General features: G+C 48.3%; 2 protein-coding genes across 2 annotated transcripts; both read right to left on the bottom strand.

Moving 5' to 3' along the window:
* Positions 1-12,289: 12,289 nt before the first annotated feature.
* Positions 12,290-59,925, bottom strand: LOC144093720 (uncharacterized). The gene is made up of 3 exons (XM_077627359.1): positions 59,277-59,925; positions 17,879-18,160; positions 12,290-14,035 (listed from the first exon to the last, which is right to left on the bottom strand). Exons 1-3 carry the CDS (start codon positions 59,289-59,291, stop codon positions 13,871-13,873), a joined length of 462 nt encoding a protein of 153 aa, XP_077483485.1. The 5' UTR covers positions 59,292-59,925; the 3' UTR covers positions 12,290-13,870.
* A 6,717-nt stretch (positions 59,926-66,642) lies between these two features.
* Positions 66,643-92,273, bottom strand: LOC144114247 (clotting factor C-like). Its single transcript, XM_077647850.1, has 17 exons — positions 91,813-92,273; positions 88,039-88,165; positions 86,103-86,263; positions 83,186-83,281; positions 82,361-82,525; positions 79,963-80,169; positions 78,971-79,043; positions 77,752-77,949; positions 75,972-76,042; positions 75,486-75,656; positions 75,199-75,390; positions 73,625-73,813; positions 71,762-71,858; positions 70,685-70,929; positions 69,768-70,066; positions 68,290-68,457; positions 66,643-67,952 (listed from the first exon to the last, which is right to left on the bottom strand). The coding sequence occupies exons 1-17, from the start codon at positions 91,829-91,831 to the stop codon at positions 67,599-67,601; spliced, it is 2,832 nt and encodes a 943-aa protein (XP_077503976.1). The 5' UTR covers positions 91,832-92,273; the 3' UTR covers positions 66,643-67,598.
* Positions 92,274-111,548: the final 19,275 nt, after the last annotated feature.

Below are 111,548 nucleotides of genomic sequence, written 5' to 3'. Positions count from 1 at the left end.
GAATTAAAAAGTGCGTTTGTCTTTGTACTACAACTCCGTGTGCGTCTGTCTTCTCCCGATGGCTACGAGCCATGTGCGATCCAGGCTGCAGAGCTTAACCGCCATCACGCTGATTCAAAACTTGTACCATCGGCAAGAAGAAAAGAGGCGCATGCACTCACGGGTGTCTAAAACTTGTTTATTCATGCGTATAAATGCCCAGAGCGTCAGCCGTATTGCTATCGCAAGGAGTGTCTGCACCCGACCTCGTTGCCCTCGAGCTGTTTTCGCCGCTGCCCCCGTCCTCCCAGCTCTTTTCAATGAACCCCCGCCTTAAAATTTATATATATGCATGAGTACCAATACTTTTCCTAGCTTTCGCACCGAGCAAACTTTCCCTAAAAACAACTACCCAATTAGGCCACCGAAAACCGTGTATACAGTATTCAGCGACTATATGTGTCTGTCTAGCTTGGCCATGAATTATGCCTTTCCGTTGTTAAAAAAAGACCTAAACTGAGCAGACATGCGTTTGTCCGCAGTCATAAGTGGGAAACATCTGACGTCGCCAAAGAGGAAGGATCACGAAAACAATGGCAAAACTGCTTGGCAGCGCTATCCGACGGTGCGTACCGGTTTCGAGCTATGCACAGTTGCGAAGTGAAAGATATGAAAATAAGGGGTAGTTTCCTTTCAGAGCTGTGACTGCGGCAAAAATTTCGCCCTGTGCAGTAAATACGTCCCGCTGTTGATCTTTGTTTGCAAGATGAAACGCAGCGCGCATATTTTTCGCCACAGAGGCCGCCCACAGATTGCTCCCTCATAAAGCGTTGCACAGCAAGCGTACAAAGTTGTGCCATGCTAACCATTTGCAACATTTATGTATACTAGTAAAGTGAGTCGTCCGTGCTAACGCGCTCGGCCAGAAAACCAGCCACCGCACAACTGAAAAGCGCTGTATGCGGCCAAATTCTGGAGAACGCCGCGCCAAAAAGAAATGCGCGTATCTCGGCGACGTATCTCAGTAACACTGCGCATGTCACGCAAACAGGCGCGATCCCTCAGCGCTTCTGCAAAAGCCTCCATGGCCTCTCCGTATTTCCTCAGGCCTATAGCTGCTGCTCACCTATAGCGTGTAAACTGCTTTCAACCGACAGGGGCTGCGAAATGCTGTCCACACTCGTCCGGAATTACTGCCGTACCATAGAAGGAAATAGCAGCCTTCACTCTACTGTATGTTTTTATTTATCTCTGTCAGTCATGAGGGCCATGCAACTAACGCACTCTTATTTGCCTTTTTCGTGAGTGCCCGTAGACCTCCGTCATCCTTGCTAGACGTTCCAGATGAAACATGGTGAAACCGTACATGTATGGCGTCTCAGATCCTTGAATCTACGAATGCTCATCCCAGAGTGCACCCTGAAAAGAGGGTGGCGGCTGATTCATTCCCCACTCTCGTACGTGTGGGATTGGCCATGCATCGGGAACCACTTGCGCAGTGGCATGAAAGCTGGCCTGGGGTCCTTCCTCTTGGTGCGTGAAGAAGTGCGTCTCGAAATCCGAAACCCGTAAGACGACCCAAAGGATCGCGCACCAGTTCCAAGGCACTGACGAGGAAATGCTACAGTACATCAAGCAGCGTTACATCGGCAATGCAACATACGCCGACAGCAGCTTGGCATACACGGGCGAAACGAATCCCGCTCTGGACGAACCCCTTACCATAGAAGAAGTCAGACACGCTGTGATGTCCGCCACAAAGAACACAACACCAGGGAGGGATGGCATCACCAATGCCATGATAAGGAATCTGGATGACAATTCAATCAAAAGATTCACGGAGTTCATCAATAAACACTGGGAACAGGGGACCCTCCCGGACGACTGGAGACATGCGGAAATAGTAATGATTCCGAAGTCCGGAAAGACTCCAAACCTGGACAATCTTAGACCCATTTCCTTAACATCATGCTTGGGAAAAGTGTACGAGAGAGTTGTGCATCACAGGTTGCAGACCCACCTTGAGGACAACGAACTCATGCCGCACACTATGTTTGGATTTCGAAAATACCTATCGACACAGGATGTTCTCCTGCAGATCAAGGAGGAGGTGCTTACTTCCGTTCCAAAATATGGAGAAAACATCCTGCTCGCTCTCGATCTTCAAGCGGCCTTCGACAACGTCAGTCACAGGGCTGTGCTGGAGGGGCTCAGCAAACTGGGTTGTGGGCAGAGAATATTCAACTATGTGAAAGCCTTTCTGACTAACCGAACCGCTACCATTGGAATAGGAGGCATCAGGACTGACACCTTCAACACCCCAGAAAAAGGAACACCACAAGGCTCTGTGCTATCACCTATGCTTTTTAATATTGCAATGATTGGTTTAGCAAGGGCGCTCGAAGAAATTGAAGGAATCAGGCATGCCATCTACGCAGATGATATCACAATCTGGGTGACAAGGGGATCCTTAGGCGAAAAACAAGAGCTTCTTCAGCGAGCGGCAGACACGGTCAACGCATACGCCCGACACTGTGGACTTGCATGCTCCCCTGAAAAATCCGAGGTGCTCAGAGTCTACAGAAAAGGGTATGACCTGCAAAACTCCATAGATATCTACATAGGGGCAACGAAGGTTCCAGAAGTATCGAAAGTTAGGATCCTCGGCATGTGGGTCCAAAGCAACCGTCGTATTGATCACACGATCAGACAGCTAGCAAATACCACAGCACAGATCACCAGGATGATTGCAAGAATTTCCAACAGAAGAAGAGGTATGAAGGAGGAAGACACATGTAGGCTAGTACAGGCCCTCGTGGTCAGTAGGATCTTATACGGCGACCCCTACCAAACACCGCTCGAGCAAGAAAAGGAGCAGTTGGAGGCAATTCTTAGAAAAGCATACAAATGTGCTCTCGGACTGCCGGTCAGCACTTCGACGGAGAAATTCCTTAAACTGGGCATAAACAACACAGTACAAGAACATATCGAGGCCCACCTTATCGCGCAGAAAACAAGATTGATGCTGTCCGCAACAGGCAGAAACACGCTGCGGTTGCTGGGCATGAGGGACGCTTTGAAAGAAATCAATAGCACAGCGAGCGTTCCAAATGAAATCAGGAGTATCATTGAGATCAGTCCGATTCCAAAAAACATGCATCCAGATATACATAAGGCGAGAAGAAAGGCAAGATCTGAATTCCATGAAAGAAGCTTCGCCGGGTCAAAAGACGTATTATATGTTGACGCAACAACATACAGACACCGATATGGCTCGGTAGCCAGCGTGGTGGATCACCAGCTCAGGGAAATCAACTGCGCTTCGATAAAAACCAACAACATACTCGAGGCTGAGGAAGCAGCAATTGCACTCGCCATCACCCAGCAGAGTGACGAGCCCCATGCACACATCATTACAGACTCGCAAGAGGCGTGCAGAAGATACAGCAGTGGACGCATATCCACTGCAGCCATTCACATACTCAAGGCGAGGACAATCACTTTTACGAGATGCTTCATCACGTGGACACCAGGCCATGAGGCTGTCAAAGGGAACCAATGTGCGGACGCCAATGCCCGAGCATACGCCAACCGGGAGGCGCGCACCGAAGGGGAACTGGACGCAGTCACTAGACGGTATGGAGCCATCTTAGAACACCAACGAGCCCTCCGGAGGACCTACCCGCCTCCCCACAAAGACCTTAGTAAACAGCAGTCGGTTGCCTGGAGACAACTACAGACTAATACATACCCCAATCTGAGTTTACTCAGCAAAATCTATCCATCCACTTATGAAAACAAATGCCCGCTATGCGGTGAACACGCAACGCTTTACCACGTTACATGGGCCTGTCAGAAAATGCAGGCAGCGCCGATAAACAACACACCTACACCGGAGCAGTGGGAGGCTGCGCTGTCCAGCTCGAAGCCTGAAGAGCAGCTCAAGCTGATCGACAGGGCTCGCAAGACTGCAAAGGCCGCTGGGGCCCTGGACTGAGGGCTCCACCTACGCTGCGAAAAATAACCCTAATACAATAAAGTTTTTCATTCATTCATTCGAGGTCCTTTACGTGCGAAAACATCAGTGGGCAGACGAGACACTTAAGTGGCGGACAGGTGGCGCCAGGAGTTCGCCGTTGTTTGCGATGACGCGTCAAGCTGGAAGGGTGGGTGTAAGACCGTCCGCAGTCGAGGCACTTGTGCGGTTTCTCCCCCGTGTGGAGAAGCTGGTGTTGGGTGAGGCCCTGCAACCATCCGAAGCTCTTTAGGCACACTTTGCACACGAACGGGCGCTTGCCCGTGTGGATCCGCTCGTGTCTTGTGATATGGTATCTGCATGAGAATAGAGCAAGACAGGAGGGAGGGTGACAGGCTAAGCATCACAGCCTTAATGCCGGCTCAGAGGTTTAAGAGTGAAATAACCATTCAGTCAAAAAAAAAAACACAGGCGGGCATTCACCAACCTAACGCATATACTGTGATGAGCCAGCATTTAGAAGCATTTTCTTTCTTTGCATCAGATCTGAGACAAGAAGGACAAAATTAGGCAGACACATTGTGCTCTTCATACATGTGTTTCTTGTTGGATACCACCAAACCAGGCCGCAAAGATACGTTCTTTGTCAGACAGAGGGCTCCGTACCGATAGGAAACGGAAACACTTGTGGTCATTCGCAGAATTCGCCGATTCGCTTCTCAGCTCAACACTAGTGGTCCCCATCAGTGTCGCAGCTGGAGCTTATGGCGCTGTTTTACCTGGTCCGCCTCCGGGCGCAGCGATTTTACGTTCATCGCAGGCTTTGGCTGTCCATGCAACTCGACAAGTCTCCGTGACCAACTGTTTACCACTTACATCACGCCGACGCGACCAAAACCCGCCTCGGTGCTCCTGCGTCTCTCCAATATAAACGCCGCGGCAAACAATCCTTCCTTCTGAAGGAATGCGGCAGCCATAACATGGATCTTGTTCTAACTGCAGAGTTGCCTGTTGATGACCAGAATACCAAGTTATTGCACTCTCCCGATCTTGAGAGAAAGGAAATAACTGAAAACGCGTCGTTTTGGTAGTGTATTTATATGTCCCTCCTTCAGCACACTTAACAGGAAAGCTCGATTGCGCGCCCTGCCCTGATATTGCAACCCCTGAGAGCTGGGCACTGAGTCCGAGACTATGCTGCACGCTGTGTTAGCGGCGGTTGGAGACAGATCGTGCCATGCTTGCGCTGAGCCGACGCAGCGACCGACGCCCATGGCGGCGGTAAAGTCAGTGGAAGACACGCGCTCGAGCGTTCGTGTTCAGTGTGCTGCCGGCGGTTTGTTTGATAAACAGGTGCCAAACATTGCTTGATCTTCGCTTCACTCTAACGCCACCACTGCTGTCGGCTGATACTAAACAAAATTGCAAAGCGTAGAGCGCGGTCAAACCTCGGCCTTACCTGTAATTGCTAGAGTACTCGCAGTAGCGGCACTCGTACCATAGCCTCTGGGTATGTTCTCTCCGCCGGTGCACTTCCAAAAGATAACGCGTATGACAACGGTAGCCGCATTTGTCGCAGGAGAAGACCATGGGTAAAGCGGGCGATCGGTTTCCATCTGCAGCATTCAGCACGGAATCAACTTCTTCCGGACTAAGAATAGGTAAGGGCTGCTCCATCGTAGCCTGCACTCTAGCGTCGATCATCAAAGTCACAGGATGGGCGCAAAAAGACAGGCAATTGCGTCCGCCTCGTTCCTGTGTAATACTTTCAGGTCTTGCTTGCATCAGGTACTGCCACAACCGGACACGTGTCCCAGGGAAAAGGACACTAGATATTCAGGTTGCTTTGCTATATCTGTTGTCTTGCGTATGTCACTGCCTTATTTTTCAATTTGAGTTCAAAAATCCGCCCCCCCCCCCCCCCATGAACTGCTCGAATGTGATATGTTATCAGCCATCGGCTCGGCGCTCCAAAGTACAGTGTAAGGAAAACTAAAATCATAGAAATGCTGCTAGCACATGGCTTCATCTTTTATCTCCACATATCAATTTTATAATGAGTATGTGAAGTGATACTGTAAGAATATCATAGAAATGATGCTAGCACAATGCTTGATCTTTTACCTGCATACATCAATTTTATAATGACTATTATGAAGTCATTTAGGCGAACAAGATGGCTTGTTCTTTATATAAGTGCCAGGTTAGCCACGTACGCCTTAAAATAATGAGGAATAATTTCCCTCAGTTCCAGGCAAGTAAGCAACGTTGTAAGCAATAATGACGGGAGTAATCCCTGCGATATGAAGACTTCGAAGCAAGCAGGCAGAATTACAACCAGATATTGTAGAAGTAAGATTCTGAGATCTAAAGGATATATTATCGGTTATTGCACACGTCCACAATGCGTGCTATAGGCTTTATGCGAACTTTATAAATTCATTACGTATCTATTATCATCTGATCGTCGCTTTAGAACACACACCAAAGAAAAAAATTAACCACTGATCTTATTTTGCAAAGCTTAGGTCTTCAATAGACTGCACTGATCTTTGAGGGTTTTAATAGAATAACCTCGAGCAACATAACTTTAAATTTGTTTAATTGCCCTTCTCTCGGCTTGCTAAGAAGAGCGCCATAATATTTGGCGTCGATATACAAGGAATGTATTTTGTTTTTGTCTCCAAACTGCGCAGAAATCGCCGACAACAAATGAATTTTTTTGGCCGTCAAAGTTGGTTGGAGGCGAAGTTCCAAAGGGCCATGACTGTGCGATAGCAGTGTACATAAAATAACGCCAGGTTGTCGAAATTTCCGGAGCCCTTGACTACGGGGTTCGATCCCAGCCACGCGTCCGTATATTGGTGGAGGCGAAATACCAAAAAGAACCCCAGGTGGTATACACCAATCTGGAGCAGTCCACTACAACACCCCTCAATATCCATGCGTCGCTTCAGCATGTTAAACCCAGCATTTTAGAATTTTTTATTTAGTTTCTTGCATTGGCTTACATTTTACCATCAAATGTGTGTCTCTTGCGGTTCTGATATGGAAGCATTCTTTTTTATCAGTGTACCGGCAGAGAAGTGCCGAGTGCATAAAAAACTCTGGCTTTGAAATTTGTCCTTGCTTGACCTGCAGCGTGCAGCTCGCTGAGGAGAAAGGTGACAGCAGAGGAACTGCGGCACGAGTTGGATTTAGCTTAGATGACCCCTGTGGTGGTTCTACTCTAAGGTTAGCCTTCACACACACGGCAGAATTTTTCCGGAGAATGAAGGTGGGGAGGTGGGTAGTTGGGTGGTGATTATGGAGGGTGGAGATAATGTGGGGAATTATGTCGAGAGTGACGATGGGTGATTCTTTTTGAGGACAACTGGCATTCTTACTGCGGCTTTGAATGCGATTATTTTACTGCGCAAATTTTCCCTTTGCATAAGCAGAGTCATATGTGAACATGTAGGCCTATGCAGCGTATAAATGCTAACAAGGCCCGGTGCTGGGGACCATAGGTCCAGATTCGTGTGTCTGGTGGCCGGTTCGGGTGGGAACCCTGGTTGTCGAGGTTTCACGTGAATTCCGCTCGAAGGGTGAGGTTAGTTAGCAAAAATTGAGAAAAAGAAAAGTAGTCTGCGAGTTCCACGAGGCGCTGGCCGAGGGCGTCAGTGCAGCACCCACCCGGATCTTCTGCGCCGCCTTCTCCTCACGACGAGTTAAATCGCCGGAAAGGCAGGGTTGCAACAGCTTAAGTAGTAATTGGAGCAATTTTTGGAGCAGAGAAATCCAAATCTTGAGCAGGTCATTCGGAAAGAAAACCCCGTTTTGGAGCACCGGAGTACAGATTTGGAAGAGAAGACGAAAAAAGAAATGGAGAGCACAAGTACTGTAACCGGAAAGAAAGCTTACTTTTGGAACAAAAAAATGGAGATGTGAATATTAGAGCAGTTATTGAAAATTAACTCCAGCAATGCGACGAAGCTACACACAATAACAAAAAGGAGGTTAATATTTTTTTCAGGCTCCTTGCATAATACCAACATCGGTGCCGATGTTTTAGCTTCAGTGGGCAAGGTACTGCAAATCTGTGACCAATGAATTCTGCAGAAACCCGCACGGATGGGGTCAATTTGTACAAACCTGCAAAGCAGGTTGATCGAAAGCCTAGAATATTGTAGAACCAACCAAGACAACACAAAACATAAAAGAAAAGGTCGGTATAAATACTGCAAATTTATTTGTAATCGAAGACAAGTAGGACCTGACTAGACTAGAAGTGCATACACAAATAGCACCAGACTGGGTTCACGACTAGAGCAGCTTTTGCACGACTATAACCACACTAGCAGCACACATTTGTCTAGTACAGATGTCATTAACATGACATCAATGCTTTGCCTTCTTGAACACTAGCTTCTCCAGGTCCTTCAGTTCATTAAGTGCATGCTCAAGGTTTGCATTTCCTGTTGCTAAAAGCACATGGCCACTTTCTACCTTACTCAAGTTTTTTCTGCTTGATGCCTGAGTTGATCATTCGCTCGGCACTAGTGATCAATGCCTTGTGCTCACCACTTGGTCCTCCATTTTTCATTTTAGGATGTTTAGCAGTGCTCCAGGTGAATCTCCGTAACTGCGGCCAGTCGCGTGCATTATTTGGCAGCCATGATAAGTTCAGCACTTTTTCGGGTAACACTAGTTTAAAGAATAGGTAGAGTAAGACCTCATTAATAGGACTTCAAGGAGCCAAGAGAAACTTCTGAATTATCCAAAGATCAAATTATCAGATTGCCCTAAAAAAAACTGTGAAGAACTGGTTACATGTCAAGGCTAATGTACATGAACGCGAAAAACAAAAAAAGTCCTGGAGAATAAAGATAACATCTTAAAAGCTTTGGATCCAAAGTTGAGGCGATTGTTGGGACCAAACACGAAGTGAAAGTTCGGCTGACTCTGCTGCTGCAGCTGTGACATCAGGCGTGCCGCAAGGCTCTGTCCTTGGGCTGCTACTGTTTCTAATATATATAAATGATTTGCCACTTATCATTTCTTCAAACAATAGTCTCTATTCTGATTACTGCGTTATATAAAGAGGTTAACTGTTCTAATGATCATTATCTCCTCCAAGGCTCTCTGTCATGTACTCCTTCGATGATTTTTTTAGTTACTCCTTCAATGGCAGTGCCGTAGATAAGGTTTTTGAGTACAAGCACTTTTTTGACATTTTTAAGCATAACATATCATGATTTAAGCCCTAGAAAATCGGAAGAGTTTTCACTTATTTAAACCGAGTAGACGGGCGAAAGCGCGTGTTTAGCCATATTGGCTCATGGTTTTGCTTTGCTGGGTCGTCGGCTCGTCTGGCGACGATATTAGGCTCAGGTTAAGCTCTGATCGAGGTTAATCTGCTCTGATCATTTCGCGCCGCAGAGGGCAGTTGATGAAGACGACGATGTGCAATGCACAGCGTGAGAGTGCGTTGCAGTTGAACACGAGGCGTGATCGGCCGCGGCAGTGGCATGGTGCCCTCGTGCAGTGGCCGGCGAAGCTGATCTGTTGGCGCCGCCGTGGGTTCGAAACGCAGTCGCGTCAATATTTGTTTATTTACTTTATTTAGACTCACAGGGTCAATTCAAGGTAAGGCTTCGGCGGTGAAACAGTTTTTGTTGCGAAGTAAAGCTATTGCTCGAAAAAAATTGCTTACCTGCGGCCTACGCTAGCTCATTCACCCAGGGGCACCAAGTTACTAATGCATAAATCTCCAATCCGTCCTATATTAGATTATACATCCGTAGCTTGGAACCTGTATAAGGGTTCGAACCCCGGACGAGGGAGAATTTTTCCTCATCTACGAAGTTTCTAAGCTTTGCAGCTGTATGGCTGCGCTTCGGTGGATGCCATTGAGTAATTACCCCATTATTACTAATTTCGATGGAGGCAAAATTCTAGAGACCCGTGTGCTGTGCAATGTCAGTGCACGTTCAAGAACCCCAGATGGTCGAAATTTTCGGAGCTTTTAACTGCAGCATCCCTTATATCCTGAGTTAATTCGGGACGTTAGACCCTCATAAACCCTGAACCAAACCAATGCTCTTCCATGTTGCACGTAACTGGCACGGTCCAATGAGCACTCCCCAACCATGACAACCAAGAGAAAGGCGCCAGCTATTTCAGAATCGTTCTGGCTTTAGAGAACATTTGTTAGTGTTGCCGGAAGTTGTTACTTTTCTTATGCAAGCTTGTCCATGGTTAGTTGTGTCCTTTCTCAATGGCTTTCATAACTAGTCAACGCTCATTAACACTGCCAGTTACTCATCGTCGTTTGTACAGTTTAGTCGTCTGCAGGACAAACACCTCTCACTATGACCTCTACTGATTCTCGTCGTTTTAATTACTGAGCACTGTTTATAGCGCAGAGAATAAAGCTCGAAACACGACTTCAGTAATTCCGAGCGCGGTACTTCATTAGTTCCTAGCGGTGTGCGAATATTCGAAGTTTTCGAATAGCAAATCGAATATCCTCCTCTTCGATTCCCTGGAAGATTAAAATAGCGCGTGCTCAAAATTATCGGAAACGAATAAAATATATTCTGAAGTTTTCGAATAGTTTTTGAATATTTCGCACAAACTTCAAATAAGGCTCGCCGTATTTTTTTTATCACTGCTACAAAAACAGGGCCCACTCGACACCCCACAGAATGCTGCCGCGATATAGGCCTGCGCGGAACGGAGGATTTAGCGCCGCCGCGCGGTCTACTCGGTCGGGATTGTTCGTAATACTCATACACGGCCTTCAATACAGGGCGATGCGGCCGGCCTTGAATGGTTCAGCAAACCCTGCCGAGATGCCCCGGGCATTGAGGCCATGGCACATACGTACCTGTCGCCCATGTCACATACTGAGATGTGCAGCTGGTTGTCATCAGTAGCAAACAGCTTATTTTCCTGTACGTACAACATGACGGTCATAGTGCAAAATACTGTCTTCGTAGAAGAGTTGCAATCTGGGTCATTTGGTACAAACAAATAAACCAGTCAAACAACGAAGGAAATAAAGAGACCAGGCACACACTGCGACTGGAACTAACAACTGTGTTTTATTGGAACAAATACTCCTGCCAAGAAAACCAGCGGAGCATGAGCAGCACGACAGCGAAATCACACACCACCAACGATGGTTAGCAGATAACCAAGGCGTTAGCGCTGGGGCGAAAGGAAAATTAGTTGTTTCACCATCAAAGATATAGACGTCGTGCTGATGCAATTATCCCCTTGCATGCTGATGTGATAAGTTTCGAGAATTTCGCGCTCCACCTTGCTCTTGGCTCTGCCTAGAATACAAACATTGCAAATCAGTAGGTAGCAGCCGCAATCCCTACAGTGGCAAGAGAGGTTTGCTCGGTCAGTGGGGTTCAAAGAGTTGTGGTGCTCTCACAGCCTATCACTGATACACCGGCCTGTTTGGCCGATGTAGACATTTTCACTTGTCAGGGGAATCTTGTACACCACACGTGTCGCACATGTAATGCAACAGTTTTCATACGGCGTAGTATACACAGGAGGTCTGGTTCTACCACGAGCAACACGTCAAGAAAGGCTTGAAAGTTTTCATGGCGCAGAAAGGATGAAGCTAACGTCTTGCTTTACAGTAACTTCTTTTGATGGTGTGGGAAAACCTGTGCGCATATGGCATTGCCTCAATTTTTTTTTCTGTTCGGCTGCTGTTGAGTCAGCCATTTTCGCATCTCGGCTCTTGTTGCGTACCTCCTAGTGGAGATGTGTGTTGCTCATTTTCACAGCTATAACTCTAGCTCCATAACGTATAGCACTGTACCGCAGCGCTCTCACTAGCGTTTCGCTGTCCCGTAGGATTACTCGTTTTGTAGGAATATTCCCTCTTTGTGCGGATAGTCGTATAACTATTCGACCGTTATTCGAATCGGTCCTATCGCTATTTGATCAGTATTCGATCTGTTTCGAAGAAGTACTGTTCGCACACACCTATTAGTTTCACTTTTAACTATTCGTTTTGATAGTTAGTAATTTAGCATAACGTGCTTTTCTGGCACCGATGGCACTATTTCAGCTAAGAGCCACTTTCAACAGGTCCAGTAGATTAGTCAGAAACAGCGTGTTCAACTTTGTGTCAAAACATTTTTTGTTTCTAAATTTTTGTGGCGATAAAAGAAATTTCGCCAACGAAAGAATAAAGTTTGTATCTTGTATTGATGTTTTTGGACAGTTTCTAATATTTAAAATACCGATTGATATTTTCAAATGCTGCAGGAATTTTTTTCCCACAAATACGCGAACAGAACCACAAAACTTGAAAATTGTGTACAAGTGAGTATTTATTTCAACTGCTACACAGCACGTCACGCACACGCAACAGCAGGCAGCAGTCACTGAAATGCTTGGTGGGGAAAAATTCAGCCCCACGAGCAGGGCTCCTCAATCTCCTATTACTTTCGGACCAACAGCGAATTCCGCTGCGAAATGCGAACAATACGTAATTATAGTGCACTTCTCGCGCTCTTCTGGTAGAGGAAAAGCCGTGTATCCTGAGTTAACAGCTCGCGCAAAACATAGTAAAAACGAAACTACCTAAACAGAAGGCTACACGCAGTGTGGCTGAATTTTCTAGCGATTATTTTCCCGATCGATTCCTTTGGCCCTAAGCACTAGTGATGACCACCCTTTGACGTCAGAGCTGGTCGCTAGCGAGCAATATCTGTCGCCGTTAGGGTATTGAAGGCGCGGTCAACCAATACCCAAGAAGATCAAGGACCTGCGGGAAATCTGGGAGCGAAAGGTTACAAAATGTGGCGCTCGTTGACGTCTGAAGAACATTCCTTCTTAAGATGAAGAACACGCGAAAAAATTGACAGGACGGTTACCACTGGTTAGCGCGAGATTCAGCGACAGCTGTTAAGGCATTCGTAGTTCACGATACGTTGTGGTAGAGAATATGAGAGCAGCCTCACATCTGTGCAGTTCTAGGGCGCCCTTTTCAGTTCTCCGCACATAGTCGTTCTTCGTCTATGTCTCCTCTGCAGTCTGCCGTTCAGTTCTAGAAGCGCAGTGCCACCGATGATCCTCTCCTCGGGCGGCGCGTTTCGCAGCAGCTGTCGCAGATGGACCGTGCTACATTCCTTCGCTCTCGCCATACCCTTCCTCCCCATTCCACGGTAACCACCTTCCGGACAGTTACTGCAGCAACCATCTTCTGGCTACGCCTTCCTACGCTCTCGCCATAATGCCCCCTTCCACGGTAGCCCTCCTCGTACTTCCAGGGTAACTACACCCCGGGTGGTTTCCGTGGCAACCGCCGACCGGATGCGTCTTCTTACGCTCTCACCATACCTTCCTCCTTCCAGTGGCAACCATCCTCCGATTGGGGATTCCTCCGCTCTCCCGATACCCTCCTCCTTCCACGCTAACCACTTTCCGGATGGTTCCTGTGGTAACCACACACCAGTTACGCATATATGCGCTCACGTGATACCTTCCTCATTGCACGGTAACCCCCCTCCGAGTGGTTCCATGGCAACGCACCCGCAGGTTACGCCGACGAAGCGAAACCTAGGAACGGGCGCTTAAGAGCTCTCACTGTAAAACGAAGTTATGAAGTCCCTTTCTTTCCATGCGTGGAATCGAGGAGATGAATATAATGAGCAGTGCTCTTGTACTTAACGAAAGAGGTAGTGAGGCTTTATAGGGTGAGCACCATAGCGAAGGTGTAATAGAAGGGTGGTCGCTCTGCCCGCAGCAGCTTCCATGTGGTCGCATTCCCGAACGAGGGCGCGGATGTTGGCTCCCAGGATTCCTGCGCTGTAGACCTGGTCACTGGACATTGCCGCAGTGATGAGCCTTGCAAAGCCGCCGTCACTAAACGGCCGGCGGCTATCAGGGCTGCCCGTAGCACTACGAAATCTCGGAGAACACTTCTCGGGGAATGGGTATGGGATGTTGGCCTTCGTAGGGCATCAACTTCTGAGACCTGGGGTGCAGGGCGTACGTGCCTTGAACCACGAAAGTGGGCCGGAACGGATCGTGACCAGGCAGAGGGGGACCCGGCCGCCGGCTTTCCTGCGCACAGTGAAGAACGCGCGAGGCAACGAGAGTCGTAAATACAGGGTTTGCAAGGCTGTGAGGCATGAGAGAAGCCAGCAATTGTAGATGTAACTGTCCGCCGCATCAGCTTGTGGGCTTCTTGGTATTACTTTTGCTTCGAACGTAGCTGGTGCTTTTTATAAATGCCCATTTTGTTTTAGCAGGCAGTTAATTAATTAGTAGCTTAGAGTTTGCGCCGGCGTTAAATTGCCTGATTGAGAAATTTACCAGCCTGAGTGACGAATTTGGCGCTCAATATCATGAAGCATTAAGTGCCTCGTAGAATTATGCAAAATAAAATTGACTTATAATGCCACTCTGTTCCAATAAAAAGAAACTAAATTTTAATTATGTTATGGGCAACCTGAAAAGGCCATCCATGTGTTGTGCACATGAGAGCATGACTTATGTATGCTCCCATGTGCCCTCTGCAGGCACAGGTGGTTTTGCCTGAAAGCTTTTAAAAAATATGGACGTTTTAATCTATTGCTATCGACAAGGATTTTCATATTCATTCTTCGAGGCATTGTAACGATCATCTCCGTAACTCTCGCAGCTTGTCATCAAATCTCTCAAAGGTTAACCTCGACGGTCCGTTACACTAACGTAATCTAAGTGATTACTGCGATTCCTTCTTACAAGATAGCGCTAGAGCTTCCATGTAAAGGCGATATCAGCAAATGGCGATAATATACGTGCGGAAATTGCGTCCAGCCGTGCAAAAATATTCACTATATCGTATATCTCGCATTTTCCATCTGTATAGCAAAAGTTCTCAGTCTAATGCCACCATGGCCGTACCGGAAACGTAGCCGTGTGCTGGTGAACAGCTGGGTTGCTTTACTGGCGCAAGATCGGTAGCAGTGCTGCAATTACTTCACATCACATTTAATTGGAAGAGCAGCGAGTGCAGTGACCATTGTATCGTCGTACGGACCAATGCCCGCTGCAGGCACAAGTGGTTTTGCCTGAAAGTTTTAAAAAATATGGACGTATTAATCTAGGGCTTTTAACAAGGATTTTCATATTCATTTTTAGAGGCATTTTAAATGGTACTCCTGAATAAATGTGCACTTGTTATCGGTAAGAACGTTTCGCCATAGTTAACATTTGTGCGGAGACTTATTGACGCAGCATGGATTTTCCAGCGCCAACAGATTAATATGTTCTGCTAAAATATGCTTGCTAATTCAGAGCTCCGACCTATAGGTCGAACGTACAGAAAAGACACAATAAAGAGAGATCATAGTGCAGCAATCAGTCTTTACCTCACTGTGCTCGCTCTTGGGCATCACTTTGTCCACAAGATCGACCCATTGCCCTCTGTGGGCCGCCGTCCATGGACGGCCAGGCCTCTTGGCCTCGTCACCACATATACGAGCGCAGTCGACCTATAGTGTGCTCTAGCAGGCGACAACCCGACTACTGCATTTGGACTATCTAAACCTTTGGTTTCTTGGCTAACACGGCTATCATTGCCCGTTTAGCGCCCCTGTACCATTAGTGGGTCACGCGGTAAGACCAGACACACTGTCCGGTATCACATGAACATAAGTGCGGCTTTAGGCCAGTAGTGGCCGGCAGGCTCTGCATACATCCGCAATAAGCGCCGCGCTCTCGGAGCCGAGGCTTGCATTCTCCACCCAATTGCACAACGGCGGCCAACATCCGGCGCTGCATCGAAGCCATCACCCCATCCTTCACAATTAACACTGCTCTGTAACTCTTACTAGAGGCGACCTGTCGTGACGGTGCACTTTCTCTCCCACTCTGGGCCGATTAGACGTAGCACCTCCCGTTCCCATTGCGTGCACGGAGCAAAACTGGAAACGAGCCCAAACACAAAGAGGAGCTTACGAGCGCTAGCGAAATCCAGCAGCCGGTCCACTTAACGCCTTCGCTCGGCGTTCTTTTCGGCTCCAAGAGTTAAGCGTGTCGAGTTCGTGACGTCTGCCCGTCCGAGGCGGGCGAGGGAAGCGGGCCTGCTGCGTGTGGTCGCCGGTTCGACGCTCGTATAGCGACGCGGATCATGAAAGCGTCCCGTGGTCAGCCACGCGTGTAGCCTCTTCAGAGTTCTCAACGAGCCGATCTCTTCATTTCGCCGCGCGCTCGTCGGGCTCGCTGTAGCGTGTCGACCCGGCATCGGCGTCGTTCCCATGCCGCCGTCTCAGGCGCAGGCACGCCATGCATGGGCGCCGGAACGCAGATCGCATCGCTGCGGGTGCTCCGTCGAACGGCGTTTCCGCACCGCGGTCGAGCGAACCCGTTTCCCGATCGCGTTTGTCTTTATTTGCCGCCACCGCGCACGGAAGGTGTGAGAAAGAGGCTCGAGAAATCCGCTACTTCCGCCGATGAGCCTCGGGCTGCGCGAGCAATGCGCGCCACCCTGTTAATTACGCCAGCCTCTCTTCTACGCGCGAACGAAGGGCCGCTGCGTGGAATGGGCTACGGCGAGGCATTCAGATGGACAGCCGCGTTGGTCAGCTGCGGTGCAATAAGCCGCTGAATGCGCTCTAGCCGCGTGAACAGGCTGTCATTTGTCATTTGCAGATTATAATGCGCAAAATATTTCTACTATGTTAGCTGCCTTCGATTTCCTATAGTGAGGCTATGTAAACAGGGGCACCCCACATCTTTTAGCGCAGCGTACGCAATAGTGAAAATAGGGAATGAAGGAAAAGCACGGGGGTGTCCCCATTTGTTTCTCTGCGCAAACTCGACAGGATTTGAAGGACGAGTAATTGGGGAGTTGTTTACGGTTGCGCCAGCATATTAACTAGTTTCCGAAAAGAATAAACGCTTACCCTTACATGGATTGTTCTTTCTAGAGGTGCTCGTGCATAAAAAGGCGCAGTAGTTGACTTTTACTTTCTTATTTAGATATGATTCGACACCCTAACTTGTGCATCGAGTTTGCACAGAACGAGTAGTGAACAGTAAAAATCGGCATGTGATTCAGCTAGCTTCAGGACGATCTTTATGCGCGCGCAGGGGACGACCACCCGCCTCAAAAGAGATGAGGTGTACACAGACTTGGGATGACTTTTCCGTTCACTAAAACCTTCCGTCAGCGGGCTATAGCATAACTTTCAGATTCTACCTGGCTGCTACGACGCGCCCCGCTACTGCCTGGATTATAGCTGGAAGCAGTGCCAGGACGAATGCTCCGTCTCGCTGTTGAAAGCTGCGGTTCACGCCATCCAATCAGAAGCGGATCTGTTCGCGCCTGAGAGAAGTTCGTGAGTGGCTGAGCCCGTCAATTCGGCAGCAGTGATGGCGCTGCGTACGATGGCAAATGTGGACTAATTTTGTGCTGCACCAATGGAAGTGAACTTTGAGAATTCAGACAAAACACAGATGCGCCAAAAGCAATCGATAACACGCCGTCAAAGGCCCGCAAGGGATCCTGTCAATATAATTAAATGGTGTAGCATAGCGGAGACTTCCTAGTGGGGCATAGCACGTTTTGTGTTCTAGGTTTCTGATAATTTTGACAACAGTCAGTGCAGCTTCGCTATGCTACCAGCGAAGTATAAAAAGCGTATTTGCATAGGCCTCTGCACCACTGTTAATCTAGATGAACCTGCAACAAAAGCATTCCACCACAATGCCTTTGGTACTAGCTGAGATAGCCTTGATAACAAGCGGCGCACCCTTTTCTGTCTCGTGATAGCAATTATTTACCTGTCATGCGTTCTGCGACATGTATGGGAAGTTTCACTAGCGAGGCAGCTCTAGAAAACAAAACAAGAGAGCAAAGCCGCAAAATCTCGGGACCCGCCCCGCGGGCAAAGTCCAGGGGCCGGCGCTCGTCCTCACTTCGGCATCGAAGTCCTCGGGCGGCTCCTCGAAGCGCACTCGCTCGCGACTGCTGTGTCCGGGCAGCCGTCGGTCCTTGGGCTTGCGCCTGCGTATGACGTATACGGGGCCGGACCGCTCGGATCCGCTGGCCATGGCCTCCAGGTCACGCAGCAGGTCCCGGCCCCGGCCACGACGGAACACCACGGGCGCGTCGTCGACGTCGTCGGCGTCCAGGTAGCGGATGCGGTAGCGCCGCCGACCCGAAGCCAGCGCCGCGGCCGCGCACAGCAACACGGCCACCTGCGCGCAGGACGCGGTCAATCACGGCTGCGCCCTCCGTGTGGTAGCAAACTTAAGCTGTGCAATTAAAATATTAATTAATTAGTTTCACTGCACAATGCGACAAAGTTTACACAGCACCATTATTAGCGGCGCACCCCCTATGCAGCTGCACAAGACAATGTTTTGTTCAGTGAAGGCAACTACGTGGTCTTCATTAATAAACACGCCGTTGGTTAAAAGCTTGTATATGCAAATACCTCACCCTAGCACACGCGACACAACAATCACGATGCAGGACAGGCGCGGTGCACTGGGGTTTCTGAACCAGACGCATGGATGTGTGGAGTAAGTTTGCCATCCGCAGCTTCTTGTGCCGGCAGTACACGAACGCCTTCTGCGGTGCGGACTGTGTGAGCCCTGGGAAGCTTGTAGACGCGCATTATTTGAGGAACTCTTTGGTCGTGCCTGCATCTGGTCGCTTGTTGTGTGCATCCATTCAAGCGTATACTGAAGTGGTTAAACTTTCCAGTTGGGATATGGGCTCATATCGCCGTAATACTTTGCTCGCTTTTTTCACAGAAAACAATACAAGCACGTGGCATCTGGCAACATTTCGCGACAAATGACCTATCGTAACAATTCCCGCAGGTCTCGCCAGAGCCAGCATCGTATAATTACTTTCGCCACTGTGGGCATTCTGTTAGACTGATTTTGCGTTGCTTTTACACAGCCGGAGGTTGCAGTAATAACGATGTTGCTGAGACACAGGCGTAGTTAGCCTCACGGTAATTATTCCGGCAATGGCTATGTGTCTGGGCCGCATACGGCAATGAAGTGCCGGGAACATAATGACTATTTCAGGGCCGAGTTTAATTGGGGCATAGATCTTCCCAACGTATACAGCCTCATTGAGAACGTCTTCAAACGTGAGCGCTATTTTGTATAGCCACGCTGATAACGACATCGCTCTTCCAGAGGCTGTTGTGTGAGACTGTCTTGGTCACTGGATTAATGATACCTTCAGGTGGAATACACATGCAGCGATTGTGAAAGATAACTGCTTCCACGCGCTCTTTTCTAAGAGCTACTTGAAGTTTATTACGCTGGCAGCGCACTTATTGAAAAGTACAAAAATGACTGTATTTCTCAATGAAAGGCGACGTAAAAGGCCGTCAAGTGTATTTCTTCCTCTTATGATCACACGTTAGTCCCAAACTTGCTTAGATGAAACGTCTCGGTATTTATGACACAAGGACACCGTATAAGTTGCTCGCACTTTTTGTTATTTTTCATTGAAATAGAAGGCCTCAGCAAAAAAGGAAACCACACGCGTCCTCACCTCCATACCTCTGGTTATGACGCACAGAAACGGTACTTTTTGTCCATACCACCACTCCATTTTGGTATTTTTTCTCGATAACTATCACTGAAGGGAACAGTTTCATTTATTATTTATCGTTATTTCAGTAGCGTTTTAATCAATTTATATTTATGTCATGATTGAAAAACCCAGGAACCTGTACTTAACTCTCTTATTTCATATACTATAGCTCAAATCACTGTATTCGCGCCGCGAAACGAGATTCATTATTTCTTAACACGTAAGCAACGTTTAGCACAGGATTCGGTCATGTTTCATAGACTGCCCGTACTGAGTTCGTTTTTCTCTCTTTGTAAGAAAGCGTCCAGGACAAGCGCATCCCCTGCAACACGCTTACGCCGCCGCCGCTTCCATCATGCCGCATCATTATTTGCACTCGCTCCTCGGGCCCTCGCCTTCCCCGAGGCGTCGGATTAAGAGCAGACTCCCAGAAGGCGCGATTAGCATACGTTTCGAAACGCCGCGCGGCGGTCGGTACGTCGGTCGGCGCTGTGTTGCATGCATGCTGCAGGTGTTAACGAGAGCGTCTCGCGTTGTTGCGTGTCGTGTATCGGGGACACGCAGAGCTTTGCGAGGCCCGCGTATACTGCTTCGAATCACCGCTGGTACCCCCCCCCCCCCCCCCTCTCATCGAACGAGGTGGACCGCACGCGTGAGAGTAAACAATTCGAGGTGGTGCCGGAGGTGCGCGGCGGAGGCGCAGCTTTATTCGTGCGTGCGGCCGGACCCTTCGTGTCAGTGCTTCGGCGGCCTTCTTTTTCGTGTCGAAGGCCTCCCGGCGTGCACAGACACTGTGGAAAGGGTGCGCCACCTCGAGTCGATGAGTTTCGGCGGACACAAAAAGTCGCGCCGCTCGCATGAGCCAACCGGCAGCGCCGTGGTGTCGCACAATGCTCGGCCGGAGTTTTCAGGGCTTGCTTTCGCCTCCATCGAGTGCCCGCAGTTGGTTACTTCACGAAGGTGCGCGCGCGACGCTCGGGTGTTTGCAGCGCGCGTTCGCGTTCGGCGCTTGCGGTTGTAACACGACCTTGGTGGTCACAGTTGGCCAACACCGGCGCCGACTGACTCGACAGATTCCCCGCGCCGCTCGCCTGCGCACGTTTTGCGAAAGCCAAAAGCCATTTGGCCGATGACGAACGACGGGGTGAATCTGTGCCACCCGCGGGCTCCCTATGCACTGCTCGAAACACTGTCTCCGCTACATGAGAGAAGGAAAGCGAAGGGGTAAAGAGGGGGGAAACGAAAAAAAAAATCTACGCGCATGAGCTAACCGCCTTCTTTCGTTATGACCCCCTGTCCTTGCTAGTTTTTGGTCGCGAGGTTTCCAGGAGAAACGTGTACACGATTCAGCGAGGCGTTATGTGTGTTATGGGTGACGAAAACCACAGCGCATAATTTCTTTCGCATCTCGTAATGATGGTGTTAGAAGAGCAAAAGAAATGAACTGCAGCCACAAGTATAATCTAGTCCTGCGACAAAAAGCGACACGGTGGCGCACTTCGGCACAAGGCTTGATGGTTACGCTTAACGTCCCGTCTACCAGTTACAGTGTAGCAAGGTTGAAATGCTCCGGTGAGGCGACTGGCCGGTTAGACAGTCGCAGATGTACACACCACTGCGTCGCATTTGTTACGTTCATCACAGAGACTTGGGAAGGGAAAAGAAAGCCGTAGGTAAGATACATTGGGTGGCTGAAGAGCGGGAGGGAGTAGGGGGGGGGGGGGGGGGGGCGTTGTGCTGAAACTTTAATATTAAAGCTATTTCAGGCCACAGTGAGGAATTTGGGTCCAAGCAGAGGATTCCGCACAGCTTCGAAATGGCGCACGCGCACATTACTTCTCCCCTGTCGTGCAGAAATCGCATGAAATCTCACGTCAATGAGAACTAAAATAAGGCAGAGTACTTGACTACTGCTGTAGCATAGGGTTCTTGAAGTGCGTTTGAGAAATTTTAGAATTTTGTAAGTTCTGCGATGCATGGAGAGCTATGGCATTTCAGAAAAGAACCTAATTAATTATTTATATTTATTTATCACAGAGAGTCGTTTGAAAACGTTTAGCATCATTTATATTTTCTTCTGTACTGCATGCAACGAACCATTTATCATCTCAGAGTAAACTATTCTTCTAGCAGAACAACCCGCCACATTTACCCGTACTATTTACTCGAACGCGATGCGTGCTTTAATCTGTGTGCTTCGTATTTATTATGGCAATGTGAAAAATATATAATTCTCTTCTTGGTTTTTGCACGTGCACATGTTTATTTATATTTCCATTCGATTTTGTTGGGACGGCTGGTAAATTTGTAAACTCTGGCCATCCGAGGGTACTGTGGCATCTGGGGCTTTAAAACGACTCAGTTTCTTTCTTTTTCTTTTTTCCTCACCAACGGTCTATTCTTGTTATTTTCTCTATTACACGTGAAAAGTTAAAGCCGCCACGTCTATACTGCAACAAAGGCTGCTTCGTCTCTTTATTATATTTCTAATGAACAATGATGAGGCGGACAAAGGAAGCAAGAGCCAGTATCGGCGTATCTCGTGCTCGCGGATCGTGCTCGGCATACTCGAAAGAGTTTGGCCGTAAGAGGCCGCAGTTAACCGGTAATGAACTTTAGGCGTGACACCAAGAGCGCTTGCCTCGTTCCGCTTCTCCATCTTCCTCCTCATCCCATTATCATTATTCCATTCCGTGCAGGAGAAACAGGGGCGATATAGCATCTTCATAAAAGAAGTAAGCAGCGGTACCGTTAAACCACGCTTTAATATATATATATATATATATATATATATATATATATATATATATATATATATATATATATATATATATATATATATATATATATATATATATATATATATATATATATCATGCGGCTTGTGAAGCAAACAGAAAATCTTAATTGCCGGCGGGGATTTAATCAAGAACGTTACGCGTAATTGCAGCCATCGCACTGGGGGAGCGCAATTGCACTTAGTTGCGCTAGTTCTCACCATTTACCGTTTTAACCAGTCCAGCGGCGCTAAGAACTCCCGCCGACGCGCTGAACGGGCTGTTTCGGAAGGCGGAAAAAAAGGCGGTTCGCAGACTCAAACTGCATCTGCGCGCGGCAGGCAAGCTCGCATCCTTGCGCTCTGCGTGCTTCTCCGTCAGCATCGCCCGTGTGCCACGTGCGATGCGCGGCGACCCCTCGAGCGGTGCTTCGCGCGCTCGGGCCGTGCATCACGACCGCGCCGAGCTCACGACATGATATCGAAGCATTGACCCGGCTCCCTCGCGAGGGGGCCTTTTCCACGCGCTCCTGCGCGGCGCCTGAGGAAACTGCCTAAATTATTTGTAACGAGAGCAACGGACTGCGGCGGCAGAGGACCGGTGGCGCTGCGCGTGTTGTTGGCCACTCGACGACACGCTTTCTTTCGCTTTGCATCTGATTCCGCGCCCGCCGGCGGCGAGTTTATTTGCCACCCGTGCGGTGCCCGATTTGCATACCCGCATCCGCGAGCAGATCCCCTTCCCCGGCGCATTCGTACACGCCGCGTAAGGTGCCTGCGGAAGAAACAGCCGGTTGAGAAGCCCGCGCCAGAGTACGGTCATAAAACTCCCCGCCTTTGCCGCGCGGGGTTTTCGCCGCGTTGGGAAAGCCGTTTTCGCTCGATGCTGGTGCCGAGAGCGTGCCAGTAGCGAGGCTTCCTGGATTCGGCCGGGTCGCGCGTCTGCGGCACGCGAGGAGTGGCAACAACCAAGAAGAAGGCTATAGCGCCTTCAAATAGCGCCAGGAAAGGACGACCCTCTAGCAGAAGCCGTTCGCGACTCGCAAAGTATGCGGAGCGACATTATGCCCCTGCTGTTGGCCGACGGGTTCTGCGGCGTCGCTGCGTGGAGCACGAGGGCATGCGACTAGAAGGAAAAGGAAGGGCGCGAAGCGGCGCTCCAGTCGGAGAATAGAGCCCGTACCGCGGTGTAACGTGTTACACGGTCCAGCGAAAATGCAAGGGGGAGGGGGGACTGCCTGACCGCGAAAAACAGTGAAAAGTCCGCTGTGCGAGAATTTGTCAATTTTTTTTGGGCACCCTTTTTTGAGCGGCTCCTCTGAGTGTGTGGTCACGCGGGGCCAGACTGCGTGAGGAAGAATAAAGATATAATCATTCCCGGCACCACTTTTTTCCCATTGCTCGCGATACTAACATCCTACGCATATATGCCTCCGTCTTATCTGTGAACTGCGATCTCACCCCTGGTCTCCATGCAAGATCACTTCATTTATTGAGACACCTGCTGTTTGCCGAATGACCCAAATACGAATACTTGTCAACATTAATGGTCAAGTTGATGCGATATTTTATATCATTGTTTCGAATAAGACCTCTCCAGGGGACCTGTACTCAGGACATCTATGTGGAGGCGTCGTGGAGCCAAACGTTGGAGGAGCGCCCCGACGACCCTATTCCTGTTCAGTTGCTGTGTGTGGTCTTTGCCGTGTGGTTCGTGCCATTTGCGCAGTTGTTACCGCCAGATGCGGCACTGATATATTTTTTTTTGCCAAAATGTTGAAAGCCAGTGCGCAAGTAGCACCACCTACATGCATACAGAACTCGCGAAAGCGTTTTTATTCCTTTCTTCATTTTTCAAGGAGATCACTTGCAAATCCGTGTTCCTTTGTAACCATCTCGTCCATATAGAGCCTCACGCCAGTCGAAGCACGATCCCTTCGCGTTCGACCATCGCTACTATCTCGTACCTCATTTTTCTCATTGATTTATGCCCGCTAAGTGTAAGGCGGGAATCACAAAACAAATCTGCAGGACCGGGCCAATTCAGTTCAGTCGTGCGCTGGGAAAGCGAACTTTCGGGACAAGGAAATGAAAACAAACAACGTACGGGACACACGCCATTCCCGGGCCGGTTTTATAGGAAACGACGCGGATGTACGAACCGCGTGCTTCCTTTTTTTACGGTTTGGTCCGGTTATCGCCAAGACACGGGACGAAGTAGAGAAGCGCGGTGCACGATGTCAGATCAAGCCATCATTTCTTCTCCGGCGCCACTCCATTTCCACGAGCCGAGTAGAGCGCACTGCCCCGTACGACGTCGCATTATAAGTGGGATGGGAAGGCTGGGGTGGTATCGACAGTAGACACCACGCTCAGGAGGGCCCGCCGATCGCTGCGTTCAGCGGAGGCATTAAAAGATAGCCGCTCTTCCCGGGCTTAAGCGTGGCAATTAAATGCACGACTGGAGCAACGCGGGGCACGACGGCGTGTGCTTCCGTGCGGCCAGGTTTCGTCCGCGGCCAGCGTGGAGAGCAGCGGGCGGAATTTATGCGCAAGTCGGGAGCCCGCCGCCTGCCGGAGGAGGTGCAGTGCGCGCGCCACGCGCAGCAGCACGGGCGAGTCCGCAGCATCCGGCCGCCTTCTATGCACGCGCTCCATTTAGAATGCACGGAAACAAAAGCCGGCCAGGTTAGCGGAGGGAGGAGGCCCGTGGACCTACGCCGTGCATATATACTATCCAGAGGGGTTTCGAGAGGAAAAAAAAAACGCAAGAAAAGGCGGGCTGACGCTTTCGCGTCTGGGACGGCTTACTTTCGCTGTGTATATATATTTGCCTGCAACGCGCGCGTCCCGCTTCTGGGAGGGACGAGCGGGGATTTCACGCTGCAATGCTGGATGCAAGGTTCTCTGATGGCGGCTTCCCACACACAAACGAGTCAGTAACTTGCGAGTACGCGCTCGGCATTCATCCTCGTGGTTTTATTTTGGGTCAGAATAATTTTGCTTCAATGCAGTTCCAAATAGTTTTGAAGAAAAAATTACCATACTTATCGGCTGCGTGTTTGATTTGACGCTTTTAAATACCAATTGGTGGTGCGCAATCTCCCGTGGGTGAATAGCTCTGCCAACTTTTCTGTAGCTCGTACTTTCTTCAGCTCACCGAGCTACAGCTGTGGCAAATAACATCAAAGATATTGGAGCTCAACGCAATGCAGCTTCGCTTCTTAGGACTCTCCTGCTACGCTAGTGGCTTCAGCGCTGTCCTTTAAGGAAGCCTTTGTGAAAGAAAAAAAAAAGCCTGAAGAAATGAAGCTTCGTGGGTGGCTTCACTAATACAATGCAGAGGTGCAAAGAGAAGAGCATTTAGGTTCACTATAGACCAGTCCGACACACGAAACGTGTTAAGCAGCATTGACGAACAAGCGTCACGGCTGCATCACGCTCCAATGCTGACGCATACTGTGCATGGCTCATCGTGCATGAGAACGCTCCTTGCAACAAGTTCTACTACAAGAGGAATAGTTGGGTGTTTTCACAGTGCATTTGCGCGCATGAATCCTTTAACGCCGGTACTCCGCCGTCCTCTCATCTAAACAGGCTGCAGCTCGGAGAGCGTAGATAACAACGGGTCCGCCCCTTCAGCTCCTACAACACCGTACGGTGGCGGTGCGGTGTAACCAGTTTTTCATCTTTGCTTAACCGCCACTCGTCTTCTGCACGTCGTCAAGAAATGATTCACTCTTCTTCACGACGTGTTCCCTTGCAGACAAAAAAAAAGGAATAACTGCTAGCTATCATCGAAAATATTATACGGCGAAGTGACGCAAATGGATCGAACGCCGAAAGTGTACAGTCCCTCCTGTCCAGCGCTCTCGATTTGCGCCGCTTCTCAGTCGGTTCGTGTCCGGGGTAACGTGATCAAGTGAGCCGGCTCTTCACTACTGCCGCGTCGTACCGACCAGTGTGCCGTGCGCGAAAAACAGGACAGTTCGCACTCCTCTCACTTGCACTTGTGCTCCCAGCGTGCATCGCCACACAGGTCGGAGTGCCGCGCCCAGTACGATTTCCAAGAGCGATACACAAATTTGGGCTCGTCCCGCCCTGCTCGTCGGCATTCATGGGGTGTATTATCGGCACGTGTCGTCTCTTATCGCGAGAGTAGATTTTTTTTTTTTAGAGTATGGCAGCGGCTCATCGTGGATTATGTATTGCGTTGGATAATTAGGTCAGAACTTGGAAACAAGAAGCGGTGCTCGGGATTTGCATAACCCTGTTTACGCGCGGCTCGACGTTCTGAAAAATGACCTCTAATGAAGTGCTGTCATATTACCAAGTTGCGCAGAGTCCTCATTCACTGTCCTGGTTAGTGGGTGAAGTGGCACAGGGACGGGATTTTGTGAGGCGTAAACACGGGGAAATGCCGCTTTGCAATTTCGCATTATGTATGTGACCGGATGAACAAACTGGTGAAAATTTTATAGAATTTCGCATTGGAATGTTATCCGATTGAGTTGTTTTCATAATATGAATGTCACCTATAAACGCTGCATAATCCAGTTATCTTGCTGAAATTACTGTTATCAGATTTAGAGAAAGCGGACAATGCCTCTATAGATACCATAGGTGAGAACAAAGCGGAGAGTCAAGTAGTAAGACTTGAAGCGGAATTGCTGGCAGGCGAACATCCTTGAACAGAAATGTCCTTGAAGTCCTGGACTCTAAACTGGCTCTAGGCTTTTGAAAACGGCCGTCCTTATTGCAGTTTAATTCAGTGAACTCAGCCGAGACTTACACTGAGCGAGAATTCGCGATACGGACTCGTCCTAGAAGATGATGAAAAAAGAGCACGTTATTTGTTTAGCGAAAACGGAAGGGGGGGGGGGGGGCTTTATTTTGGGGGGGGGGGGGGTGTCATTGCTTCGCATGGTTCTCATGCGTCCTGTCCCGGTGGCTCAGTGACAGTGGTGCTCGGCTGCTGAGCAAAGGGCCATGGAGTAGAATCCTGGCCGCGGTGACCGCATTTCGATGGAGGCGAAATGCAAGAATGCCCGTATGCTCCGCGATGTCAGCACGCCGTGATGAAACAAAAAAGGAAAACAGAAAAAAGACACGTATATGACCTTAATCTGGAACCCTCCACAACTGCAGCTTTCTCTGTGGTAATTTTGATTCCCTCCGTCATCCCTCCCCTTATTGCGCGGTTCAGGACTCCATGGAAAGCGAGACTGTTACTGCGGATTTTTTTTCCTCGTAAAACGATGTTTTTTTTGCATTTCTCACGCATTATAGCGGCGTCCCAATCATCCGAAGCGAATGCTTCAAAAGCAATCTACGGTGCAGTATCACCTAGAGTGCTGCATGTACCGACGAGTGCACGTGGACGGCGTGGCTGCATACGGCCAGGCGTGGGAACAGCCCGCGAGCGGTGAGCGCAGGGTGTTTCCTCAGCTCCCTTTGATGGAGTGCGAGGCCCCCTCGGGGCGAACAGCGGCCCTTTAGGCACCGAACGAGATAAGGGCGATTTGGAGGAGCTCACCGGCCGCCGACGGCGTCCGGGTAACTAACTATGCGAAGAGCTCGGATCAGACATGCATCGGGCGCAGTACGCTTGGTGCTTCAGGCAACGACCGGTGGAAGAGAGACATGAGGGTGGGAAATTAGAACCGCGTAGTACCTTCGCATCACGTTCTTTTGATTCGTAAAGGAGTAGGCTCTTTAGATACCGCGAAGAGCTTGATAATACATTGTATACAGAGTGCTTGTTTACAGCATACTTGCTCGTTCACTTGCTTCCGATGTGGAGCGAAAATATAAAGGCAAATGTGACGTGTACAATGTTTAAGCTCCAAGTGAAAAAGAAACAATTTCGCAGCATTCCCTTCAGACACCAAAAAAAATGCGCGAGCTTTCCGTTTCGACATACTACGCTGAGAGAACCGACAACGGACACCATTCACCCCTCACGAAATCCCTCACAATGTTACGCTCAAAAAAAAAAAAAATCAGGCGACGTGTTTGTTACTTTCAAGTTCATTTGTTTCATTATTATTATTGCTGCCACCCATTCCATCGTTCTAGTTCTACCGTCGCCGAAGCGAAGAACCTAAGTTTTCATCTGCTCATTGAAATGCCGTCAAACAAGTGCGGCATGCGATAGCAAGTGCGCCGCCTCCTGTGACTCTAATATACCCGCTGACCCAGCTGAAGCCTACATAATGGTTGAAAATAGGCAGACCCGTAGTGGCCCGCTCAGGCCGCCGTTTAACAATCCTTTCACCAAGGCCCGTTACAGAGCACTGGGTTCTTTGATGACTACAGACGCCTGCATGCATGCACCACAATAATAATAGTAGTGATATTAATAATTATAATATTAATTGTGTCCATTTTTGAGTATAATTGTATATTAATATTTGTGTAGATAATTTGTGTGGGTTGATCTTCTAGCTTCTGTTTCCTTATTAGTTGTGCACTGAAATTTATTCTCATAGGAAGTCCCACCTGCGGTCTTGTTCAATGGGACCTCTCGCTGTATATTCTGGTAACTTGTTTAGGAATCTCAAATAAACTTTCGACTTCAATAATACCAATAATACTATTATTATTAATATTACTTGGTTAGGAGCCAAGTAAGAGTGCATGAACTCTCACTTACGTCAGGGTAGACACCAGAATTGCGCTTTGAGGGAAGGGATGAAGGAGTGGGTGAAAGAAGGGAGAGAGAAAGATTCGCCTTATATGAGGGCTCCGGATCATGTTCGACCATTTGGGGTTCTTCAACGTGCACCGACATAGCACGGCACACATGCGCCTTTTACATTCTGCCGCAATCGAAAAGCGGCCACCGTGGCCGGAATTCGACCTTTCGACCTCGTGGCCAGCAGCTGCGCTTACCGAAATACGGACGCCGTGAGCGAATACAACGCGCGAAGTCGTGCTGTGTTAAAGCCAACTTCATTGATGTTCTTGGCCACAGCTTTATTAAGAGGAATAAAACACGTCAATGGCTAAATCTGCAAGATGTTTGCCCGACGCCAGCGCAATATTCCGAAATTACGCAGGTATGATTCCTGCTGGTATTCGTAACTTTTTTCATTCCTGCCCACTGTACGCATTTTTGTTTTCTTATCGCGAGTTCACGCAAGTCGCGAGACGCGTCTAACAGTTTGTACAATGCTATCGGCCTTCAAGGGAAAAAATTGAATGCGTTACACGCTATGTGCACATGCAATGTAGGCAACAAAGATGCGCATTTGCGGCCCCTTGCTACGTGAGATAGTGTAGTTTGTTTCTTTATTGCGCGTAAATCTGTTGCAAACAATGCATCCTCGCGTTCCATATTCAACAGAGTTTCATCTAAGCTGCTGACTGTACACCGTAAACGCAGACCGACGATAAAGGAGGAATTGCAGGTATAGGTATTCTTACACGATTCTTATTATTCCCTATAGTGTTTCATTTTCGCTGCGTTGTACAGGTGCTCCAAAAATAAAACTGGGCACGCTGGCGGGCAAAAATTTTGACCGCAGCACACTGGACACTCTCAGCACGATTGCGCCTATATAGGTTAAAAAAGGGAGTAAGCTGTCCTGTGTAGAGCACTCTCTTTTATAAAAGGGAGTGCTCTAGAGGACAGCTTACTCCCTTTTTACTCCCTTCTGTTTAGAGTGTACAAATGGATCCGCGTTCATACAGCGTTAGTGCATGTGGCACATCCAGCTGACTAGAGCCATATTTCTGACGTTCGTCTTAGCAGCCCGGACGAAGCAAGAGAAATTTTTTTCACAGACCCATGCACCGTTCTACTTTTGGGACACGTGTTCTGCGTCACGTGGTAATCGTAACTTGGGCAGAGAGAGGGGGATGACCGCAGTGCGTTTCGGCCAGACTTTTGGACAATGCAGCCAAAGCTTGAATAGTGTTTGTCGGAGAGAAAAATAGCCATAGAAAGAAAGAAAGCAGTTGCCATACAACCACCTAAGGCACAATTTCCCCTTGATGAGGCTTTTGTTGCTGCTCTCCTAGTTGCTTCTCTTATTTCGTTGGTCTAAGCGTCTAATCGGGAGTACGCAGCAGGAGTCTGAAAGCTTGGGATTTCGTTTCAAATAAAGACTGGGGCCATTTTTTTTTTAACATCCTAAGACTCCGGATGTGTTTTGTATGCCCCGGAAGACGAAATCTCATTTTGACTGCGTCTTTCAAACTCAAAATTACATGTTCCGCAGCGTTATAGCTTCTGTGTGGCAAGATTTGGTCCCGTAGCAAGAAATTCCGCAGATCACCCTTGTCCCAACTGGCAGTAGTTCTCTGTTCCGGTATTTTTTTTATTTTTTTTTTACTGTAGATGTTCGGCGATATGCGGACTTGTCTCAGCCATTGATTCCAGAGCACACGAGCGAGGAGTCCACCTGGCAACGGGCATTGCCCGATCAACAGAAGCCGCGTTGCGAAGTCGGTGGGCTGGTGATCGAACGCCAACGATGAAAGGCAACGGAGCGCGGGCTATCGCGCAGGGGCTGGCCTATTTCGCACGCCCAGTGCTGCGAGCCGGTGCTCGAGTTTCTGCCTCCTCACTGAAAGGTGCACCACAATGATTAGCATGTATGCATCCGGAGGGCCAGCCCAGTGTTGCTTCTGGGTCAGCGCCCCCGAGATTTCGCCACGATTTGTCCGGGTGTGGCTGGCGGATTCGATGGTGTGACTGGACTCTGGCTGCTTCCTCTCTTGGCTGGGAGCGATCAGACGCGGACGGCGGGCTTTCTCGCCAGCGCTGTGCCCGGAAGCGGGGAAAATGGGATGCGTTTTAAATACCTACGCCAAGCAGATCTCTTTTTATACATTGCAATGGCGTGAATGTGAAGCTCATCTTCCGCATGCGTAGAATGTGCGCTTTAGCCACGCGAGCGCGTTCCCCCTACCCGCCTCACTCGTACAAAAAAAAAACAGAAACAGAGATATCCGGTTGTGCCAATAACTAATTAGGGGACGTACACACGGAAATGTATCGATTAGGCAGTTTTATGCCTGTCCTCATAACCACGGGCGAGAAGCGATGAAGCTGAGTTCGTCCACTCCCATAGCAACATCACAGGCTTCAGTAATAAACCAGATGCAAACGCGCCTCAACTTCATGATTGCGCCAAAAGTTTATTTGCAGTCGCACCCTTAAGATTACTAAAGTTGTTATCGTGTTTTTTACCGCGAGGCAGATGAAGAAACAGTTTTGTTAACTTAATAAAGCGACCCTTGCGCCATTAAAAATCAAATCAGCATCATAATTTAGTAAACAAAAGTAGATGCTTAGATGTGGCGTGTTTCCGTAGAGGCTCCGTAAGGTGTGGCTCTTTTCAAGGAGTGAAAATGGCCTTCCAGTACAGCCTCGACCGGGCTCTCTCACGGAAGCTGCTTCGCCGCCGGCAAGTGCTGTGCAGCCTTAATCGCCTTCTGAAGTTCGTTTCTTTATGTTTTTTATGAATTCGAAAGTATTATATGTCCCATTATATAAAATCCTGCGTCCACCGTCTGTGGCATAAAATTGGGAGGATATCAGTACATCTTTTGATGCTGCACCGAATTTGATTTCGGTGCCACGTCATCGTGGTCAACGCATCTGCGCATGACGAGCATGCATTGCTTGGACATGTGGATCAAGATTTTCGCCCGCCAGCGTCCGGCCGTTGGCAGTGCCTGCGTCATCATTCTATGCCAACATGCGCAGAGTACTGCGCACCGGGACTCCAGGTGGCGACACAGTGCAATCAAGCTGTAAATGGGCCTCTCGCTGGCTTCGCATCCCTGGGCGCAGCAGCATCGGAAGCATGCGGAACGCTAATCTGTTCATCTGCCTTGTGCAGTTCTACATATAATGTTTTCGTATTCTCACACCTAAGCATTCTTAAGTGTCTCTGTTTCTTGGTCATCGTTCTTAGTCATTTCATTTCAGGCAGCATTGCAGGAAATTGCACGGTTCATCAAACCTGAATTAATATAAATCGAACTTGATTCGGTTCGTACGGATCGGCGTTAGGTGTCAGGGAGAAATTTTTCATTACATGAAGTGCTACGAAGGCAATCGAACTGTAAGTATTTATGAGGCCTCATACCTTGCCTTTTTTTATAAGCAGAAAGCCAGTGGTTATTTTATGCTCCTTGTTTAAAAGAAAAGAGAGAGCCTAAACTGCAAATGTAGATTTTATTCTTGCTTACAGTCCAGCATGCTACTTCTCTCTTGGTTTCCGCAGGATAGAAATGAAATGGCACGAATAGCATTGAGCAGCTAAAGGCGTCTAGCTACGCTGGTGCAAGTGGCATAAAATATTCGCTGTAATTGCACAACAACAAAAAAAGATGCACGGCAAGTTAATGCACAGTCACTGGCATGTTACCCGTTGCTCTGCCGACGTTATTCCGCACGCCGTAGCGATTTCGTAATTGCTGGTACCTGGAAGAGAGGAGCGGCTGCGCGGAGCCGCGAACTGCAGCATATCATGCTTGTGAAATAACAGCCCGCCGAATGTGTGTCACGACTGGCGTTGACAGAAGGGCGTTCATGAAGGAATTACGAGCGGGCCCCATTAACCGAGCGCCGAAGTCCGAGGGGTTCGCCGGCGACGCCCCGCGGGCTGCAGCTTCCGCGACCCGGCGGTGCCATCCGGTCTCTTTTTTTTTTCCATTTTCCTCGTCGCGTTCCTCTCCGCTTTGCCCCTTTCGAAGCAAACGCCGTCGGGGATATATGCGCTTGAGTGGTGGATGCGTCCATGATGTGAGATTACGCAAGGTTTACGCGCAAAACATCTTTGTTTCCTCCTTCTTTTGCACTCAAGATCGAGCCTGTAAAAAAAAAAGTAGCGCTTTTTGTTTCAGTGCGGTAGTACTTACAGTGGGCATTCCTCGTATTTAGCCGTTGAGTGTTAGGTCTGTCTGTTTGTCTGAAGCCGGTTTTGCGGCAGGCTGCTCACGGGCCCACCGTGTCAGGCGGCAGCTCAATTAATCGCGAGAGCCTGCTTTTCGAGCCAAAACTTCGGTGCTAATCGCAAATATTTTTCTAAGTCTGCATAAATCGGGTTTTTTAGGGCTATTTAATTCGGAAAAAAAAAATATTATTGCCCTCGTTGTTGTGGCGGACACAAAATGTTCTATCTTTGCTAATAGTTTGCATAAACTACCTAAGAATGACAGGCTACACCAAGAAAATATTTTTCCATATCAGATATTTCTTTTATTTTCCTGTATTATAATGCAGCCGCCACGGTGGCTCAGTGGTTAGGGTGATCGGCTGCTGACCCGAAGGGCGCGGGTTCAGTCCCGGCCGCGGCGGCAGCATTTCGATCGAGGTGAAATGCTAGGGGCACGTGTACTGTGCGATGTCAGTGCACGTTAAATAAGCCCTAGATTGTCGAAACTTCCGGAGCCCTCCTCTACGGCGTCCCTCATAGCCTGAGTCGCTTTGGGACGTTAAACACCATAAAAACACAAAAATTTCCTGTATTACAATAAATCTGTCGCAGACATTAGCCATCTCTTTGTGCAGCACATCGACGATTGCACAGGAGCTGCCTGCCTTTGTGCATTCAGAAAACATTACATCGACCATTCTGAGCAGAGTACAACAACCTTGGACTTTTAACGCACTTTTCGATCATTACCATCAGATTTAAACATGACATGGATAGCTACATTCCAAAAGGTTTAAACTAAACAGTTGTCTGAAAACAGCACTCAAAGGTAAGTACAAGTCGTCCATCATGGTGGCCTGACTGGTCTTGAGGGCAGGAACCGGGCCCAGCGCTGGAACCACCAGTAGAGTAATGCCGCGTGCTTTTTTGCCCATTTCTGCCATGTGTTGCTGTCGAGATAGAGGGATTAATGGCGCCTCTGTCCGGCCACTATACATCGAAGGAATCGACAAGAAAGGGTTGCACGCAGATGCACCAAGCTACTTCTTTCCAGGCTTGTTCACGACATAATGCTTAGAATATAAATATTCAGCGCTGAATCCAACATCTCCTTCTGGTACTGGGATCGCCGCCGTGTTAAAAAGGCATCTGCTAGGCAGGAAAGCTAACTTTTGTATTATTGCAAAGGGTGTTTTCATCCCCAACTTTGCAGACATAAAGCATAGTGCTTTCATCTAAACATTAGCTAAATGCGCCTTTATTGTGCAACCTAGCTGCATGTTTTTCCAACAGCTCCTCGCAACTTAAATCCCAGGGTACACAGGAGGACCAGCACCTGTTCAACTTTTTGGGACATGATTTTGAGACTAGATGACTGTAACCAGCTAACATCTCAGTACAGTTAAGGCTGGTTATAGTTTAGGCTTGAAATTAGAGGGCCGCCAAATCTGCCGTTAGAACATACCTGGACACCATTAGACGTGATCACGTACCTACACGAAAGCGCGCCACTAAAATTGCGCACTGCGCCTCGTTCCACCTTGTGGGATAACAAGCGAACCCGACAGGTCGCCTCGTAGCTGAAGGGAGCAACTGGCTTGACGAAAAGGAGCAAATGCAGGGCGCAACCATTAGCAAGGAAGCGTTCCACATCTGTCGAGAAGACGCAAAGCCCCTTGCACCGAGTTTCAGTTCACCAAGCCATAATCAGCTGATTCGAAGCGATAGCAAAGATTCTGTTAATATTCAGGCCTGTTCGCTTCAGCGATGAGGTCGCTGATTGCCCACGCGCATAGCTGCGCTGTGGTAATGCGCAGAAATTCTGGGTGCGTAGAAGCAGGCGTGCCACTGCTGGTCAGGTAACAGCGAGCAGTCAGATGACTGCTGAGCTACATAGTTGCTGTGCACTGGGAGATTGCTACTCGTGGGCTCCGCCAGGAAACAAACTACGAACCACGCTCGGCCTCCAAAAGCAGCAGCTGCATCTCACTGCTCAGAGTGGCACGCCTGTCTCTACTCGGCCGCGCAACCTTAGTCTTGTTGCCTCATCGCGGCGGTCCTCATTAATGGCGCCCTCGTTAGTGAACGCTCTTTTCTGAGCCCATTAGCATACGCTGGGGTCATTAGGAAAACCACAACCGCAAAACAAAGCCATGCCTCCAGCGAGCTCATTTTCCTGCGGACACCGGCGCGTCCAGTCGAGCATCGTGCCAGCCATGCGGCGTGTTTGCTGCGCTGGCTCTAGCGCCTTCTGTCCGGTGCGCGCTTACGCACGACCGGACTACCGCGTCGGCAAGCGCGCCCCAGTCGCGCAGGCGGGGCGCGGCGCCGCCTCCCGCGCCAACGCGAAATGACCGGCTGCGCTGCCTCGCAGGCGGTCGAGGACGCAGGGGGTCGCTCTTCACCGCGGCACTGAGTGGCACTCGGCGGTGAAAGCGGCCGCCGGGCTGCCCGAGTTCCTCCTGCAAATTTCTCCGGAATCGGCCGGTCCGCTGTCATAGCTCACGCTCGCGATGGCCGCGACGCTTCCTCGCGGGCGGCACGCTGAGGACCCTCGGCAGCACTCGGCGAAGACGAGGTTTGTTCTGTTCTCGGCGGCGTATACGATGAAAGCCCGAAGCAGCGCTGCCGCCTGTGCTGTGACTCCAGAGCCGAGTCGATACATGTCGCCGCCGCTGCCAGCGCTCAACGACATCGCGCCCTCGAGGAAGGAATAAAGGCCCCCTTCGAATGGAGATGCGAGGGCGAGACGCCTACAAGCAGCGCGTGCTCGGCCACGACGAGACGAGGTGCTATTCCTGAAGGCGTCAAGGCGTCCGCGAAACTCTTTCCCGGGTCGCTCGCTGCTCACACTGTCACTCGCTGACTGGCCAGATTTGCCGGAAGCTTGCCCACGCACGGGCGTCAAGTTTGTTTCTTGCTCAGAGGGAAGCGAATGGTTATAGACTTTTCTGCGCGGTCCCCGAAGTATTGTGCACATGTAAAAAAGAAGTTTGAGCGCGGACGCGCCGGTTACTTTGAAGCAGGTTTGCGGAGCCGCATTAACGGCTTGTTTAGCAGGTTCGCTCTAGATACGTGACAGGAACGTCGTAGATTTAAAGCGCCAGGTCCGGTCCTACCAGACCACTGCGTTACACTTAATGCAGTGTTCTCCTATACGTAAAGCGTCCGCGATCAAGAGAAGCGTTTCCGGGTCTTGCATATTCGTTTTCGAACCTGGCTCCCTGGGCTGCAGCTTTCACCTGGTGTGTCCTCATATTGCGACTCTCCGACAAATTGATAACTGCGCCGACATTATTTGCTGGCAGCGGCGACGTCATATGAGGTAAATAAATAAGAAAAGACATATTTGTCAGTATTCTGCAGAACTGTTGCATTCCATTCTTTTCTCTTTTACAGCGGCAGCTGCTAAAATCCCGTTCCAATTGTGTTTGTCATCGGCGTTGTTGTTGTAGTAGTAGTAGTAGTAGTAGTAGTAGTAGTAGTAGTAGTAGTAGTAGTAGTAGTAGTAGTAGTAGTAGTAGTAGTAGGCCTAACCGGGAGGTGATAGGAGGAAGAGGTTTGCATTGACATCACTCATGACGTCACTGGAAGGTGCCATGGCAACGCGCCACACTAAATGTGCTGGACCCAGCGATGTCACGTGTGACTGCGAAGTTCCCCTTCTGCGTAACTCCTCCCACTGCTTTGACGCCCTCCCGAAACGCATACATAGACCTCATCTTTATGAATCAGGCACTGCTCCAACACCTCGAACACATCTCCTACTGCTTCTCAGACAACTTGACATGCATGCATGTCGCTCTGAAATTCTTCACCGCATTATAACGCGAAATGAAAAGGCCTCAACAGCTGTCGCTTAATATCGCTGGGCACACTGGTAACCATCATTTGAGTGTGTTTTATTTTTGTTGTTATTCATACACGCATGAAATATGGATGTAAACATGAAAAAAATCTTAAGCTGCAAACACATTACATAAGCAGTATTTCTGAACTGTCCAAAAAAAGTGAAAGTAATAAAATGTATGGTAATTTCCAGCCAGAGGTTCATCCCTATGGAGGAAAGCTCACACGGCTGATACAAACGTTCTATTGTAAGTTGTGCAGCCCACATGGACAGGTTGTTCGATTGCGCAAGTTTACTAAGCCAATGAAAATTGCTTGCCATACCACACGAGCTATTTCATAGACAAATGTCTGTATAAGTATAACCATATCATCCCTATAAATAGTCTTTGGGTTCCCGTATTGTTCTCCGTTTAGTATTTGCCACATAGTTCTACATTTACGGCGTCGTTACAGCGCGTCGACTTTCATCCGCGTGGTCTGCCAGCGACCTGCATCGCTGGACAGCTCGAAGCTATCGCACGAGGCAAGCAAACGGAGGTTCCTAGCGGCCGCTATTTTCCTCCATTTCGCTGGGCCGCGGACAAACGCCAAAGAAAGAAAAAGAAAAGTTAGAGAAAAAGAAGGAACGGTACGATCACTTCGCGCGCATTATTGATCATCCCTCATTAGTAACCTGAAAGATGCCCCGTCTCGTAGCCCCCCCTCTCCCCTTTTTGTTTCTTCCTTCTACATCCACTTGTTTTCCTTCTGAACTTTTCCATGAGAACGGGACAAGATAAGCAGGACGTGCAAGTGGTCCTCATCAGTTCCGAGCGTGTATACGACAAGAATTTCGGGGCCAGAGGAAAAACAGCTTTCCTTCCACCTCCTTGGCGCGGGCGCGTATTTATACATGCGGAGAGCCCGTCCGCCGATAGCGTCAGGCCAGCCTCATCCGAGGCGCAAGACGCCTCGTCCTGCTATTTATATACCCGTGCGTCAGGTATACCACGCGCTCCATTATGCAAATTGTCCCACGGCGGAGAAAGAGAACGGCACCGCTACAATTACAGCGGCGAAATGGCCGCTCGACTGCTCCGCCGTGCAATATGCCAGTTCCGCGCTGCTCGCCGTTTGCCCGCATAGTCGCTAACGCCGCGCGGCGCTTCTGGACCCTCTTTTTCACACAGCCATCAACTAGCAACAGTGCATGTAGCAGTTCTTCACTCGGGAAAGTGCACGAACGCCCCTCTCTCGCCTTGGGTGCTGATGGCATTCTCAGCTGTACTGACGCATGCTAGTTTGCTTACAGGCTGACACTTGCCACGCACTGTTTTTTTGTCGAATAGATTCTGGACCGCACAGATTAACTGGTGTAAGCTATATTTGGTAAGATATGAAGCACTTAGATAAGATTAGAGTTGAATGATGTCTTGCCCTTTTACCTCAACTAAAACAAAAATATTCATCATCAATGGGCGTTGAGTTCTCGCGCTTCATAAACTTGCACGCGTTTTTTTCTTTTTCTTCCAGGGGGAGGAGCTGTGCTGTTTTCCTGCCTTTAGCATAGCCTAATTTTCGCCTGGCGTTCGTACGCTTTCTTGCAGGTTTATTTTAGGCTACATGAACCAACGAACGGTGAACGGTGACAGCAATTGTTTCCGAAAGTCGTAGATGGGAAATGTTGCTAACATCCGCATCCGCGTAGAGTTTTCCGTACTCCACTGGTCCTGTGCATGGGCGGTGCTTGACGAAGAGCCGTTCGTTCGTGCGGAAGCTTAGACTTCGTAAGGCTCTGAACGCTGTTTCCCTCTTAGTTCTTCTCGTCAGCCAATCGAAGAAAGAAAAACAAAGGCAGAGGACAAAGGACACAGCCGCCTTGCAAGGAAGCACACTACGCGAAGCTTCTTGCGTTCCTGTCCGCTGAAATATATCCGAGAGCCTTTATGAATAAGTCATGAGCCTTAAGCTCTGTTTGGGGGACGGCGCCAGTCTCTGCGTCACTCCCGTTCGCCAGACCTGTTGTCCCATAGCCCGTGTTGGCACTGGCTGGATACAGCATGTCGGCAGTGGATTTCGCGTAGATTTGTCCGCTTGACGAAAATGAAAGTGGAAGACATGACAGAAAAATCAGATAGCTTTTTTGACGAACATATCGCATTTGCGCAAATGTGACGTCCTCTTCTTTCGCAAAATCACAGGCTAGCCAAAACGAGTTAGTCGCGGTGTTAGCCCGCCGGCAAGTTACCTAGAGTTTTTACGTACTGAAAGTTTCTTGAATAACGCCGAACATTTTTTTTTTGTCCATAACAGCTGTGAAAGCAAGGTTGATGGGTGCAGGCAGTTTGGGAGATATGGGGGGGGGGGGGGGGGAGGAGTACATCTGCGTGTGCTAGGGCTGCTTACACTTGAGTTAGATACGATATTTAGGGGCGCGTAATAAAGCCCCAAATTGTATATTTTAAGAGCTCGCCACTGGGCGCAGCGGCGACACAGTTCGGGTTCACAGACGGCGACATATTACTAGCGTTAATAAACACTCTGCTCTCTGTCCTTTGTGTTTATTAACGCTAGTAATATGTCGCCGTCTGTGAATCAAAAGCACCAACTAGCCCAACTTAATTCTTTAATAACACAGTTCGGATGTCTGAGAACAAGATCAATATGATTCCAAGAAAATTATCATTACTAGAGAAAAGTTGCAGACGAGAGGTGAGCAGAGAGAATCCAGCGTATCGACATGTTCGCACAATTTATATATTTTTTTTAATTTCTACTAATTATCAGCAGAAAAAAGTAAAATATAAGAGTGGCATGTTCCCATATCGGTACTGAGTTTTCATTGGCCACTTACTATAGTGAATGTCCATTCGTCGTAAAGGCACTACTCCTTTCATCGGTGAGATTTTATCCCACTGCAAAGCCCCGTCGTTAGCGGCAAAACACGGGAGCAATCGGCAGTTATTGTTCGATTGCTTCACGCTTCAGAGTGCAAGTTTGAGGGTTCATCCCAGTCAGAAAAAAAAAATACCCCAACGTCGACGCAAGAATTCTGAAAGCTCTTCAATGCCTGATGCGAAATTCATAGAGTAATTAAACATTTTTATTTCACTATTGAACATCGCACAATTTCGTCTATAGTCAGTGCTCCTGTGGGGTACGTACAGTCGGGGACAAAAGTCTCTGGGCCAAGTGTTCCCGAAATGAAGCCGATAGCTTTGCTATTATCCTGCGGCTGGAGACCAGACTTGTGGAAGTGAAAGTCAAAATTTTGCTGTTTCATCTCCAAAAGTGTGGTCTCCAGCCGCCGGATAATAGCAGAGCTATCGGCTTCGTTTGAGGAACACATGGTCCACAGAGTTTTTTCGCCGACTGTACGTACATACATGAAGACGGCGCGCACTCATCTCTACGCGATGTCAGCGTAGCAAAATGACCAAGCGCTTATCCGTCTTTACCTTCGTCTTTAGTGCCGTTTTTGTTGTGCTGTGAGCAAAACGCAGCGAAATGACATCAGTGGATAAGCGTGCATGACCTGACTGAACTAATTTTACCTTCACGGAAGTTCTGTCACGTCGATCTAGGTTCTTCGTTCACTTATGTCGTACACACCCTGAGTAGTCACAGCTAAACATCGTGAGAATCAACCTTTGCAATGAAAGCGCTCACGTCAAGGCTCTCCAGAGACACGGGGGACAGGGTAGTATTCTGAGCTTGCAGAGCTAGTGAAAGTTTCTGCAACAGCTGCTCATAGTTGTCCCGCCCTTCCTTTCAGTCTCAGATAACGCGTAAGAGGTTTCTTATACACTAGTAGCTGTCTGCAAGGCCGCGTGCTCGTTATGTTTTTTCTCTTCGCGAGTTATCCTCTCCCCATCTACATCACTGTGCTTTTATTCGAAGGGGATGCAACAATACTACGATGTCCTCGCATCGGCCAGGTACAAGCTTACTCGCGCGGGAAGGGTATACGCGCACAGTGCATGACTTTCAACTGCGCTGCGTTTCACTTGCCGATCTGCTTTCGTTCTTTGTCGTCACTGTATAAATATCCGGACATTTCGGACGCGTGCTGGTCTGCATCACGGGACGCGATGCTTCTGCCCGATAAAAGAGACAAGGGCAGAGCCGGGGGAAGTGAGCCCACTCGTTCGTTCCTGCTCATCACGCTTTGGCGAAGAGAGCGCGGGGCGTGTGCTAGCCGGCCGACCCGCATCGCGATTAGGCGTTCCTGTATACGCGCATGCACGGAGGCCGGCAGACACGTTCCTCTGAGGCACGCTTTGTTCCACCGAACGTTTCGGGTGCAGAAGAGGCTCGTTCTCCCTCTTTTTGTTTTTCTACTTTTCGCCCTCAGTCGGCGTTGCTGTCGTTTTCTTTGTTATGCTCGGTCCCTTTGTTCCTGCGGCAACCGCTGCCGCCGTAGCTGCTGCCTGTGACGGCGGCCGCGCAGAATCGCCGGCAATTGCGGCTCCACTTACGCATTGTGCGAGCCGTCACCTGTGCGATGTAAGCTGCGGCCGCTCCTCGGCACTTCGTGCTGGGCCGCCGGCACATCTCTTTCTTTCGCTGCTCTAGATTTGAAGAGGGCGGGCAGGGGATTGGACGCAGGCCGTCCTCCCTCCTCGCGATGGGCTGCGGCGCAGGTGGCAGTGCGCGGGCGAACATTTGGCAAAACCTAGCTTTTGGAAAAATCAACTGTGCGTGAGCGCACCCGTCTGAGCATTTGCTTGCGTTTTGTCTTCCTGTAAGCGATGTCTGCCTTCTTGCTTTCTTCACTGATCTCTCTCTCTCTTTTTTTTTCCTTCGCTGGCGCCGTTCCTCATTTCGCCTGGATGCAGTGCATCAGCGCCGGTTCCGGTCAGCAGCCGGTCAGCCCGACACGATGGGAACTGGACGCCGCGGAAGAAACACCGGCGGCGTTTCATGACCAGCGCCCTAGCGAAGCTGCATGGCCGAAGTCCTGTCAGACGGAAAAGCAGGAAGAGCTCCCAAATGTTGCCTGCTGGCTTCTCCGAGAGATCCCGACGCACGAAGACACTTCTGACGCGGAGGCCTGCTCGCGACCTCCCCGGGCGCAAAGCAAAATGTGCACTGGCTGAACGGCGGCTGTCCTGTCCCGCGGTAGGTTGCGAAGAAGAAGCAGGATAAGAGGCCACTGCTTTCTTGTCCTCCCATGCAGCTTTCAAGTCAGCAGGAGACGCTCGTCACAGCGTAAGCAGTCGATAGGTACGGATTCACGAGATGAGAGCTCTGCTGAATGACTAAGCGAATTTTTTTTTTTGCTTCTTGAAACAGCAACGAGGGAGGAATATAGAAAGCTACTTTATTTATTTGCAGTTTCTAATATTAATTTAATATCTGTTTGTTTGTCTGTTTGTTCTTGTTTGCTTGTGTTTTTTTTTTCTTGTTTGCAGAGTACGTGCCGACGAAAGGCTGTCCAAGACACCTGACGACGGTCTACCACCCCACTCTAGAGATAATCCCAAGGCATTCGGTCAAGCAAAGTTTTCATACGAAATCGTTATCAAGAACTTACGACAGCCGCTAGCTAGCGCCGCTATGCCTTGCGGTCTATTCCGCTTCAATTGGAGAAGTCGTGTCTTTTGGTGTAACTTTGCCGCGGAATTTAGGTTCTAGGTAATCTCCCGCACACGCCAAAGGTAGCGGCGTCTACATGCCCCACCTAACAGTTGTTCCAGAAGGACTCAAAGTTTAAACAAAATAGGTGTCTGCGGAATTGATGAAAATTTAGAGCCCTTTTGGGTGACCAAAACACGACTTTTGACGAATCTACCGCTCCAATCGCTTTTTTTTTCAGCAGAGCAGGGATTGCGCTTTCCGTTCTTCAATGTCGTGTTTGTCAGAATAAACAAGAGAATTGCCGAATATTGTAATTTTCGCAACGCACAGATAAAGGTGTTCTAGGATCGGATCTGCGCTGCTGCCGTGTATCTTTTTTTTTTTGACAAAAGAAACACAGCCCTCCGTTTCTTGTCATGCGCCACGTGGGGGCAAAACAAGCGAACTAGACCACTGTCCCCAATTCCTGGCATACCGACAATAAGATAAGCGTTCCCGATTCATTCCTTCTTTCTTTATCTGTGACGGCTGCCCCCTGTGACGTCACGGTTGATAGCTAGCAAGCTGTGTCACTTGCTGGCGCTTGCATCAAAGCTGGAGCTGATTCACAGTAAAGAAGCAAAAGAATGGGTCGAGAAAAGAATCGGTACAAAATGCGGCCCCAGATTTAACAACAGCAGAGGAGAAAAAGAGAAGACAAATACTAAACTATGGACAACATGAAGAGTGAAATGTTACAAAGGCAATTCTAGATAACATACAAATTTAGTAATAACATGATGATGATTATAATGATGAATTTTTATGGCGCAAGAGCAGCTTGGGCAAAGATGCGCCATGCCACAAGCTATTTTGCCACTACTCAAGGTGGAGTCAAACACCCACTTTTCCCAGCCATTCACCCCAGATAATCCGAGCATCACGCCAGGGGAAAGCTTGTGTCCACTGTAATGCCGGTGGTTACCCAGCGGCACTGGGGATTCAACACCGCACCTCCCGCATACGAGGCGCATGCTCAAAGGGCCAGGCCTCCGCGGCGGTTGCAGTTGGCTACTGTACAAAATATTCCATACTTCTATTACACACACAAAATTTGATACAGATATTTCTTGTATTTTTCTTTCTGATGTGCATTCTAAGGCTACGGAATAAAGATAAAAGCTTTATACGGACAGTATCAGTCAGGTGATAGAGAAATGCGCAGAATATAACCAACCCCTGTATATAGCGTTAATTGATTACGAGAAAGCATTTGATTCAGTAGAAACTTCAGCAGCCATGCAGGCATTGCGGAACCAGGGTGTAGAAGAGGTTATGTGATAATATTGGAAGATATCTATAACGACTGCACAGCTACCATTGTCCTTCATAACGTCAGCAATAAAATTCCGGTGAGGAAGTGTGTCAGGCAAGGAAACACGATGTTGCCAATGCTATTCACCGCCTGTTCACAGGAGGTGTTCTGAGGCCTTGATTGGGAACAGTTGCGGGTTGATATTTAATGGAGAATACCAAAGTAATTTGCGATTCTCTTATGACATTGCCTTTCTAAGTCACACAGGAGATTAGCTGTAAAGGGTGATAAGTGAGTTTGACAATCAGAGAAGAACGGTAGGCAGAATTAACATACAGAAAACCAAAATAATGTTCAACAGTATAGCAAGGGAACAACAGTTCACAATTGTTAGTGGGGTGCTGGAAGTGGTAAAGGAATTCGTCTACTTAGGGCAGATAGTGACAGCTGATCCGGATCTTGAGAGGGAAATAACTAGAAGAATAAGAATGGGGTGGAGCGCATATGACAGGTTGCCAATATCCCTCAAGAGAAAAGTATATAACAGCTGTATCTTACCGGTATTCACCTATGGGCAGAAACGTGGAGGCTAACAAAAAGGGTTCAGCTTAAGTTAAGGACAATGCAGCGAGCCATGGAAAGAAAAATTATAGGTGTAACGTTAGGAGACCGGAAGCGCGCATAGTGGGTGAGGGAACAAACGTGGGTTAATGACATCCTAGTCGAAATGAAGAGGAAGAAATGGGCTTGGGCAGGGCATGTAATGCGAAGGCAAGATAACCTCTGGTTCTTAATGGTGACGGAGTGGATTCCAAGAGAAGGCAAGCGTAGCTGGGGGCGCTTTGTACAGTTCAGCTATAGTATATATAACATTCTCAGTGTGTTTCGTACACATAATGTTGATTGAAGGACTGTGGTCAGTTCTTGAGTTGTGTGTTAATATTTTTTTATTTTTTTTCATCTCTCGTCTATCGTTCAGGTACTGTGTCGGTATTTTTTAGTAAAAAGTGACTTGCTATGATTTTCTAGCGCCTGTATCGGTGCAAGAGGAGTGCAATAGCTGAAGAGTTCTTAGCAGACATTTCTTTCTTTCTTCCTTTCTTTCTTTCTCTCTCTCTTTCTTCCTTTCTTTCTTTCTTCCTCGCTTTCTTTCCTTCTTTCTTTCTTTCTTTCCTTCTTTCCTGCTTTTTTCTTTCTTCCTTCCTTTCTCTCTTCCTTTTTTCTTTCTTTATTTCCTTCCTTCTTTCCTTCTTTTTTTCTTTTTCTTTCTTCCTTTCTTTCTTTGCATAGAAACATCGATCAGGAGATGGGCGCATGCGCACAACTGGTCTCTCGCGTGTACCGCGAAATGCTCGACTGGCTTTGCCTCCATTTATCCCGCCGCGGTGACTCAGTGGTTAGGGCGCTCGACTACTGATCCGGAGTTCCCGGGTTCGAACACGACCGCGGCGGCTGCGTTTTTATGGAGGAAAAACGATAAGGCGCCCGTGTGCTGTGCGATGTCAGTGCACGTTAAAGATCCCCAGGTGGTCGAAATTATTCCGCAGCCCTCCACTACGGCGCCTACTTCTTCCTTTCTTCTTTCACTCCCTCCCTTATCCCTCCCCTAACGGCGCGGTTCAGGTGTCCAACGATATATGAGACAGATACTGCGCCATTTCCTTTCCAAAAAAAAAAACAATTATTATGGGAGCTCTGTTTATGTGCCGCGAACGGCGCATATACAATTTTAAAAGCAATAGAAATACGAAATACGAACACTGCTCACATTTGCAGTCAACATCGACATAGAACAGGCGAATATCAGAAATAGCCACAAATCCTTATTCACCTAAAGAAGCATTTAAACTAACAAGCCGCATTGTTATGCATTCACGCCATCCCACTAGAGCGGTAGTTTCCGTGGATATACCTATAACGGTGATACTATGAGCCGACGTAAGCGTTCTCGTAGGCCTAGACATTCGCTTATGTAACGCGGGACGGCGTTCTGTCCCTGAATGACTATGTGGAAAGGCTCAGATATAAGGTTTGGTTTATGGGAGTTTAGCGTCTCAAAGCGAATCAGGCTATGAGGGACGCGTAGTGTAGGGCTCCAGAAATTTCTTCCACCTGGGGTTTTTTAACGTGCACTGACATTGCACAGCACACGGGCCTCTAAAGTTTCGTCTCCATCGAAATTCGACCGGCGCGGTCGGGATCAAACCCCCGTCTTTCGGGTCAGCAGCCTAGCGCCATAACCACTGAGCCACTGAATTGAGATTAGATTAGAATCAGAGGAATTAGAATTACTCAGCAATTTAGTGCATATCGATGATTCAGTCCGAATATCTCAATTGCTGAATGTATTTCTAGCCTACAGTTGTTCGCAGCGGATTTCAAAGTACAGGGCGATCCAAATGTCGCATAAGTAAACATTCAATCATTTGAAACACAGAGAATTTAGCGCGATCCGGTTCTCACAGAAATTCCCACAAAGACATGGGATCTTTTTCAATAACGAAAAATTTTATCGCACCATTTGTCACCGAGAAGTGGCTGCGTAGATCCACTGCACAAACCAGCGTTACTAGAACAAATCGTACAAACTACTGGTGCAAGTTAAGCGCCATCATTCTGTGGCAGATGTGACTATTGTTGCAATAAAATTTACAAGCACTAAAAGCTTACCCCACATTTCAGTGCTTTTCCTTGAAGACCGCCCCACCATGCTATTCTTGATACTGTTAAAATTATTAAACCTTACTTTTTTTCTGTTACTTTTGACCAAGCAGGGTGCTTTTATAGTGACATCGAGAATGATCTTTAGCATTGACGGAAGGGTTGACGAAGAAAATGAGGGAGTATGACGGTGCTTGAGAAAGGCGGAGTGACAGACGAAGAAAACAGCCAATCCCCCATGTGGGTGTGCGCCATGTTTTAAGGGGAAGAAGAAGAACAAGAAGGCCTAGTCCTTTGCAGCAAAATAAAAGGTCTGGCAGCAGCCTCGCGTCGTCTCCCCACGTCACTGGTAATCCGTTCAGCGTGTCTTCGATGTCGAGACATGAGCGAAGCAGCAGGACCTCGAAAGGGGGCAGGAGCGGCGCTTGCAGCGGCTGCAGTAGACACAGCTGGAAAACGGCTACTGTGATTGACGTTTTCGCTGTACCGAGGATGTGGAGCAAAATGTATGTGGAATCACTTGTGACCACATGATTTCCACATTACACATTGGTTGTGAGGAAAAGCTGTGCCTGACAGCTACGCGGGGCAGTTCGGCCGCTGGCACGCTTGCTTCGGGGCAGCAGTGCGCCGCGGTGATCGAATGGTTTAAATGAAAAAAAAAGTTCTAAGGACAGTGTAGTTGCGAAGCTGGTGAACCCGGTAAGTGAACAACGAAACACAAAACACCGCAGCGACGACACGGAGAAAAAATACAAAGGTGGCGCTGTTAAGAGAAAGACAGAGGCTTTTTCGCTAATCTTAGACATGTACCCATCAGGCCCCGTCACAACTCCGATGTATGTCTTTCAGAGAAACGAAGGAGATTTCCCTCCTCCTCTTCCTTGCATCACTGAATCAAATCGGGATAAAATAATGCAAGAATGACGCAAGCAATGATGCACGCTCGCCCACAGCCTTCATCTTATGTGCCGCACATACCTATATGCATGTCACGCGATCCCGCTCTAGACAGAAATGTGAACTTATTATTGATATTTAATTTACAGCATCAAGATTATTCACCGCATTAGTTTCGACACCAGTGGATCAGGATTGTATTAGTATATTTTAAGAGCACCGGACGCGATATTCGGAGGTCGTGGGTTCGGATCCCACCGGCGGCATGGTTGTTTTTTCTGCTGCTTTATAAGTAATTTTCTTTAAGCTATTTATTAATCCAAGTAATATTATCCCACTGATAAGCATAACACATAAAAATAAAAAATAAAAATTAACGTTCCCCTATGCACCTTGGTTTCGGTGACTGTTAGCTCCCTTCATAAATTTGTCAAACGGGCCCCTCATTTCATTTAACTTGTCTGCTAATAGCTTAACGAGGGTCTCGGTTCTGGCAGTCTTGATGCCATAGGTAGCATAAGAGGGCTCTCGCACAGTTTCCGCCCTCGCCGTTAGATGACGTTCTACGTCACGCTCGCGGTATTACAGGACGTGCTACGTCCGCCGCTATGGTCGAGGGTGGCGCTGGTGAACACTCTCAAGGCTCGCTTACACCCAGTAAACTTAAATACCCACGAGAGCAGCAGATTGGACAGCCGTCGCCGTAGCTCAGTTGGTAAGAGCACCGGACGCGATATTCGGAGGTCGTGGGTTCGGATCCCACCGGCGGCATGGTTGTTTTTTCTGCTGCTTTATAAGTAATTTTCTTTAAGCTATTTATTAATCCAAGTAATATTATCCCACTGATAAGCATAACACATAAAAAAAAAAAACGTTCCCCTATGCACCTTGGTTTCGGTGACTGTTAGCTCCCTTCATAAATTTGTCAAACGGGCCCCTCATTTCATTTAACTTGTCTGCTAATATATATATATATATATATATATATATATATGAAGTCGAGAGTTCGACGAAAACTCGTCTGGTCGGGGACAAACATGTTGACGAAGAAGAAGGAGCGCCGACCAAAGAAAACAAAAAACAAAAACAGAGCTGCTTGCTTCATTTCAATATATATATGTATATATATATATATATATATATATATATATATATATATATATATATATATATATATATATATATATATATATATATATATATATATATACACACACCCTCGACCATAGCGGCGGACGTAGCACGTCCTGTAATACCGCGAGCGTGACGTAAAACGTCATCTAACGATGAAGGCGGAAACTGTGCGAGAGCCGTCTTATGCTACCTATGGCATCAAGACTGCCAGAACCGAGACCCTCGTTAAGGTATTAGCAGACAAGTTAAAGGAAATGGGTAGCGCTGGTGAACACTCTCAAGGCTCGCTTACACCCAGTAAACATAAATACCCACGAGAGCAGCAGATTGGACAGCCGTCGCCGTAGCTCAGTTGGTAAGAGCACCGGACGCGATATTCGGAGGTCGTGGGTTCGGATCCCACCGGCGGCATTGGTTGTTTTTTCTGCTGCTTTATAAGTAATTTTCTTTAAGCGATTTATTAATCTTAAGTATTATTATCCCACTGATAAGCATAACACATTAAAAAATAATAATAATAACGTTCCCCTATGCACCTTGGTTTCGGTGACTGTTGGCTCCCTTCATATATATATATATATATATATATATATATATATATATATATATATATATATATATATATATATATATATATATATATATATATATATATATATATGGCATGTATTGTTGCTTACTTCTGCCCACAAATTTGGTGTATGTACTCCGCCAAGTTTAGACTTCAGTGATAGCGCACAGACTCATCAATTTTAATTAACTACATTTTTTGCAACAAGTTCTTTGCGTTTACTCCTAACAGCTTTGATGCATTCGTTCTTTGGGTTCAAAAAAGCACATTTGTTCTACTCGCTAAAATGCAACTGATACAAAGCGCATCCACCACATAAGTCCTGTACTAAGCCGTTTAACTGTTAATTTAGATGTGATTTGAGGAGATGTTCGCCTTCGCGTGTCGGAGTCAGCTACCTATATTTCCTAATCTAAATGCGTAGTGAAAAATTCCTATCACTAAAAGGAAACGCTACTACAACCCTGAAGCGAAGAAATGGAGCATCATCGTGTCCTTTTCCATGAACAACGTCTACACGCGTAATGTACTATCAGCAATAAAAGAAATGCAAACAGGAAAATTGAAATGTGATCACAAATGCGCAACATTTTAGCTCCTGGAGAGGAACTACAAACGAGGTTGAATAACACTTCTGAAGGAGAGTCTTCGTGGCTTTGAAGCGAAATTGATCTGTGCTGGTATTGAGCTTCCCCGGGCTGAGAACCTTCTCTTTTTACCGTTCGTGTTTCAACTGTCCTGTTCATGTTTCATTTCTTGCTGATAGTACATACCACACATACCGCACAAAAGGCGCAAACCCATGACATATGACCATGGTCAGAGCATACCTAGTTCACGCTTTACACCAAGAACAATTCATATTCGCTTTTAGTTCTCAGTACCCACACACACGCACATACACCAAAATACACGCATCTAGCCGTTTAACTACGTTTTCTCCTTCCCCTTCTCTTTCCTTGAAGAGAATGACTGGAATACCCTGCTCGGGAATTTACCTTCGTTACTGCTGCAGTTTTCTTGTTCTTTCGTATCTGTATTGTGGCATCTATGAGACAATATCATTTTCTAGTGATAGTTTCCTGTACCATCATTGGCCACGGCCGTCTGATTGCGCTCTAGCTGTATCTGCGGTGCATAAAACAAATAATACAGAATGACAAATATTTATCAAACGGTAAAGAGAGGGCTAAAAGGCGCTTCTCCTCAACCCTTGTTCACTTTCTTTGTGTGTTAAAATTCATAAATTTTTCTTAATAATAATAATAATAATAATAATAATAATAATAATAATTTTTATTCCAGTCACAGAATACGGATGTCACGGAGGTGATGAGAAAAAAAGTGGGGACGCTTTACTGAGTTGCCACCACCTGTGAGGCAACGGCATGAGTGTTGCCTCAAAGCGTTTTCGATAAAACAAAACGAAAAAATCGGTTTCTTTTTTTCTATATCGTTTGCAAGTTCCGTTAAGCGATACACTTCCTGGAAATTTCTGTCCAACTTTCTGTCTCCGTGTTTGCCCCGTAGTAGCGCACCTAATAGGTCGCCTAGAAACTGCGACAGATGGCGCTACACATATCACGTCAGTTTCAAGGCCCAGAGCGGGAAGTTCGAATCAATAGGTTTTCACAATCTAAGATCAAGCATAAGTTACATAAGACCAAGCACAAATTACAACGGGGAAACGAGGAGCTGCTGGATATGATAAGGACAACATATACATGTCAGGATCCCGGCCCCTCTCTACCTAGCTATATTGGGCACGAGAAGAATTGAATTGGCAGAAATTAGGGCGGTCCTGCAGGATCTCAAAAAGAGATCTGCTGTAAGGCGAGACAGTCTCACAAACACCATGCTTAAAAATATGGACGATGCCTCCTTACACTTCATTCGCGAAGTAATGAATAAAATTTGGGAAGGGGCCGAAATCCCAGAAGAGTGGAAAATCTCCAAATCGGTCCTTATTCCTAAACCGGGTAGGAAACTTGAACTATCCAACATGAGGCCCATATCTCTCACCTCTTGTCTGGAAAAGGTCATGGAAAAAGTGGTGCAACTCAGAATCTCTCGACATACGGAAACCAAGGAACTCTGGCCAGTTGAGATGGTAGGGTACAGGCCGGGATTAAGTGCCCAGAAAGTCATGCTCAGATTAAAGCGCGACATCCTGCCCGCTCCTGAGGATGATACATCATATAGAGCCATCCCGGGACTTGATCTCACTAAGGCTTTTGATAATGTTGAGCACAAAGCGGTTCTCGAAGGCCTCAACTCAGCTGGAGTAGGAAGCAAATGCTTCAACTATATATGTCAAAGATTTCCTCACCTTCAGGAAAACTGAAGTTAGCTTCGTGGATCTCAGGTCCGAGCCCACCAGTACCGGGGGCGGAGGGTCGCCCCAAGGATCTGTCCTCTCCCCGGTACTTTTCAGTTTTGCAATGAAAGATCTCTCGTCACCGCTGAATACGATAGAGGGCATCAAATATAGCATCTATGCAGACGACATCACAATATGGACTGAAGGATCGAGGCTCCAGCGCCGATATTTCGCATAGGCTGCAGGAAGCGGCGTCTATAGTCGAGAATTCCGCCCTAGAAAGAGGACTATCTTGCTCTCCTCAGAAATCTGAACTGTTCTCAACGTGCCGCAAAGCACAACTAACCCGAAAATCCCGCCAACCGCACCTACACAAACCAGTGGAGGTATACGTGAGAGGGAGTAAGGTTCCGCGAGTCAGCACCATTAGGATCCTAGGGTATTTCTTACAAAAGAATAGGAATAACACCACCATCCTTAAAAAGCTTCAGACGTATATCGACCAGGTAACGGGGATATTAAGGCAGATCTCCCTCAGGAATAAAGGCCTCAGAGAACACTGCCTAATAAGGCTGGTTCGTGTCTTCATAATCAGCAGGATGGCTTATGCCACCCTATTTCTCAATTTCAATCCTGGCGAAGCGGAGAAGTTCGATACAATGATCAGAACATCATTCAGAAGGGCTTTAAACATCCCCCCCCCCCCAACTCCTCGACAGAGAAGCTTTAAGTTATGAGAATGCATAATACCTGGGAAGAGATTGCCAAAGCGGCCAGGGGGGCGCAGATCTGGCGGCTCAACTCAACTGTAGCGGGCCGAAAAATACTACAAGAGCTACGGCTTCCGTCAGGAGAACTACCGTATGTCGCTGAACCCCTGGAGCTTGAGACGCGGAAACTATTTAAAATTGCACCGATTTCTAATAATATGCGCCCGATCCATGACAAGGAACGAAGGGGGCATAGAGCAAAATTTATTCAAAATAAACTAATGAAAGACCCTCCTAGGAATCAGCCTATTGCGATGCTGCGTGTTGGCTAGAAGGGACCGCAGTCATAGCAGTGGTAGATGAGAACCACTCCCAGAAGGTAATTGGATTCGTTAATACGCGTAACGCTTTAATAGCTGAAGAGGCTGCGATAGCGATAGCATGTACAGGTACTAGAGCGCAAACTATTCTCTCAGACAATAAGGCGGCTTTTAGGAACTTCGGAAAAGGCCTAATTTCCAAGGAGGCGGCCAGTATACTGAAGAAGCACCCGCTAAACCGGGAGGTATCAGTCATTTGGGTTCAAGCTCATGAAGGTCTACGAGGCAATGAGGCTGCCCATCGCCTCGCTCGAGATGTATACACCCGAGCGGCTGTACAGACCCCGCTACCCGGAGACAAAGACCCCCTCATCACCTACAAGGAGCTCTCTGAGACTCTCAGACTAGGCCGAAGGATCTATCAACCACCAAGTAGGTCCCTAACACCCTCGGAATGTAGGGCCTGGCGAAAAATTCAGGTCAATCGCTCCTTCCCTTAAGTTACTCTGCATAATGAGCTTGCAGGCGACCCAGAGGCTTGCAATCTCTGCAACGTACCTCTGAGTCAAAATCATCTGATCTGGCAATGCCCCAAAACTCCGGGAGCTAAACAGACGTATCCCATTGACCAAGTTGCCTGGGAGTCCTACATCCGCAGCCCAAATGCGGATCTACAAAAGATCGTCCTACGCCTGGCGGAGAAAGCTTACTCCAAGACCTTCTCTGCGGAAACGGCGCAGGAGGGCCGGCAAGGGGGAGACCCTCCCTCTGGCTGAGCCCCTGCCCCGAGGTCCATGTCGGTGTAAATAAAGTCTTCTCTCTCTCACGCAATAGTTTTTTTTTTCTGCAAAAAATGGTAATCTCAGCTCAGCGCCATATAATTATGTTCACACACACACACAGCCGCCGCGGTGGCTGAGTGGTTATGGCGCTCCGTTCCTGACCCGAAAGACGCGAGTTCGATCCGAGTCGCGGCGGGTTGAATTTCGATGGAGGCGAAATTCTAGAGACCCGTGTACTGCGCGATGTCAGTGCACGTTAAAGAACCCCAGGTGGTCGAATTTTTCGGAGCCATTCACTACTGCGTCCCTCATAGCTTGAGTCGATTTGGGACGTTAAACTCCCATAAACCATAAACCACACACACGCACAAAGGCACACACACACACACACACACACACACACACACACACACACACACACACGCGCACGCACGCACGCACGCACACACACACACACACACACACACACACACACACACACACACACACACACACACACACACACACACACACACACACACACACACACACACACACACACACACACACACACACACACACACACACACACACACACACACACACACACACACACACACACACACACACACACACACACACACACACACACACACACACACACACACACACACACACACACACACACACAAAAGCACGTAGAGAAATAGTATGCTGTATTTAACGTCCGTAAGCTGTGCATAGGCTATGAGGGACGTCTTCGACTTTTATAGAAGACGGTGCATACATGGAAGTGCGGACAGGCGCATAACTTCATGGATAGAGATCTGGGCAAGCGGCTACGGACGACGCTCCCGCGTCTCGCGGCTGCCGTTCTGTAACTGCCGTGAACAGCGCTGTGGCTGAGATGCTACGGCCTTTTGCCGCGTAACTGCGATAAGCTGCAGGGAGCGGCGAAGGCGCATAAAAGGAAAACCCCTTCTAAACGTCACTGTCTCTCAACCTCATTTCGCGGTATGTGAGTAAGTAGCCCCATTTTATTTTCCAACGTTAGTTTACCCGTCGCGGTAGCTTTGTGGCGATAACTTTGGTCTCCTCAGCCCAAGGCCGCGGATTCTGTTATGACTGCAGAGGCTGCGTTTTGATGGAGGCCAAATGTAAAAAAAAAAGCATCCGCATTTCGGTTTCGCTGCAGGTCACATTACCAAAGGTGGCCATAATTAATGCGAAGTCCTTCATTACTGCATCCGTCCTAGCTTACGCGTAGCTCTGGGCCGATAAACTCCGCTCACCACATACAACACCACATCAATGCCTTATCCTGCTCATCACGCCCATGTAGCCAAAACTGCAGCTTAAAAGTTCGGTGTGCTCCTGCTGTAAGGAGTCGGGTGCAGTCGCAAGACTTCATTATAGTTTAAACTACATCTATGGCGTTTTATGGCATGCCCAGAAAACAACAATTCAAAATTTTCTTTTTTTACTTGTTTTTCATGCAGCCACACAGGAACGACATAACCCCCAGCTACACTTTCTTAATGGATTGCAACAAGTCTGATTCCTCCATCGGAGCCATAGCTCAAAGAGCATACTGCTAGACTGTCTGGTGCAGACTGTTATAAAATACATGTCAGTGCAAGTAAAGACAACAAGCACCGAAACGACGTCTCGTCCAGTCTCATCGTTCCTCCATCCGTTGTCTTACTTCCGTTAACATTTCTAATAGCCATCGATGACCGTATTGGCCATTAAATGCCCTCATCATGCCTACCCTTCATGCAATGTCCAGTGAGACGGCTTTTTAGCTATGAACAATAAAATATATAATGATTATAAATAGCACGCTGGCCAAAAAGTTTCCACCGAACATCGAAAGAAGAGTTTCGGCAGGTCATTCAGCGTCAATGGATGTGGGGGTCTCTCACGAAGTTCTCATGGTGCATGCAGTTTGCTGTAATAAATCGACGCACCCATTCTTAAAAAAGATGGACGTGTTCACGGGCACCACCGCTATAGTGCTCTAGCGCACAATATCTCCGCTGCTAGGCTAGCGCTGCACACATGCATAACCCCGCCGTTAATGCACGTGGCTTCCACGAGACTGCGCTGGCTACCCGCTCTCCCGCCTCTATGAGCAGTTTCGAGCTGCCCACATTGCGACAGTGGGAAAGATCAATATTCTTGGACCGAACTGAATTCGCAATGGATTTCAAAAAATTCATAATCAGTGGTCTACCCAGGTATTGAACATAATGTCAGTGCGTCAGCTTTAATAATCTTACCTCAGAGCATATCATAACAAAAGGAGAAAAAAAAACAGCAATGCGTATGATCTCAAGAATATATCTCATCACCAGGAAGAATTTAAAATAGCACTCCCTTGCTTGTGAAATATGCCGTTGCGTAGCTGTCTCCTTTTAGCATTGTTATCTTGCTATTCACGGCAGAAGGTCACGAGAGCAGCATATGTAAATCTCTCGATGCTCAGCCATAGAAACGACACATTACGTCACCTTATCATTGACTTTTTATTCATTTGTTTTCAAAGATCTTGTGAGCCCGTTTTCCTCCTTCATTAAGTAAGCAAGCCTGCTAAGGTTCCTGCTTACTTTCATGGCGCTGTGGACGGCAGCGGCATGAAGCATGGCGAGGGCTGAAATAACGCAGGAAAGAGTGACAAGGAAGATATGAAAAATATTCATAACCGTTGTAGAGACAGAGACGCAGAATTTGTTTTCTCTACATTTTCCTTCGAAACCTCTTGTTCTGGTTAATTTTACGTATTTTCACAAGGGTTATGCTCCCTACAATTTAAGCACAGCCCTAAGTTGCCCCCTCTATATACTACTCTGCTGTTCCTATGCGGTGCGATATAGTTTGCTAGGGGATGTCTTTTTATGGGATGAAAGGATGAAAGTAGGGCGATAACTAATGTGATAACAGGGGAGGGCGAGAATGAAAAAGCGGAGCAGATGGTGGTAGAAGAGAGAAGCACGCAAGGTGGAAAGTGCAGGGGGAGGGTAGGGTGGCGGCACGCGAGAGGGGTCGTTCTGAGTTTGCGCCCGCTTTTGCTTAACGACTTCCTAAACGAGGGTACAGATAGCAGTGCACAAAAGCGACTGCGGTAACAGGCAGGTATAGTTTAACAACTCCTCCATTTTAGGTTACACACATTGGAGGGCTTGTAAAAAACAATGCACTGCCTTGCGTGAGTAAGGCGATTCGTTGCTCAAAGATTGTGGGCCCCTTAGTTGTCTTACAGGTGCCTGGCTAATACTGTTCGAATCAGCGTAAAATCTACTACAAAACTGCTAGTCGCAACTTTAGTCAGCCGTGAATCCGCAGTCAATCCGTCAAGCCGCACATATATTGGTGTCTATGGGAGCCGTTTGGGAGAGGACGCCGCAACCCAGCAAGGGTTGCACCCCGCCTCTCTACCCCACTGAGGACCGTTTGTTCGGTGCGATAATTTAGAGGCCTTATGCTGCAAAGCGGCAGTGTTTCGCCCTGTACACTTAAGGGTGGCTTAAGCGTAGTGCAAGATTTCTGCCTCAGTATAACGCAACATCAAGCTGCGCTCAAATTTCGCATTAGGGAGTACCGTGATCGTCGGTCAAGTTTTTTATACATTAACTTAAAAAATATATTCGCATGTTATAAGCACGCCCTCTGTGACGTTGTAGTTACTAGACGAATTGAAAGCGCAGGTGTATTATATCTGTTCAAAAGAATGAATTATTTATTTTTTTGCACTTAAGTAATTGACCTGCGGTTTAAAATGAAGTATAGACAGACCTCGACATAACGAAACTGTTTACAACAAAATACTGGATATAATGCTGCATTGGCTATCCCCTTGGAAGCTCCCATAGAAGCCCTTGTAACTGACAGTTTTTCCGAAGTAAAATTTTTCTACAAAGGGATATAACGAATGCCAAGTGAACCTTGCTGGTCACTTCGCTCTGAGTGCATCGAGTAGTAACGGCACTCAACACTTACGTGCCCATTCGACTCGGCAAACTGAAACCACGGCTCATAACTCGCTATGTCGAGCGCCGCCGAAAACGTGTGGAAAACTTATCCCGTCCCTAGCGGGGCCTGCATGGTGCGTCGGCTTCGACGCGACAAAATTTTCCCGCCGGCGCAGCCTTCTTCGCCAAATCTCGGGTACGCGGCCCGCTGAACGATGTTTCAGTTTAGCGACGTGGTGGTATGGTTTCACCGTCTGGCAGTGCGTTATTTGTTGCGCCCAACGGTATCGACGTTCCTCTGGCTTCATAAGCGGTGGAAAATAAAAGCCTAAGAAAATTTCTGGGGACCAAAAGGCGGCCATAATCAAAGCGGCTGCATCAGGAGTAAAAAAATGTCAGATAGCGAATGACTCTGACGTAGCTTCTCGGCGGCGTGAAAGAAACTAGATAGAAGAGTATTTGAGAGCCCTTTTAAAGTGCAATATCGTTAGCTCTTGGGCCAGTTGGTGCATGTTGAACTTGAAAAAACGGTGCGCCAGTGAAAACACAAGGACGCATGCGCAAGAAAAAGGTGGTACACACGGAGGAATGCTGACGTCCGTCCGTGTCTACCACCCTTTTTTTGTGTATACGTCCTTGTGGTTTCGCTGGCACGCCGTTTTTTCAAGTTCAACTTGTAAAGTGGTTTTTCCCTTATCCTTCGGTTTGGCGTACCCATTCACCACAAGACATTTTTTTATGCAGTGAAGTATGCCAACCAACGTACTCTTGCGTTATGCGGGGAAGCCAGACAAAACGGATACTTGCTCTTAAGTCGCCACCGTGTGCCGTTTCACAGCAGCCCGTATAGGCGTCAGCGCCTAGAAAACGAGGCTAAATACTTCTAACAGCTCTCTCCCGGCCATCTGCAACGTTTCGCCTCCAAGGCCCGTTTTCTAGGCGCTGAAGCCAATGCGGGCCACGAAAAAACGGGCGCGCGTTGGCAAGGCTGACATATTTGGTTTATGGACCTATATTCGGCCGAGTCGGGCGCGGTCGGTGGGTTTGTTGAAGGCTCCCTCAACGCTCACCGACGGCATGCTAAACGCTAGCCGGGTTTAGCTTGCTCTACACGGTGGCATGTACGCCTGTTCGCATGCAACAATTGCGGTCAAGGTCGCCTACGGCTGTAGCCAAATAACGTTTATAACGAAAAGATTGCGAGCCTTCTTCAAATTCGTTGTAGTGAGGTTCAACTTTACTACCAGTCAAGCCTCACAGTAGCCAGGCGATGCTGCTCTTAACTTGTGCCTGGCTATGGAACTTGTTGCCGTCTTCAATAAAGGAGCCAGATTTTGAGTGTCACCCGCTGTATCCACCTGCTCAAATGTCATTCTAGGCACGCGTTACTTAAAGAAAACGCTTAGCACGATGAAAAGAAGCCATGATAACGCCCACTAACGGCAAATATAATCTCCTGGACTGAGAGATACAGAAGTGCCCGTCACATTTACAGCCTAACATATCAGAATCTGAATTTTGATTCGCTTCACTTTAGTTTTATACTATATTATAACTTACAGAATGCTTACTTATGGATGCCCCTACACTCTTACTTAGTTACACAACAGCATTTTTTTTTTCAGAAGCTTCCCTGCCGGCTATAAAATGTGAGAAATAAAATTTAATTCATGCCAAAGTAGCCAAAGCAAAATGAGCTACACACTGCCCCGCCAGAACGCAATGAGCGTCGTAGAATGTCTGTTACCCCGAAAGACTTTTGTAGTGGTGCATTGACCGTCATATTAGCAGGGATCTCTAACCTCTTGTAACATTTCCTAAAAAACAGGTTTTCTGACGACACTTAGACGCCTTTGGTGACCTATGCATAAAGTAGCAGCCTGGTACCAACGAAGGAGGATGCTGTGGCACAGACGGACTGTCAATTTTCGGAGGAACTGTTTTTGTCAATAACAGACAAATACAGCTTCTCGCCGAGGTGCGATAAATCGAGACCCTTTGATGCCGGGTAGAATCCTACAAGCCTTACCGTGAGAATCCTCATGGCCGGTTAAACTTGGCCGCCGTAGTCCTTCGACCGGTGGGGACCGAAGTCGGCGGTCTTCGCACTCGGGTGTATCTCCACGCTCGTCGCTGTCCGAAGACCGTGCGTTCCAGGCGTGTGGCGTTGGGCGGCTCGAGGAGCCGAACAGCGGGCGCCGTTGGTCACCGTGGTGGGTGGTGGTGGAGAATTCACGAGGGCCTCAGCAAAGCAGCTCAACTCGACAGCGTCAGAGAACCGTGCCGCGTGCCGCCAGGGCCGAGAGTGTCTCGCTTGCAGGTCCCAATTCCAGTTTTATGGAGCATAACGGTTCAGTGACTTTTTTGTCGGCGATCCTGAGAGCGCATCTCGCCTGCACTCATCCGTTGGCCCCCTGCAGGAGAGAGTCGGGAGGCGGCGGCTGCCGCATGAGGCTAAACAACGTAATGCTGGAGGTTTCTCCCCCGGAGGGGGCTGCGTTTTTACTCCTCTTAGTCTGGCGCAAGGGTAAGATTGCCGGCCCTCGGGGTGTGGAAGGGATCGACCTGGTTACCGGGATACTGCCGTCGCTGGCGACCACGGAGACGCTCTCTGCCTCTACTATACCGGCGCGCTTCTCGGGAGATGGTCTGTTGCCTTTTGTTTCTTCTTATATGCTTTTTTTTGTTTTATGCTTCTCTTTTACTTCTCGCCCGCATGTCTGCCCAGCGCTCCCTTCGCCGGCCGCCCTTGCGCTCCTCATTTTACGCTCGCGCTCCTTACGAGAAACAAAGGAGCCCAAATCGCTCGACCGTGAACGCCTGCCGCCGGCCGCATCAGCGGGCGCAGACGCGAAAAGAGCAAGGGAGCTGGGCGAATTGTTTGGCCTTGAAAATAAAGGAGACCAGGGGCGACGGTGCCACTCCCCCCCCCCCCTCTCCTCCGGGCAGAAAACCACCGACCCAATTTCACCCGGAGCGCCCGACTTTTTCCCAACCGGGCTGCGCCCGGCCGGCCGGCGTTCTCCAGGATGCGGCCACCGTTGAAAGCGCGTTCATTGCAGCCGAGCGAGAAACTGCAGACGGGCTCTGTGGGGCGGTGTAGTTTTCTCCCGGGTAATTGCGCTACAACAGGTATATACGCGCGCCAACTTTTACCGTCCCCCCCCCCCCCCCCCATGCGTTCTCACGTCTTATTCTTCAGTTGTAGTGCCATTCATACGCGAGAGCGTGACATTCACAGGCAGCTCTTACCGAAAAATGGGGCTCGAGTGGACTAACAAGGCATGCACTCTTCACCCTATCATGTCCAAGCGTTGGAAATGAGGGATAGAAGTTTTGAGCAATAGGCATTTCGTCATTCCCCACATTTCTGAGATGTAGAAACCTAATAGATTCACTGAGAAAAATAATATCGCAGCATTATTTAAACCTTGCAAGCCAAGCTAATTTCTGAAAGTTTTAGAACGACAAAGAGGCACACCTATACTCGGGTGCATTCATTAAATAAATAGCAAAATTAAAGATCTATGTACAGTCTCCTGGGGCGGCCGTAGAAATACCAAAGTGTTTTGCCTGAATCACTGGTTTTTGCTCTCAGTTATATTGCAGCATGTGTTCTGACTCGCTCTGTACTGGCGCGCCGCGATGCGGGTTCATACCCAGCAGTTGGGGACAAAAGCATTTTTGAGCGGGAAACCGTTTATGAACGCAATGTCTTCATATAACGTAAGATTTCCCTACAGCGATCAATATATCCGCAGATCACCCGACGGCAGTCCTGTATTTTTTTTCCTATTCACGTTTTTGCTATCGTCAAAAGCGTTCCACAGTGGTTTTCCATGGCAGTCTTAACTGCTCGATGCGATCGCTGGAAACACTTTAAAAGAAAGATTTTGCAACAAATCACAATAATGAACCACTATTAACATAAGTGAAACAGCGCGAAAGAAGAAGCCCCAAGGCGCTGTTTCACTTATGTAAGAATGGTCCAACTAGCCCAGAAAAATGTTTTACTTCAATGGACCATTACCTTCCATATTTCCATAACACTGTCTTAAAATTTTTCAATTTTCAAAATTTTGGCCCGAGAAAGCTGGAGTTGTTTCTTTGGGGACTGCGGAGCCGCGGTAGCCACGCCTACCTGGCCGCGATTTACTTACTGCCCTTCGGGCGCTGGAAACCTTTGCCGAGTATTTCGCCACAGCGCGGTTGCGTTGCAGGAAGTGCTTGAATTATTATAGAGATAAAAATTGTTTTTAGTCATGGCATTTAGTTTGGAATTTAGCTTAATTTTGCCGATGTTTAGCACGCACTGGCACTGTCAGTGCCGTCTTGGTACTCTACAGCAGAGGAAGCTTTTTTGGACAGTTGCGAGCATTAGGTGTACGGCTCGCATGCATTTCCTATCCCAATGTGCTCTTGACCCTTCGTGACATCCATAAAGAACCGCCACAATTAGGGCTGTGTTGTCACCTGCATAGTAGTGCGCCAGTCACATCAACGAATTATCTTTGTTTGGTTTGGTTTGGTTTATGGGGGGTTTAACGTCCCCAAGCGACTCAGACTATGAGGGACGCCGTAGTGAAGGGCTCCGGAAACTTCTACCACCTCGAGTTCTTTAATGTGCCCTGACGATGCACAGTACACGGTCCTCTAGAATTTCGCCTCCATCAAAATTCGATCGCCATGGCCGGGATTGCACCCGCGTCTTTCGGGTCAGCAGCCGAGCGCCATAACCAATGAGCCACCGCGGCGGCTAAATTATCTTTGTGAGCCTAGCTAAGCAGCAGAGCTAATAGAAGACAAGTTTTTTTCACTCTTTATTTAAACACAGCTCCTTTAGGATCCTTTCGGTTTATATTTAGCCAGCCTAGCGCTGCCTATCGAACTATTGCGCCTGCATGTCACCGGCGGCATGCTAAATCTTTTTAAAATACTTAGCAAACATTATCGCACATCCCAAAGAGAAGTGCAGCTAAAGGATGCTATCTGGCGCATAATAACACAGTTTTGCTCAATTCATCAAATTTCCAATAAATATTAGCATGAAATCAGTTTACACGGCCTCTTCAACCAGAAGAGGAGTCTATTTTATTCGGAGGCTCTCATCGCGTGCGACTGCGTCGCATAACCGTTTGGGCGCAGTAGACTTTACCGAAGTGGAGTATATGTTGCTGTGACTCACGCAAATACCAACAACCCAAAAATACTACGGTCAGCTCTTTGGCTCGTCGACTGCCCTCTGAGATAGGTAAATATCAATTTAAATTGATTACATCGTGCTTACATTCTCATCCACGAAATGTGTTTAATGCCAGAAATAGCAAGCTCAGCACCTGGATCTCGAAAGAAAACCACTGGTGATTGAAAACACGCTTTCGGTTGGACTACATTCAGTCCGCAGCTCTCCGATCCGGCTACCTTTAACACATCACTGCACCATCGAATCAAATCAATGTCTGCATTTTGATGCATAAAATTGTCCACACGTATTAAAAAAAAGAACAGACACGCGTTTATCATACACGGCAGCGCATGTAAAAGTTCTCAACAAACGACATACCAGCGCAGAAATCTACTTCTTAGCCTGCCTTGTCGGTTACCCTTGGATATGACGTCAACGGGAAACACTACACGCCAAGTAACTGTCGTGCTGTCTGGTACAGAGTAAATATGAGTACTGTTGCGTAACGCGCACCTATACACGTTAGATAGCACAGCGCATCAACGACAGAAATGAAGGACGCCTGTACGCAAGCTGCGTTCTATGCGCGCCGACAGATGGCGCCAGGTGTCAGGAGGAGGAGCGCGCTCGCAACCTGCGTGCGAGGTTAAAAAATCTTGAATAAAGCGGTTTGTGTAATATTGTGAGGCTTTAATATTCTTTTGCGGGCAAAAATGCAAATGATTGTCGTTAGCAAATTATGTACCGTACGTGATGCGGAAGTGTTGACCAGGAGGCTCTGTACTACGACGAGTTCGCGTAATCTGGCGTAATCATACACCTTCAGAGTGACCAACGATAGCAGGGACAAAAGGGCCGTTATCAGAAAATTTTGATTCATATTAGCTGTAATATGCCAGACCGACGTGCCATTCCACAAATGATTAGAGGAAGGAGCTGAGGTTGCAGTGACGAAACAAAGAAGGAGCTAAGAAGAGGTACAAGAAATTCCAACTCGAAAAAAAAATAGCTGATTCCCTTATGACATGACTACCAAGTCTACAAGCCCAAAAAGCTAATAATGTTATACCTTTTAAACCTAATTGTTAGAAAGCATAGCAGCAGCCATTACAATAGCCTTCGCTAACGTAAAGGTCTGCTCACGATCTTACTACTAGCTAATACGATTCGGGAGCCATTCCGGAGCACAGGAGTCTCAAGTTCCGTCAATTACTGCGGCAGAAGTTCGTCGAATCGGAACGTTAGAAATCAGGGTTCATATAGAGACAATAAAAATTGGCTGTGGTTTAGCTCTGGTTAACCCTAGTTGAATTGCGGAAGCTTCGTTTCCTCGGCACGTTGTCTACGCAGCGTCTCATTCCAACACTCTGAGCTTGAGGGTTCTTCTTCAGTTGCCGCAGAGTGCAAGCGAACTCGTTTAGCTGCATCGGCGAGCCGCCATGTCTCGAGACTTCTTGCACGTTCTTCCTCCGTTTCTTCGGCACGTCGCCTACGCAGTGTCTCATTCCGACGCTCGCGAGAACTCAAACCGGTCTCTTCCGCAGTTGAAGAGTCACTCCGAGACGTGGCACGACTTCTTCCAGCCGCATCTTCTTTACGACGCTTCTCAGTCGTGCGGCGCGTTCTTCTGGTATCTTTTGAGCGCGTTGTCTCTTCCTTGCTTCGTTCTGTCGTTGTTACGTCTCTTTCGTGCTCTCCATAACGACAATACACCGAGGCGAAGCGCATATATATATATATATATATATATATATATATATATATATATATATATATATATATATATACACCCCGCGAGGCGACGCCTCCTCTCCCTCTGCCCCAGCGGAGCACATCTGGTGGAGCGAGCGGCGACGGTAGCAGCGTCGACGGCGGCGCCATCTGTTGGAGCGCGGCTGCAGTGTTGCTAGGCAACGGCGGCTCAAGGTCGTTCGTCGGCCATGGCATACGGCTGAAGTGCGCGACGAGCCTAAATGGCTCGCTGGCTGGCGTATTGTTGCTTTCGCAACAAAAACAAAATACGTGGTACCTTTGTTGCATAACTCTTTACTGTTCCTTGGCTGTAGTTCAAAATCTGGTTGGTACACTTAAAAATTGTTTTACGGTTCGCAAGTTTGATATCCCGCTTCGCGCATCCTCTAACGGGGTTACGGATTTACAAGGGTTGACGTATGCAAGACAGAAGTGGAGCGAGTATAGCGCTCGCGCTTACACTGTACATCTGCTGTTTCTTACGAATACTCACTGATTATAAGTGCAGTTCAAAGGCCCATGTTTTTTTTTTTCAATGTTTAGGAAAATTCCTCAAAGTGAAGCAGATTTCTTAAAAAGCAGTAATTACTCATTAGCATCTACCCAAGCGCAGCCATGGTTTGAGTTCGTTTATTTTATCGTTAAAGAGACCTTGAACCCCCTCTCGCCAAAAAGATAAACGCCACGAAGGCGGAAGGGCACCTTACGAACGAAGTGGGTGTGCTGTAAAGCCTTCAGCTTTTGCCGCTAGCTCTAATTCTTCCCCCTCCATTTCACGTTGACTAGCGCCTCGGGGAGCGTCTCCAGTTTGCCAAGGCCACGGCCGGCCCCGTTGGCAATCACAATCCTGCTACCACCGCTATCTTGAGCGGTGTCGCTGGCAGAGGCGCGGGTCAGAGCAGGTGGTGAAGCTTTCACACCCCAGTGGACTAACTAAAAGTTGAAATCATTGCTGATGACTTGAACGCAGAGGAGGTCCGTAACGTTTCAATCCGGTCCCGTTTGCCGTGAAAACATTTCGATTATGAGCTGCCATCCGCTTACAGTTCCTTCATTCACTCATTATAGAGGTCAGGAGCACAGACAAGCAGGTCAAGAAGTCACAGCTTGACACTGTTTGTGCCTCGTCAAAGCATTATGATCAGGCCTTCAGTGACGCGTGAGCTCTCAAGAACAGGCGGCCACGACTGCCATATTTTGAAGGAAGCAATGCGCAAAACTTGATGTGCACCGGAGTTTCGGTGCTCGGTAAAGAACCCTGGCTGGTCGAAATCTACATCCGTAGCCCCCCCTTACCGCGCACCCCTACCACAGGCGTAGATGCGCTATTGAGGCAGAGAGGTGCATTTAAACCATTTTCGAAATTAACTGATCCCTGGGGAAGCGACCGTGCCTTGGTCGCCGCTTCTACGCTAGCTCAACACGAGCGTTCGAGCGTAGGTGAACACGTGGTGATCGCTGTGGACAGCGCCATATTCTGAAATTAAATGTGGCTGTTCATTGCGTAAATAAACTATTATCTCAGCCTTCCCATCCTCGTTGCGTGAGAATGCACGAGCGCATCAGGAAAAGAAACATCGAAACCCCCGTTCTAAGTTTAGATAGAAATTGAACAAAACGCGAACTACATATAGTAGTACCGGAAGAAACAGTTCTCTATTTTACATGCAGTTTTTTTTAAAACTCTTTGTGGAACAGGCTGTAGTAACCTAACGGTATCATTGCGGAAACGAACGAAAATGATAGCCTTAGCGCGTTGCGTAAGTCGCTGGGAGCCATATTTGGCGCCTCGATCATCTTTCGATATCCCCGGAGTGCACGCCATCCCGCGATCACACAGGGGATGCAGGGCAGCCGCGTTCGGACATGCACGACTGAGCCCACAACGGACGGACTGACGATCCTTCAGGTTTATGGGCTTAGCGGGCCACTTTTCCGCGAGAGGACGAGTTATGTATACGATTCGCGCGCTTCTCTTGTTTCCGACACACTTTCGGCACACCGTGTTCAAAGGACGCCGCGCACTCCCCCCCTTTGTTGGTGTAGCCGCCACAATGGATGCCCCTCCGCCCCGACTGTCACGTTGGATCTCCCGGTCACGCAGTTGGAGTCCGCCGCTGCCGACAGCTTTCCGAAAATGTGCAAAGCGGGTATAGACCTATACATGTTTGCTGTGAGAACGAACGGCTGTATTGAGGTGTTATTCTGTGACTTTTCGAAGCTCCTCTATTCTCATGCAGCTATCAAACATGCCATCTGAGTATACGCCTTGCAATAACGTAAGCATAGCACGCCATACAAGGCAATATAGTCGCGGAAGAAGCCAGAAATACATTGTGGGATAGTATTTCGAAGCACTGGTATTGTCAAGTAATGAAAAACTCGAAAGCAGGGGCAGTTTTATACCAGTATAGTCATATTTGTGTGTTTAACAAAAATAATTCAGACAAAACGGAAGGCAGCTTTAAATATTGTTTTATTTTGACGGCAATTTTAATTCCATTTGATTCCGGGAATTGGCGTTTGCTTGAAAACGAAAAATTAGAAGCGTTTATTTGCTCTTCAAAAGTTATATTCCATCTCGCTCTTCGCTTATGGCACATGCAGCCGTCAAAATGACGGCACTGGCTATAACGCACTACGGAGCTTTTGCATTGCTTGCAGTTCGTTTAACATCCATATCTGTTTTTTTTAATTAAGATAATGTGACAAGGAAAGCCCTAATATTTACACCACAGTAAGTAGTGACATATGACTTCCAGTTTTTACTCTTGGCTCATTTCACTAAAAAAATGAAAATCAAGTTCAAAATGACTTAGTTCAGAAAATGACTTAGTTTGGCAAACACAGGTGAAACCCATAAATGCACTTACAAATGCCCTTAGTGTTGTAGAGCGCGCGGTTACGAGAAAACTGCTTTCTATAAAACTGTTATGGGATTCTATTTCGGTGCCTATTTCATACCAGTATGTTCATACTGATGAGGGGGGGGGGGGGTTGCAACTTCTGTTGTCGCCTGCCCTTCAAAGTGAGTTTGCATACGTGGCATTTTAAAACTGCACGCTTGAAGAGTTCAACCCCACAGTCCTTCAACACAAAGGATCAGGGAGCTCAGCGATACAGATTTCTTGTCTTCGAGACCATCTGTTGAATGTCCTGACAGACACCACCATGTGCCGTGCACACACCATTCGACCACATTGCTGTGCAGCGCGCAATACGTTTGCTGCTGAGAACCAGTAAGGGACTCCGCTCAGCGGTCCTTGTGAGAATGAATCGAATGTGCGGCTTCCGCTAGCCCCAATCTGTGAGCGGGCCGCGCAAGAGTTTTTACAGCGCGCTCTAGCCGCAGCCGCCCGCAGCGCTCCCAACGACACGCTCTTCGCTTGTCACTCGCAAGAGGACCACCGTTGCTCAGACGAACTGCCGAATCCACGGGAGGAAGGCGAAGACCCTGGTGAAGCCGCCGTACTGGTTGGCGACGGCGCATCCGGACGGGCTGCCCCAGCTCACGACGCCTTCGAGGATCCACCGACGCTCGGTGGTGACCGCGTCGTCCAGGAACACCATGGGACCACCCGAGTCGCCGCTGCAAGCGTCGGACGTGGCGTTGGCGTGGCCCGCGCAGAACATGGCCTCGGACACGGTGAGCGGCACGCCCGCGAGCTCGTACGCCTCCTGGCACTTCTCGTTCTGCACCACGGGCAGCACGGCCTCGCTCAACACGTCCGCGTACTGGCCGCTCTCGGTCAAGCCCCAGCCGGTCACCTGGAACGGCACGGCCGCGCTCAGGTCGATGGGGTCCACTGACTACATGTGTATCCCACCCGTGTCACTTACTGGTCACGCTTTGGCCGTGGCTCCGGGCGGCTCTGGACTTCCCACCACAGCAGCGCGACTTTCTTTATTCAACTTTGGATGTCCCCTTGTTGCATTTCACATTTTACCTTTCAGTAAGCTCTCAGACCGAGTCCATGTTATTTTGCACTGACTGGTGCTGCCGCCTATCTCGCAAGGCGAGGGGCCCGGTTTGTCCTGAATTCGGCGGTGTGTCAAGAGCCATGCAGAAACGAAGTTTTGCACAGAGCTGCGTGCGTGCACCTACCACTCCCAGCTTTCCTTCCTGCAGGTGCACCCTGGCAGATCGGTCTGTGGGCAGGCAGACGGGCCGCACGCGAGGCGTCAGCTCCACGGGCTCGGCCAGTTGCACTAGCGCGATGTCGTTGTCGTAGCTTGTTGGATCATAATCGAAGTTCACGTGGATCTCGGCAACCTGCGGACCATTCACAGGGGAAAGCGTGGAAGGAAAGAAAACGCTTAGGGGGCTGATCGTTCCGTTTGCCTTCAGATATACCCGCTGTTTAAGCGAATGTGGACCGGAATTTTAAAAGATTAACTTTCTGACTTATAGGCATGGTTTCTGAAGCATTGTAATACCATTACTTACAGGCATAAAGAAATAGGTGAATCAAGTTATTAGCAAGTTTGTCAACCAATTTCTACTAGTTCATTTTTTCGCTATTGCAGTTAGGCGCCTAGTTGCCATTAGAGATTTGTAGCTGGCCGTCAGTAATGGGTCTTATCATTGTTTGGAATTTCGAAAAAGCGGTTGCCTTCAGCGTTGTGGTGCAACAAGTTACGGCTTTGGCGTGCGCATTGCCGTAGAGTCGCATAGTGGGGTGGGCGTTGCGGTGCACACGCCAGAGACGCGCGATGTTTGAAAGGCAAGAATGAAAGCCAAAATTTGTTGAGCCACAGCGCCGAAGACAATCACGTTTTTGAAACTATAAAAATTAATATAGGTGCTGCTATCCAGCTGCAGATCTCCAATTGAAACCAAACGCTTAACTGTAATAGTCAAAAAGCAAACTATTACAAATTGGTTACTCAGCTTACTAGTTAACATGCTTGACCTATATTCCGATGTCCGTCAGTGCCGGAGAAGCCATGTCTATGCGTCAAAAAGTGTATTCTTTTTTAGACTGGTCACCTTCGCTGAAAAAAAAAAACCTCTATGCGGAACGCGAGAGACCGCTTTGTTTTCATTAAAGTGAAAGGTATTAGGGGTCGCGAGAGAAAGAAACGCCTTACAGTCGCTGGAAATTTCCAGCGACTCCACCCCTGCAAGCAACGTAATACGCCTGCCGGTTTTCCGCTGGCTGCCTGGACACTTCCCGTTTTGCTCACTCCCGGGTGCACAGAAAGTGTTGATGTGTACACTGACCCCTTCAAAAGTGCAAAATTCATTACATGTTTTGGCATTGTGGAGCGCTCATGTCCATCGGTTAATTGGATGATATGCTCAGTTTCTGGCGGCGTGACATCAAGTTTGTACGCTGCAGGTGCGAAACGCTAAGCATTTTTGAAAATTATTTTTGTCAGGCTATTTCGCAACAACAGTACTGTGAAACATCTGGTCAAGTTTCCCTGCGCAGTAGTGTAAGAGTATACTCGACTGAAACGAGTCTGATCAGGACGAAAACAAAGTGGGAAATTCACAGAACCGCGCACAGTGCGAGCATGCGCGGCAATTAAGTTCCCCCCCCCCCCCCTCCGCCGCCATGCGGCGTAAGAGAGCTTCACCTGGCGCGCTTGGACGTAGGAGTCGTCCTTGCTGTCGCTGCGGAAGTGCTTGCCCAGCGAGACGCGCAGGATGTCACGCGGTATGACGATGCGCGAGGACTCGTAGGTGACGCAGTGGGCCGCGGTGAGCACCCACGTCTCCGACAGCAGGCTCCCGCCGCAGTTGACCACCCAGTCGGCGCTGCCGTTGGACTCCGGGTTGAGCACACTCAGCGCCGCCTGCCACGGCCACTGGCCCACGTCCGAAGCGTTGCCGTTGTAGATGAGCGGGCTGCGCGGAGAGTCCGACCGGCCGCACACTGCGGCGCACAGCAGCCGGGGCCGTTGCTTCACCCACGCATGCGAACGGCTCAGATGCCAGCGAAACGTGCCTTGCGCACAATCTGTGCAATACACTATCGTCACTGACTACAGAAAACGCGACGCTGAAAGGTTTCATTACTCCGTCCTGTTTTCCTTAGTCGGCCCCATTTCATATAAATTAACAACTGTTTACATGCCGAAACACGTTCTGCATTCGTGCTATCTGTCTCATATATCGTTGGTTCAGGTGTACAACGGTATATGAGACAGATACTGCGCCATTTCTTTTCCCCAAAAACCAATTATTATTATTATATTCGTGGTGCATTCCGCTTGCCATCGCTCCATGACCATACATACCCGTGTGGCTGTTTTCTGCTTTGCATTACAAAAATATGATGTTAAGCAGCCACGAGGGGGGGCGGGGAGCGAACGGCTGCTTGCTTCCAGTGATTAAATAACATCTAAACGACTTCGTAAACCAGCAGATCTCGCTTTCCTCTTGAAAACGTTCCACCGACCATATACGCTGTAAAAATAAAAAGGGGATTGGGGGGGCGGGGGGGGGGGGGCTGCAGAAAAGGCACGGGATCTGAACCGCGTGTGGTACCCACCTGGAATGCAGGTGGCCGGCAGTCCGCTCCACTGGCCCGAGGAGAGGCAACGACGCACCGTGGAGCCGGCCATCTCGTACTGCGGCAGGCAGGCGTACTCGGCGCGGGACCCGACCCTGTGGTGGTCCGGCGGCAGCACGAAGTTCGCCTCCTCGGCCGCCTTCGACTCGTCGGCCGCGTCGTACGCAGTCGAGCTGAGGCTGAGCGGCCGCTGAAGCCGTACTGGGACGCCCGCCCGCGCGTGCCTGCGCAAGCACCGGCGCCGGATCCCGGCTTCAGCGCGTGCCGCGAACACATCGCCTGCCGCGCCCCGGTCATCCGTTGCTGATATCCGCGCTGCACTGTTATCTGTCATGCGCGTTTCACGTGCCGCATTTTGTTGGTGCTGATATATACAAAATTAATCAAATAAAATTTACACTCCGTGGCTATTTCGTCAATCTTCAAAGCGACTGCTTGTGTTGTTCCTATACCTTGAAGTTGCCGAGGAACTTACTCGGTGTGCGTGACGTGAAGTGGGAAGCGAACCATGTTTTGCAGAAGAGCAAATCCATCGTTTAATTTTCGTAGGAAAGGCTGGAATTATTCACAAAAACCTGTTTTGAAACTCGGAAAGAAAGCAGCAATAACAACACGGGTATGAAAAACGAGAAGACAGCAACACGTCCAATAATACACGACCTGCTTGATTTATTCTAGTCGTGTCGGTTGGTACTTCGGAATAATCTATGGCGCTGACTAAAGTGTTCAGATCCGCATGAAGTACTTTCCACAGCGAGCATGTTTCTTCAGAACAAACGGCAAGCTTCGTCATTTGGTTAAAGCTAATCTACTCAGACCAGACTCTATATGTGAGGGTTGTCCGAATATTTGTAAGACCCTTGCATACATTTTGGAGTTGAAGCACTGATTCGACTACTAACTGTACCCAGACCACGAGAGAAAAGAATGAGTGAGAGAGAAAAAAAAGAACAGAAAGATCACATTGTTGATTCGACTACTGACTGTACCCAGACCAGGAGAGAAAAGAATGAGTGAGTGATAGAAAAAGAACAGAAAGATCACATGGTCTCGCACCCACGCACTGGCCCACGGCGGGGGTCTCCACCTCGTATCGGAGGAAGCACACGTATGGTCCCATGGCTCGGCACCTCTGGCTCACCGCAGGTGATGACTGAAATGAAATCAACAATGCGGTCACAGTGGTACGCGGGGAACCCACGATCGCTCCCTTCTGGACATCATTCATTCGGCAAAGATGCTTCCATTCACTGAATTCAGTGCATTATCGCCTGATGCAATGATCAATGTATAAAAAAGAACTACGCCAAGCAGCGCAAAGAACGGGTTCCATAGTTGGCTGCTGCTATACACGTAGCCAACGCCGTGAGGCATCGACTGCGTCAGGCTGGCCTGAATCTCAAATCATATCTCCAAGGGCTATACGGTGGACTGAGTCGAGGGCGCTCAGCGCTTTGGAATCAGTGAGAGGGCTAAATGATATAAACTTAGAACCTTCTCCGCAAGCTGTATACGGGAAGGTAAAATCCGTGAGAAAGGTGTATCTATTGAGATTCTGTGGTCTGCGTTCTGAATGATTCGTCGCGCCTAAAATAACCAGGTTATTAAAATATGTAAGAAAGTCTTTTTTACTGGTCATTCGTGCGCTATCGCGAGCATTACATTACCATCTACACTGCCTTTTTTTTTTACTGTGCATATAAAGCGCTTACCAGTTGCATAAAATTCTAGGGGTGCGCTTAAGTCTGCTTAGGTGCAGTACTTCGAACGAATTTCTCTTACTGCTGCCGATTGTGTTGCTGCGTGTTCGTTTCCTTATGCGTTTGCCGTTTTTAAGTAGTGTTTTCGCTCTAACTTCGGTTCTACCACATCTGAAGACGCGGATCCCGTTGTTAGAGAATCTAGTAAGTGCACTAAAGTACTAATTAATTAACTCCTGAAATAACTAATTTAATCGGTTCATTAAATAACAAATTCAACTATCTGATTAAATTATCGATGAATGCGTACAGTAATTCACTAATTGAACTAATTAACTATGGCATGCAATTAATTACTCGTTTAATTAATCATTTTGGTGACTTAATTGCCCAACTTATTAAGACATCTCTAACGCTGCCATTTATGTTGATTCTGGTCAAGCTCGACCAACGTTTTTATTTTTGGTAGAGGTAGCTAGGTATGTACATGGGGTTTAACTTCCCAACGCTTCACATCGGCAACGAGGGACACCGTAGTGGAAGGCTCCGACTCAGTTCCGACCACCTGGGGTTCATTAACTTTCATCGGGTTCATCGCACAGACCACGGGCGTTTCTGCACTCCCCGCGGCCGGAAATCGATCCCGCACCCCTGAGCTCAGTAGCCGAACGCCATAGGCACTAAGCCAACGCGGCGTCTTCCATCGAGGTGGCGCGGAAAGAAGGGGGGGGGGGGGGGGGGTAAATTTTGTCACCGTGCACGGCAATCCTCACACAGCAGTAATCTGTTCGAAAATTCAAAATGAATTGTCAGTGCACGTTAACGATCCCCAGGTGGTTGAAATTATTCCGGAGCCTTCCACTACGGCACCTCTTTCTTCCTTTCTTCTTTCACTCCCTCCTTTATCCCTTCCCTTACGGCGCGGTTCAGGTGTCCTACGATGAGACGGATACTGCGCCATTTCCTTTCCCCCAAAACAAATTATTATTATTATTATTATTATTATTATTATTATTATTATTATTATTATTATTATTATTATTATTATTATTATTATTATTATTATTATTATTATTATTATTATTATTATTATTATTATTATTATTATTATTATTATTATACTACCTAAGAGCCAATAATTCCGGTTGCCACGCAGCTGTAGTACTACAAGACCCATTCTGTGTGCATCGTGAAGTAGTCGGGGGGGGGTAATGCGCACCTTTGACACAGCGAGGTTTCTGGGCGCTCCAGGTGCCGTTGGCCGTGCACGTGATGGTGCCCTCGCCGCTCAGGTAGTGCAGCTCCTTGCAAAAGTAGGCGATGCGGCTGCCCTCCAGGAATCGGCCGTGGGAAGCCCTCTCCACCAGCGCGGAGCCGTCCTTGATCGGGCCCGGGTCTTCACACTGAACTGCACGCACGTTCGCAGGTGGAGTTGCAGAGAGCTGTCAGTGTCCGTATAGCGTATTACTTTCATTTTTGTTCCAACTTATTCCGGTTAAGCATGATTCCAATGTTCACTTTTGGCCGCCCTTGCAGCGCACGTGCTTGACCTTGGCTTGCTGGAATTGGGAAATTGAGCTTCCCGGTTCACTGCTCGGCAAAAGAGCCCTCCACATCGTCATAGCGCACGTCGCTGTATGGCACGAGCGGTGTTACAACTCGACGACCTTACTTTTGAGGAGAACATTGGGACACAAATATGCTGCAAGATAAGCGATAACTTTCGTCCAGCCCACACCGTCTTGTTCCGCAATAAGGATCTACGCGATAGACCACCTTCAGCAATGGCTGTTCGAATCGAACAAGGAAGCAATATTCCAGGGCCCTGCTGTTGTGTACACGGTATAAAATCTTTTGCGAACAGCAACTCAGAAGCGTTATTTTAATGGCAACACCGAGGCCAGCCATATATATATATATATATATATATATATATATATATATATATATATATATATATATATATATATATATATATATATATATATATATATATATATATATATATATATATATATATATATATATATATATATATATATATATAGTTGTACAGAGAGACATATGGACTTCTGCTATGCAAACCAAAATGAGGAAAGAGAGTGCAGTTCTTTGTTCTTCGTTAAAATTGCGTTATATTGCTAATTACGTGTTGGTAGGTAAGCTTGGTTGCATAATGTAACGGTAAAGCAGACGGCAGTCCTACACAGATTCCACTGTCGGTCATTAGATTTTCAGTAGAGGAGTTGGCTACAAACAGCTTTAAACAGGGATCTTGCAGCAGTACCGTGTGCAACTTATCTTGAGTGACAGCCAATTCACCTGGCCAGGGGGTGACATAGCGCTTTGGTAACAAGCTAACAGGAATGATATAACGAGGCTACGACAGCTTGACCGAATCATGCCAGTGAACCGACAACCATCGAGAGGGCGAGCGCCAATTTTCAGCGACGGCTGCACCATACCTTCTCCTTAAGCTCGAATCTGTGTTTAACTCTTCGAACAAGGTAACACGTTGATCAAATAGAAGGCACGTAAGAGATTCAAAGTTATTTAAATGGCATTCTCTTCAGGGACTTCTCTTGGAATGTCTTTCGCTATTAGCAACAAAACTCCTCAATCGAAACTATGTCATTTCATCAATTCGTTTATTTTGATGTTCGGTCAGTTAGGTGGAACCGAAACAGCGAATATATAATATTCTAGAAAGGCATTTTTGTGGCTCATGCTCCCGAGCCCTTCAATTTGAGCAATCGCCACTAATCAAGTGAAATCGCCGTCATGCATGCTCACCAAGCTTGAGGGTCTTGAGCGCAACGCAAGTGACAGGGAGGCTGAGGCTGCACGGTCTTGTAACGACTTCGGCCTGGCCAGAGTTCGCTATAACGAGGGCCTGGCAAGCGCCGCCGGCTCCATCGCCGTTTTCCGCGACGGGCAGAAAAGGCGACTGAACTCGGGACTCGGAAAGCCAGGTTTCTGCAATTCCTGAGAATTACAAATACGACACGAGGATGCGTTGATCGCTGCATCAAGGGGCATTTGATACGGAAAAAAAGTGCGCTGAATTCGAGAGAACTCACCACTCGCAGCCAGAAATTCAGACAGGAGAGTTCTGGTCGCGTTGTCACCCCGTATGGCGGGTGCCTGGCTGCCTAGGTTCCGACAAAAATTGCTAGCTGCAACCTGAGGACGGCTTTTTCCGGCCGAATAGAAACAGAAGCTGCCAGAATCTCTCCACCTAGCGGGGCATCCTGTGGAACAGAAGGAGGCAGTATGCAAACACTAGAGCAGTTCAAAACCTGCGAGCGTGGTTGGGAACAAGCAGTTCAGCGGGAATAATTCGACGCTCCATGGAGCCCAACTCGGAAGTAGTCGATGCTCTGCATTCAATTTTAAATCGTAGGACAGTTCAGCCTTTCTCAGATGCATCTAGGTAGATTTCAGCCAATTACTAAATCCTTTAAGATTATTGTCTGAGACGCTCGCCAAAGGCTTCTGCTGATAAGTAATAATATTAAGCTCCCAGCAAGCATCAGAATAAACGTTTATAGCACAAGCGTAGGCACCTTCTTCGGGAATCCTCCACTGCGAGTCGTCCACAGTCACAAATTTGAAGCTGGCACCGGGAGATGAGAAGCTGAAAATATCAAAGATAAACTCTCAGAAGGCCGCAGAAGAAATAAGAAAAATGAAAAAAAAAGGAGGTAGTTGACAATAGACAAAGAAATGCTCGTCATCAAAATCGACATCTGATTCAGACAGGGCCTAGCACATATATGTACATACGATTTCGGTAGTTTTTTTTTTTTCATCGAATCAAGCAAATTGATTTTCAGTTACTTCGTGCTGGTATTTAGCGGCAAAACTCGTTTCATAGCGCGAAACATCCAACCCTTGTAATAGACATTCAAATACACTTTGGTAAAAAGCTTCATATGCCAGCCGCCGCGGTGGCTGAGTGGTTATGGCGCTCGGCTGCCCCGAAAGACGCGGGTTCGATCCCGGCCGCGGTGGTCGAATTTCGATGGAGGCGAAATTCTAGAGGCCCGTGTGCTGTGCGATGTGAGTGCACGTTAAAGAACCCCGGGGGGTCGAAATTTCCGGAGCCCTTCACTACGGTGTCACTCATAGCCTGAGTCGCTTTGGGACGTTAAACCCCCATCAACCAACCAATCAAGCTTCATATGCCCCCTCTGGCAGACATTGTGCAAATGTTGGGGTTAGCCTGTTCTGTCCTGAAATCACATGATAAAAAAGAAAAATTTCGAACACGCCGATACGGTATCAAATTATGCGCACCTCCATGCTATTCTCATGACAAACAGATAAAAAGTGGGGCAGCTGTAGCTGTAATTTATTCGAGTCCTGGCACTAGATAGGGAAGAAAAGATCCAGTTTAGGACGCAGGCGGCGTCTTCCCAGCATTTCTAAGCCATGTCGTGTTTCATCTGAGTGATGCAGCTGGGAAAGTTTTAACTGATAGCAGCAAAAAAGGTGGCAGGGTTTTTTCCATGTGTTCAAGAACGTCTGATAACCAAATTAAGCAATGGCGCAACGCTGCTCCCGTATACTCCAAGACCGGTGTTATGAAAGTTTTCGTAAGAAAAATGAAGCATTCTGTGCGCTTTGCCTAAAGTACATTCCATATACTTCGCCGACCTGTGGTCGGCTAAGATAATGGACTGAATATGCGCCTTGATACTCTTATTCTGTACTTTTTGCAGAAGGAACACCATCTATGAAAAAGGACGAAGTGACTGGGAAGCGTTTGGGGGGAAAGGGGACATGTTGAGAATAACAGGTTGTTTGGCGAATTGGTGCATGATGAAAAGAGAACGGCGGCGCAACGGAGAAACTATACATCACAAGAAAGTGAACAACACAAGCGTACGGGTATGTTGAGATTTAACATTATGTAAACTAATCTGCCACTTTATGAGCCAGCGCTGTCCAGATTCGACTAGAGGAAAAAAAAAAGGAAACTTCTCCACTCGTTTTGTATATTCCGGTATATCAGGCAGCCAACCGCACACTGTCGTGTTCTGCGCTCGTTAATGCCATTCCCGCGATCAAACAAAGTAAAAGCTCGAGCATAAATCCTTGAAGGACACCTGAAGTCAGACCGACAACGGCAGATCGGGAACTGCGAGTTAGGATACGTTGCACTGCATTGGAGAGGTATTAATAAATTCAGCTTATCACTGCCGGATTTAAGCCCAGACAAGCTGTGTGTAAACTACACATTGCGAAAGTCAAGGCGCCCCCCGCGCTGTACGGCCCCACTCAGTGAGGCGAACATTAAGGCAACATATTGGCGCATGCCGATTTAATGCCGAATGTGCTCACTTGGCCGAGGATACGCCGTGCGAGGTGGAGGCGGCGAAGTCGGCGTACGCGCCCGTATCTCGCACGTGCACCGCCCCGCCAGCGTTGTTCAGTCGGCCGGCGTGCACGGCTGCGCGGCAGACGGAGGACAGCACGTGGTACTGGAAGGAGCCGATCACCGAGCCGGACACCAGGCCGCAGCCGGGGGGACAGTGCACCCTGCGCGGGACACGCGACGGCAGCAGGGTTGGGCGGTAGGTACGTGCGAGGGCCATCCCTCGACGTGAGTTTCCGCAAAATTATTTCTTCGAAACGTGTCGTACGTACGACACTTTCAGTTCATGCATGCGCCTACTGGCATCGTCTTTCTTTTTTTACGGTGTGTGTGGCAAAAGTAGCGGATAGGCACTTGCATGAGCCGTTGCGGTTTACAGTTATGTTTCATCTGCGACACGCCGAACCGGTCTCAAGGTTACACTTCGTACCTTCATGGTAACGACGCAACTTCAACGCAAATGACACAAACTGCTCGTTTCGCGTGCTAAAGACCGCGCAAGTCTGTTATGGTGGCTTTACCGAAGTCTTCCCCAGAGAAATAAATTGCACTCGGGAACAAAATGCGTAGTTTGAAGCCATTTAACCAGTTTGCATTCGTACACCTAGCGTAGCTTGTGGTCTACAGAACAGGTCATTTTTACCAGACCTTCGTTCAAAAATAACCATCAACTCAGAGCAACATCTGATAGGTTCGGGCTAACTAGAAAGGTTGAAAAATTATAAGCCCCTGCAGCACCGCTTACCTCCGGGTCTTTAAATGTCTAACCTGCTCGTGAAGAGTGTCGTGGAATCAAGGCTCCTGCTTTAATTGCGCCACCTTTAGCACTTTTTGTGTAGTTGCTAACTCGGCCAAGCCGCAAACGGAGAAATGAGACACAATGAAACATGACACCAGCGCGGGGGACAAAAGAAGAGTGGACACCAGCGTTCGCAGTGTCAACTCACCCTTCGTCTCTTGTTTCTTCGCGCTGGTGCCATGTTTCATTGTGTCGGGAGCCACCAACTAGCCCGGCTGTGTGCTCTTAGAAAAATTCGGCACACTGAGAACTGCTCAGAATCACTTATGGAGCACGGAAAAGCCCTTGAGCTTGCCTTTCAGTTATATTTTGTAAAGTCTGAAAACAAGCGTTCATTTTGCTGCAAAAAAACAACAACAACAACGCTGTAGGCAGTCTATACTTACCTCACTGCTGTGTCGCTATCATCTCCTAAGATCTCGTTGGCCTTCGTTGAACACGTGACTTCCATTTCAGAAACTGCGAGAAAACAAAGCCATCTATTTAGTTCGTGAAGAGTGAATTGTGTTTCCAACTTTACCGAGGAGTAAGCCCTTTGTCTGCCCAGTCACAGAACAGCGAAAAAAAAAAAGTGAAAAATATTTCTGGTCAAGTAACCTCTAAATTTCTGGTAGTCAATTTAGAGATGAACGAATAGTAAAGGCACTTTTATTGCTTAGCGCATTGAGAGTTGATTTCACAGCCGAGATCGAAACGCCAATGTTACTCCGCGGACATTTAACAATCACAAGCGAAGAAAAGCGAGATTTTTAATTACTTAAATGTAAGTTTATTTCATTTCTTATGAAGGCCTATTTGTTTTTGGCATGATGGAAACCTGCCTCATTAATCACCGCCCGCCTTACCACGTGCTTTTCGCGATATCGATAAACAAGTCTAAGCAAAAATTGACCATTATCCAAAATACCTCTGCCCACGGTTTGCCAGCGCTCCACTGGGCCTCGTCCAGCGTAAAATTCGCTCAGGTGTTAGCACCACTCTGTCACGTGTTCAGGAAATGTAACAGTGCACTCGTCTCGTCGTGCAGAGCGAGAGATCAAAGTTAGTCGAGAGTTTTAAGTGGCTCGCGCTGGTTCTCAGTGGATTCCTGAATTCAGAACAGAAAAGGTTGAACCCATAAACAGGCTATAGTTATATGCAGGATTTCGTTCCTTGCGTGGTACGCGAGCCAGCAAAGCTGGCGCAGCGCTGCGAGTGATAATAACGAATTAAAAACTAGCATGCGGAAAATAAACCATGGTGTTAGAAATGAGCCGTCGCTTCCCGTACTCCGGGATTCGTTTCCGTTTCTTCTTTTTTTCTTCCTCGGGCATTCAAGGAGCAGCCAGCCTTCCGTCCTAAATAACTGCCCCGAACCTGCCCCTCGGCGTGCTCGTACCTTTGAGGCAGGACGGCGGAGGTGCCGACCAGGCGCCCTGCTGAGTGCACTGCAGGGACTTTGAGCCGACCATTTCGTAGCCGTCGGCGCAGGAGTAGGTCACGGTGGTGCCATTGTACTGGATCTCTCGCGGGCTGGACGGGGAGCCGCTCACTTGCGCGACGCCGCGAGCCACGTCGGGCAGCGGGGGGCACGGCACCTGCCTCTCTGCGTAAGGGGTCGTCTCGTGAACACAACGGGCGACTGCGTCGCAGGCACCCTCGCATGCCTGCGAAACACACATTACGCAGTAATTGCTCGCTCCTCTGGAGCCATTAGCCAGAGTGGATCTCGAAGGTATTTGGCGTGGCTCTCGTTTGCCTAGATCGTCAGGGGGTACACTGGCCCCACGATACCTAAACTGTATTCTGCGCGCATACGCCGCGTACGAGAATTAGCGACCCCTAAATGCGACAGGGAGAAGCGCGGCGAACGAAATTAGACAAACGCTGCTGCGGGGCACATCGCGAGCGGTTCCAGAGGAGGCCACTGAGTCGCGTTTGCTGTGGCTTCGAGAACAAGACGGCAGGAAAAGAAAGAAACACAAACGAGGGTTGCATTTGTGCTACTTAACCATTACCGCATACGGTCACACAACTTGTCCGACCACCGCCTTAAGGCGACCGCCCGCCTCTAAAGATGACCCTGGGACAGTCTGGTTTCCCTCTCCCAAAACCCATCACCTCTCAAACACACCTCTTTTGCGACGACCATAGGTTTTCGCCTCGGATGAGCTAAAGTTAAAACGAGCGAGTACATTGTCTTCACTAAGGATGCAACTTCTCTCTGGCACGTTTCGTGAAGTTCAGATGTCGTTGGAGGCCGAAGATGGCTTACCTGCCATCTGAGGAGTCGCAATGACTCATTAGCCACCATTCAGATGGCCTCGATCATTCTATCTACTTCACTGGAACGTAATGCGATCGAGCACGCTAACCTGGCCTGTAGTGAGGCCACGCAATGATAGCGTTCCCACATGAAACCAAAGACCTAAATCACATGCACTACCCTCAAGGCCGGGCCAGAACGTCACAACGCCGTTACTTCTTTGTTTGGGCCGAGATTTAACAGACCGTCCGTAAAGGAGTGAAGACAAAATGCATAGTACAAAAAGCATGTCGAGGGCTTTCTGCGTGCGCAAGGGGATGTAGAGGCAATTGCATCAAGGGCAAACCGTGCGCTAAGTATATTTTACCTTCGCTTTGAAATACGCGCAGCCAGTTTTACTTTAGGAACCTATCGCTAGCGACATCAGTATGACACATAAAATGGAGTTCAGAAGCCTACTTCTCCCGGCCTACGCACGTGTGATCGTCGTCCATGATGGCCATAACATTTGGCTCCTCAAAGCGTTGCAGTGCGTGAGGAGGCACATGCGGCAAAAAGGCGCCATTGTTTAGTTTTTCTTTTTATCAGTTGCGACGTGTTACCGCTGACTATTAGAAATCAAAGCGGAAATTTCAGCGCATAAGTTAGGCGATATTAAACTATTCGTGGCGCGCTAATGAATATTTCATCATGTTCCACGGTGACACCGTGCTCAATAATTGCGGCGAAAAAAAGAAATGAAACCAATAGATTTGATGTCTACTCTCCTTCAATGTCCTTTGCTTTTAACGTTTCTGAAACGTTACAACTAAACGTTAGAATAATATTTTCTTGTGCTGAAAGATTCGTGAAACAATTCAACAAAAAACATTAATAACGTTCGCTACAATTTTGCTGGACCGGACCGGCCAACTGTGAGATCACACAGCTTCAATCAACACGCTACAAATGGCAAGGGTCGACGAAGGCGACAAGAGAGCACTGCAAAGCAGCTCAATTAATACCTAATTAATTCTGATGTCATGAATGGCGTCCCCATGATGGTTGGTGGTGACTGGCAATAAGTTAAGTTATACTACACTCAAATTCTGGTGTTGCGTACGAAACTTGTGGCAGTCACAATCCGAAAGATGTAACTGTGAGTCTAAGTTTGCTGCACTAACTTATTACTGTAGTACTGTAGTACTAATTATTACTGTACGAACCACGGAAAGAAGTTCGAACGCTGTACTTGAATTAAAATCAGGAACGTCGTTTTACAGGTATGATTTGAGCATTAATTAACATTGCGGACAAATTCACCATTACATGATTAATTTGACCATTAAATAAATGTCACAGATAACACGAAAATGTGATGTGTTAATTTTTTACATCAGCATAACATTCCAATCTTAGATACAACGTCACTACGACTTGCACAATGATTATAAAACGTTATTCTGGTATTATTTCTGAGCTGGATACCTGAGGCTACAGGAACAAAGGCAAATCTTTAAAACAAAAAGCGAATACGGAGTAGCAGCCTCACCGCAGTAAGGCGGCACACCATTCCAGGAGCCGTCATTTTGGCAGTTGAGCGTGGCAGGGCCGACCCTCTTGAAACCAGTCGGGCAGTTGTAATGAATAATTTTTGGCAGGTTTGCCGGTGCCATCGTGGCTAGTAAACCGTGAGGATGAGCTGGCGGAGTGCAACCTAAAGAAAATTTTCCAGATAACAAGAGCAAAATATAGGTGTTCATCGCCTTGAAGGAACAATTAGGAACTTTTCGAGTGAGTAGGAATGGCTGGCGCGCCCTGTTTTCGTTTCTCTTTTGCAACAGAGCGCGCCAGCTCTTTTCCTTCATTACAAAAAAACACACGGTGCAAAGAACTGCGTTATCTTTGCAAGAAAAATGTTCACAAATTCCCGTGCAAGGGGCAGATCTAAAGGCCTGACGTTGGGGTAGAGGATGAGAGGAGCTGCACTCTAAACAGAAGGGAGTAAAAGGGGAGTAATTCGTCCTCTAGAGCACACCCTTTTATGAAAGGGAGTATACCCTAGAGGAAAGCTTACTCCCTTTTTTTTACTCCCGTACAGACGTATTCGTGTTTGGAGTGTCGGGTTACAACATCGCCTAAGGGATTAAAAATGCTCAGCAAATGCAAAAGAACAAAAAAGTGCAGTAAAAAACAAGGATATATCCGGCAAAAAAAAAAAGCATTACTATTCGGAGTCAAACTCTCTCCTTCACCGTGTGCCCAGAGTAAAAGCACAGCGTCTTTGTACGCTCTAACTCGAGTATCCTGTGTACAGTGCCACCAGTCAAGGTTATACGATACAAAACGTCTGCGCGCGTAGACGCCGTTCTCTTACCGTCTCTGATCTCACAGAGGGAGCCGGAAAATCCTGGGAGACAGCGGCACTGGCCGGTGTCCTTGTCGCAGATTCCCCCATTTTGACAGGTGCATACTGCAAAGAGCAGATATTTCCATCGGAAAACAATGGGTTTCGCCAAGCGAACGTGTTAGTGTCCGACGCAAAACAATACATAAGCATGCACCATGGCGAAAGCAGAAAGTGAAAACAGAAACAGAAAACAATTTTTTTTCAATGCTATATGTCCACTGCTCATGCAATCAAAAAACCTAAATTCGAAAAAAAATTGCCACGGTTACAAACTGTTTTTGGTTTAGGCTGACAATTAGAGCTGGAAAAATTAGCTTAAAAGGGAGACGTGTTGAAAACGACAGCAAACGAAATGCAATAATAAAAAAGGCCCCTGCTGGCTGATTACCGTTCACCGTTGAGAGCTATAATGGTCGCACGTAACCCTTTGAAGTTGCTTATCCGCCGAGTTAGAGCTTCTTTTTATGTGTCTGCGACAGAACAGTCAGAACACAGTAGTAGTTGTGCACCAGTCTCGCGCACGTTAGAAAAAAGAATAAACCGATTACAATTCAACTACAGCCCCCAAAAAGTTACTGAGCAATTACAAAACAGTAATCGATTACTATTACTTCATTTTCCTTCCCAATTTGGCTAATATGCACAGACTAGGGTGAGCCGATGCGGCTTCCTTGATCGGTTGTCTGTTGTAATCCACACGGTGGTAATTTTCACTGCCCGTTGACCGTTTCGTAGAGAAAGCATAAGGACGACACTGCCGAGTCTCTCAGTGTATACGCACTGAAGGGAAGGGTGGAATTGTAACACACCAAGATCTTGCTCACCAGCTCGTATATAGTTACGCAAAGCGTCGCGTTTCGTTGTTGTATAGCGTTCTGAGGTGACAAAGCTCAAGCTCACTAAAAACGAACTTCTCCAGTGCCGTCGTGAAGAAATGCGAACTGTGAAAGGGGCTAGTCAAACGCAGGCGGCTCAGGCTTGCCTCTACGGCCATCGCCGCGCGCGCGGCTTTTTCGCAGCCCGATCATTGTCTCTCTATCGCGTTATCCCGCGCTAGCACTACAGCGTTTGCCACCAAGTTCAGGTCGTCGAAGTTATACTGGTGGTTACAACTTGTTCTTAGAATAGAAAGTAATTTATTTATTTATTTATTTATTTATTTATTTATTTATTTATTTATTTATTTATTTATTTATTGAAATACCCTAAAGGCCCTCTTGGAAGAGGGTATTACATAGGGGGGGCACACGAAACACACTAATACGCAAACACCAATATTGGTAGTGGATTAAAGTTCGAATGAAGATAAGAATAAAGTGTGAAAATTGAAACACTGGGGGTTCAAGGATAACACAAAAAGAGAAAAAACTGCAATACAATGGCGAACAAGATGCAAAGGTATTAAAATAGCCCTAAAAAAATAGCTAACACCAAAACCGCACAGAGACGTCTAATTCAGATATGAGTCCACAGCATTTGATGAAACTGATCGGTGTTAACTTCAGTAGCAATATCTGATGGTAGGTTATTCTAGTCAACTATGGTTTTGGGGATGAATGATTGTGCGTAATGGGCCGAGTGGCATGCTGGGCGTTTGACTTTGCAGGGGTGATCACGGCGAGGAAAAATGAGAGGGGATGACTGAAAGAAGTCGTCGCACAAACGATCATGATGATAAAGTTTGTGAAAGAGAGATAGGCGGGAGTGTTTCTGTCGTACTGATAGCGGATGCAGATCCGCACGAATTTTTAAAGATGTAATACTGGAGTACGGAGAATAATCTGAAAAAATGAAGCGAACAGCACGGCTTTGCAGGGATTCAATGTTACGTATAATGTAGTCCTGGCTCGGGTCCCAGATGGCACATGCATATTCAATTTTCGGCCTGATTAACGTGGTGTACGCGAGTTTTTTTAGGTGTGAAGGCGCTTGCTTTAGTCTGTGTTTCATGATTCCGAAAGTACGGTTAGCAGATGCAAGAGTAACGTTGATGTGATGATGCCATGTTAGATCCGATTGCAAGTTGATTCCTAAGTATTTGTACGTGGTAGTAAGTTCGACAACATTGTTACCTATAAAGTATGAAGTTGGAATACGGGAAGAGGAGTGTGTAAATGACATGCACTTAGTTTTAGTATGATTTAGGGTCATTTGCCAGTCTGAACACCATCTGTTTATTGCATTGAGGTCTGACTGCAATGCTTGATGGTCAGTGTCAGTAAAAATGGTACGGTAAATTACGCAATCATCGGCGAACAGTCTTACTCTGGACGACATGCAGTTAGGCAAGTCATTAATATAAATTAGAAAAAGCAAAGGGCCAAGCACGCTCCCTTGTGGAACGCCGGACGTGACAGGAATAAAATGGGAGTTGTAATGATTGGTTACTATTAATTGTTTACTTCAAAAAATTGCATTACCGAAAACCTTACTCATTGTAAAAAGTATGTGATCCATTACAAAACTCGAAGGAAATGTAGTTTATTACAAGAACTAAATTAATTCTTACTCGTTACGAACTCTGCTGTGCACCGATGGTTGTTCCAGTTGCAGTGCTAGTGGCAGCAGCACTACCAGCTGGGGTGGTCAAAGTAGCAGCAGTAGTATTAACAGAAGCAGAAGCAGTACTAGCAGAAGCAGCAGCGACAGCACCGGTAGTAGTAGTAGTAGCAGTAGTAGCAACAGCAGCAGTACTAGCAGTTGTAGTAGTAGTATAATAATAGTATGATCCGTGTTCACTACGGTGGTGATAACATTACTGCGACAATTATTACGGGCACGATTCGTTTGATAATCAAGAGCACATCCGAAAAGTGTTAGCTTTCACGGCCTCGAAACAAGCGCCAGGCACTTGGCCGCTGGTCAGCGCCCTCTGAGAACTCACCTGAAGTGCACCAGACGCCGTACCTTCCTGGCGGGCACGTTTCGCACGCCTTAAGGCCATTGGCACACGTCTGACAATTGGCGAAGTTTGGGCACACTTTATCGTACGAGTCGCTGTCACAAGGTCGACACCGAAACTCGAAACGGCGAACGTAGCTGCACCTGAAAGCGGCGATTCAAGCTCATTGTTACGCAGTTTTTATATATATATACATAATGGTATAAATTGAAGTATCGAGGCTTGTACCCCAGTATGCCCTGAGGCACTAGTTCCTATAGTTAAGACGAGCACAAAACTATTATTTTTTTTTCCCCGCAGCCCTCATTGCGGATATGGTTGAACTTCTTTCAACTATTTGAGGGTTCCATTGCGCACAGGCATACATTTTTAACGCAGAAATGTAAGCATGGACTAATGAGCAATTTTTCATTAAGAAAAACAGGGTCAATTCCGAAAAAGAAAAAGAGCAGTCGCAGAAGACAGTGATAGATCGAACGTGTCACAATAATGTTCACGAGAGAGAGAGATCGAAAACAAGAAGAGGTTGGAACCCAATCAGCGGGAAGTTCTAAAAATTCTCGCAAAGCCGATGCGGATGCATTTTAATCATTTCATCTCATGACATTTTTATTTACTTTTATTTTTGAAGAGTGAACCTCGTGAATAGGAAGGTACAGAGAAACCAGTTTTTTTTTTTTTCACGGTTTCAAAGAGGACACAGAACGTGACTGCGCAACAACGCATTCCAATAACGGTGTTTCTATCGCAAACATTTGCTATGTTGTCGCTTTCCCCAATTAAGGGGGGCACGGCTTTTGGAAGTAATTTTTTTTAATTTTTCAATGTAGAGCAATGAAATTTGGCAAGATTTTTGGGAGGTCCACTGAATGCTTAAATACGAAATTTCATTAAACTACCTTAAGTAATTTTGACAGTATAAATTTTTATATGCTTCATGGCTGTACCAAACTTGTAGAAAGCCTGGCTTGATAACAAACCATGGTAGGATTGTGCAGTCACTGTTAAGTTTTACCAAAAGGAATGGTTGATGCAGCGACATTGGCCAAATATTTTTAGCAGCCCGACTTTTTTCTACACAGAATGTTATAGCTATGCTCGCATAATGTACTCATTATCGACGTGTAAAATTAGTGACATAGTGAAAAAATGAGAAAGTATACCAGAAATACAGGCACGTCACTGCAAAAAAAAAGGTTGTCAAGGAACACAACGCAATAAACCGCATGAAAATCCGCGCATCAGTTGCAATGCTATGTTTTCTGTAAGCAAGGCAGTCTGGTCAAAAAACACTTTTGGAAAAACTGGCATTTTCGCGGAGATTTCTCCCAGTTTTTTGCTATCTACGGCCAGAAAAACATTTTTTGAAGTCACTTTTTGGTTGTTTTCAGGGAAAATTTTTCGGCATATAATTAAAAAGACCCTATACATACCCAAATCTGGTGTTCAGTCAAATTCGTTATTTTTTCCCGAGATTTTCACTATTTGATCCCCTCCAACACCTTAAGCGAAAGATCATAAAAAATGATGTGACACTGGTTTCAACGTGAGCTGCTGAGAGGGTCATGTATGCGTAAAAAGGTAGTGGGGGTCATGTGTAGGGAGTTTAATAGGATAATTTTGTTCATGTGACCTTGGTACATGCGGACGACCGCATCGAGATCTTAGAGGGGAGGGCGGGGGGGGGGGGGGGGGGGCGAAGAGGAGAGTGCCCTTGTGGCTGAGGCTGAGCTGTGCAGTATAGCCATGAAATTCTGTTCTTTACCTCAAGGGTGAGATTGCGTAGTTTCGCTTTTTTTTTTCTTTCGCCTATAGCTTTCATGAATCTTACGCTCATGGCACCCAGAAATCATTTTTTTTTTCTGGCTTGTATTCCGCTCAGTGGCGCCATTAGTGCTTGGTCATCACTGAACCTTACCCGTCGACTTTGACGTTCACGGTTGATCCAGTGGAGCCGCACGGGCAGTCATGCGACTCGTTTTTGCAGAAGCCCTTGATGTCCACCGAGTGAACGGAAGGGAGCAGAGCGGAGAGGACTCCGATGCCTGAAGGTGTAAGGAGACAGTTCAACAAATTTAGATGCCGCAAAGAACTCATTTTTGCAAATAGGCCATCACAAAACAAAGACCTCGGGGTATATATTTGCTTTCTCGCAAAGTTATATGGATGAGTGCAGTGAGGAAATTCGGTAACTATGTATCACGCGTGCGAAACCAATATAAGTGGTCTCTCGACGCTATAGCGTCTTAAAGGCCTGCACAAAAGGCGCGATTATTTTTTTAAATTTTGAATGCAAAATCTCATTTTATGGCTTGCACCCAATATTTTCACCCGCTTTTGCATCCAGACTGCGAAAGCTCACCAAGGCAATAATAAAAGTAACCCATGTCGTTTCAAGTGTACACCGAATACATGGCCACTCCATACATCGCCGAATAGGCGGGACAGTAGGTTATTCATGCTATCCAGGGTTAACTTGATAGAATAGGAAGAAGTAGTAGACAGCTATAAAAAAATAGAGGGGTATCTGTGCGAAACCGGCAGGAATACACGTACTGGTTGCATCGAGCGTTTAACCTGTGACTGCATTTTTCTTGTATGCGTATGTTTGTTGCTTTACTTGTCTATGCTATTTTTTGCATGTACATATGATGATTGGTAACAAAAAATTATTATTCTGTGCAATCGGGGGGGGGGGGGGGGGGTAAGAACACCTGGGGTGACCAGGAATGGTAAATGGGGAAGAGAGCTAAATAGTAAGCTCCTCATTGTACGCGCGTGCGTGCGTTTATGATGCGCGATTATTCTCGTCTGTGTAGTCAGCAAAAGCGCACTGTTGCTCTGCGCGCACGCAAAATCATCATCGCTGCTGGTTGTCAACAAGAACGATTGCCACCTCTGCACACCATTTCCGCACATAATTAAAAACGCCGGACATTCTCAACATGCCCCCCCTGAGGCGAATAGTGGGGACTTCGAGGTTTTTTCAGAGTCGGAAAACAACGTCGCAGCAAAGTTATACATCGCGAAAAAATTGAGTTATTCCTGGTTTATTTTGACAGTATACCTCTTTCCCACTGAAACTTTCGGCGCGTCTCCAGCTGTTCAAAGTTTAGTGACGAATTTAGACTAATTATACTTGTTAGCGTAAATTAAAAATAGTGGTACTCGTTCAAGGACATCCGCGAGCAGTACTGTTCCACTTTGCGCAACTTTGTTAAAAAAAGAAAAGAAAAGAAAAAGAGGCATGAGCTCTGCCTGAATTTTTCTTTCAGAAGAATCGCTGGTTCCGCAGTGATCTGTTGCCCTGTATTTGCAATAAACAATCTGCAATATGCCCTGTCTGATGAGCCAGCGTATTTTGCGCGTGTCGTCGCCTCCGGCTCAGAGCGTTCGGTCGGTGCTGCTCTACGTTCGTCGATAATGATGCGCGGCGTTTTGTTTTGCTGTTAATTATTGAAAAGAAAAGTAAATGCCAGCGCTAACTATACCCATTTTCACAGTTTGAGATCAGCGGCTCTTGCATTTGGTAGAACCCCAGAGACACGTGCCGACAGATAACCATACAGCACAGGCATCATGTAGTGTAACGGACACGCATCTAATCTTATCGCTTATGCTGGAGGCGGCCTCCTCAGCATCACAAAGCGCGGTGTGTCGACAGTTATTTCTTTAAGCGAAGATAGGCCCCGAGTGCGTCATTGCGAGAGAAAGAAAAAAAGTTGTTTTTCACCTAAGGTCAAGCGTGATTGCCCCAACGAGGGGGGAAATACCCAAAGAATGGCAAGACTATATGTATACTTTTGGTCAAAAGTCTTCACGTGTTTATCTTTGAACCATTTAAGTATCGTGGCAGTTACGCCATCCCTAGAGCTCGAAAGGTGCGCAAGAGAGAGGGCAAGAGTTTTTTCCACCTGTCTCAAAGATTCGGAAGTTCGGATGTGCTGTAGCTGCCCAACTACACGGCTCAAAAGCAAACCATGCGGCTTGCAAACTTTTGAGCAAGGATATATTCCTCCTTACTCTGATACCTAGCTCAAAGTGGAATGGTATTTTTTCGAGCCAGGATATTGGCAACATGCCTGCTCGAGTCCTTCAACACAGTAAATGTCGACATCCTTCCAATTTAGAAATCAGATTATTTTTTTAGGCGCACTAGTCAAATTGACACACACACATCCACAGTTAATAATAATTAATAATTGGTTTTGGGGGGAAAGGAAATGGCGCAGTATCTGTCTCATATATCGTTGGACACCTGAACCGCGCCGTAAGGGAAGGGATAAAAGAGAGAGTGAAAGAAGAAAGGAAGAAGAGGTGCCGTAGTGGAGGGCTCCGGAATAATTTCGACCACCTGGGGATCTTTAACGTGCACTGACATCGCACATCACACGGGCGCCTTAGCGTTTTTACTCTATAAAAACGCAGCCGCCGCGGTCGGGTTCGAACCCGGGAACTCCGGATCAGTAGTCGAGCGCCCTAACCACTGAGCTACCGCGGCGGGGCTAACACATTCACAGTTAAATGGCATTTTGATCCCACCATGGATAACAACCATAATAATTAGATAGAGCCCCGCCAACTCCGTTTACTGTTTGATAACAGCAGCGCGATTACGTATTCGTAGTGCTAAGCTAATTACTGCAGCGCGATTCAGAAATACATCTTTTGGACGACGTCCGTAGAATACAGCGGTATTATTTTAAAGAGAAAAGGACGCTCTTGGCGCGAAATCAGAGCATTTCAAAGCTTTATCGTTTTTCTTTTTCAAAATAGTTCCTTCAATTAAATACGAATAAAAAACAATGTCATTCATTATCGAAGTCATCCCTTCAATAGTTCATGTAGCCTATTAAGAAACAAAAAGCGTCTCCTTGTAGCGCATATTTCACGAACTGGCATTCAATTTCGTGTATAACAAAGTACCAAAAGCTGCCGCTCACGTTTACAAACGCAACGAAAGTGATAATGAGAGGTGATGAGGCTTAAAGCACCTTCACTTCCTCTCCAGCGCACCATAACCGTATCTTCGTGTTTTCATTACAGTTTTGTTTCCGTCCGGCTTTGCATTCCCGCTTTCTTCGCCACCACTGGGTTTTCTATTTTTCAAGTACTTCTCTTCTCAAGTGTACCCTGCCATTGCGAGATGCTTTCGATTGTTTGGGCGACGCCGCTAGCATGCCTGTATAGTACGTGTGCGCGCGCGCGCCTTCTCGCGCTCTTTTTTTTTTTCTTGTGAATGGTGCATGCTGCCTCCCTGTCTTTCGGCCTGAGTAGAATAAATGTCAGATGCTGGTCCACGCTCGTGTTGTGTTGTTTTTTATGAACGTTACTCGCAACAACTACAGCTCAGCTCCAAACTGTCGATCCGCGAAAGCGTCGAGCTGTCACTAATGACATGTCTGACGAAGAGCGAAGACAAGCTCGACTGTTCAACACATACCTGGCCAAAATCAATTTACCAAGCTCCATCTCGCACTGTACCACATTTTCTTCTTTGTTGCCTCCTTTTGATTTCCGCCAGTGGCTATACTCGTATAGTCTATCAGTCAAAAACTCAAAAGCCGACTTTCTCGGGCTCGGCGTGCCCTGTTAGATTCTTCGTGACGAGACAAAGGCAGTGGTCCCAGACCGGCACTCCAAGGAGCAGAGAGAGAGGGCTAGCGGCAGCGACCCGCAAAAATATACTCACAGACAACAGACAGAATCATGTCGAACGGCTAGATTCACACGCTGTTCGTTCCGGCACAGAGTCCTCCGAGAGGCACGGCGTCTTCTCCGCTTGGCAGACGTAGCTCGTTCAAAAAGGGCGTGCAGCAGTGACGCGGAGAAATGCCTCGTCCTTACTGGCCCCGACGTGTGACGGTGCCTCCTTTCCCGAGATACGCGGCCTTCTGCGAAGAAACCCGTCCATTGCGCAGCAGGAGAGCAAGACGGCCGCTGATGCGGTTCATCGCGCGCCTGCTCCCCCTCGTCAATAGTCGGAACACTTTCTCCGCGATGTATGTGTACACTCACTGACTCGGTATACTCGCTCGCCAGTTTCTGCAGTGGTAGTGAGTCGGGTCAAAGACTGGCGTTCGTATTTTTTTTTCGATCGCTGTTTTTCGGGGTTCCTCTCAGCGGTTGCATATGCAAACCGGATTCATTCCCTTTGCGTCAGGGGCGACACGTGCTGGCGGCGGAGCTATCGTGCAAGGTAGCGGGGGATTTCCTGCTCGCAGAAGGAAGCGGCTGCTGATTGTCTGCCGGCCGGCTGCCAGACAGAGATTGCCACGCGCTGCGTCGGCCACCGAGGCCCTGCGCGCGTCTCGCGTTGCCTGATGACTGACTTCTTACGATGGGGCACGAATTGCAACCCGCAGCGAGTATACAAGCGTTCCGCGAAGGGAGAATGAATCTGAAAAGCTGAAAACGAGCGCTCACCGACGATCGGCGCAGACGGTTGTTTCCATTCGTGAGGAAATTAACCCATCTATAGATTCTGATTCCACGAAGACGGACGGTGCGGCCAGCGTGCGTATTAACGGATGTGAGATAAAGAACAGATATGTAGGTCCTTGAAAACACGTAGACTAAATATTGTAAGAAGATTACAGCAGACCATTTAGCCCCAATTTTTCACATGGATGTTCTCGGTCTTCCGGACTGAAAATTTGGCGTCCGTTGCAGTGAAAGTGAAGTGGAGCATAATTCGCTTCATATTAGAATGCAGTTCAATAATAAATAAGAAGAATACGGACACGCCTGTGTTACTTATCTACAGTCCTCAATAGTCCAGTTACGAACATACAGTAGGCACAAAAGCAGCCACAGCAAACCGTTTCCTTTGTGTATTACTGTAGTGGTCGAGATAACAGTCCCACTTCAAAGAATTAAAATCTTGATTGGGAACGGTTTCCTCATGAGCGAAGGAATATTGCATTTCGTATTGGAAAGGCCGGCACGAAGAACGAAAAGTTTGTTCACCTACAAGAGCGTCTACACTGTCCAAGCTCTTCTCTCTCAAGCTTTTCTTTTTTTACTGGTAGTTAACAGGAGAAATTCCGCTGCACCATGCCCATTCACTTTGGAGAAATACGATGTCGCTGTGCCAGACGCGAGTGGCCACTCGTACGTAACCCACTAGGAACCTGTAGTCACACAACTCGTAGATTTGGGGACGTGGTAGCAGGTTGGCTTCATGCAGAAAGCATTCGCTATAGTTTGGACAGGTACCGAGAACGTCGGTACACAGGTGGAGGGTCGTTCACACTTAGGGTAAACACGCGAGCGCGTGGCCGCGCTCTTCGGAGCGCCAATGCGTGCGACATGGCAGCGCATCGAAGCAAAGTGGCACAGACGCGGAGGGTCCTGGAGGGGATGCGCGTCGTCTACCACTTCGCTACTGTGCGCGGCAGTGTCGCGCGCACTGGCGCACCGAACAGCGCTGCCATGCGCTCGCGTGTTTACAATAAGTGCTGACGACCTTGTAGTGTGCAATGAAGCGTTTTCCAGTTCTTTTCCAGATGCAGCATCAGTTTGCTGTTGAACAGTAGGACTAATTCTGCGTATATGAACACTTACGCTCACGGGCGTAAAGGTATGAAGAAGGGCTGTATTGATCGCTTACTGGTGAGTACATATAATTACGGCCCCTCTTTTCCAGGCTTCATTTTTTATTTTTCAAGATTCGGGGGGTCAAAATCGCGAGCTATTTCTTGAGGTCTAAATTGAATACAAATTGTTTTTTTTTAATTTTATTATTCAGGTTATTTTAGGCTGATTTTGCCAGCGAAAAGAACCATGCATTTTCACTGGTTCTTCTGCACTGCAGGGCATAAGATGCTTCATTTGCGCTTATTGTTTCAGTAAACAATCCATAAATAGTTGCTTTTGCGAAGAAAGTCTGTACTAAATCAGGCATATTTACCCTTCATTACCCCTCATCTTCACAATGTTATCCTTCAACGCCCTTTCAAAATTTTTTTCATTGCCCCCAACATCATCCTTCACCTTCGTATTGTTATTACGAATTACCCCAGAAAAACAGCATTGACCTCCTGGTGACTTTTAAGACGAACATACATGCTGGAGGTACGAGACCAAGTCGAATAAACAGTTTTTTCCTTACGACTCTTCAAAGAATGTCAAAAATGAACTGACAACCTCCGCCATCATTAATGCTATCGACAGGTCCTGCTACCATCAGACAGGGCAGAGCTTCGACAGGCAGATTGGGAATGCAAAAGACGCTAGCTTCAGGGTTAATTGGAGACGTATAGGAGAGGCCTTTGTCCTGCAGCAGTCAGGCTGCTGCTGATGATGATGATGTGGACGATCACCCGACCACGCTCTTGATGGCGATCTGCGAAAGCATCCCGCAGGAAATGAAAAGGAACAGACCAGGAGCCGAGACCGGCAGCGACCGATAGTAGCTCTCACAAACGTGTGGTTGTTATTTCATACATCCACGAGTCGACCCATAGCCTAAAAAAAATAGCGGATAGTTCAGGGCCCAAATCGTATCCTCTGCCCCGCATAAAGCTTACACCATGCGCATGAAAGTCAACAACAGCATGAAAAACGACTGCATGGGTGCACTACACGGCACGAGACCCGGTTCATGACGTGCTGGATGGGTGTACCGCATTCTTTTTCGTATGCATGCGGCAACAAATATATCGGACAGGCGGGAAGGTGCGTCAAAGACCGCGCAAGGGGTCTTTGACAAGGGTGCATTCGGGACACATTTCGCTACACTGTAGGCAATGCAGCAAAGGCCGATGCGAAGCGAGGCTCCGAAACATCACCATTTTAGCACAAAAATCAAATCGCGCGCGAAACCATCGAAGCATCCGCCATACATGACAACGGCCACCAGTGCGCCAGCGACCCATCTATCAGCCTCAGCGTCAAGAAGCGATCTCTGCATACCAACCAACATCCTGCTTGACCACCGTAACGTGCGTTAGTCATCAGTTCAACATTTGTATTTTCGTTTTCTTCATACTTCTGCTCTATGTACGCCTTTAAATACCTTCAACTTCAGTAAAGTTTCCAGAAGTCAGTACAGCCTCGTGCCACGTGTTTTTCTTTGTGTTGTCATGACCTTCCGGCTCTTAAATTATATTTCAGGGGAGCCCCCCCACTAATTTTTGAAAATTGGCTTTTTGAGGTATAAAGATGGCTTGCGCGGCATAGCAATAGCACTGTTTGCGGATATCACAAAAACAGGTGAATTATGTTTAGTAAGCTGGTTAATTAATATTCGATAGTTTACTTTTCAACTACTTCTACAGTTAGTCGCCTGATTGCTGTTAGATATTTGTAGGCGGACGTTCGTAATAGTCATATCAATTTTTAGAATTTTCGAAACGCGATTACCATCGACGCTGTGGCTCAGCAAATTCTGACCATCTAGCGCCAAAAGACGCCCGCTTTCGAAAAGCGCAGGGCTTTTTTGAGTTAGGTAACTATTCGTATCCCTTTTGAATCAAGGCAATGGCGAGTGCCACCTTGCCTAGTAAATTTAAGTGGCTGTTTTATTTATTTTGAACTTTTCTCCTTCGTTTTTTTCGTCTTGAACCCTATTCTGTTTTTTTTTTTCATTCAAATAAATTTTTCACGTTCTAAGCTGTGGCAATTTCTCCATTATGATTTTATGCCGCATCTTCTTTTGTTGTCTTTTGCTAGCCTCTAGTGCTGATGTATTAATTCTGCTTTCATTATCGCTTATACCCAAAGCTACCGGAAGGCTCACCATGTCCTTTGTTAGCTATGTATAGATTTAAAGTCTACCAGAACATGTTTGATGTTCTCTACACTGCTCCCGCACGCTACACAAAGTTCTCATTTCTCTGTCTCCCTGCCATTATCGCGAGTTGACTGGAGTAGTGAGAAGGGGTGAGCATCGCAGAGCGCGGGAGAGAAGGTCACGTGATACGAGCGCCACGAAGTGACCTGAGCTAGTGGGGGGGGGGGGGGGGGGGTTGTTGCTTTGTGCAAGCCAAAGCCGCGCGTGTCTTATGGCACGTGATGTCTGAAATCTCTTGAGCCACAGCACCTATAGAGTAATCGCGTCTTAGAAACCGTAAAAACTGATATGGCCATTGCTAACTGCCGGCTACAAATTTCTGCAACAAGGCGCCTAGCTATAATTGTTAAAAAGTTAATTATCAGAAATTAGTTAACCGGCTTACTAGTTAACACAACACCTGCTTTCTGATGTCTGCCAACAGTGGCATTACTATTCCGCTGAAGCCATTTTGATATCTGAAAAAGTCGATTTTTAAAAATTATTGGTGGGCCTCCCTGAAACACCTATCATAATTAGCAAGCATGTATTTGCTCCTTATGCAAGCAAGGGAGTGGCCAATGGTATCTCAAGAAAAGCAGCTGCTTTCTTTGCTCACCACACCCGCACGTCTTACTAGGCACGGGTCGTTCCACGTTAGGTGCGAGATGTTTATGTTAAGGGGCTCGGATTTTAAAGGGACTCTAGTCTCCCTTCAAAATCTGACATACTGAAGTTTAACAGGCAAAAAAAAATGAAATACAAGTATCGCCGCCACGCGCCATTTCCTTAAACTAACTGCGGTGACGTAAATACATAATTTCGTTGCTGATTTCTGAAGCTAGGGCACTCCGCCATTCACTTCCAACCTGTGATCACGAAGTCGTATTCTTCTTGAGGTCGCAAGTTTGAATCAAACTGCGGGAAAAAAATGTTCAATTTCTAAACCCATTTTTCTCAGCAATAAATGCGCCAATTGCTGCCGAACAAATGTCAACATGGCGGTAAAGAGTCAAACAATAGATTTTTCACGAAACAAAAATTGAATGCAGCAGTCCTCGTGTCCCTTTAACTTTTTAAGGGACTCTGAAACACCTTCTGAGAACAGTATACTTCCCCAAGAAAAACTCGCTCAGTAACTACATTCTGTCGTCATGAACACCTGAGCCAAATAATGCACTTACACACGCAGTATTAATAATAATAATTGGTTTTTGGGGAAAGGAAATGGCGCAGTATCTGTCTCATATATCTTTGGACACCTGAATCGCGCCGTAAGGGAAGGGATAAAGCAGGGAGTGAAAGAAGAAAGGAAGAAAGAGGTGCCGTAGTGGAGGGCTCCGGAATAATTTAGACCACCTGGGGGTCTTTAAAGTGCACTGACATCGCACAGCACACGGGCGCCTTAGCGTTTTGCCTCCATAAAAACGCAGCAGCCGCGGTCGGGTTCGAACCCGGGAACTCCGGATCAGTAGCCGAGAGCCCTAACCACTGAGCCACCGCGGAGGGTCCACACGCAGTAGAGAACCCAGAATCGCGCACGAAAGTTGGCGAGTCCTTGCAGGCGAATTTTTCGTGTAAACACTGTAATGAAATTGCAGACATGATCCACATGGTGTGGACATGCCCTAGCCACAACGAACCAGACAGGAATATAGACTCCTGGGAGGCTTTAATGGCCAGCCAGAAGGAAGAAGAAGAAAAAAAAAAGTCATCCGTCTGGCCCTGGACACCGCTGACAGCCTGCTGAAAGGGGAGGAAGATGACGGCGGTCAAGACTCAAGACTTCACCGCCCTCTGATTCCTTGGCGGGTGCCAATGAAGTTATTTCATCGTCATGCTCGCGCCGTGCTCCGTCGCACGCTTCTGCGTAATTGTTCAGAGATGGCTATTGGCTAGATACTTTCAGGCGTCACGCAGGTATACCATGGCCGCGGACAGTCAGCAGCGTCGCTCCGGCGGGTCAGGGAGCTCTGTCGTCTTGGGGATTTTCGCGCGCGTCGGCAGTGGGGCTAGCGGAGGAGCACCGACCTTTGAGCGTGCAAAAAGTGACGAGATGAGAGGGAAAGGCGCGAAAAAGCTGAAATTCAAATTTTGACCACAGATAGCTCAGCTTCTACAAAATGCATTTAAAAATTCTTACTGGAGGTTATCCGTGAAGCGGCGTGCTTTAACATCCCAGGAATACCACACCTTTATTGAGAGCCCCTTTCATATCCCCTTTTTAAGCAGTATTCGGTTCGCACTAAGTGCTCCAATACACCAAACAGCATTTTGTTTCTGCTCGTTTCTGTTGATTCCAACAGGGAACAATTTCGCATGAGCGTAGTACTGCCACTTTATCCCACTTGGAACGGCTTGCCGTGAGCACTTTGTCTCTCGGCGGCTGTAGTTCTTATTCCTCAGCACCAGTCGTAGTGTAGCTCCGCAAAATGCCCGTGCTTCATGAGGAAAGGAAAGGCGCAGTAATTGTCGCACTCTCGATGGACACCTGAAGCACGCCGTGGGAGAAGGGATGAAGGAGGGAATGGAGGAAGGGGCAGAGAGAGAGAGAGATAAGGAGGCGTGGCAGTGGTGAGCTGCGGTTTAATTCCGACCTCCTGGCCTTCTTTATCCCACACTGGCACGAGCAGTACACGGCGTCCTTGCATTTCGCCTCCATCGAAACACAGCAGCCGCAGCCAGGATTGAATCCCGCGACCTCGTGCTCAACAGCCGAACTTTAGACCAATGAGCCACCATGCTGACTCACAGAGGAAGAAAAAAAACGCGAGAGGCCGCGACGTCACTTCCTGTGAAGCCGGAAGAGAACACGGCGCTAGCTTGGTACAGGAAAGTTCTGATTATTTTACACCTCTTTTCTTGTATTTTTTTTTCGCATGCCGCCGGTGCCCGCACAATTTGGTGAGGCGAGACGTAGCCAGATACATGGAACTACAGCGCCGGAATGTGCTGCAGCTCTTTCCGCAGTATCTACGACGTTGCTAAGAGTGCCGCAATGGCCTCCATCTCATTCAAGCAAGAGGATCACGTTACTTCGGCCACACTTTTCTTCCAAGATGCAGCGTCTCTTTGGAGTCACTGGAAAACGTCTTCCAGTGACTCTGCTCCATCGCGCAAGTTATTCACGGTGGAGTGGAAGCTACAAGCACGAGGTGGTGCCTACTTCAAGTGTTCGCACGCGCTCGCCAACTGCAGACTGACGTACCTAGGAGCCGTCGCCTCGTGCTCGCAGCTTCCACCTTAAGCTGATAATGGGAAGAAAATGGGTGGAGATCGCGTAGCAAGTACGGCGTCCGCGAAAGTGCCAGGCACGCTGCTCGAAGACAATGTTGAGCGCACGCTTTCTGCTTTCTTCTTGCTTTTACAGCGACAGCTGTTAAGGCTACCTCTCCCGGTTACGCGGCGCTGTAAAACGAAGCAGTGCGAGAAGAAAGGAGAGAGAGAAAACAGGAGCAGCATGCCGCGCTGAAGTGGTTCTCGCCCGTTTCCCTCACTGTGCGATGTCAGACGCCCGTCTTATATGGATAGATGAGCTATACCGTGCGCAAGGCACGCTTGTCCCACCACACCTCGGCAAAATCACGAGTGCTCACTCACAAAAGTTTGGTCAACCTACGAGCTCACTCAAACTCACACTCACAGAGGGCTGGGCTCACTCGAACTCATGAACTCAAACTCATTTATGATCAAAACTCACTTGGGCTCACTCAGACTCACCACTCATTCGGGGTCAACCGTTCATAGCGACTCACTTCTCACTCAGACTCACAACTCATCTAGGCTCACTCACTCATTTCAACTCACGACTCATTTGGGCTCGCTCACTCATTTCGACTCACGACTCATCTGGGCTCATCATTTCGACTCACGACTCATCTGGGCTCATTCCTTTTGTCTCACAATTCATCTTGACTCATCTGCGCTCACTAATTCGGGCTCACTCGCCCATTCCAACTCATGACACAGCCAGTCTCTCCTTGACTTAAGACTCCTATAACCTCACTCATCGGACAGATAAACCTGCTTTACGCCCAACGGTCCATGTTACGTGCCTGAAAGAACATTTACATGTGGCAAATATAGCACCTGCACTTGTACTTTTGTAGCGATAGTTACATTACGCTAGCATTTCGAACCTTCAACGTAGGGGCGCCGTGGCCCCTGGCGGCGCCGTGGCCTCCGTGTCTGGTCATTTGGTTGGTCACGCGGTGCGGAGCAGCTGCCGGCGGCGCGGCGCGCCGGCGAAACTAGAGCTATGCGCCGCGGAGAAGTAGGAGGAGGATAAACTTTATTTTCATCGACCAAGGTAGAAGTTGGTGTGGGGTTATAGCCCCATAGAGTGGCCATGAGCCCGTGGCGTCCGGCGACTTCTAGGGCTCATGTCACAACCCGGATCTGTGTGTCCGAGTCGGAACTGAGCAATGCGGCCTCCCAATGGTCTGGATTCGAGAGCTGCAAACCTCGCGGAGGGGAGTCCTGAGGGCAAGCCCAGGGTATGTGTGATAGAGTGGCATGTTGGCCACATAGTTGACAGGAGGGAGAGTAGACCCCAAGGTATATGCGGGCAAATATCGCGGGGTTGGGGAAGGTGTTCGTTTGGAGTTGCCTCCACGCAACCTCTTGGGGTTTGGTGCGAGAAATATGTGCGGGGGAATATACAAGTCTACCTAAACGGTAGTGCCTGGTTATGTCAAGAAATTTAACCATATGATCTCTGGCCGTCCGCAGGACGGGTGACAACACATCCCGGTCGACGAATCCTCGGGCATGATTGTGGGCATGATTGTGGATGGGATGGATGCGCAGGCACCCAGATCAATTGGATCGGGCGGAGGTTGTCCTTGGTGGAGCGGAGGAGAGATAGGGTGACGGGGGAGACCCGGCCTTTGGCGAAATTACGAATCGCAGATTTAGAGTCGCTGAAGATGGTTTCTGCAGAGGTGGAGACCATCGCCAAGGCTATGGCCGCCTCCTCGGCCTCTTCAGACGATCTGACGGGAATAGAGCACGCAACCAACGGCCGTCCACAGCAGTTTACAACCGCGAGCGAAAAAGCATCGCGATCATAGTGTTCGGGGGCGTCGACGTAGACCGCTGTCTGATCTGTTAAATAATTTTTATGCAGAGACAGCCTTGTCCTTGCGGCGAGCGATATGATACTCTGGGTGGATGTTTTTCGGGAGAAGGGTAAGGATAAGGTTGCTGTGGGTATGGGACGGAAGCTGGGCCTTGTCGGCGACGGTCGTTTCGAAGCTTTTTTCAAGCTTGTTGAGTATGTGACGTCCCGTGGAGGTGTGGGTGAGACACTCGTACTGAGCGGTGAGATGAGCTTCCGAGAGCTCCATCACAGTGTTGTAGACCCCTAATTCCAGTAGTTTATACGTGGGGGTCCGGTGGGGGAGATGGAGAGCCGCCTTGTATGCCTGTCTAATAAGGCAGTCAACGCGGTCCCGTTCCTGGCAGTTAAGGTAGAGGTAAGGGAGGGTATATGTGAGGCGACTGATAACAAACGCCTGAACAAGACGTCGGAGGTGAGCCTCTCGCATGCCGTTATGTTTATTAGCAATGCGACGAATTAGGCGAATCGTCTGCGAGACAGACACTGTGAGTTTAGCCAGAGTGTCAGTGTTTCTCCGGTTGCTATGCATAAGAAGCCCCAGTACCCTAATGGTGGATACTTCGCGTATGGGTTGGCCACTAGCATTAATGCAGATGGGAGGATGGCCGTGGAGGCCGGGTTGACCTCGAATGAGCAGCAGCTCGGACTTCTGAGGTGAGCACGAGAGTTCGTGAGCACGAGAGTTCGGCTCCGGCTACGTGGCGCTCAACGACATCCACCGCTTGTTGAAGTGCGGATTCAACCTCAGCATCGTTGCCTGTTGAAACCCAGAGGGTGATGTCTTCTGCGTACAAGGTATGGAATAACCGGGGGATAGCGTATAATTTTGAAGGTATCGTGAGCAAGGCGACATTGAAAAGAAAGGGCCAGAGAACGGATCCTTGGGGGGTGCCATTGCTACCTAAGGTTATAGGGTCAAAGAGGAGAGAGCCAAAGCTAATTTCAGCTGTACCACCAGAGAGGAAGGTGCGTATGTACGGTGACCAGGATTTAGTAGGGAGAGGTTAGCGAGAATAGCTCCGTGCGAGACATTGTCAAATGCTTTAGTTAAATCAAGCCCTAGAATAGCCTTTGTGCCCGCTCTGGTAGAGAGGCACAGTATCTCTCGAGAGAAAGCTGGAGCATAATGTCCTGCGTAGAGAGATTTGAGCGGCATCGGCGCGCCGCCGCCAACTGCCCTCGCTGCGCCGCCGTCGCCGACGCAAACTGATCGGCGAGCCGCCGCCGCCGCCGACGTTTTCACTCGGCGCGATGGCGCGCCCTCTAAATATGAATATCTTTCCCCCGCAAATCTAGCTGCCTTTGAGATTTGGTTTTGTCTAGTTTAATTCTTTACCCTGTCTGAGGCATATAATCATGTCAAGGAGTCAACATATGTCACGTGTACGGTTGTAATGAATGAACACAAAACAAACAAAAGCAACCCTGCTCTCCACTCGTCTACGCATGCGCATCGTCACCAGACAACGCAACGTGCCATTCCGAAACTTCTAGAAAAGCACAACACGGAGCAACAAGAACAAACAACGGTTTCGGAATATCGTAATCACGACTTGAGGGTCGCGGGATCTGTGGCTGCGGGCGGAATCAACGATATGTCCCAGCACGGCATCAACGCATCGTAACATATCTCAGCTACAAAAATGTTCACCTGCTGCAAAAAAGAAGCATTTCATTACTTTTTCATTCCGGTAAAAGGCCTTATAAGAAGAGTTACTTCAAACAAATGATGATTAATATTCAGAACAAGCGATTTCACAAACTGTCCAGACGGAAATGTTTATGTTATAACATCTACTGATTGGTTGGCAGGTAAAGGGCTGAACCAAGCAAAAGTTGGTCATACAGGAGGTCTGTTTCTTTTCACGTAAATAATAATGCATAACCACAATCTCATTTAGAACAAGTGGAAGTACGATTAACATATCGAGTGTCACGTGCGTCAGTGCCGGCTTAACAACTCTAGACGAATTCACTGACAGCGCAATGGAAAAATACCTGCATAACCGAAGGATAGCAAAAAAGAAAACAATTGCGACTACGACGCAGAAAAAAAGAAAGGTTCTGCACGTTCGTGAGCAAGAAATATATAAACACTATCAACATACGCGCTTGTGATATGTGCCTAATTTTTTTAAATACGGGACGCTTAAAATTTATTTGAATTTTTTTAATTTGAATTTTTTTAAATGCGGGACACTTAAAATCCGCTTTAAGGATATAAGGCGATAGCGTTTGTTCCTGTGTGTGTTCCGGCCACCGGCTTGCGACGGTGGCAGGTGTTCGACCTCCGGTCGTGCTCTTGTGTTCGGGGGTGCTTCGGCTGGCGGGAGCCTCAATATGGTGAGCCAACCACCTACAAAGGCTCTTGCCTTTTGACGTCGTCGTCCCTGAGGGGCCTAGTCCGGGGGATGTAGTCGATGCGACAGCCTCCGCAGTTGGATTGGAAGAAGTTTACTGTGTCCAGCACTTCGATGGACGCAACTATACCAAGTAACCATGAAGAGTGAAGCCACCATGGCTGCAATCATTGATGCGTCCTGCCTCATCATCGGCAAAGAACGCGTCGCCATCGTCCCCCTGGGCCCGCAGGTGACTCAGGTGACTGTTCTTTTTCTGCCCGCCCGCGTGCCAAGTGATGCCCTTGCCAAAGCTCTTTCCCCTTATGGCAAGGTGCTGCACATAAGTCGCGGCATCATGGGGTCGCGTCCCACGGTCACCACCGGGACGCGATACGTACGAACAGAAATGAAGCCGGAGCCGCCCATGCCTAACTACATCAAGGCCGCTGGCCACCGAGTGACATGCGATTACAAAGGCATGCAGCGTGTTTGTCGGCGTTGTGGGTCGACTGCACACTTCAGGGCACAGTGCACGGCTTCGTTCTGCGCCCGTTGCGGGGTCTTTGGGCACCAAGTCCAAGGTTGTGTGTTGCCGTGTCGACGTTGTCGTGATCCACATGCTAACGTGGCATGCGCGATCAAGCCCTCGTACTGAGGCTGCGGCCCGAACTGCACCTCCGCCGGCCGCACAGGCAGCCGATGAAGCCATCAGGAAGCCCGGCGTTTCCGACACCGACGCTGTTACGGGTGGTTCCTCTGCATCTCAGAGTGTATGTGTGGAAGAACCGGTGCCTGCGGCTGATGCGTCCAGTGATGCACCAAGCAAGCCGACAGTAAATGTGCCTGCTCTATCAGGGCGGACCGCGAAGGGGCCGGCGAGTGCGAACGCGCTTCGCATCGGCTCTGTACAAGCACGGCGATTTTGTCCGGATTTCAACACACGCAGTGCCCATCTCTTCACTGCACCGTTCGTAAAGGTGAGCGCTACCATCTGTTCAAATTCGGTGGCCGTCGGTCGCCCCTAAGTGGGCCATGGGCCGAAAACCGCCCTTTGCCGATCAGCTGCCGCACTAGGCCTCGCGCAACTGTGCGCTAAGCCTAAGCCACTTCGACCTCCCCTACATCGACAGTATGGAGGTCCAAGTGATCGGAGAGACCATCAACCCAAAGGACTACGATCCCAGGGACTGGAACCATAACCTGAGCTTACCCGCCCGTCAGAAAGGAGCACCGAAAATCCAGGACCAGGCGAACGCCACCACCGGCTCACGACCTGCAGATTCAGTACACCAAGCGTCCCAGCTGCGCGCGACGCGTCTTGCGGCGCAAAGGTCGCAACGCCAGGCGCGGTTGCCTGAGGATGCCTACAAGATAGTGTTTCGTTCAAATGGGGGACTTAAACGACCTTCAACCGCGCCAGCTTCGCCTGGCCCTGATAACTGCAGCCAAGGACCTCCAAGCCCCGGACGCCACCAACTTGCGTATCCACCCCCTAAACAACACCTGCACGATGAGTACTCCGCATCAAGCCGACGCGCTACGCCTGGCCACCATCAAACAAATCTCAATTCGAACCCAAGCCTACACCGTCACCGCCTACATCGCCCACATGACGGGTACTAAAGGTTGCAAAGCGAGGGGACGCCGCTCACCGCCCGCTTCACCGCAACAGCACACCTCCCGCACAGCGGAGCGAGACGCGGACCGCGCCAGCGTTCGTCGCTCTAGCTAGTCTCGCTCATCGTCTCGTCGCCGCCAGGACCAACAGCCTCCACAACTTTCCTGGGCAGACAGAGTAGCAGGCAACAGGCTCAAAGCTACCAGCAAGCCATCAACCCCACAGCCCACACAGGTGGACCCCCGTGACCGGGAGCTCCAGGCCCTGCGAGAGGAGGTGAGTCGTCTTACCTCTCTCATCAAGACTTCCACTTCCACCCCTCTACCTCTTCCGCCAATAGTCCCTCCCACGCAACCCGCGCTGCTACCTCAAACTCCCACTGAAAACATGGAACAATCGGACTCCCAAACCCCCACCGTACACCCACCCAAGAAAAACCTCACAACAGAGCAACCACCCGTCACCCAGACCGACCTTCAATCCCTAGAGGCCCGCATGGACGCTAAACTCGCCGAAATGAACGCGTGTCTAGAGGCAAGATTCAATCACCTCATCGACCGCCTGTCCCAACGCTTCAAGCAACAAATTGAAGCGGCATTTACGCGCATGGTTCACACCCTTGAGATGAGCCTTGCACGGTTCGACACCCGCCTCCAAACAATAGAGCAGGTCCTTCCCTCGCTGCACCTACTCAATCCCCCCCATCAATCTCGCCCACCTACTCCACAGAACCCCCTACCCAACCAACCTACACTCACCCCACCCAAGCTATAGTATGGCGGGGTGTCCACCTAATTCCTTACCAATTCTCCAATGGAACAGCCGCCGCTTCCGGGGCAAACGCGCACCCCTCCAACTCCTCCTCCCCACACTTCCCACGCCCCACATCCTCCTCTTTCAGGACACGCATGTCCCTGCAACACTTCCCAGCTACACATCCGCTCACTCGGACGCAACGAATACACCCAGGGCTTCCACACTCATATATCGCTCCGTTACACACCAAACGCATCATATCACCTCCGAGACGCCCTGCGTGATCACAGAAATCATACCAGATTCACGCTCCACACCATCTATTTTTATTTCAAATATATACCACACACCGTCTCATCCGATGGCTTCATTGGAAACGCTACTGCACGATCTCCATCGTATTGCAGGCAAGCATCCATTGATTATCGGAGGGGACTTCAACAGTCAGCATACTGACTGGGGCTATCGCACCACCACGGGACGAGGAAGGCGACTCTGGTCCTTGGTACAACAGCTCCGCCTCACAATACACAACTTTAACACTCCCACGAGAATTGGCAACAGTGTCAGCGCGGACACCAACCCGGACTTGACACTGAGCCGCAACCTTGCGGGTATTACCTGGAACACAACACATCACACATTAGGGAGCGATCATTACATCCTCTCCGTTACAGTACCGTACAAACAAAGAACGACCCTTCACCTAACACACAAGCTCACCAACTGGGATGCGGTCCGCGCCGCACGGGCGGCCCTTCCTGCGCTCCCATTACAGACATCGACCAGTGGGTGGCATCACTCATGAACGATGTCTCCGCACACACTCGAACGCTTGACACCACGCCAGATACGCCCACCCTCGACACTCGCCTGGCAAACCTATGGGAGGCCCACCATAGCATCCTAGAGCGCTGGAAAGGGCAAAAGGTCAATCGGACCCTTAAAAAGCGGCTAGGCGCACTACAAACACAAATTACTGAGCACTCTGAGGAGCTCTGCCGATCCAACTGGGGACAGATTTGCGACAGTACGGCTGGCAATCTGTCCTCCAAACGCAGTTGGCAACTCCTCCGTCACTTAATTGACCCCACGCAATCAAAAACAGCCACACAACACCAGGGCACACGCCTTATACACAGGACCAACCTTTCTCCCGACGCACTCATCGACATACTTAGGAACACACATACAACTCCCGGTACCTCAAACCCCCTGCCCCCCTATGCCGTATCACGAATGCCAATCTCGACGCGGAGATTACGGAAACAGAAGTCAGAGCGGCCCTCCGGACTCTCCGCTCTAACTCCACTTCAGGAGTTGACCATATCTCCAATACCATGCTCCGCAATTTGGACGATCAGTCGATTGCCCAGCTCACGGGGTACTTCAACACATGCTGGCAGGAGGCACACCAAAATCCTATTCATACCCAGGCCCCACAAACCCCTTACACCTGCAAATCTTCGTCCCATCTCACTAACATCATGCCTGGGCAAGTTTTTGGAGGATGTCGCACTCGCCCGACTCACCCAACACATGACGGAGCAACACCTCTACCCGCACAGCATTGTGGGCTTCCGTCCCCACCTGTCGGTACAGGACACCATGCTCCAGCTCACACAGGATATTTTTGACCCCCTAATACCGGGCCACAAAAAAGCTGTCCTCGCCTTCAATCTCTCCAAGGCCTTTGATTGCCTAGACAATAAAGCGATCATGGCGGCGCTCTCCCCCTTGAATATAGGTGAACGTATGTACACCTATATTCAAGCATTTCTTACTAACCGCACGGCCGAAATTCACTTTGGTCCCCGCAAATTCCGCCCATACACCCTTAGTGGGGTTGGCACCCCCCAGGGATCTGCCCTCTCCCCTTTCCTCTTCAATGTCACACTCATCCCCCTTGCCCGCAAACTACAAACCATCCCTCACCTTCGGCATACACTCTATGCTGATGATATCACTCTATGGATCACCCACGGCAGTGATGGAGACAGACTAGTCTGCAGTCGGCAGCTACCCTCACCCAAACACATGCGCGGAGTATCGGACTCTCATTCTCTCCGGAGAAGTCGCAGCTCCTCATACTCCGCCCCACAACCCGAAACTGCCCCACAGCCTCCATAACCTTGAAACTCGAAAACCGGTACATCCCGGAGGTACACACTCTCCGGGTACTGGGCCTCCACATCCAGAACAACGGGAAACACTCTCACCATCCAGAAACTCAAGCAGACGGCGGTGTCGATATCCCACCTATTCCGCCGAGTTTCTGGACACCAAGAGGGCATAAAGGAGCATGATCTATGTCATCTCATTCATGCCTTCGTCCTCAGCCGCTTTCTCTTCACGCTCCCCTACCTTAAACTCCAGGGCACAGAAATCTCCACCCTGGATGCCATGATCCGAACAGCATTTAAGACAGCACTACACCTACCCCTAAATACTTCAACCGAAAAACTCCTCCCGCTAGGCCTACACAACACGATAGATGAGCTTATCGACAGACACAATACATACGTCTCGCGAGAACCACCACCGGCAGACACATCCTACACACCCTCGGCATCAGGATACCAGCCACGGATCCCACACAGCTCCCGGTCCCCCACCACATTCACCGCGAACTATATATTAAACCTCTCCCCAAAAACATGCACCCCACCTACCACGAACCCCGCCGCAGAGCTCGCGCACGGGCGCTCCACAATCACTATAGCATGGAACTGGATGCCGTGTGGGTGGATGCCGCATGCACAGGCGAGGACGCGGCTGTAGCCATCACGAACCCCTCCCTACAACCGATTGCTACCCTTTACATATCCCCCCCTGCCACTTCGGAGGAGGCTTAAGAGGCCGTTATTGCCCTAGCCATCACGCGCAAGGAGGCCCGGTATATACTATCGGACTATAAAACTGCCATACTAAATTTCGCCCGTGGGAGAGTTCACGTCCCTGCATTTCGCTTATTAAACTCCCTCGCCGCACACCCGCCCCGCCACATGGAGCTCATATGGGTGCCTGCCCACTCCGGGAATCCCGGAAACGAGGCTGCCAACGCTTTAGCCCGAGGTTCTCTCAACCGGGCACCGGCGGCCTCCGATCTGGGGTTCTCACGGGAGCGCATGCATTCCTTCAGTGAACTGACGCAGGCCTGCAAAGCCGAGCGTCATCTGTACCCCCCCCCCATCCCTCCCTCGACAATTACCATCAGACACTTTGGAGGCGGCTCCAAACACGCACTTTACCCTCCCCTTATATACGCTCGCGCTATCACCAAGTACACAAAACCCCTCCTGTACCCTCTGCCACCACCTCAAAGCCACTCTCGATCATATCCGTTTCCTTTGCCCGGCGGATCCTCCACGCGGGGCCTGGAGCACCTTACCACTTGGGAGGCTTGGGAGACCCTACTGCGCTCCGAAGACCCGGCCAAGCAAGCCATCACCACAGGCCAGGCTGCAAGCGTCATGAGCCTCCGGCACATGAACGTTTGAGTGCAGTGGGGCTGTGCGGGGGCCCAAGGACCTGCGCGTCCTAAACTCCCCTTTGTGTAATAAATTTTCAACCATCACCACCTGCTCTATCAGCGTCAGTCTCTCCAAGTGTACCTGCCGCTACGGAGGCCGAGCCAAGGAGGCCTCGTGCCTGGTCGGACCCTACGAAAGAAGTGAGGCGGTTTGGTGCCGTTCGCAACGTGCTTTGTTTTGCCTAAACATCACAACTCCTCGTTTTATTTTTCATTTCCAAAATGACTACCCACAACATCATCACTCTTAACGTGCATGGGTTCCGCATTGTTATGAAGCAGGCCGAGGTGGTCGCATTCGCTCGTTCATCGGGCTGCGATATCCTCTGCCCGCAAGAAACCAATTTTTAAGCGAAAGCTTTACTGGCCGCGAACTTGCGATTTCGCCGTGGCGGTACTCCGAGAAGGCGCATGACGTCACAACTGCGACGTCACAACTAGACACTACTGCGCATGCGCCACTAGTAGCACCGAGCCACAGGCGTGCCGCCGATGCGCAGCGCCGCGCCTTTCCTCAAAATAATAATAATAATAATAATAATAATAATAATAATAATAATAATAATAATAATAATAATAATAATAATAATAATAATAACAATAATAATAATAATAATAATAATAATAATAATAATAATAATATTAATAATAATAATAATAATAATAATAATAATAATAATATTAACAATAATAATAATAAGAATTGGTTTTTGGGAAAAGGAAATGGCGCAGTATCTGTCTCATATATCGTTGGACACCTGAACCGCGCCGTAATAAGGGAAGGGATAAAGGAGAGAGTGAAAGACGAAAGGAAGAGAGGGGTTCCGTACTGGAGGGCTCTGGAATAATTTCGACCACCTGGAGATCTTTAACGTGCACTGACATCGCACAGCACACCGGCGCCTTAGCGTTTTGCCTCCATAAAAACACAGCCGCCACGGTCGGGTTCGAAACCGGGAACTTCGGATCAGTAGCCGAGCCACCGCGGCAGGTTTCCTCAAATTCAAACTTTCAATATTCAGTTTTCTCATTCTTATATCCGTTCCTCCTTTATCCCTTCCTTTACAGCGCGGTTAGGGTGTCCAACGATATATGTGAGACGGTTACTGTGCTATTTCCATTCCTCAAAAAAAAAAACCTGACAAAAGAAGTGAGCCGACCGCGTTCATAGAGTTCATTGGCGCTGACATCTTTCAAAAGCCGTTCATTTTCACGAAAAGAAAGGCGCACAACCGGCTCCGTGGGTTAGTGGAGACCTCAATCTCGCTTTCATGTACATGGCGTTGGTGTCCAACTGCTTTTTTCAGGCTGTGGCTAGAAACTCCAATTTGCCGTAGAGTTCTGTCCATACGGAGCCTAACCTAACCCAACCCAACCTAACCTAACCCAACATACCCCAATCCAACCTAACCTAACGTAACCCAACCCAAACAAGAACTCCAATTTCCGCTAGAGTTCCGTCCGGACGGAACCTAACCTAACCCATCCCAACCCAACCCAACCTAACGTAACCCAACCCAAACAAACCAACCTAACTCAACCCAACCTAACCCAACCCAACCTAACCTAAGCCAACCTACCCCAACCCAACATAACCACCACCACCACTGGACGGAACTGCAGCAGCAGCAAATGTACCGTCTGTACGGAACGCTAGACACTCCGTTTTTTTAATTGGTTTTGGGGGAAAGGAAATGGCGCAGTATCTGTATCATATATTGCTGGACACCTGGACCGCGCCGTAAGGGAAGGAATAAAGGAGGGAGTGAAAGAAGAAAGGAAGAAGTAGGCGCCGTAGTGGAGGGCTACGGAATAATTTCGATCACCTGGGGATCTTTAACGTGCACTGACATCGCACAGCACACGGGCGCCTTAGCGTTTTGCCTCCATACAAACGCAGCCGCCGCGGTCGGGTTCGAACCCGGGAACTCCGGATCAGTAGCCGAGCGCCCTAACCACTGAGCCACCGCGGCGGGTGTGTCCAACTGCTAAAGCCTGCTTTGATTGCGTTCCGAACACTGGATAGGCAGCGCGCCCTCCGTGCCACCCTGTGAGGTGGCATGCAGTTAATGGTTGATCGCGAGAGATTGATCACCAAATGAATGCTGCGGCCTAACTATTGCTGCAGTGCCGCATGTCCGCCACAACGCTGTCAGCGCAAATGCATTCAGGCCACATCTCTCTCTCACCACCGCCACATGTATAAAAGCACGAATGAGACGTCCGCATATCCAGGGAGCCAGTTATGTGATCTTCATTTCTCAAAACCATCGCCGTATAGAA

The sequence above is a fragment of the Amblyomma americanum genome, chromosome 1 (assembly GCF_052857255.1).
Source record: "Amblyomma americanum isolate KBUSLIRL-KWMA chromosome 1, ASM5285725v1, whole genome shotgun sequence".
Classification (NCBI taxonomy): Eukaryota; Metazoa; Arthropoda; class Arachnida; order Ixodida; family Ixodidae; genus Amblyomma; species Amblyomma americanum.
The sequence above is the reverse complement of the archived record's forward strand: the minus strand, read 5'-3'. Positions and strand labels throughout refer to the sequence as shown.

Coding starts and splice junctions, on each gene's coding strand:
- LOC144093720 (XM_077627359.1), bottom strand. Junction 14,036..17,878: donor CCGAGGACTTCGATGCCGAA/GTGAGGACGAGC, acceptor CACTGTGCGCAG/GAAAGCCGGCGGCCGGGTCC.
- LOC144114247 (XM_077647850.1), bottom strand. Junction 70,930..71,761: donor CGCCGTGGGCCAGTGCGTGG/GTGCGAGACCAT, acceptor GTGCTTGCGCAG/GCACGCGCGGGCGGGCGTCC. Junction 70,067..70,684: donor GCCGGCCACCTGCATTCCAG/GTGGGTACCACA, acceptor TGTGCGCCGCAG/TGTGCGGCCGGTCGGACTCT.